The sequence below is a fragment of the Rhipicephalus sanguineus genome, chromosome 9 (genome assembly GCF_013339695.2).
Source record: "Rhipicephalus sanguineus isolate Rsan-2018 chromosome 9, BIME_Rsan_1.4, whole genome shotgun sequence".
Taxonomy (NCBI): domain Eukaryota; kingdom Metazoa; phylum Arthropoda; class Arachnida; order Ixodida; family Ixodidae; genus Rhipicephalus; species Rhipicephalus sanguineus.
In genome coordinates this window covers 134,304,340-134,448,518 of record NC_051184.2, presented here as the reverse complement: position 1 = coordinate 134,448,518, position 144,179 = coordinate 134,304,340, and the positions used below count along the sequence as shown (strand labels likewise).

The window sequence follows — 144,179 nt, the reverse complement described above, 5'->3', positions numbered from 1 at the left end:
GTTACCAATGTCTGTTCTCGCCGCTCCTGGGTAGATATAAACTGTCAATCACCTGTGGCGCATACCCGTACACCGCGGCCCGTGGCAAACGGGTATGTGCCACACGTGTCTAGTGGAAAGGGTTTGACGACGTGCGCGACAGGATTTCCACGTTATTCATTTCATAACCCGACAATCATATTCGTCAAATCCTCTTACCCTCTCTTGACAAGTTTGGTCTACTCAAGGTTGACGACGAATAGAAACAGCGCTAGACACGGGACGAGAAGAGGACACATACACGGCGCTGATGTATGTGTCGACACATCAGCGCCGTGTATGTGTCCTCTTCTCGTCCCGTGTCTAGCGCTGTTTCTATTCGTCGTCTACCATGCAGAACCAACCAGCCCAATCAAGCACTTTGCTACACAAGGTTAAAGAGGCGACCATGAGAGCACCCAGACGTAGGCGGCTAGATAGATAGATACGTAGATAGAAACGCTCAAAGTGCCAGAGGTTCGCTAAGAAATGCTTCGCATTTAATATTGCATACAGAAGGAAAATGCTGCTTTCGATATATTGTCCTACAAACGTAAGCTCACAGCAATGCAACTCGATAGGCGGGAACCCGAGCGTTGCTCGGCTGTTGTGATACGGGCTACAACACAGTTTCCACCTTATGCAGAGTTTTCGTTGAAAGAAAGAAAAAGAAGAATCCAGCAGTTGCCCAAACCCAGAAAACAGTCCGTGCATGTGCCCCAGAAACATTGGTCATACTGTAAAGAAAGTTCCCTCGTGTATGTGCTTCGTATCTGGTGTTATCGTCTTTTTATGGCGGTCGCTCTGCGCCTTCAGATCTAACCAGGACGCAAGTAAAGGTTAGGTGGAGATGAGATCGTTCCCCGAACAAAAAACTGAAGCAAAGCTTCGCGTACTTCATGTGGCCCGAGTACCGGAACATCTGCCGCCGCGAAAAGGCGCTAAAAAAGTATATGCAGGTAACAAAAGGAACTCGTACAGAAAAAAACATTTCTCGGCAATTGCATCCAGTCGACCTAAAACAAAAATTATGGCTCCCCCTTGTTCAAGTCGCTCTGGTAAATGTTCTTCTCTTCTCTTTGTACACGCGTCGAAAACATTGAAAGTTATAACTTTGCTATCGTTCAGGATGGTCGCAAAAAATGCGGTGAGCTGCATGAAGAAACAATTCGCAGTGTAAAAGAAAAGGTCGAGCTAACGAACAAAATATTTTTCTGCTCTGCAAGATTTCAGCAGATCAAAGAAGAAAACAAGTAAGCGCTTGTGGATTCGAGGAAAGCCTTGCGGCTGCTAGGCATGTTCTTCAAAAAAGGTAACAAACTCGGACAAGAGCACCAAAGTTTTATTGTCCGCGGACGTAGGTAATGACGTTGATGGCTAAATGATGAGATCAAAACTCACTAGGCAGAAAAACAGCCGAAACAAAATTCAGCTGGAAGCGTTTTCAGGTCGTTAAGTTTGGGGAGTATAAAAAAAAAATCTCAAGAAGTTGTGGTAACGAAAGAGGCTCCCGTGACTTCGACTTCTTTGCTGGACATCGTAAATTTGACCTTCGATTGTCGAAAGTTTCAGAACGGTCGTTTGTTGCGTATGTGTCCTTGTGCTTTATTTCCGTCGGAATGAAGTCATGCGGCTTTTGGTTTCACTACTGAAAGATGCCCTGAACATAAAGAAACGTCGCTCTGAGCAGCAAAAACTAAATTCATGGCATTACGTCGCGAACCGCTGTTTCAATTCCTGCTGTGTCTGCTGTTTCAGTGAAATCATGCATTTCATTTTCATTAATTATTCTGGCAGTTAATTCGCCCTGATATTAAGTAAACGTATGCTCCAACACAGGAGCGGCGCCAGCATTTTTAAATTGGGGAGGGGGACGCCACGTCAAGTGAGTCCTTTCGAGGGCGGCAGGGAGACGGGGAACTTATCCGTTGTGTTATGAATATGTTTGAACTCGGGGACGCAAGGGGGAGGGAGGCAGGCGAGAATTGTGCGGGGGAGGGCGAGGGGCAAATTCCCACTCCCGTACCCCCGCTGTCGTCGTCCGTGCTCCGACATCTAATGTATCCAACATAACTCTTAACATCAACAAGAACCATCTATTTCGTAGAAGTTCTATTTTTCAAGGCATTTTCTGAATATTCAGATAACTGGAAGGAAGTTCTCGACCGGAAGTTCTTGTAAGAGATACAAGCGCGTCACTCGTCACTCGTGCCTCTAAAAAACCAAGCGTACAGAAAGGGACACGATTCCAAACGTTAAAGAAAGTTAATCACAAGAGCCTCTGTACACGCTGCTCCTCAGACTGAGTGGAAACGATAAATGAAGGAAAGCGAAAGTCGAAGAAAAGTTTTGCGATTGTACCTAATGAATGAGAAAATAATAACTTCCCGTATCTAATATTTCGGCGGAACCGCCGCAAAGGGCCTGTGATGAGTGGCCGTTCACGCGCAACACCTTTCGCATCGGTAGCGAGATGGAGGACCCATGCGACCGAGACGAAAAGACCCGTGTGCAGTCACCAAACCGCTCGCACAGTTAGTTTCTATAGCAACGCGATGGCATCTAGCAGTGAATGTCTGGGCTTTTCTCGCGAGGCATTCCCCATCGCTTTTTGTTCGTCCTTTTCTTCTGGGTGTTACGAATAGCGGGGTTGCCAGTGGAAATGCATTCTTTTTTTTATTCGCATTCTCTCTATGTCTCTCACACCTTTGCGTGTTTTTCAATGCTACGTAGACTTCAGTTCGCATTCTTGACATTCACAAAAGATTGCCAGAGATCGTGTCGCGGTGGAGGGGGAAAATGGCGGTGCTTTTGAACGGCGAAGCCACTTTATTACCGCCGGGCGTCTGTGTGACAGGCTGTGGCGCGCTGCCGCTTGCAGCAATGGCGTCGATCGGAAACGTAAGATCGAGGCGAGTGCAATATGTAAGTCTTAGTGCACAGGAACGCTTTTCGTTTCCTCGCCATTGAGGGAGCCCTCTCTAAGTTGCGCGAAAAAGCGTATAGTGACGTTGTTTTTTGAGAGCGGTTTTATTACGCGATTGGATCGTTTACTGGGTACAGAGGGCCTAGCGTCTTGGAAGCATACGAATCCTGCTCGTGTTCCATTGGTCCTTTGCATAAAGAAACTGTAAAAAAAGAAAAGTGAAGTTGTAGTGAGAAGGGTGATTTGTGGCAAGCAACACTTGCCCGTTTGTATTCTCCCATGTTTGCTAGATGGCGGTGACTTTATTCCTTTCTCTATTTGTCTCTCTCAAAACTTATTATTCCAAAAATATGGCCGTGCCTTTAATGACACCGTGTATGTACACGTACGTATTGCTTCAGGCTAAATACCTGTGTGAAATTGGGTTTACTTGTGTTTAGCAGTGGTTTGTTCAGTATGAGATGCGTTCAGTACTGGTTCAGTACACGGGCAATCATAGCGCACATTCACGGATGCGAAATTGAGCATATGTGGTTGAGCGGACTGGTTGTATGGAGCTGCAAAAGACCAGCAAGACCATTTGGTTGACACAGCGGTCACTAGACAAGGGGCAAGAAGACGGGTGCACGGGAGATGCGCTTGTCTTGTGCGCCCGTCTCCTTGTCCCTTGTCTAGTAACACGCTGTTTTATCGTAGTGAACTTCAAACAGCTCATTAATGCTAAAATTTACAGCGCTGAAATGGACGGGACGAACGGAAGAAACACAACACAGACCAACTCGCCAGACTTACCATCTCGAACGAACGGGACCGTGCCTGGGGAGCTTTTAATGCCCGAGAATTGCTACGCAGTGACCTTCCGATCAACTTGCGTTTCAGGTTTCCGCAACGACATTGATCGTGGCAATTGTTTCTCTTCTACGCACTTCACGTATTCAAAGAAAAATATATGGCATGGACCCTTATAATAAGCTCGTATCTCCAAAATAATAATCATAATATTTTGGCGGGTTTACCCCACGAAACCACCATAAGATTATAAGGGACGCCGCAGTAGCGGGCTCCAGAAATTCTGACCATCTGGTGTTCTTTAACTTGCACCTTAATCTTAGTAAACGGGCATCCAGCATTTCGCCTCCATGAAATGCGGCCGCCGCGGCCGGGATTCGATCCTGCGACTTTCGGGTGAGCACTCGAGCACCTTAACCCCTAGACAACCACTAGACAACCACGGCGGGTATGCATATACCTAAAAACATGCGCTATCTGCTACTTGCGGCGAGAGTCTCAGATTTCAAGCAGTGCTAGTGGAGAATGACGAGAACTGCAGTCTCTAGATTGCGAGGACGACAGAGAATGTGTCAGATCTCGGAGTCCCGTACGGAGAGAAAGGTTGCGGCGAACGGAAACATGAAAGAGGAAATGAAAAGGGCGACGTGAAAGTGGTTCCTCGGTAAAGAAAGGAAAAGTCTGCGGTGCGCACTCCCTTGGGGACCGACGTGGGCGGCCGAAGAATGCGGCAATCCCATCGCTGCTCGCTTGGCTGCTTTTCCGAGTCGGGATTTGATACGTGTCTCCTCTGTGCACGCCGCGCGCCCCGTACACGATTATACACGAAGCAAGGGATAGTTGTTGCTGCTGCGTAAGCCTTGCGATAGGGCTTGAACTGGAAATATGAAAACCAGAGAGGATGAGTGGAGTCGCGAATGCCCGGAGGGAAGTCCTTTCGAAGCTGCAGCCACTGTCGATGTGAAAGTGCTGAGCATTTTTTGCCGAAAGACCTAGTACAGCCCTTATCGAGGATAATAATTCTTCGATTGTAGTCCCGCAGTAGAGGTCTTGCCCCTGAACATAGCCCACATGTTCCTCTGTCATTGAGCGCTCATATTCAGGATGTGTCATTTGTTGATGCCAGTGTTTTCCTTTTCCCGTTCCCCTTAGTGTAGGGTAGCAAATCAGACGCAAATGCGGGTGACATCCCTGCCTTTCTATCACTCTCTTTCTTTTCTTTTCAACAAAGTGGAAGATTGGGCCAGTTGCTGATTCATGATCGAAGTATACAGCGCGGTAGACAACACGGATAGCAAGAAGACGGGGACTGCGCTTGTCCCTGTCGTCTTGTTGTCCGTGTTGTCTACCGCACAGTATACTTCGATTAATTTTGAAGTTGTGCAACACAGGAGGTTTAGAAAGAAAAAAGAAACGCTAGTTTTATCGCAGACCTTTTACCTTTTGTATCATTCAATCTTTTAGTCTTTACAGTTTTTAATCTGTTCCCGCGTGCAGAGGCCCTAGGATTTCTTGTGTATGACTTGTTTATGATTATTGATTGCGGTTAAAAAGACGGTTTACTTATGAGTTCATAGTGCCTATAAATACATTTTGCCCGTTTACGTTGATATGCGCTTAGTATCAAAGTCAGTAAGGTACTAAAGATCGACGAAGAAAGGTCAACAAGTGGACGTCACCATCTTGAGCGGCCTCTTATAGAGGGCCATGCGTTCTTTAAGGCGCCGCTCAAGATAGCGGCTATCGCTAGAAAGAAGGCGCAATCCTGAGGCACTTTTGAAAACAGCATTAAAGAAGAGGTCGCAGTTTACAGTAAAATTCTCCGCTTGCGCCTGGCTTCCACAACTCCCAAAGGACTTCTTGCACCGGTTAGCATTGTTGGTCACCCATGTCGACCGAGTGAAATTGTCTCTGGTTTTTTAAATGCGAAGCCTTGCTTAGCGAGTCTCAGGCACTCTCGCTGTTTCTATCTATCTATCTATCTATCTATCTATCTATCTATCTATCTATCTATCTATCTATCTATCTATCTATCTATCTATCTATCTATCTATCTATCTATCTATCTATCTATCTATCTATCTATCTATCTATCTATCTATCTATCTGTCTGTCTGTCTGTCTGTCTGTCTGTCTGTCTGTCTGTCTGTCTGTCTGTCTGTCTGTCTGTCTGTCTGTCTGTCTGTCTGTCTGTCTGTCTGTCTGTCTGTCTGTCTATCTATCTATCTATCTATCTATCTATCTATCTATCTATCTATCTATCTATCTATCTATCTATCTATCTATCTATCTATCTATCTATCTATCTATCTATCTACGCCTCTGTCGCCGACGTCTCGCCCCGCTCCATCTACCCGCCGTTCACCGTCACCACGACGCCGCTCGCTGTCACCGATGCGGCCACGTCTGGTCCCACGAGACCAGGAAAACTAGTCGTCGCAGTCCACGAGGCAAGGGCTGCGATGCTGTCGAACTGCGAAAGCCCTCAGCGAAGCCCATCGAACGTGATAGACGTGTTTGTGGACGGTGTTCGTGCATCTGCCCTTATCAACACTGCAGCCGCCGTATCCGTTATGGACGCAAAGCTTAGCCGAATACTGCGAAAAGTGACGACGCCACTTTCCGGGCTCTCCCTCCGTACAGCCAGCGCCCAAAGCATTCACCCTACAGCGGTATGCACAGCCCGCGTCATGATTAAGGATGCTATGTACGCCGTCGAATTGATCGTAATTCCTGCATGCTCTCACGACGTCATCCTCGGATGGGATTTTCTCTCCCGCCACGACGCCGTAATTCATTGCGCACCCGCCGAAATAGAGCTCTCACCATTCTCTAATTTGACGCCGGCAGACGGTCCATCGGCTGCGAGCAAGGTACTCGTCAAAGACGACATAAAAGTGCCTGCAAACTCGTCAACGGCGGTGTCAGTCTACTGCGCCAGCCTATCCGACACCGTTGCACTCCTCTCGCCATATGACCGTGTTTGCACGAGGAAAGGCTTGCTGGTGCCTTTCGCGACCGTTCAAGTCACCCAGGGCAGCACCTCTATTTTTGTAATCAACCCCTCCCCGTACAGTGTTACGTTGGTGCGAGGGGAATATCTGGGCAGCGTAGAACCCCTCGAAGACGCACAAGTTATGGACGAGCCCGATGATTCGCACGGCCGAAGTTCGAGTACGCTCAGTGCTGTTTCGACATCTGGTTCATCACACGCTGACGTATTTGGTTCCTCCATAGCTGACAACCTTACGCAGGTCCAGCGTTCCCAGCTTCTGGACCTGTTGGAAGAATTTCGCCCTTCTTTCGATGTCGCTCAAACTTCTCTCGGCCGCACGTCGGCCGTTACGCATGGCATCGACACTGGCGACCACCTGCCACTGCGGCAACGTCCATATCGTGTATCTCCCGCCGAACGCCGTGTAATCACCGAGCAAGTCGACGACATGCTTCCACGTGATGTCATTCGACCCTCTAACAGCCCCTGGGCGTCTCCTGTCGTTCTTGTTGCGAAGAAGGACGGTTCTGTGCGGTTCTGTGTGGACTACAGACAACTCAACAAGATCACTCGTAAGGACGTGTATCCACTGCCGCGAATAGACGACGCGATTGACAGCCTGCAAGGCGCCCAATTCTTTTCATCTCTCGATTTGCGCTCAGGGTACTGGCAAGTACCTATGGCTGATGACGCTCGACCGACGACCGCCTTTGTCACGCCCGACGGCCTGTACGAATTTAACGTCATGCCGTTTGGGCTGTGTAATGCGCCCGCCACCTTTGAGCGCATGATGGATACCGTTCTGCGCAACCTGAAATGGCACACGTGCTTGTGCTACCTCGACGACGTCGTCGTGTTTGCTCCGGACTTCTCCACGCATCTTCAACGCCTACGGCATGTTTTGACGCGTTTGAGCGACGCCGGTCTGCAACTGAATCTAAAGAAGTGCCGATTTGCAGCACGGCAGCTGACAATCCTCGGCTACGTCGTGTCCAAGGACGGAATTCTTCCTGATCCCGCCAAGCTTCGGGCCGTGACTGAGTTCCGCAAACCTACGTCCGTCAAACAACTGCGCAGTTTCGTAGGACTGTGTTCCTACTTTCGGCGCTTCATTCGAAATTTCGCCACTATCATATCGCCACTGACGAAGCTTCTCGGAAGTAACGGGCCCCTCCATTCGTGGTCGTCGGAGTGCGACGACGCTTTCGCAAAGCTCCGTCGTTTGTTGACGTCGCCTCCCATACTATGCCACTACGACCCTGCGGCCCCTACAGAGGTACACACAGACGCTAGCGGTGTTGGCCTTGGCGCTGTCCTTGCGCAGCGCAAACCAGGGTTCCCTGAATATGTCGTGGCATATGCAAGTCGTACGCTTACTAAAGCCGAGACCAATTACACCGTCACCGAAAAGGAATGCCTGGCAATCATCTGGGCCCTTACGAAATTCCGACCTTATTTGTATGATCGCCCATTTGATGTCATCAACGACCATCATGCACTATGCTGGTTGTCGTCATTGAAGGATCCCTCAGGCCGCCTCGCCCGCTGGGCACTTCGCCTACAGGACTACGATATCCGCGTGCTGTACCGCAACGGACGCCAGCATGCTGACGCCGACGCACTCTCGCGCTCCCCCTTGCCTGACGACAATACTTCCAGCTCAGTGTCTCACAATGCCGTTTCGTCTATCGACATTCAAACCATCGCCACTGAACAGCGCAAGGATCACTGGATTGCCTCACTGATAGCCTTGCTGAGTGATCCATCGGCGACACCATCCACTCGCGCATTGCGTCGTCAAGCGCACCATTTCGCCGTTCGCGACGACCTCCTCCACCGACGCAATTACGGCGAGGGCCGCCAGTGGCTACTCGTAATACCCCGCAGTCTGCGTTCTGACATGTGCGAGTCGTTCCACTCTGACCCGCAGTGTGCACACTCTGGGGTATCGAAAACCTACCACCGCATTCGCCAACGGTACTTTTGGAGAGGGATGTACCGCTACGTGCAGAAGTTCGTACGCTCCTGCATCGATTGTCAGCGCCGCAAAACTTCAACGCACCTGTCGCCGGCAGGTCTGCAACCTCTACCTTGCCCTGACCGGCCGTTTGGGCGTGTTGGCATTGATTTGTATGGACCACTTCCTCTAACGTCGGCTGGTAACCGCTGGGCCATCGTCGCTGTTGACCACCTTACGCGATACGCCGAAACTGCCGCCCTCCCAGCGGCTACAGCGCGCGATGTTGCCTCCTTCCTGCTGCACCGATTCATGCTGCGCCACGGTCCACCCCAGGAGCTCCTCAGCGATCGAGGTCGTGTCTTCTTGTCCGAAGTCGTCGAAGCCATTCTCAAAGAGTGCAACGTTGTTCACCGGAAAACTACTGCTTACCACCCGCAGACGAATGGCCTCACCGAACGCTTTAACCGCACGCTCGGCGACATGCTCTCGATGTACGTCGCCGCCGATCACACAAATTGGGATGCCATTCTGCCTTTTGTCACCTACGCCTATAATACCGCCCCGCAGAGCACTACTGGTTTCTCGCCCTTTTTCTTATTGTACGGCAGGCACCCGTCGCACAAAATCGACACAATCCTTCCCTACAAGCCGGACCCGTCTGAGTGTGCGCCTATTTCTGCCACAGCAAGACTCGCTGAGGAGTGTCGGGAGCTTGCCAAGACATTTACTACGAATGATCAAGAGCGGCAGAAGAGCATTCGCGGTGACACCACCACTTCTGCGCCCACGTTCCTCCCTGGAGCACTCGTATGGCTCTCGGTCCCTACCACTGCACCTGGCCTCTCTTCAAAACTACTGCCGAAATACGACGGCCCCTACCGTGTCGTCGAACGCACGTCCCCGGTCAACTACGTGATCGAACCCCTTGAACCATCTTCGGACATGCGCCGTCGAGGGCGCGACATTGCCAACGTGGAGCGCCTGAAACCCTACCATGACCCGCTCATAGTGACAAGCAGTTAGGTCGCCAGGCGGCTCCCTTTTCGTACCCGGGGTAATTGTAGCGAAGCGTTGGAAGCCTGTAATGGGTCGGCCTCTCGAGCGCTTACTAGTGGGTCGTCCTCTTCCGCTCTTCGCGGACGGCACGCTCCTCGCGCTTAGAGTCGGCACCCCGCCTTGACTGTCGCAGTCGTTTATCGTCGCCGAGTGCCCGCTAATAAACGTCTTTATAATCTATCTATCTATCTATCTATCTATCTATCTATCTATCTATCTATCTATCTATCTATCTATCTATCTATCTATCTATCTATCTATCTATCTATCTATCTATCTATCTATCTATCTATCTATCTATCTATCTATCTATCTATCTCGCCGCCTAGGTCTGGGCGCTCTCCTAGTCGTCTGTATAACTCGTGACAAAATGCGCAGAACAGGGGATCAGTGTATGACGAACATGATTCACTGCTCATGACATCAATAACTCAAAACACCTGTCACGTATGCCACGAACTCCTTTCCCTCAGTCACGTGTGGCACATACCCGCATACCAGAGTTCATGATATGTTGGCATGCGCCACAGGTGATCCACAGTCTCAATCAACACATTAACGGCGAACATACAATTTGAAACGCAAGGCAAATGTGGGAGCTGAAGACAGAACACCCCTAGAAGCCTGGAAGACGCTCGACTGTGATCCACTCGCCCACGTGGCCCGCCAGAATGATGCAGTGTTCTCTTCATTTCATATGAGGCTGGGCGATGGCCTCATGCTGACCGAGGATGGCATTAGATTGATTGAAAGCCGCTTTCTACCACGCGAAGAGGCCGCCGCTAAATGCCCTGACCTCATACTCCTATATTACAGTAATGCGGACGTCGACCGCTGTAACGCACGTTATCTCTACGCTGCGGACAACGTGTTATGCCATCCCGCATGCGATAATATTACTGGCTATAGGAACGAACAGGTACACAGGGATGCCCCGACCTAGGTGGCCAACATGAACGGCAGCGACATGGCTAGCCTGAAGGCCTCAACTTACCTGAGCATCGGCAAACCGTACATGACCACGGCCAACATCCTCGTTAGCGACGGCCAACGTTAATGAAAAACATGGACACCTTGTGGTACATCGAGCATGACGAACACGGCAACCTCTTGCTACTGCGGCTTGAATTTCCAGCGCCCACTGTAGGCATTCCCGTCTCAGCCAGGATGAAGCACATCACTACCGCACACTTAATAGAACTTAAGTGCCCGTGGGACTGCGAACCACCACATCTACGACATACGCCAGAAAAATACCTCGTGTAAGAGACCACCCCAAGCTCAAGCAAACGCCATTACTATATATAAGTCACAAAGGGCCATATACACCCAGGTAGCCTTCGGATATGATAACCGCCACCTACTGAAATTGGTCTACGTAGCACTTGGGGCTACCAGCTTCGACGGCCTATACCTCACCAACGCAAATGGTGACTTCAGGTTCCGACACGTCGCCGGCTCTAGAGACACAGTCTGTTGACGACCTGACACGGGTAGCAAACAGGCCACCAGGCATTGTATTGGACCGGGCTACCGCCTTCATTCGGTGCCACAACCACAATAATCACCTCACGCTCGCCGCTCTCAACGTACAGCCTGCGCATGAGCACGTGCACAACCTTGGAAACCTCCTCGCAGGAATTGAGGCTTGACCATTTTCTGAAACCTAGAGCTAGAGTCCACTGCAATAACGAGATTCCAATGTGTCGTCCACAACAAGCGGCTTTATTGCAGGTGCGGCGGCGTGGCCACATATGGCGATGCGTGCCTTCAACGTAGGCCGCATCCCACTGCACGGGCCGCCAGATACCGAACACACAGAGACAAGCAGAAAAACGGCGACGTCTGCGTGACGCACATGAGTCACAATAACAAAGACGTTGCGCTCGCCGCCATCTACATGAGAAGTAGCAAGAACCCGTTCCACACATGAACACGGGTTCGTAGGACGTGCGTTCGCTCTCCATCATAACCGACAAGTATAAGCACTACATATCAGCTTAACACGTCTGGGCTGCTGTGCAGGATGGCCCGAGTTCGGCGAAACTCGGAATCTTTCCGAGCTCTGGCGACACCCCCTTTTGAACTATCTAACAGTACAATAGGTCAAATCCACCTCTGAGCGCACGCTGCGTTTTATTGGTTACGATGAAACGCGGCGTCATGTCAAGGGCGGAACGACAAACTTGGGTGATATCTTCAAAGCGGAGGCATCTTCTTTCATTTCATTGTCCTTTCAGTGAGTGCAGAAGAGCGCCCGTGCAAAAAAAGTGTCAGAAACATTTACTAACGGTATTTTTCAGAGGTACGGGCTGTTTAAATTCCTTGTCATTCGTTTAATGCTTGCACTAAGTATCATTAAGGATAATCAGCACAGTTGCCTCTCAGATTAGCTCCGGCCGAGTGCCTCACAACACCGCGGCCGAAGCTAACCGCCGAGACCACGTGTATAATGATTTTGGTCGGCCTGTGCGTTCTAGCGCGTTGCTCGGTACGGCGCGCGCAGTCTTCGAGCTATTGGCCTGGTGTGCGACCGATGGCGGCTCTGCGAACGGCGCCTGTATGACGTCAGAGCGGGGATTCGCGCGCTTTCGTCTGCTACCTAGGCTCCGCACCGTGTTGAAACCACCGTTGTGGGAAATCTCAACAAAAAAGCAGTTCAATGTTATCTTGCGTATGCTGGCTACTGATGCTGTTCGAACAACCGTGGGTCTGCCTTTAACGTTCATTTAGAAGTACAGCTCTTCGTTCCTTAGAACTGCAGCCGCTTGTCTCCGCGGCAAGTGCTGCGCAATGGTGAAGTATTGCTCTGTGCCTCAGTGTACTGTCCGCTCTTGAAAAAGGCGTTAGCTTTCACAACTATCCTAAGGACCCAATGCTGAAGAAGAAGTGGATAGTCAAGCTCAGAATGGGAAAGCGCCCCACGCCTTCATCGACAGTGTGCAGCAAGCACTTCGCGGACACTGCCTTCTGCTACCGACCGTACGCGCCACTCTTAGGTAAGCTTGTGACCGCGTTTAAGCGCCTCGCCAATATTTAAGCCGTTTATTGCACGCAGGCTATAAGCATAGGCGACTTACACCAGCTGCGGTGCCGTCCCACAACCTGCCGCTAAGGCCCCTAGACAAGGAGCCGACGACGCGGCCTCCGAATCGCCTCGCAGGAAAGCGCGCCTCGTGAGTCAGCTGAGCGGCGCAGCATATCTGAGACTACGGCTGCATTTGGATGGTGTACATACGTATTTTACTTATGAAGGCAAGCGCGCGCCTAGCGGACTGCTTATCATAAATTCATAAGCGAAACCTGTTGCCGCTGTTTAGTGCATATTCTCTAAACGTTTTCACCTGAGGCAGTGCAGACACTTTTTTAAAAGCGGAGCTCTTTAAGCTTTTCGTTAGGCTGCGTGGCGTGAAACTCGACCCAGCTTGCCTTTGCCACCTTAATCTCTGTGGTCCTGTACTTGGTATAATCAGCGATTAACTATCTGTTATATTCTAATACCCATGCGACGGCCCTGTGCGGTGTTAATATGAACTACGACGTAATATCGTTCTCACTGAACCAACATCACGAGACAAACTGCGATCATGGGCATCGGCAGGGGGGGGGGCACATGGCGGCACTTGCGCACTTGTTTGCCGGACGACAGCTGCGACAGTGATGCGATCTTCGTGGACGGCCTCGACCGCGCATTCAAAAATTGGGGGACCCTTAAGCTTCGCCTTTAAGAGTTGAACGCGATAGCGAAATCCGGCCCCTAGTGCGCACTTCAACCACTAAGTGCATACTTATTAATGTGTATTGTTACACACACACACGCACGCGCGCGCGCGAATTTTACAGGCTTTCGATCAAGAAGGTTTAAAACAAAATTCTGGAGTGGAAGCTCTCGAAACGCCTTGCCATTGAAAGTGAAGCCAGCTTTTGCCCACCAAAGAGTTCGCAAACATGCTCTTTTCTGGTGGTGCCTACTTAGAGATCAAATGGCTTTGATCTGTTATTGTAAATGCTACGTCAATTATAAAATAAAAGATCCTTGTTGCCGACAAAAGTAACCCGTCGAGTGCAGTATTGACGATTGATGTCCAATAAAATTTGCCATGACTTTGAAGCTTACCTACGAAAACTAGTAACACAAAGACACACTTACAGCAGTATCTGACCCATAAAAGTTACCATAATTAAACTTCTCTGGCGTGCGTGGAAAACGTTCGCTTTCCTTCGCCAAACGCTGATGGTTTATCGTGCCCCTAGAAAGATGGCGGGTGCAGCCGCCATCTTTTGGTGGGCACGGCTTCACTATTGCGCAATAATCGCCACTCCAGCAATTTTTTTAACCTCCTTGCTTTCGATCTAAAGCAAGAGTCGCATGGCCTCCAAGATATACGCCGCGCGCCGGCCCTCTCGGATGCAATGAAAAGTCGAGACATATTTCTCACAATGCCTCACAGATGGCAGCACGTTATCTAGCGTTTGCTGCGTTGGCTTGATATGTTTTCCTCTAGATGGACATAGTTGTCCATTTTTAGAGCTGTTTGAAAGTTCGTGTGTGTATTTAGCGGCGATGGCTGCACTATCCCGGCGTTTTTCGACGTAGTTTGATTGCCTCGCGAATGCGCCTACCGTATGGGCTCGTTTTCGTCGTGACACCTGCCGAACAAAATGCGTCGAGACTCCTTTCACTACATGACATTTATGTAGTGTTTTTGTCCGAAGCAGCTGCAAGCAACATCGTGGCTTTGTGGTAAGACACCTGCTTGCCACGCGAACGGCCCGGGTTCGATCCTCATTGGGGCCGAAGATTTTATCGTTTATTTTATTTGCTACTTTCTCGATTTTTCGCTCACGGATGATTTTCCGCTCACAACCAACGGTGCCGACGCCGACAGCGGAATTTCTGCGACACGAGCTCTCTAACGCTACCGCGTTAAAACGTGGCCTGCGTCGTACACCATATCGCCCTCGATGAGGCACCGCGACCTTTCACAAGCTTTATCTACATACTTGTAGATGCTGGAGAACGGCACGCTTACTGAAATATTGAAAGAAACACCCAAGCTAATTAGTATCGTACGGCGGAAACAAGATAACGAGCAAGAACATCACTCACACATAGTTTCACTTTCTTACCAGCAATGCGGTCGGTGGCATCGATGCACTAGTCGGGCATCCGGGGGATTTCTTGGCCCAGTCGATTGGGCCGCAACTAAAACAAGTTCAAGATTACACTCGAAAGCATTCGTTGCAGGCGTTAGTTGACCGTCGCGAGGCAGTTCGTTCGACTAAGTTCCCGCCTGAAGCAGACGATCCGCATACAGCAGCAGCGGCTGCTGCAGCGCGGTTCAGAGCGGAGTTCCTGCTCTGACGTCACACGGGAGAGGGCGCCACTCCAAAATCTCGAGGCCAATTACTCATCGTCTGATCGCTCGCCGAGCACGTGCGCCCGGCTGATTAGCTAAGTGGCTGGCCGATATACCTAGCTAATTGAGTCAGGACATGCAATAATCAAGTAAATTAACCCAGGTCATGCCAAGGCGGAGCTAATTAAGCGAAATCTTACTAAGACCACGCTAATGAAGCCGTGTAGAGCTCAGACCGAGCTAAGTAGGATCATGTTATTAAAGCGAAGCTAATTAGGGGTGCCCTAACTAAAACCCAGCTAATTAGGACCTTACTCACTAAAACCATGCTAAATTCGATTGCGCTAATTAGCTTCATGCTAATTACGACCTTGTCAATTAAACATGAGTAATTAAATACGCGTTGAATAGAGCATTACCAGTTAAGACAGAACTGTCTCAATTACCATCAAAATTGAGACCAAACTGAAGTGGTCTTCACTCCGAAGCAGACCGAGCAGACTGAGTAAACGAGCCACGTAAAAAGCTGGTAAAAGCTAGGTGATCACAAGTTCCAGCCTTGCACAAGTAGTGCAAGCTAACCAAATTCTTTCATATGCAAAGAAGCTCTGCTTAGCATCCACCGCATGAACCGCTTGACAGGCACACCAGCACGATGACAGTCACGAGATGAACTGGGGCCTTTTCAGAATCAACGAGCTTGTACCCGAGTTCGCGCGTCAATCAGTTTGATTGACAGACGCCCGCGGTGAAGAGTGGCTCCGGCCACCGCATTTGCTCTCGCCACGCCAAAACGCCAGCGACCGGCCCGATTCATCTACCAGCATATTCGCACAGACTATGCACACACGCACGAAGAACTAAATGTTATATCATTACGTGGCTACGATGTCCCGAATTCAATTTCACCGCGTTCACGACGTACCACTCACAGCCATGAAGCAAGCGCCCCTGGGGGCATTTGTGGCGAGAAATGTTACTGGTTACTTGTTTGTAGAGACATTGTTTCTACCGATTCGTTACTGCAAAAAACTATTTACGGCGTGTAATGTAAGTTGCTGTGCAAGTCCATTTATTTATCTGTAATATCCGAGAGTAGCGAAACGAGCTGCACGAGAGTGCTGCGTGTGCGGCCTTGTTAGCTTCGAGAGTAGAAATTTCCATGCTGCAGGTGGTACAAAAGAACTTGCCCGAAAGAGGACACACGCCCAAGAATAGGCCTGTGGGAGGCGCGATGTTCAGTTGGCGAAAATATAGCGCGACAATCACGCTGACGTCGCTGCACTGTTGATGTTGACTGAGTGGCGGTGCTGACGTGTTCGCTCGCGGGTTTCCTTTGAAAACCGCCGCAAATGCTGCACATGCGTTTGTGACGCCATGCTCGTTCTTGTAGCCGTCTTTATCAACGCTGCTATCACGCGCTCCGCACTGTCTTCCTATTGTGACCGCCGTAGGGCGAGCTCGGAGCAAACTCGTGTGCCCGAGTAGCTCGGGCCATCCTGCATAGCACCCCTGGTGTTGTTAATACCCATGTTGCTGCTGGCATCATTACGCAATTGTTAACAACTGGTTATATAACACATGTGCGACTCTTCAACATATGAGTGTGCGTATACCATTCGCGCCTATCTTTAGCGTGATTTCGTAACGTCTCGCTCATTGTAAAAAAAAGTTACACTATCTCCCCCTCAAGGTAACCATGAGGGGATGCGAAGCAGCATTGGGGGCGCACACCAAGTTTCCGTTACGTTGACTCGGCGTTTCCGTTAGTGCGTGAGGTCTGTGTTTAGCGTTTGTGTTATCATTACGTTGTGTTTGTGCGTTGCTTTCCGTTAGCGACGAATGAACGAGTGGCGCGGACGTTGACGTTACAACTCATCTGAATGGGAGCGAAGCGAGAATAACGAAAGCCGACCAAGCGCACGCGCTTATATATACATGAAATGGGAGAGGGAGAGGAGAGAGTGGGTTACAGGCTGTATTTGGCTGCGGTGCGGCTGCATCACGTGAGGGGAGAGGCTGCGCCGCGGCTACAGCGCGGGGTAGGAGAGAAGAGAAGGCGACCGAACACCTGCGTAAAGGAGGAGAGTGGGAGAGAGAGTAGGCGCATGCGCAGTGGAGCGCGGACGCCACCACCACCGCCGAACACAGCCCCGAGCAAAAGCTGCTTCGCATCTAAAATACGCCATAGTCACCTTCCCGCCGCATGCTTCGCATTCCATCGATTCCCATGGTACGTGGGATCTGCCGAATTATTTAAGAGCAAAGCTCTTTAGCAACTCATTCCTTGTCCCACGAACCAAAAAACTATCATCATCATAAACGGGTGTGTCCCACAGAAGTTGGGTAAATTGCACTAATGACCACTGGTCCACTAAAAATGAAGAAGGCAAAAACTATCATCATCATAAACGGTTATGTGCCACAAAAATTGGGTAAATCCTACTACCCACCACTGGTACACTAAAGATGAAGAAGGCAACACTTAGCCCAACAACAAATAACGGCGAGACGACGGTGGCTAGCCGAAGACGCTGAATACGCGCAATGAGAGAATACTAGGTAGCGGGAAAGGCAACAGCGGCTGCGAAAGACCCGAAAGCGATGGAAGGCGTACGCCAACGACGGCGTGCGCGTAGATCTATGACAGATGCGAATGCTTGGCTTCAGTGCAAGTATCTGTCTCTCGAGTTTGGACATCTGTGTCGTGTCTGTGACTGCCTGTGGTTTAACTACAACCTCTCTGCGCTAGGGATCAACGTAGAAACAACATATCATCACCTAGCTAAAGCCTAGCAATGACCTAGAAGCAAACTACAAACAACCTGCGTCACCTAGCTAAGGCCTAAAAACAGCCTAGAAACAACCTAATTAGTTTTCAGAATCGTCCAGCGTCGCTGTTTCGAGCCTTGCTCGGCTTAGTGCAAGCCGCGCAAATTTTTAGGTAGCATGATTTCCATGTCTACGTCACCAATGTCCGTCGTTCTAAGTTCGCTATGCCGCATCACAGCAAATAAGTGATAGAATTCAGCGCGCACCATCGTGAACATGTTCACGCGACCAAGACGAGGATGTAGATCAACTGTTGCTCGACTGTGCCAAGCACATGACATATAAACAGCGGCTTGAACCGAAACTCCACTTTCTGGACTTAGTGTGAGCATTCTCATTCTCATTGGCGAAAATGCTGGGCCGATGATCATCACGGATAAATCGCGAAGCAATAAAAGTGCTTCGCCGTTTTTAAGACATTAATATTTTTGATTAATATTGAGCGAACTGCACTGAATATGCGCACTGCGTTCGTATCCGTGCTCTGGTGAAACGATAACTTTTGAACTTACCAAGTTCATGACTTTATGTATGTATATGTACTCTTTTTGCTTTTTCATTTTTTAGTTATTCATTTTTTATCGCAACAAGTATGTGCGATGGGGAAGCCGTCGCAATGACATGGCGACAACTCCTTCGTTTACTTTTTATTTCAATAAATAGGCGATATTCCTTAACATAGAGAAGCACAATGCACTATATGGTCTCTACAATATATGTTCTCAACATAATATGTAGAAGAGCTTGTAGAACAGAAAGCCTTCGAGGTGCACGTCCCAGACTGGTACTGGGCCGGACTGCAGGTGGGAACGCGTGCTATATCCAGAAAGAAAAGCGGTATACCTGAAAATGCGAATGAACACATGACATCATTTCATGAAGGCCACATTTTATTTACATGTGTGGGATAACATGACAGCATGACACCTTCTACAAACTTGTTTACGCACAGGTGACACTCAGCCAGACACAGTGAAATGACAGCACAGTGAATTCCAACAATGACACTCCGGTACATGCGATGACAGGCAAGCACACATACGGGGAACTGACACGGGTTATTTCAGCGCATTGGGTTATAATAAAATAACTCTACGTAATGGAGATTTAGTTATTTGACGGTAAGAAAAACTATGACTTTTCTCGTAGACACAAAACTATGCACAAAAACCTCATTTGGCTCATATGACCTAATTTCTCGTAGTCTATACAAGCTCAACATCACTTAGGATGATTTCCCGTCGGTAGGCAATTATGTCTATGAACACCTAGCACACGCAACTGTTGGCAAAATGATGCACAAAGTGAGACACCCTTCTAGAAGGAGATGCTACCCTTACTGGGCTCCGGTGAATTAAGGCGATGCAAATAACGGCTCTTGCACGCTCATCCGGCAGCCAGGACGCCGTTATGCAACTATACTGGAAGGAAGGCGACATGTTCAGCGCGTGAAAAATTTTGCACACGATGAACACCTACGGTACACAATTACCACCATCAAGTTTTCGTTATGGTGAAGTAAGCTCCGCAAGAATATGTTAAAGCTGACCTGTAATCTTGTACAGCCTGCTTACTTCATAAAAAGGGCAGTTACGCACAATGTTACGCCAATTAAATAACACGGATTACAACTTTCACGCAACCGCACCAGAAATGTGATGATATTGTCTCAGTACATTGACTAAAAGTGTTGGCATAGCCTAAGGAGAAGGAGGCCTATTTGCTCCTTCGTATCACAAGTATGAACTTGAGCAATCGTTCATTTCTTCGGCTAGCCATGTTCAAGGTACCAGCCTTTCCGGATCATACGTAGTCATTAATTGGCGATCCTTAGAACATGCGGTTTCTGTCACGCGCTGTCGCACAACTATATGCTGCGATTTAAACGCAGGCAGCGTGAACTTTCACACGTTAATGTCACTACTTACTGTGGCCGTTCGATACCGTTGAGTGTTACGAACGGTCTTTAGCGTGTCTAGCGTTACTGTCCTAAGCAGAAAACCGAAGTCAGAAACAGAAGAGCTTGCAACTTCTTCCTGTGCGCTTACTTCTGTGCAATCCAATTTTCACTGATATAGAAATATTTTAGAGGGCGAGAATAATATTCCATCGCGCATTCGTAAAAACAACAAAATCATAAGTAGAATAATAGCCCAAGAAAATCTTTCACGGGACAGTAGCACACCGGTAAAAGAAGATATGCGTGCAGACACGGACACAATAGAAGATATCAAGACAACACAAACACCGCTCTTGTGTTGTCTTTATCATTTCTCGAATGTGCACGCCTGGCTTCCTTTATCATGACTCCGCACCAACTAGATGAACTCCGTGACGCTCTAAGCACGATGCTGCCCTCCCCTCACCCAAGAAACATTCAACTTACACAAGCAGTCTTTCCATTCAGCAGGGCAGGACTTCTTCCTGCCCGGAAAATACACAGAGTTTGCAGACAGGTTGTAGTCCACACAAGCACACTTAATACTGAGGCGAGTGTCATCGCGATGATGACGTCAGACATTTTGCGCCATGAAAATTCCTTGTATCCTTCCGTTGTAGTATTAGGACTTCGTTTAATTTGTAAGCATGCATAAGACGACACACACTACGACCAAGTCACAGCAACCACATCTGAGCAAATCTGTCGCACATTGAAAGAGTTCCGTTGCAATGCCGCTAACATCACTGAGGGCAAGAATTCTAGGCACGTTGTTGCATAGTCTTACGCCACTGCTCGAGGGCACATAAATAGATTGACACACGTGGCACAATCAGTAAGCAAGAGTCTTGTATTTTTTAACGTGACAGCGTTAAAGAGCGCATTTCCCAGAAATTCTAGTGTCGACATCGCTGTCGGCGTTGGTGACGGTGACGGTGCCGTTGCTTGTGAGCGAAACATCATCATCTTGTCTGTGACGGAAAAATTGAGAAAGATGCAAATAAAACAAATACTAAAAACCTTGCGGTTCAAGTGAGAATTGAAATTAAGCCGTCTGCGTGGCTTAAGCCGTCTGCGCGTGCGAAATTGTGCGAGCTGCGCTATTTCTTCATACCGCTTCAGAATAAACACGATATGAATGTCATATGTGGAAGGGGTCTCTTTAAAACATGTAATATTGCGTGGCAGAAGCGTAGAATCACGTCAGGCGTCGAAATGTGAATTGCGCAACGAGTGGGTGTTTTAAGGGCCCACCCATTAAAAAGCGCTCAGACATATTTGATCATCATCATCAGCAAAAGCATCAACAAAGTGAACAGCTGCGTAGGATCGCGAGTTGCCTTACGGACGCGTAGCGGTCCCTTCGCTGACTCGCAAAAATAATAATCATGGCGTAGTGGGCACTTAACAACTGTACTTGCAGTCAGGCATTCTAGGAATATTTAAGACTGCTAATGTTACGCGCACAGTCGTTCGTTTCCTTACGGCACGGTTGAGGCATGCACCGAGAACCGAAGCCAGGCTAGCCATTGAGAAGGCGATCTGCACGGGGCCCGATTAAGCTATCGCGTTCTACCCTTGAAGGTGAAACTCATGCGTCCTCCAAGTTATTTTTTCTTCATTTCTGCTTGAAGTGGTGTAAGGACAGACCTATATGACAAGAGGATCGTAGTCGCCATTCACTTTTATCGCACCACAACAATCTAAAACCTTTCGAGTATAAAGAATCTGTGGGTGGAACCTTTGTGGAGTTATATTTTTTTGCACACTAGAAACAACAGGATTCAGTAGAAAAAAAATATTTTTGGAGTCGTGTTAGCACCGGCAAAACTAATGAGCCAGCGAACATTGCACAGCAACACGGTGTGACGAGATCATGATGTCTTACGATAATGGCGCCATGAAATCCATTGTGTGAAACGATGGACTTTCAAGAAGCGCATCTACTGCACGAGGTCTCGGCAAACGGAAGCCAGCAGAGTTGCACGGTGTCTAAAAAAGAACGTTCAGAGAATTATCAGCCTTCCCATTACGAACAGAAATTTTCATATTCCTTTCCAGGGCGCCTTTATCAGCACTGTGAAAGGGGACGGGATATTCCGAAGCACAATTGATGCAATGCATATACCTATAACACTTGAATAACTAATGAGAAGTCGCGATAATATCGTTCTACACTTCGAGTGAACTAAGCTGTCTGCATGCTCACTCACAGAGTTTGCTGAACGTAGAAAGCGGTACACTGTGTATCCAGTTGAAGAGGTGCCGCCAGAACGTCAGTGTCTATAGGCAGAGATGCGGCACGGTAAATACACTCCAACGACGCGTCAGCACTAAACGCAGTCGTGGAAAGGCAGTGGTCTGGTAATTCGTCGCCTCAACTTGGCCATGTTGTCTATGATGAGCTTGTTCTTTGGGTCCAGAGAGAGGGCCACTTGGTAGTGCCGAAATGCACCTGGGTAGTCGCTCTGCAACACAACGATTAGCACACAATTTTAAATTATGATCACAGCGCAAAGTAAGACACGAGACAGAGAGCAACAAAGACGAGCGCTGACTTCCAACTAAAATTTTATTGTGAAGAACAAGCAGTTTATGAAAAACGACATGCGATAAAAACCGCATAAGATAAATGACACCCCCTCCGAAACACGAAGCCAACGTGATCAAGCACTCTAAAACAACAAAGCGGTAACAGCCCTGTCAAAAAGAACACTAGCGCATGTCTTGGTGCATGAAAGCAAGTTCCTTATCAGTTAAAGCTATTGAAGGCTTACTAACAGAGCCACCTTCAGCGATTGCTGCACCTTCTATGATGAGTCTTGTATACTCGTTGTGATGCTTTGCTAGTATAACCATCTTTTCAAAGAACGGAATACTGACGAGGAACTTCCTTTAACTAGATGGTCCGCCGTGGGCACGGCGGACCATCTAGCGAGGAACTTCCCGGACCATAATGACGAGGAACTTCCTTTAACTATTGCAAGGGTTGACGCTTGGGCAAGTTGGTGTGGATTCATTTCAAAAAAAAGGTTTGCAGCGCAAGAACGATTAGGAAGGGACGAGACAACAGAGGTAAAGAGCGCTGACTTCCAACTAGTCTTTATTTCGATAAGAAGTGCATATATACATGGTAAGGGAGAGGGCGCTAGACAAGAAAAGAAAGATAGGATGTACAGGTGCTGCCATCGTTGCCTCATCATCTCCAATACAGCGCGCATATCACCACGTGTGCCCTAAAACCCAGCCAGGTAATCAATTTCTTGATTTAGAAGCGCAATAGAGGGAGCACTAACGCACTTATCTCCTAGCTTATGTATGAAATCAGCTTCAATAACTTCGCGAGTTAGCTGATCCCTATGCCTCGCCATCACTTTGCTCTGATTGAAGCCGGGTGTACACCCGCAGTCACAGCAATGAATGCCGATGTGACCCTGGACCGTGTTGAAGACGTTATTGTGGTGTTCGCGCAAGCGGTCATTTAGGCATCTGCCCGTTTGACCGATATAGCTTTTCCCACACGTCAGTGGGATTGAATAAACAACCCCCACTGCGCAGGAGACGAAACGTGTCCTGTGGTTCACAGAACACACAGGAACCCGTGAGGGCTGAGCGTTCACCATTTTGCACAACTTCTGAAGCTTCTCGGGAGCCCAGAAAGCCACCTGCAAGTTGGCACGCGCTCCAATCTTCTTCAGCCTATGTGACACATTGTGCACGTACGGCAACACAACGAGGCGCTTTTTGTTGGTGTTTTCACGCTCTTTGCGTTTGTCTCCTTTAACTAGATGGTCCGCCGTGGGCACGGCGCACCATCGACGAACATGTGGCTCAAACCGTTTTGATACCTCGTGCAGGTGCTTGTTCATGGTCTGTCCGGATCAATGTTTCTGCAACTACCGAAGCCTAAAGCAACGGACCGGCCATATCTGCCTGACTTCGACACGTGCACTTGGTCCCGAACTACGTCACCGATGTCGCGTCACTGCTGGCTCGACGCTTCACCCTCGCTGTTTTGGGATGCGCCACTCGTGGTGCCACTTATGTTCCACATGACATCGACGCATCAGTTAAAAATGCAACAGCTCCAGACCTACGCCTTTTGTGGGCACAGCGGACCATCGACGAACATGTGGCTCAAACCGTTTTGCTACCTCGTGCAGGTTAGTAACTGCTATAGCACGATTACGAGTGATTGCCGCGGTCTTTTGGTCTTGCCGTGCCCCCAACGCTGTGTATACTGTGTATGTTTGTTGCTGTCATGCGGTGACGTCGAGTCAAAGCCCGGCCCCACTAACAGTGCTGGCGCTTCTGTCGAGTCGATGTTGAAGGAGCTGCTGTCTGGCCAGAAAAAGTTGACAGCGGATGTAACTGCACTCAGAGAACAACAAAATAACGTAGAAAAAGTTATCGCTGATTGGGGAGCCAGATTCGTCGAATTGGAAAGACGAGCCTCGCGCGTGGATGACCTTCAACGTACTGTAGGATTGCTCGAGGCGAAGTTGACTAATCTGGAGGATAGGTGAAGGCGGTCCAATTTAGTAGTCTTTGGGATTCCTGGGGATGTGGGCGAAACTGAAGCTATTAAAAATAAGGTTCTTGAAGGAGTTTTCTCCAGGAACCTTGATGTTCATTGCAAATCTGTCCGCAGAATACATCGCCTCGGTAACACGGGTAGTAGAAGACCAGTCATCGTTTATTTCCATGATGTCATTGAAAAACAGCTTATCTTAAAAAATTCTCATAAACTAAAGGGCACTCGAATATCTGTTCAGAACGATTATTCGCGCAATACACTAAGAAAACGGAAACTGCTGTGGGATAGCGATAAAACTGATAGAGATCAAGGCAAGAAAGTTAGCCTACGTAACGATAAGCTGCGTAATAGCAATGAACTTTTCACATGGGATGAAAGCAACAACTTGATGGTAAAAATCGACGGTCGTCAAAATAGTTCCAGAAATACTCGACTTCCCTCCGTGGAGGCTTCCCCTGAATCTAAAGAACCTCGAGCTTTAAATATTACTGACCGCAGTGTCGCTAATTAATCGGAAAGCCTCGCGGCTACTATTTTAAGTTACAATCCACATGTAGCTGTCATAACGGAAACTTGGTTGCACGATAATATTGAAGATAAAGTTGTTTCCTCCGTCGTATAGGGCGTATCGCCATGACAGAAGTACTAGGGGAGGCAAGGTGGCTGGTTTTGTTAACAAACACTAAAACCGCTGCTCTATTACCAGAGGCTGATAACTTAGAAACCGTTTCAATAAAGTTTTCCTGCTGGTATAAAGCATTCTTACTTTTTGCCGTTTATTGAGCACCTGACTCTCCCCCTGAATTCTTTCGCAATCTTTTTACACACATGGCGCCTTTCGCAAACGATAAGGTTCTTCCTATAGGTGATTTTAATCTACAGATGACGATAGGAAAAAAAGACTTTTTTGCACCGCGAATACTTCCCATTTACAATATTTGCATGACATCATCCTATCTCACAATCTGGATCAGATAGCTAAACAGCCAACGCGCACCTGTGGTATGTCAGCATCCATACTAGACCTTGTGTTTATTAGTCGTTCGCTACAAAACTTTCCTGTGTCGGTTGATCCCGGAATTTCTGATCACAATCTAGTATACTGTTCTTTTTCTTTGAAGGTACCTAACACCAGCAAATGCAAAACGATCACTATTAAAATTTCTCTCGTGCCAGAGATGAAAGTGTCTTCGATCATCTGGAACTATGCCTTGATCATTTTCATAGCAACAATACTACTGTACTTTGGGATAAGTTGAAAAAAATTATTGCTTACTGTCTTGGCAACTTTATTCCCAACAAAACTAAAAAAGCATCGAAGACTATTCCTTGGATGACGAGAGAAATCTTACACCTCAAAAGAAAAGTAAGGCGTCTAAGGCGACGGCGTGCCTCACGTGTGATTATTCACCAAATGCAAGATAAATTAAACCTGGAAGTACGGCTAGCTGAACGCTGGTATTTCCAGCACACGTTGCCAAACTTCATTCGCACGGCACCCCAAAACTTTTGGTCTTTTTTAAGCACGAAAACAAACAGAATTGACCAAATAGTACGCGAGGGCCTCGTCGTCGTCGATAAGCAGTGCATCGCAGTAATCATTATTTTCAAAGGGTATTTGCTAGTTCTGATTCCATTGTAAACCATCATCGCTTGCCAAGTGACTCGAACACTGATATTGGTTCACATCCAGGAGTGGTATCAATGTTACTGAACCTTAAAACTAAACCATCTCCAGGACCAGACAATATACCGAATGCCTTTCTGCGCAGATATGCTGAAGCATTAGCTCTTTTTTGGTAATCATTTTTCGTTCCTCGTTGTCGTCAGCTATTCTTCCCGCAGACTGGCTAACTGTGCGTGACTTTCCTATTCCGAAAAAGGGCGACGCAGCATAAGTAACCAATTATCGACCTATTTCATTGACGTCCACATGCTCGAAATTAGTTCAACATATTATTGCTAATGAAATAAGTTTCTAAATGATAACAATGTACTTTCTCCTCACCCGCATGGTTTTCGCAAGGGGTTATTGACTGTAACACAATTAACGACGATTATTCACTACTTTGCTAGTACACTTCACAAGTCAAGCCAAAGCGATGTGATATTTGTGGACTTTAAGAAAGCGTTTGAACTTGTTCCTCATAGTAAGCTCATTGAAAAACTGCACTCACTTAACCTTCCCGCATACATAGTTAACTGGGTAGCAGCTAACTACATAGTTAACTGTGTAACCGCAAACAGTTTTTGTCAATTGGTATTCACTTTTCTAATGAACTTTCACTAACGTCTGGAGTACCCCAAGGTAGTGTTTTGGGACCTTTACTATTTTTAATATATATAAATGTCATCGTTACCGAAATTTGTCCCCCTATTCAAATTAGGCTATTCGCAGACGATTGCATAGTGTTTAATGAACTTTGTTCTCTTAATGATCAATTAATGCTTAATTCCAACCTCCAAAACATCTTGTTGTGGTACGGGCGATGGTGTATGGAATTGAACAAGGAAAAAACAGTCTGCATGTCTATAACAAAAAAAATAATATGTCGTTTGCTTAAACCTAGGATCTGCACCGCTCACCAAAGGAAACCGATACAAATATCTTGGAATCACGATAACTAGTGACCTAAGTTGGAATAACCACATTTCCAACGTGTGTAACTCCTCCTTCAAAAAACTTTGTATCCTCAGGCACAAACTAATGGACACTCCTCATGATACTAGAATGCTAGCCTACACTTCACTCATCCGACCGGAACTAGAATATGCATACATCGTAAGGGACGCCTACACAAAAACTAACAATAATGCTCTAGAGATAATTCAACGCAGAGCAGTTAGGTTCATTTTTTCTAAATATAGAATAACTGACTCTCCCAGTAGCCTAATGAAAGAACATAATATTCAGACACTTCAGCTTCGAAGGAAAATACAAAGGTTAAAGTTTCTTGTCCAACTTAAAAACAACTCTTTCTCTGTCAACCCACAGGCTTATGTGACACCACTTGCCGCACGTCGAACACGGCATCGTCACGAATTCTCTTTAACACCATATAAGACCAGAACTAACCTTTTCAAATGTTTTCTTTCCGCGCACTATAGCCGATTGGAATAACCTGCATTTATCATAACTAATAAGCGCAGATTCCTTTCAACGTATATCTACTTGATGTTTCGCCAGTGGCGTGTTGACTAATCCTTCATTTCTTATTTTTAGTGTTCCTATTTTTTTTGTATTTCAAGTGTCTTGTGGGGGTATAGACAAATGTTTATGTGCATGCACTGTGTTCTTACGACTGTTATATTCTTCTGACGTTGTTTTTATTGGTAATATTTTTGTAATTCTTCAGTTACATCTTATTTAGTTGTGACTTTCTTCTTTCGTTTTTTTTTCTCTTCTGATTGCTATTGATGTATATATACATATATATACTCATGTATTTGCCCTCCTGCTTGGACGCAATTAGGGTCTGCAGTATTGTATAAATAAATATAAATAGAATAAAAAAAACTGATAAGGAACTTGCTTCCTTGCAACCGCACGTGCGCTAGTGTTCTTTCTGACAGGGCTGTTCCCGCTTTGTTGTTTTAGAGTTCTTGGTCATGTTGGCTTCGTGTTTCAGAGGGGGTGTCCTTTATCATATGCAGTTTTTGTCGCATGTCGTTTTTCATAAATTGCTTGTTCTTCACAATAAAATTTTAGTTGGAAGGTAGCGCTCGACGTCGTTGCTCTCTGTCTCGTGTCTTACTTTGCGTTTTGATAAAAATTTAAAATGGAACACCAACTAGCCCGTACCCAGACCTTGCTTCAGCATAAAATGATAGCTAGAAGAACACACACAAAGGGTCTTACATAGGATAACTAGTCTTTTAAGCACAGGTGCGGTATTAGTAAGTTGAAAAATAAGGATTAAGGAATGAAACGTCGTGTGTTTCAGTGAAGAACATAATTACTGACGGTTGGTTAAACCGGGAATTGAAATGCTTTGCTAAACCTCGCAACATCTATGCTCACCTCCAAGTGCCTGATCACAGCAAGGTTCAGATGAGCGTGAGCGAGGTCAGGATCCAAACGAATGGCGACTTCGTAACTCTGAAGCAGAAAAGAAAATGGATCTTTCGATGGTTTACCTCTCTTTCATGCATGTTATTGCAGTATAAAAACAACAGATATGTGGAACGACAACGAAATGATTTCAAGCTCGCGCTTTGATATGCATATCTGGCCACCGGCCGATGGTCGAAAATTGATAAGCAATTTCCATCTCTTCAACGTTTATTTCGAATTTCCCTTGGTACATATGGAGAGAAAATTTTCGGTAGTATTTACACATTGACCACAATACGCATTTATACATAGACTGTAGTAAACGTGGAAAGATACTGCTGGTGCTGTGCAAGATGCGACGGTATGGAAGGTTTGCATTTTGATAAGAACTATCTTATATTTATAGCAATTACGAATTATATGACTAGAACTACAGTCATTTACAACGATATTGCATGCTAGAATATATTCGTGATTTTTTTTATTTTTTACTTCAAATTCATACACCATTATGTGAGAAAATTGATTAGCTCGGTGTAATAATGGAGTAAGATTTAAAACAAAAACATTGATGTTATCAATACCTGCTTCTGAAACTAGAGCGTGTTTTTACGCGTACATTATCTTACATCATTATGTTCCTAGGTACGCACGCCTATCTACCTACGCGAAATTATGTCAAAATAAACGCATCGTTATGAGTTTTGCTAGAATATACAGAAACAGAATGAAGACTTGTCAAAATGTACCTTGTGTTACGTGTCCTTCTCCTCGTCTGGTCTGTTGTTTTCGCCGGCGCTGTTCTACTACGAAGAATGAAGACCTTATACAAGAGCATGAGCTTTCCTCCGGCTTTCTAAACGTCCATTATCCGTGAAATCTTTCTCGCGCATTAAAACACCGGTTCATTACTTTAATAAAGATTGTGACAACCTATGTACAAACCTGCGCTGACGAGCTGAGGTCGCCCAAGTCCTTCAGTATGTCACCGTGATCGCTGTGTATTCTTGCACAAAGCATGTCGTCAACATCACACAGTTTCAGAGCCTTCAGTATGTAGTCCAGTGCCTGCAATAAAACGACGCTTCAAAAACCCCGTGACAACTGATCTGCTTATCATTGGAGATAAATACGGGAATGCTCAGCAATTTATTCATTCATTACTTTTATTAAGGATAGCTTAGGGAACTCTCCCGGGAGACGCGGCAACATGCTGTATAATTCTCTGAATTGGTCATGTCACCATGACAGCGACGGCAGCATATGTGCACGTGCATGTCATGAAATACAAACATAGATGATGTTGAGAGAAACGAAGGGAGACTTTTAAGCATAACGAAATTTCTACACTAGGAACATAGCGAAAAAAAAGATATATGCACTAACAGTCACAGTAATCACTGGAAGGGGAAAACGCGCCAAAGCAACATGTATAATAATTATGCAGCATAATTCCAATGGCGTATACAAACAGCATATTGTGTATTTATATATTAGAGATATAAAACATCTTCTTAAAAAGTGGCAGAGCGATTCATGTAAAACTTTATGGCTAATTAATCCGCAATTCAAGCAGTGTTTACGGTCTTTCCAATAGTACTGTGTTGGTAAGAGCAGACACCATAGAATATAATTAAACAAATTGGTATTCGCCAATCTCAAATGCTTAATAAGAAGCGTATCTCATAAAACCAGTGAATCATATCTCGATTCAGACTCTGCAACCGAAACGCAGCCGTTCCATGCCGTAGTCCACGATTTGGATACTTGTTATAGGTAATGAATAACCTGGCAATTTAATGCCACATATACTACTAGCTTTTTCATCTAAATATTACGGTAAAGACAAAATTCCATGCGCGTGCAAGATGCCCTTTACAAACACTTATGGACGAAATATGAAATGTTAATATTCCTGTGAAAATAACGCTATCTGAATGGTACAACAGGCAACGTTGGTACAGAAACTGTAGCATTACCCATACTTCATGACTGTTTCTTGTGCAACGTATACACGGACAAGATATAAATAGACACCACGGGCGCAAACTCACAACTGTTTTATTTGAATCAGCGATATGCACTTTTATCTTCAAGAAACAAAGATGCCCCGCCCCCCCCCCCCCCCGGCCGATTAACCGGAAAACCTATGAGATAAAACAAATAAACGTAATCAGCAACCCTACGTCATGAAACCAACCTAAAAAAAGACAAACAAAACTTGAGGCTGAACTCACACATCTGTAGAACGATTACCACACGTGATTTTCAAGAAGTCGAACTCCTTATCGTACATCGTGATGGAAGCTTGGCTTACGCACTTCTCTCCCATAATTCTAATATGGAATGCTTCAATTACCTCGCGGCTTATTTTTTGCCTGTCTGTCGACAGAATCTTTTGTGTCCGTAAAAAATGGTGCGCAACCGCATGAACGGCAATGATCCACGAGATGTGTTCGTGCTAAGCTACAAAGAGGACAAAAAAGATTCTGTCAACAGAGAAGTAAAAAATAAACCGACAGTTAACTAGAGCTTAGCAAAACCTTTTGTTGGGCTTGTTGGTTCATGACTTCTGAAGGGAAAAATTGTAGCGCAAAGCAACACACGGACAGACAGAGAGGACGGCACTGGCGCTACTGACACCCCCTTGCACGTTTAAGTCTTGTTAGCGTTATTTGTTGTTGAACATTTGCTTTTTGTTTTTTGACGCGCCCCATTGGACCTTTTAGTTTTGTTTTCGTTTTCATTACATATCTGCCTGCGGAAGCGCACGCGCTTGCTTATGAGAAAAAAAGAAAAAAATGTTTTCTTGTTCGTTTCTTTTTGTTCTCTGGTTTTTTCGATAGGTTACGCTCGAAATTCTTCGTCTGTGATGTGTACTGAAGCACCGCTTTTACGTATGACGCATTGCTTCCTAGTTTCTGTTCATCTAGAACCGCTGTTATCGCCATGTAAGAAACAATCTCGAGCACAATCTGCATGTTTTTTGTTGCTTATTCTTTGGTCCTTTTTCCTTCATCTAGCAGATTCAAAATAGCAATCTGTAGAACACGCGTGCAACCGCCAAATTCTTGGAGTTTTCTTGTTATGCAATGTTTGCAAAAAAATTATTATTTCCTGCTGACAATGCTTATATAGATATGATTTGCCGCTTAGATTTCTGCCTGATTATCGCGAGTGTCATGCCGTTGCTGTTCTTGTGTTCCTTATATATGTACGCACGTTTCTTCAATAAACACATAGCGCCTGTCCCGTCCTCTCTGTCTGTCCGTGTGTTGCTTTGCGCTACAATTTCGTCCTTCAGAAGTTAATTGAAGCATTCCATATTAAAAATATGGGAGAAAAGTGTGTAAGCCAAGCTTCCATCAAGATGTCGGAAAAAGAGTTCCACTTCTTGAAAAGCACGTGCAGTAATCCTGCTACAGATGTGTGAGTTCAGCCTCAAGTTTGTTTGTCTTTTTTGATGTTGGTTCCATTACGTAGGGTTGCTGATTGCGTTTATGTTTTATCTCGTAGGTTTTCAGGTCCACCGGTGGGGGTCGTCTGTGTTTCTTCAAGATAAAAGTCCATTTCGTTGATTCAAGTTATACAGTTGTGATTTTGCGCCCGTGGTGCTTATTTCTATCTTGTCCGTTGTACGTTGCACAAAAAACAGTCATGAATCAGTACCAACTCGCCCAATTGTCAGTACTATTGCTACAAAATTACCCATACTATTAGTTTATTGAAATTTTGAAGACATGGAAGGGCCAGTTATAAGTTTCTTTGAGCACTAGTATGAAAGAAAGCATTAACGACTTTAAATACGTGGACTCAACGAAGACATCGGCAGGCAACTGATTTTCTGTGCAGAGTCACACCCTTGGTTCGCACACAAGAAAGAAACAATTATAAAGCAATTTGACCTAAGGTAACGAGTACCTCGACTGTGCGGTTGATGTGGTTGTATAAAAGGGCAGCCGTGTGCAAGGCTCCTCTGTCAGTGCTGTTGCGCTCGACCACATCCAGCAGGAGCTCCTCGGCTGCTCGAAAACTTCGGAGCCGAATCAAAAGTTGAGCCTAGAGATGAAGATCAAATAAAGCACTGTAGACTGCATTTCCATGATTTTATATGGAGAGCAAGAATCATTTATCGCCTTCGAATATGAATGCTATCGCACTTAAGCAGTTGTTGCAGCCCCACAATGTCTGGAGTAGCGCACATTTCACGTCTCTCAAGGTATCTTTCAAAACTATGTTAGCGTAAACTTCAAATATGTGAAACATGATATTTTCTTTTAAAAAAAGAATGTGCTCATATATGAATACTTCTTTCATACTATAGCACATGTGTTAATGTCTTCTCTCAACGTGTATGTTGCGAGGTTGTAAGCTAGTTTACCCGCATCTAGAAATATTTTGTATAATTGTACACTTAGCTGGTCGTATGTAATGAGCTTCTAAAACCAGAACATTCTATGACAGTTGCGCTAATTTTAATGCGATAACGTTAAATAGCTGAAATTCGCGGAAATTCCTTTCTCGGCATAAGCGTCGTTAGTTGTGAGCGACCAAACAGCGTCGTCCGTGAGCGAAAATCCGAGACAGATGAAAATAAATAATACAAAATCGGGGGACCCTTAAGCTTCGCATTTAATAGTTGAACGCGATAGCGAAATCCGGCCCTCAGTGTGTTGTGTGCATGTGTGTTGTTACACGCACATGCACACAGACACACAGGCGCGCACGCTATGTATCTATAGCAATGGTACAGGCACTGGTACTGGTTTTCGATCTAAAGCACTTCACTGTGCTAGAGTCGAGACATATTTCTCACAATGCCTCACAGATGGCAGCACCTTATCTAATGTTTGCTGTTGGCTTGATCAACGCCTCCTCTAGAGAGGAGCAAGACCATAAAAGGAGACGTTGACTTGATATGTTTTCCGCTAGATGGGCATAGTTGTCCATTTTTGGAGCTCTTTGAAAGTTCGTGTGTGTTTTTAGCGGCGATGGCTGCACTGTCCCGGCTTTTTTCGAAGCATAGCGTCGCGCAAAGAAACGTAGTTTGATGGCCTCGCCAATACGCCTACAAATCGCCGAACGGGCTCATTTTCGTCGTGACACCTGCCGAACGAAATGTATTAAGGAGACTCCTTCCATCACATAGCATTCATGTACTGTTTTTTCCCGAAGCAGTTGCAAGTAACATTGTACTTTCGAGAGTGTATGTCGAAATTTGTTGAATTGCAGAAAACGCTGGAGTTTGTACCTGAGTGGTTATCGAGGGTGGAACCTTTGACAGTGCTCAAGGAATTTTAAAATTGATGATCTGTCCAGTAGGACGGACACCATTTGTTGTTATTTATTCTATGTGCTTGTGATGTAATTTATGTCTGGAAACAGGCAATAAAGCAAAAAAAAAAAAACGCCAGGCCTGCGCCGAAACCGCAGCACAGTCACAGCGAAAGCTGGAAGAGCGGCGTTTCTAGAGCCCGTTAAGCTCTCTTGGGGATACAATACAAGTACACTAGGAAGGTACCCACTACGCCATAAATCACAATTTTTGTGAAGTTGGGAAGCACCTACTAAGCCATTATTCGTCATTCTGCGGAGAAGCGAGGCACCAGCTACACGTCTGTAAGGCATCATGTGTACTTTGTTGACACGACGACTGATGACGATGAAGAATTATGGCTCAGTCCTTTGTCATGGGTTAGAATCTCTAAACGGCCCACCAGTTATGTAATTTGCATTGGGTGACGCCCGGTCGTTATTTCCCTCTCCCGTCATTTATTTTAATTTAACAATACTGTAGGCCTTTGTACAGCCCCATACAGGAAGTGGTTAGAATATGTACACTTGAGCATGGGAATAGTAAAACTGTATGAACGAGAAAGTTGGATAACAAAGCAAAAATAAAACGAAGCTTAGCAAGTAACCATTCTAGCAATCAACATAAGAAACGTTGCTGCATTTGTCATACAATGTAAATAGGGTTCTAACATAATATAGTCAATAAATATCACTCTACAGAATATTGCGAAAAAATCATCACGTCTCGAGAAGCACCATACAATTACACAAGTTCCTGCAAACATTTATATTTCAAAGTAAATGCCTATGTACAATCAAAAAAGGGTTCCAGTTTCGCGATAAATTCTTCCACAGATCGACACTGTATAACATACATGCTGTATAACATACGTTGACGTGGGAGAGAGACGGGGGGGTGGGCGAATAACTTTACTGAGACTCCGAGGAAATGGATCTTGCGCTTATGGGCTTCCTTGGCAACCAATACAAGTGCACTTGCGAGGAACCCACTGCGCTATAAATCATTGTACAATGATTTATAGCGTAGTGGGTTCCTCGCAAGGGCACTTGTATTGGTTGCCAAGCAAGCCCATAAGCGCATGATCCACTTCCGCGGGGTCTCAGTAAAATTACATAATTTTAATGAGACCCCGCGGAAGTGGATCATGCGCTTATGGGCTTGCTTGGCAACCAATACAAGTGCACTTGCGAGGAACCCACTACGCTATAAATCATTGCACAGTGGGTTCCTCGCAAGTGCACTTGTATTGGTTGCCAAGGAAGCCCATAAGCGCATGATCCACTTCCGCGGGGTCTCAGTAAAATTATGTAATTTTACTGAGACCCCGCGGAAGTGGATCATGCGCTTATGGGCTTCCTTGGCAACCAATACAAGTGCACTTGCGAGGAACCCACTACGCTATAAATCATTGTAATTTTACTGAGACCCCGCGGAAGTGGATCATGCGCTTATGGGCTTCTTTGGCAACCAATACAAGTGCACTTGCGAGGAACCCACTACGCTATAAATCATTGTAGTTTTTGAGAAGTAGGGCAGCAGGCACTGTGCCATTTTTCATCATTCTACGGAGAGCGCTGGTACCTGCTAAACGCATGTAAGGCATTCTGCGCACTTTGTTGATGCTGTGCCTGATGACGATGAAGAATTATGGCGGAGCCCTTTGTAATGGGTTGGAAGCATTCAACAACCTACTCGTTGCGCAGTTCGCATTGTGTGACGCCTGGTTACAGAATTCGCGTTGTGCGACGCTTGGTGCTTATTTTACTCTTCTACCACGATATATTACATATGCTAATGTGGTTCCTTCCCGACATGAAGCCTGTATAGGACCTTTTTGCAAAGCAGTTTCAAGCACCGGCATGGCTCAGAGGTTGAATACTGGGCTCCCACGCAGAGGGCCCAGGCTCGAACCTCGTTCCATCCCGGAATATTTTTTCTTATTTCGTTTTTTTTCGTATTTCGAGCGATACTGGTTACGGACACCGGCGGCGGCGGCGGCGGCGGTGGACAAGTACGGCGCCAAAAACGGCCGGTGAAATGATCTCATAACAGCTTTCGCTGTAAAAGAAACAACATTGTGGCCTTGTGGTAGGACACCTGCTTGCCACGTAAACGGCCCGTGTTCGATCCTCAATGAGACCGAAGATTTTCATTTTTTTATTTTATTTGTATCTTTCTCGATTTTTCGCTCACCGACAATTTTTCGCTCACAAGCGAAGTAGCGACGCCGTCACCGCCGGCGGCATTTCTGCGAAAGGAGCTCTCTAACGCTATCGCGTTAAAAAACTTTGGTACGCGTTGCAATCCAACCCGGGCCTTCTGCGTGGCAAGCAGATGTTCTACCACAGACCCACGACATTGCTTGGAACTACTTGAAAAACAAAAAAAAAAACAAGAAAGTAAAAACGGAGACGAATGTCATGAATGCGAGGAGTGTCCTTAACACATGTAATGTTGCGTGGCAGGTACGTGGAATTGCACCAGGTGTCAAAACATATGAATTGAGCAACGAGTGAGGGGTTTAAAGGTACACCGACTACAAAGCTGTGAGGAATATTTAGACATAATATTCAGGAAAAGCATCACTAAAGTGAGCAGCTGCATAGGTTGGAGTGTTGCCTTACGGATGTGTGGTGGGTATAATTCGTTGATTCGAAAAAGAATTATGGCGCAGTGGGTACTTCGCAACTGTACTTGCAGAAGGCAATGTAGGATAGTTTTAAACGGCCGCTGTTTCTTGCATAGAGTAGCACTGACAATTGGGCGAGTTGGTACAGATGCATGGCTTCAGAACGGCGCAACAAGGAAGACGAAAATACGAAGGATCACACGAACACAAGCGCCGACTCACAACTAAAGTTTATTCCATATCACAGAGCAGATATATACACACACGTGGCCTCACACAACGTCAAAAACCAAAAAAAAAAAAAAAAAAAAAAAAACAAACAACCAAAACCCAAAGCACGTTAACCATTCAGGTACAAGATTTCTTTATCCTGTAGCGCAATCGAGGGACAGCTGACACAAGACTGTTTTTTATTTTGAATGTTCCATGCCTCGATTACTTCCCGAGTCGTCTTATCATGATGCCTTGAAATGATGCTAGTGAGGCTAAACTGAGGCGCGCAGCCGCACTTGCATTGTCAGAAGTGCGGCTGCGCGCCTCAGTTTAGCCTCACTAGCATCATTTCAAGGCATCATGATAAGACGACTCGGGAAGTAATCGAGGCATGGAACATTCAAAATAAAAAACAGTCTTGTGTCAGCTGTCCCTCGATTGCGCTACAGGATAAAGAAATCTTGTACCTGAATGGTTAACGTGCTTTGGGTTTTGATTGTTTTTTTTTTTTTTTTTTTTTTTTTTTTTTTTTTTTTGGTTTTTGACGTTGTGTGAGGCCACGTGTGTGTATATATCTGCTCTGTGATATGGAATAAACTTTAGTTGTGAGTCGGCGCTTGTGTTCGTGTGATCCTTCGTATTTTCGTCTTCCTTGTTGCGCCGTTCTGAAGCCATGCATCTTGCATAGACGTTCGTTCTCTTGCGACGTGGTTGGCGTGTCTACCGAGATGCGAAGCGAGGCTAGTGATTGAGAAGGCGATGCGAACGGGACCCAATTACGCTATCGTGTCCTACTTTTGAGGCGAAGCTGAGGCGTCCTCGAACTTTTTTTTTGCTTTCAAGCATCCTGCCTAACGGTAAATAGTAATAAGCGAGACAAACGTTGGGCCTAAGCAAGCTAGCATTCAAAATAGAGCATAAATGGTCCCATATAACTAGTCTAACATTTTTCCCATGCGGAAACGAGTAGCTGGCAGTGCCTAACGGAGCCACCATGCAAGGTAATAAAACTTTTCACTTGCTTAACTCAAAGTTCACCATGTGAGTTAACTCACATGGTGAATCTTGCTTTCACGGTGTTCCGGGAAGAGCCGATCAATTTCTTCAAACAGCTGCCTTGCTTCATTCAGGCGACCAGCATTGACGTAAAACACAGCGAGGTTGTCCATAACCTGTGGATCCGGCTCAATAGCAAGGGCCCTGTCCGTTAAGGAAGAAAAAAAACATTATCAAATACACGAAAACTGTGAAAGGTCAGCCACTATACCTAATTCACGTATTTCTTATATAGTGTTGATTAAGCGGCACCATATATATATATATATATATATATATATATATATATATATATATATATATATATATATATATATATATATATATATATATATACATATATCATGAGGCTGCTTGCGATGGATTAACCCGTTTCTTTAGTAGCGGCAGCCTCAGATTTGCTATACATTACACAGCGTAAAAAAAACGCTGACAAGATGTGTTACAATAAGATTTTCGTAGGAAGCCAACAGTAACAACACAAGTATGTTAACATGGTTGCGAGCTTCGCTCCCAGATACCTGTGGCGTCATGCTACGGTGGACGTCCCTCAGCTGCACCTTCATTCAAATGGGCAGCGTGACTATTGAAGGAACATCAGTGTTGCTTCCATAGTCACGCTGCCCATTTCAATAAAGGTGCAGCTGAGGGACGTCCACAGTGTTGCTCGACTAAGTACAACTGAAGCACTTTTTAGAAAGCTGGTGCAAGAGCACTGCCGTACTGCCGCATCCACTGCTATCCCAAGGGTTAAATGCCATTGGGAAAATCAGAGCGCAGTTTTGACAGAGACGCATCCAGGGAAGATTAAAATTAACTACGAGGGAGCGTTACCTGTGGAAGCCAGCACTGGAACACGAACATTCCGTCAAGCTATCCTAGTCAAGTTATCGCACTCACAAGATGGACCCACCTAGTGGCCTTCGACAACCACGGTCTATACCGAGCATGTTTGGTTTGCGATAGTTTCGTTTCTATGCTCACTTGTTAAGCCCCCTCGCGGATTGGCCCGCCGTATCGGACACGTGAGAAACAGTTATCGGAGGCATTAGTGAAATATGTATGCTCTAAAGGAACGTGCCGAAAAATTAACTGAACATATATTTTTTTCAAGTGACTACAGATGTCACGCTGGTAGGAAATTGTCATGACCCGAGCGACGTTCAATGTTAGCGTCGTTCTGTGCGGCAAGGTCGGCGGTAAGTATAACCTCGCAGCTTACCTCTTGTAGAGGATCTCGGCTTGCATATTGAGGTTCATGCTCCGCAGGCTTTTAGCTGCATTCAAGAGTGCCACGGTGTGGTTTTGCTGAATGTCGAGAGCTTGTTGGTACTGTGTCATGGCCTCTTCAGCACGGCCTGTACAGAAAAGGGAATATTGATACCTCAATAAGTGCTAGAAAAATTAGAATATGGCAGGAAGTAATCAAGGTAAATTAGAGATGAAAAATGCTCGAAGAAGGGGTGTCGTTGGAGGACACCGCTTGTAGCACCAGCAACATCCCTTGTTCTAGGATTTTCGGCTGCATCTTCTCCTGGACGTCTGCCCTTTTTGGATGTCGAACTTAGGTTATATTAGCACCGATCCACTTGCCATGTGAGAGCACCTCACACCGCTTTAATATTACAGCTTTCTGAAACCATATCACGTATATATTGTTGATAATGCCGAAATACATGCAAGCCAGCACTGTATTCTCACAATATTATATCATAAAACGCGTCCGGCCTTCATATTACGTAAGATGTGATCCCTCTAAGTTAACATCGGAGCTCGGGAAACCTATTATAGGTTACAGTAGCGGTTTTTATAGGGTAGAGCAGATTTGACTAAGGCATAGTTTATCAGAAGAGTTACTAGTTACATAGTTACTGAAAAGGCTAGCAACAAACAGCTTAAAGGCATAGGAAGGCTTTGGATCTAACCAAGGAGGTTTAAAAAAAAAACTCCTTGGATCTAATATATAGGAGTAGAAGTCACTGTAAAGCCGGCCTCACCGTGCGACTGAAGGAACGTTCCGTAGTTGTTGCGGGCGTCTGCATTTCGGTCGTCGCTGCTTAACGCCATCTTGTGCAGCCTCTCGGCTTCGGCAAGGTCACCGCTTTCAGCCACGAGGGCCGCAAGCGACGAGTATGCCTCGCAGAAATCGGGATCGAACTCTACCGCACGCTCCAGCAGGGTTCTTGCAACCTCTTTCTGGCCTTGCTTGCTGCGCAAGGAAAATGAACAAATATTTAATTTTTATTTTGCACGAAGCAATAGCTTACTGTAGGATAGATTAATTTTTGGGCAAATAAAGAGCCATAGGTAGACGTGCAAGCACGAACACAAGATTAGAGCTCAAGCATATTTTGAAGCGTAAGGCGCGAAGACGACAACGGACAAAAGATAGAGTGAAGCAAAGTCGGGTTGGTAAAGCTTTGAATGTGACCTAATGTTATTATCCGATTTTCCTTTTCATGGACGCGGTTCTCTGCGACCACTTGGCTATGATAACTCCACTGCTTCGCAAGTAGGAAAGGTTACACGTACCTGTAGATATTGGCCAAGTTAAAATGAGCGCCTGGGTGATTTGGATTCACGTGCAAGGCGTACCGGAAGTGATACTCAGATTCTTCTGTCGACGTCAGCACAGTGCCCAAGTTATTGTGAGCGCTGGCGTGATCTGGCCACAACCTGCGTGAACCAGAAGGAACACTTCCAAGTTCACACTGTTGCATTACGCCCAATTACGTATTTTTTCTTTGTCTGTAACAATAAACAGTTAACGTCATCGTCAACGCCAGGGAAAGCCTCAGTATTTTTGTAAATTGTTTGAGCCCTAACTAGCGTATGTAATGTGGTCTTGTACAAAGGCTTAGCGGCCAGAAACCACAATTTTCAACTTTTGGCTGTTTGGTTGGATGATCGCGTTTGAATGCCCGGATGATCTCGTTTAAATGGCCGGATGTCTCGTTTGAGGGCCGGATAGCCTCAGTCGAGGGCCTTGATAAAGATGCTGGCTTTTGGCTCAAGGTTAGTTGAAGCCTGTCGACAAGGGGAGCTAAAAGCATTTCATGCCTGACAAACAAATAAAGGAATAATAAATAAACAAAGCGTCACGACAAGACTACTGCGTTTAAGGAGCGGTGAGCAAAAATGACAGCAGCAAGGGACTCACTCGATTGCCAGCCTGTAGTGTTTGATGGCCAAGTCCGAGTTGCCTACGTCCTTCTGCAGATTGGCGTAATTGTAATGCATCTTTGCGTTTCCCGGAAGGTCCCTAATGCCTGATCTGGAATGAACAGGCAGCATTGGCTACCTGTTATAGTTATATCCAACCCAACAGACGACAAAGTAAAATGAACTCTTTTTCGGCATTTGAACCACACAAAATGCAAAACGAACTTGAACTAGTATAGGCCAAAACAAAACACCACTTTAACTCACTCGAACAGGGCCTGTCTGGATTCCCAGGCCCCGTTCCGGTTCCACGTACGTGCAGCAAAGAGCAGCACTAAGATGAAGCAGAGGCTCGTAGTGCACCACCGGAGCGGTCGCGAGCAGCGCGTGTGGAGGCGGAACAATCCTTCCGCCACTAGCAGAGTCACGCCGATGCTGTAATGAGGAACATTCGAGTGCAACGAAATAAGCAGCATCTAAATGCTAAACGGTACACTCCTAGGTTTAAATGCACATATATACCCCAAAAATTGGACGGAAGGATGACCGCCGCCGTTGCTCAGTGGTAGAGCATCAGACGCCTTATTCGAAGGTCGCAGGTTCAGTCCCTGCCGGCGACAAGTTATCTTTTCGTCCACTTTACTTTCTTCACATTTATATTCTAAACACTACATATAACACCCCCTATACTTTCCTTGGCGTTATTGTCTGTTAGTTCTCATTAATATTGTGTCTAACAAAGAAAAACGAGCCCTTAAGAGTCATCTTCTTTCCTTCATTCATAGCGAGGGTCTCGTTCTGGCAGACTTGATGCCTTCAGGTAGTATGCGAGGGATTATTGGTCAGCTGCCAGCTCGTAAAAAGATCGCGTGCTACGTGATGCCAACAGGCCGAAAAAGAGTGTTCCACACTCGCCGCCATAGCTGCAACTGGCGCTCACTAACACTCCTAGGTTTAAATGCACATATGTACCCCATAAAGTGGAGGAGAGGATGACCGCCGCCGTTGCTCAGTGGTAGAGCATCGGACGCGTTATTCGAAGGTCGCAGGTTCGGTCCCTGCCGGCGGTAAGTTATCTTTTCGTCCACTTTACTTTCTTCACATATATATTCTAAACACTACAGATAACACCCCCTATACTTTCCTTGGCGTTACTGTCTGTTATTCCAGGGTGTCGGAACGAAATGTTTTTCGTTTCGGTTTCAGTTTCCTTCCACCGCAAAAAGTTCCGTTCCGTTTCTGTTCCGGAACGAAAAAAAAACGTTCCTAACGGTTCGTAACGGTTTTTTTTCTTTTGTATGAAAACAATTGAAGGCAAGGCAATCATTAAAGAAACGTTGGATTTGTGATGTAGTTACTTGCCCTCCTTTTAAGAAAGTGGGACAAGGGTAAAACACGTTCTTCAGAGGAGCGGAAGTAACTGTACCACGAATTCCTACCAACTAGCACCAACTAGTATTCATTTCAAAGTCATGGTATTTATTTTCTCACAAGACAAATACGAAGTTTTTTTAGTCGGCTAAATGCTTTGTGTCAAGGGAGTGAGCACGATCTCAGAAGCAGCACGTCATTGAGTGTGCTCTCTGATGTGAGACCGCTGTTCTGATAAAAGGATCGCAGGCCTGCGTGGAACACGCAGCACAGTCACAGCAAAAGCTGGAAGAGCGGACTTTGTAGAGCATCTTGGGGCAACTAATACATGTATACATGCAAGGTACCCACTACGTCATAAATGATCGCAACTTTTCTGAAGTAGCGAAGTTCCCACTATAGTGAACTAGAACATGTTTTCTAGTTCATTATAGTTCCCACTATGCCATTTTTCGTCATTCTTCGGAGAATCGCGGTACCTGCTACACATCGGTAAGGCATTATGTGCACTTTGTGCTGTGGCTGATGATGATGAAGAATTATGGCTGAACACTTTGCAGCGCGTGGGAAGGAGCGTTGCGCAATGGGCGCTTTCATTCAATTCCAATTCCATTCCGGGGAATTAGAACTTGCCGCAGTTCCATTCATTTCAGTTCCTCGGAATGAAAAAACTTAGCCCATTCGCACTCTGCGAGTGGCCTGGCAGTTCGATTCCGTTCTTGTAATTCCTCAACGTAGGAAAGGCATCTTGATAGTTCTATCGAGTTAAGAATGAACGCCCCATAAAGCTGATATCATCACATCCATTAGGAACTGCAAAAGCACGCAAAACACGTTGCCAAGGTCGAGGAATAGTAGCATGGTGACATATCTCGTGCAGTACAACCACCCTACTAATTCCCAAAGGGGCAGTACCCCGCTACCTATAGTATTTGCATGGTCAACATGTTTGAGCGAATGGTGGTGTTTCAATATTGTTTAAGCTTAAATCTGTCAATGCTAAAATGGCGACATAGCGTATTTTTATGCTGACAAAAGTGCCTTTGCACCGAATACGGAACACTGGGCCGCACTGCTCGTCAGCACTCACGCTTGTCAAGCTCGCCTCGCAAGCATGGATGGGGTGAGGAGAACTTTCTGTGTTCGCCTGTGCGCAGGTATGCAGTGTCTTCCTTGACGCAAAGGTTATTTACGTGGGTCAGGTACTAAACTGCTCGTGAGATAAAGATCAGGCTGTGCAAAGAGTACTCGCCACTTTCGCATGGATACCCCCACGAAAGTGGGGGTATCAATGCAAACCAACGCGCAGGGGTAGTTTTTTCTCCCTTCGGTATCTGCCGGGATAATGCATTTGTTTGTACACTAACTTATGCCTCAGTTTGTAGTAGGTGCGTTGCTTATAAATGTACCGTATAAATGTAATCATCCAAGCCATTTGAAAAATACTGCTTGTTTGGTAATTTGCGAGGCTCTGACTTACTAACGTTTGAAGTTTGAAAAACAGCACGTAGACGAAAACGTGCTCTATTTTCGGAAAAAGACGTAATTCTATTCCCATTACATTCGGTGCAAAAGGCGCTTAATTCCATTACCATTCCATTCCTCCGAGCGTTGTCCCCATTCCATTCCGGGGTCGCGAAAATGAGGAATGATTCCGGAGTCATTCCAATTCAGGAGTGGCAACTCCGCAACACTGATGGGAAGCATTAAACCACACACTCTTTGCGCTATTAGCATTGTGTGATGACTGGTTGTTATTTTACTCTTATGCCACGCTATATTACATATGTTAACGCAATTCCTTGCCCGACATGACGCCCGTAGGGAGTGTTTTTGCGATGGAATTACAAGCACGAGCGTGGTACTGTGCTGGACGACCCGACTGCCACGCAGAGGGTGCGGATTAAGATCCCATCCGATCCTAGAAATTTGTTTCCCATTTATTTTTTCTCATATCACGCGATAGCAGTCACGTACATCGGCGGCGGCGGACAACTTGGCGCCACAATTGACTGTTGTGATCTCATAACAGCTCTCGCTGTAACAAATTTCAGCGCTGACAATGCCCTCTCCACTTTGGCCTGCTTGACAGGCGCGCAAAAGTCCCCTTGCGTTAATATAAACATCTCTGGTTGCCACTGTTTTCGTTCTTCGCACAATTTCAACATATCTTTGCTATGGAATTCCTGTCTGAGGAACGCGCAAATACTATGCCCTGAGATATGCTCACATTGCATGGGCTCAGTTGTTCCGGATTGCGAAATTTTCTCGTGAACCGAAAACGATTGAAAAAATTTCGGTTTCACTCCGGAACGAAATAATATATAAAGTTTCGGTTACGTTTTCGTTCCGGTCAAAAATATCGTTTTTTTTTTCGTTTTTCGTTTTCGGTTTTCGTTCCGTTCCGACACTCTGGTTAGTTCTCATTATATTGCGTCTAACAAAGAAAAACGAGCCCTTAAGAGTCATCTTCTTTCCTTCAAACGGTGCACTAGAGAGACAAGCTCTAAATTAATGCAGCGAAGGAAAAAAAAGCAATATTTCTGTAGTGTTTATGCGAACGCTGGCTATAAGAAACGCGTATTTATGTCCAGTGAAAGTACCTGATTGCTTCACAAAACGAGCGCAACGCCAAAAAGTTAGAGCACACACAGCGTTGTGTAAAAAGAGCAAAGAAAAACAGAAAGCAGAAAAATGATGACAAAGGAAAACGCATTACTCCAAAAGGCACGTTGTTGCTGAAGTAAAAAAGAAAGAAACAAGTCGCTAATTAGAAGCTACGGAATCAAGCTGAAACAATTTCTGAAGACGCTTACGCGGGCACACACGCACACAATTTGCGCTCCTAAAATGACCGCGAATCCAAGACAATCCGTCAGCACACCTGATGCAGTGCTCAACGCACACGCATAATATACAAACGACGGCGGCCGTTTTACAACAGGGAGCAATCTTTGAGCTCACAAACAGGACCTCAAGGTAGTTTTTAAGAGGACAGCGATATGTTCCCTATTTTAAGGCGTAAACATTAAAGGTATCGTTATGTGCAAAAAGTGCATGAAAGTCCTGCGTGAGCTGTCCCTTAGCAATACCTGTGCCTACTAACGTAAAAATCTAATAAAACGAAAAAGAAAACAAGCAAAAAGAAAATGTAAGAAGAAATTAAGAATTATTCAATGAAAATCTCACAGTTTCACCCGAAACGCAAAACATAGGTGCATAGCACCTGTGCTTGATGCAGAGCACCTGTTTTGATGCATAGCAATGCATCAAAGAAGCGATGAAAATTCAGGACAGTTAATTTATCGACCTCTTGTGTTGATGTAAACATTCCCGCATTACATGATTTGTGTGAATGAACAACTAATGCGATGCCGTTGACCACCTCTTGCGCACGAGAGTGATGTGGCGACAGTTCGGTGTTTACACTTTTCCACAGGTGTTCCACTCAAATTGCTAAAATTGCGGAGTTGCCTGTAAATGATGCTTCGTTCAGCCATGATTGGTAATGTCGCAAAGCTATCCACGCGGTGAAAGCCGTTTTTGCAATGCAAGCATAGGAAACAAACAAAATGCATACCGGTTGTGAAAATACGCACTGCGAATGGAATCAAGCAAATGACCAGATTTATAGGTTTTCGTAGCCTATTTTGTTTGTCATTATTGTTGATATATTTCATAATTGACCAGATTTATAGATTTTCGTAGCCTAATTTTGTTTGTCATTATTGTTGATATATTTCATAATTATAACAGACTTCTCAACTGAGGCGGGATTGAATTGTTAACAGCATAAGTACTCAACCAAGTTAAAAATCGAAGCTTCCTGAACGGAAAGAATATCTTGTTTTTTAACACGAAAGTGTTTTATGCCGGGGTCCACCAAGACTTCAGTGACGTATTTCCGTCACGGAAATGACGTCGAAAAATATACACGATCAGATGGCAAAGAAAGAAAGTTCCGTCAACGGGCATTGAACCCACGACCGCTCGGTCCGCAGCAACACATGCCGGTCACGCTACCACTGCGCCACGGTCACTCACTCTGAAGGCTTTACAAACGCGCCTTTTATAACTACCACTATCCCGGTCGGCGGGGTGGTGGTGCCTTGTGGGAACCGTAAAGTAAAGTAATTCTTCATAACGGTGGCCTCCGCGATTAGCACTTGCAACGCGTTACACGCCCGTCACATTCGGTGCGTTTTCAATAGTTCAATTTTGTCAATGCCTTAACACACCGTGAGGTGGCGATCTTTGCCCAAGCGTCGTAAAAGCGTCGGCCATGCCCATCGCATCACGCTAAATCAAAAATAGCTCTGCGACGCGCGCCTGCATCACCTGGCTGTAACACCGCGTTCCCCGCTCACGCGCTCGCCCCGAGAAAAATTGCGGCCGGGCTACCAGGGCAGCACGAAAACGCTCGCTTTCCTTCGTCAAACGCCGATGGTTTATCGTGCTCCTAGTAAGATGGCGGGAGCAGCCGCCATCTTTTGGTGGGCACGGCTTCACTATTGCGCAATAATCGCAACTCCAGCAATTTTATTGCGATAGCAATTATATGGACAGTCTCGGCTGGATTTTGCCGTCGCCGTCGCCGTCGTCATGCACCGTATATGTATAAGTATGTATATATCAATAAAGTCCCCACAGAAAAATAACTCAGAAAAATGCTTCCGAAGCGCGGAATCGAACCAAGGACCTCCTGCTCCGCAGCGAGCGGCGCTATCCACTACGCCACGAAACGCAGATCCTCCACGTAGCTAACGGCGAGCGTTATATACACACCATTTAGCGCTGCACGGACTCAGAGACAGCAGGCGATAATAAGCGTTTCTTCAATACCAGCGAGGTGGCGCTAGGAGCCCGACGGGCGCATTTAAAAGTCGTCGGCGAGCTCGCTCGCTTCTTCTTATATTTGCGCATGGGAGAAGCTTGCCCTTCCGCTGTCTGCTCGCGCGGTTTTCTCGTGGCGAGGGGTAGAGGAATGTTTCACGCTTTCACCGTGATGTCCGCGCTCATGTTACGGCGCGTACGAATGTCACTCGAGCTCAGGGACGCCGTTAAACGAACAAACAGAAGATGAGCGCGAACTATCAAGTGTCACAGCTCGACACTTGAAGCACGCTAGTTTCCTTCGCTGCTTCGGCCGCCTTTGCAACAGAAGCGCTGTTCAAACTGAGAGTATCCATTGGCGAGCCTCACTTCGTATAGCATTAGTTCATTGCTATCGCATTTATTGCTCCGGCCTTGCGGCGAAACTGTGACTTTTTTTTAACCTCCTTGGTCGGGATGGAGATGTACCACCAATCATCAAAGTGGGTGCATCCACGTTAAACGGTGCTATAGCTGGCAGACATCAATATACATTGTACAAACTGTCTTATATCAATGTAGAGTATACATTCAGTTACTTCTGTAAGGGCACGCTTTACTTTCGTGTTATTCCGATTCTCATGACGGAGGGATCAACCATCTTTTTTCTAAGAAGCGGTTATTTCCAGTATTGATTCTCTACAAAAAGGTATTTTAACAAGGTGTGGGTTCGAGCTAGTTGGTACTCCATGATCACTACTTCTTGCGCAAAATTTTTTCTAAGACGACGGACGAAACAAAACACGGACGGGCGCAAACTTCCAACTGAATTTATTATTAACATGTGCCCTAAATATATACAAATATGACTGTGACAAAACAAAACAAAAAACACCAATGCCACAGGTGTGCAGTGTGTCAGCGCGCATTAGCTACTCACTCCCCCAAAATGTAGTGATCCTTCCAAGAAAGCCATTTCCTTCTGTGTCAATGACACTGACGTCATGCTCACGCAGTTGCTGCCCTCCCTTTGCATTTTGGCTGCCTCCACAATCTCTCGTGTGCGCTGATCCGCGTCATGAAAAACAGCAGTACACTGTTTATACAACGGTTTGCATCCACACTCGTGGCAATCAATGGCCAAATTTCCATCCCTGCCCCCTTCCACCCTGTTCGCGTGCTCACGCAGGCGGTGGTTTAGACACCGACCTGCTTGCCCAATGTAAGGTCGTCCACACGAGAGTGGCAACTTGTACAAGACTTCCTTCGTGCAGTCAACATATTTGTTTCGGTGTTTTACGCCGCATTTTTCCTTTTTGGCTATAAATGGGCTTGTGGCAATGCAGAGTTTAGACAGTTTTTTAGGCGCAGACATGACCACCTGTACGCCGGCTTTTGCACCAATCTTTTTAAGATTGTGCGAGATGCCGTGCAAGTAAGGAATCACCGCCATCTTTTTAGGCCGCATGGTTTCCTGATTGTCACCCTGATTGTCTTCATCCGAAGCAGCCGCAGCTTTCTTCTGCGTCCTCCTGATAGCGTCAGCCACGGATCAGCCACGGATTTTCATGACGCGGATCAGCGCACACGAGAGATTGTGGAGGCAGCCAAAATGCAAAGGGAGGGCAGCAACTGCGTGAGCATGACGTCAGTGTCATTGACACAGAAGGAAATGGCTTTCTTGGAAGGGTCACTACATTTTGGGGGAGTGAGTAGCCAATGCGCGCTGACACACTGCACACCTGTGGCATTGGTGTTTTTTGTTTTGTTTTGTCACAGTCATATTTGTATATATTTAGGGCACATGTTAATAATAAATTCAGTTGGAAGTTTGCGCCCGTCCGTGTTCTGTTTCGTCCGTCGTCTTAGAAGAAATTTTGCGCAAGAAGTAGTGATACAAAAAGGTGTTTTTCGCGAATCCGGTCTGATTATTTCATTGCGCTTTTTTCAACACCCTTTGTTATCCGCGGTCAATGGCATACATGCAACCGTTGCCAATCATGCTGTTGTAAAACATGCCTGCTTATATAAAAGTATTATGTACCTCGGGATGTAGAGAACTCGCTCGGCTACGACGAAGCCCACGGTCACGAACAGGTTGGACGCCGGAAGGAAAGGCAGCACTGTCAGGAGCAGTGGCACAAGTTGTCGCACTGGACTCTCCTGCAGTCGCTCGACATTGTCGTGACAGCACTGCTCCCTTGATCCATTGACAGCCTTCTTGCAACACATAAAATGGTACCCGGTCGCTTAAAGAGGCCCTGCAGCACTTTTTCAGCATGGTCAGAAAACGCGGCCGATCGGTAGTCGAGGAGGCTCCTGAGAACACGCGAGCCAAACATTATAGCGAAGCTTGCGGCCTGGAATTTACCAATAATGCTCAAAGTCAGCTAAAAATCATTCCCTCTTCTCTCTGCAAATGATGCCATATACCCAAATTCACGGCCATTGACTGAGTATCGCTAGCTGCGTAGTTACCGAGGCCGTCGAGGGAGGTCGCCACGTGTCCGCGCGCGTGCTCGCGATCACACGGAAAGTAAGCCCCACGTTCAAAGCCAAATAAAAAATTTTTCAAGGTCATGGCGCGCGCATAACGCAGCTGCTTTCTCTCGTACCATCCTTCCCCGCTTAGCTTCAAGCGCGCTCGTCGGGACGAGAGAAGAGAGAAGTCAATTACAGCATGCGACAGATCTCTGTAACTACGCCCGTACTTAACATATTCAAAAAAATTTCGCGGCGGTCCATTCGTGAGCCAAAAACTCCGCTAATGAAGCCATTTGATGATTACTTGGCAAGATGTAACAATTCTCGCCTCAAAATAGTATACTGCTGTCGATAGGAATTTCACATATTGTATTTGACTCCAGCGAGTCGCCTCTAAACACACGCACACTTTTGTGCGTACAAGTGCGAATGTTAAAGACGTTAATTCAAGTGACAGAAATTTGAGCAACTTGGAAAAGATTCGTCATAGAGGAAGGAGAGGACTCATCATGAAAGGTCTGCAAACTACAAAACAAAGGGGAGAGCTAGAGGACATTTGTGTTGTCCTGTTCTCTCTCCTTGTGTCCACGTTTGCACAACTTAGCTTCGTTCATGGTGAATACTTCGAGCTTTTAAGTTCATTTTCGAGTCTGCTATCAAGGATATTGTCCTTACGTCTTATTTAGGATGATCAAATGTTTTAGTAGGTCTTATTAGACAACCTTCATTCACGAATTCTTTAATAATGAATTAAATGAAAGCTGCGTTTCAAAATGTTTAACAGCGCATAGAACGATTAGTAAGGGACGAAACAACAGAGGTAAAGACCGCTGACTTCCAACTAGTTTTAATTTCGATGATAAGTGCATATATACATGGCAAGGGGGAGGGCGCTAGACAACAAAAGAAAAGCAAGGATGTACAGGTGCTGCCATCGTTGCCTCATCATCTCCAATAAAGCACGCATATCACCACGTGTGCCCTAAAACCCAGCCAAGTAATCAATTTCTTGATTTAGAAGCGCAATGGAAGGAGCACTAACGCACTCATCTCCAACCTTATGTACCAGATCAGTTTCAATACCTTCGCGAGTTAGCTGTGCCCTATGCCTCGCCATCACTTTGCTCTGATTGAAGCAGGGTGTACACCCGCAGTCACGGCAATGAGTGCCGATGTGACACTGCACAAGTTTTATGAAATGGGCGCCTCCATTTCATTCCAATTCCATTGACCGCCGCCGCAGTTGCGCACGACGGATACCAATGGCACAGAACCGCGGTTACGCGAACTTCGGAGCAAAATAGTATATTTAAGGACAAAATTGTGGGAGGCGCGTTGCTTATAAATGCATGGTGCTTCTAATCAGCCAAGCCATTTTGAAAATACAGCTTTATTGTTCAATTCGAGGCTCCGACTTACTAATGTTTGAAGTTTGAAAAACACCGCATAGAAGGAAACGCGCTCTTTTTTCGGAAAAAGACCTAATTCCATTCCCATTTCCTTCCGTGCAAAAGGAGCTTAATTCCATTCCAATTCCATTCCTCCAAGTGCTGTCCCCATTCCATTCTGGGGCCGCGAAAATGCGGAATGATTCCGGAGTCAATCCGATTCCGGAGTGGCAACTCCGCAACACTGCCCTGCACCGTATTGAAGACGTTATTGTGGCGTTCGCGCAAGCGGTCATTTAGGCATCTGCCCGTTTGACCAATATAGCTCCTCCCACACGTCAGTGGGATTGAATAAACAACCCCCACTGCGCAGGAGACGAAACGTGTCCTGTGGTTCACAGAACACACAGGAACTCGTGAGGGCTCAGCGTTCATCATTTTGCACAACTTCTGAAGCTTCTCGGGAGCCGAGAAAGCCACCAGCAAGTTGGCGCGCGCTCCAATCTTCTTCAGCCTATGTGACACATTGTGCGCGTACGGCAACACAACGAGGCGCTTTTTTTTTTTAAGACGATAGTCTTTCTTGGGATACTTAAACGCAGAAATTTTGGTCTGTCTTTCTGTCTGTCTTTCTGTTTGTCGGCACGTCACTCGATTCAGCCACTCGGCCAAAGTTGAACCCCTTGCCCAAGGGCCAGCCATCTTGAACTGGTACGGCTGTTCATACTTGTGAACGTTGTAGATAAAAAGTAAATATCACGCATATCTGAGGCGCAACATCACTAGTTAAGTATTAGGTGGTGTGTCCCTTTAATAGAAACTGCATACATACGTAATTCCAAAGACCCTACTTTCTTAAGCTGCGCTGAAAATGCGACTGCGCTGAAACTTGCCTTCCTCTGTGCCCTCTGCACGAGCTCATTGTTTTGTTTCGGTTTCGGTTCTGTATTGCACTGTACAAATGCTATGGGGCGCCGCCCTGGAATTCCTGTTTTACACAGGCGACGTGTAAATAAAAGAGTCTGTGGAGCGTACTCGTTGAGTGCGGACGTTTCTTCTGCTTCAGCACATCGCGCCAAACCGCGTGTTCGGGCTGGTTGGCGTCCCCACCGGTCGCGTTGGTCACCGCCGGTCTTCGCCTGCTGCTGCGCCGGGACTACCAGCCCGCAACACAGCACTCATGTTTCCCGACGTATTGCCAGATGGCGTCCATATCTTACGCAGCGCCTCTACTATCGTCTTTAGACGACATTTGCAGCGAAGCACGCAGATACGCGGCCAATTTTTTTTTTTTGTGTTTACACGCTCTCAGCATTCGTCTCCTTGCCGAACCTGCTTCAGTAGCTTTTCAGCGACAGCAGTCAGCAATCCCTTAGGGTACCCGGCGTCTTCAAGCCGGCCTACTTGCGCTTCGTGTGGGAGAAGCTACCGGGTGTTCAAAGTTAAGCTTTATGGTTTTCTTAAAATTCAGCACTGGGAAGAACGTGAAAACCGTCTTTGCCAATAAGGTATGTATCCAGGAGGACACAAAGTGATGCAATAACTATCGCTTCAGCCGCCAAATAACTAAGCTTGAATAATGAACTTTTTAATGAGTGTAGCAAGCGGGCATGTTTGTACTGAAAAGTTGGAGGCAGTCGCGTTTCTTGACTGTTCCACTTGGAAGAATTTTTCTAGCGTATATGTGCCCTGAGATATCCCGCTGGAAAGTTTAATTGCGGTTTGTATGATTACGCATGCAAGACGGTGAGCATCGGCACAATGTTCCTCTCTGATGTGACTTGCAGTCAATGCTTGCTATCGCCAGCTAGTAGCAAAAGGATAGCCGTTATTATCTTTGCCTGTGCCTTCGACCCGTTGTCAGAATCAACGTAGCACCTAACTGCCGGGGCGCATCGAGGAGGAGCTTTGTGCCAGTGCTCACAGTCTTGCATGCGTAATTATGCAAACCGGAATTCAATTTTGCAGCGGATACCTCGGGGCACAGACATGCTAGAAGAATTCTTCCAAGTGGAACTCTGTAGAAACGCGACTGCCTCCAACTTTTCAATACAAACATGGCCGCTTGCTTCACTCATTAAAAGTTCATTATTCAATCTTCGTTAATTAGGCGGCTGACAGCGATAAATATTGTCTCACTTTGTGACCCCCTGGATACATAACTTATCTGCAAAGGTGGTTTTCACGTTCTTCCCAGTGCTGAATTTTCAGAAAACCATAAAGCCTAATTTTGAACACCCTTATATCGGTCAACCGAGCAGATGCCTAAATGATCGCTTGCGCGAACACCACAATAACTTCTACAATACGGTGCAGGGTCACATCGGCACTCATTGGCGTGACTGCGGGTGTACACCCTGCTTCAATAAAGCAAAGTGATGGCGAGGCATAGGGTACAGCTAACTCGCGAAGTTAGCTGTACCCTAACTGTACCCTAAAGAAGTGCGTTAGTGCTCCTTCCATCGCGCTTCTAAATCAAGAAATTGATTACTTGGCTGGGTTCTAGGGCACATGTGGTCATATGCACGCTGTATTGGAGATGATGAGGCAACGATGGCAGCACCTGTACTTCTTTTCTTTTCTTGCCTAGCGCCCTCCGCCTTGCCATGTATATATGCACTTATCATCGAAATTAAAACTAGTTGGAAGTCAGCGCTCTTTACCTCTGTTGTCTCGTCCCTTACTAATCGTTCTATACGCTGTTAAACACTTTGAAATGAATCCACACCAACTTGCCCAAGCGTCAACCCTTGGAAAGCTGCGAACTGGGCTAGCTTGATATGGTTCATTGGAGAGGGTGCACAACAGCACAAACACGAGGATTTTCATCTTTGCAAATGAGTTTTGACAGCCACACACCTTTATTTTCTTGCCTTCATGGCAGGATGCTGGTCCTCTCTCCCTGTATTTGCGCTGTTTAACACCCAGTACATAGAAATGCTAGCGAGTCAGAAGAAATAAAAGCATAGCGAGTCAGAAGAAATAAGAGCAGGCTCTTCGCCCCCTTACTGTAATCAATTATACGTTTCCGATAAATCTAAACTACATGGCGCTTTCAATATTCGAAACGCATGCGACGTGCTTGCGAAACAAACACGACAATATTCAAACATTTAGGGAGCAATGTTTCGGCCCATATGTGATCCTACAATCACGGCGACAAGCACACAAATCAGCGTTCTCGCAGCTCAGAAGACGTTGAATTAACCGTGCGACGATCAATAATTTGGTAATGCGTGCAGAACGGCAACTATGAGACGTAATTGCAACTCACGCTGTCTTTCCTGTTCGATGTGATCAAGGCCCGCCAGCCGAGGGCCAATAGCGAGGCGAGTATCGCCAGTGTAGACAGATTTCTAGAGTCAAATGGTGAGGTCACGAGAGGTATGCTGCCCATCTGCCAATCGTATGACAAGGTACGTGGACACAACAGGAGCCAGGCGTTGAAGGCGCACAGGTAGCTGTAGGTTAGCAGCCTGTCGCGAAGGAAAGAAAATAATCAGGATGGGCGGCTGTAGCCACGTATTTCCAAGGCTTTTGTTATGTTAATTGGCGCCATTGAAATTTGTTATTGCAGTGCTGAGAACCTTCTCTGTTGTTTCTTTGAAGTGAATTTAGAACGTGTTTGATCTGATTTAAGCGCTAATAAATGGGCACTAACTTTCATTGCAATATTAATTTTGCAGTTAATCGTAATGAAAAAATGGTAGTAGCTTCATTATCAGAACACTATAAGTATGCTGAGAGAAACAATAGCAGCTACAGCACAGTAAAAATAATTAGTGAAGAATTATACTGTCTGGGAAATTCCGCAGTTCGTATTTCCAGAAGCCTAAAGATTCTGTGCGACATTTCCTTCATCATGCCCAGCTACTCTATAAAATCATTCATCTCCTTTTCCTGCGCAATATTTCACCCCTTCTTTATCTTCTTTTCAAATCCATGTTCGCTCTACGGCAGCTGAGAATGAACAGAAGAAAAATGTTTCATTGGGTTTATTTCAAAAGGTTGATAAAGCTGTAAGCCTGTCCCTTTCTAGATTCCCGAAGTAACCACTAGCTTCCATATATTAAAAATTCTCTTCAGAAGAGTAAGTTGTTTGTTTAAATTGTTCATCGTCATGACCAAATATTTTATTTTAAATTACTTCAAACATTACATCCTGAAAAGTCATACATTAATAACAGCAACAATAAATCAACGTACTACTTTAGAGATCAAAAGCGTCACATGCCAATAACATATATGAAAAGCAATATCTGAAATATCAAACCATGCCGCTTCTTAATAAATTAAAAGGAGATTTCGACTTCGATGTTAGTCCGAACCTTTTTAAGAAACAACTAAAAAGGGTGTTGATAAAAAACCATTCACTTTCAGGTTATCACATTAAAGTACATGTTACTTCCTTTAATGTGTATGTATGCATTTTTCCTTGTGGATAATGACCTGCCGTGCATTTGTTTAGAAACACGTGTGGTCTTACGTTTTTGCTCTATTTATTAGTTATTTATTTTATTTACTTATTTTCTGACACAAGTGTTGTAGTAAACAAAGTTTACTTAGCATGTATTATCTCGTTTTTCATACTGTTTGTTACCTGTGTGCAAAGGAACCTTTTCTAGTTCTATCCCTTGGTATTCTTTCAAATTCTTAGTGAGCTATGAACTTATCGACGTTTTGTGTATCTTTACATCCTAGATTTAAACAGTTTTTTGTGTGTTGCGGACAATTTGCTTGGTATTGTTTGTTTAATATTTTTGTAAAACCGGTACAGAGGCTTTATGTCAGGTATTGCTATACCTCTAGCTTCTGTACCTTTCTTGGTGTAATTCAAGCAAAATAAAATACCTGAATCTTAATCTAAAGCAAGGGAAACGGTATTTATAGCCTGCCTTTCATAAGGGACTACGATGAGCGTTTTAATAGCAAACCGCTGAAAAACTCGCAAAAATTTTTTGCTAATACAAGAGCTGTCTAGCCGGTAATATAGAGTGATTCTTTTAAAAGCGACCTGTTTCATCGCGCCGTAGTTTTACTGTTAGAAATGCGATATTAATGCGGTTTGCAGCAAAACATTCATAAAGAATGAAAATTTAATGGCCCGTCTCGTTTTGTTTTAGTGCATCAGCGAAAAAGCATTATAAAAATAACAAATGAGAAATAACGAACAACTGCGAAATGCTACACAACGAGGGGTGGCTAATCCGGCGCAGAGTTTGCGTCAGCCAGTGACGGCGGAAGTTGCCAACGCCAGCTTCATCACCTAAGCTTCACGCGATAACCGAGCACTATATGCTCACACGCGCGCGCCGCGCCGCGTCGCCTTGACGCATACGCCTTTGAACGCGCCCGCCGTCACACCTGTGAGAAATTGTAATTTCCTATTTATTCTTTTTCTTCCGCACTGCACAAATAGAAAACAAGACGGCGTGTTAGGTTTTCATCTTTCCTTAATCTTTTTCCTCAAGCTGCATTAAAATAGGATTATATGTAAGAAAGCTACAGCCTAATTAAATAGGTCAGTTCTAAAAGAACCACCCTGCAATTAACCGTTCAAAGCCATCAATACATTTCCAGTAAAACGACATGATTTAGGACATTCGATAACTCATTTAGTCCTATATCGTCGATGTGCTCACCTAGTTGTGCGCATCGACGAGAAGGACGCAGGGTTGTCCATCTCGGAAAATTCGGGAAAACTTCCTTGTAGAATCCATAGCCTGAAGCACAGGAGCGACGTCGTCTGCAGAGGTAAATAATAGGCAAGACGTTAACGCTATAAAAGCTATTAGCAAGTGTTTTTTACTTTGGCTTTTGCCGGTGATTGCGTTGAAACTTCCATCACTTTGATCATTACGTGCAAGAAAACGATTCCCATCCACCCAACACTAGGACGAAGTTATGAATTAAACAATTATGTGTTTCGCAATATTAAAAGGTTGGCAGTTGTTGGAATAATTCTTTGCTTTTCAACAGGTTATGCTAAAAGGCAAAGGCATGCACTGGCAATTACGCCCATACAATTTCGACAATAACTGCTTTAAGTACTCAATTTTTAAATGCGAAGCATTTCTTACCGAACCTTTGGAACTTTGAGCGTTTCTATCTATCTATCTATCTATCTATCTATCTATCTATCTATCTATCTATCTATCTATCTATCTATCTATCTATCTATCTATCTATCTATCTATCTATCTATCTATCTATCTATCTATCTATCTATCTATCTATCTATCTATCTATCTATCTATCTATCTATCTATCTATCTATCTATCCATCCATCCATCCATCCATCCATCCATCCATCCATCCATCCGTCTACGTCTAGGTGCTCTCGTGATCGCCTCCTTAACTTGCTGTAGACCAAAATTAGCATGGGAGCGTAAGAGGACTTGCCGAATATGACTGGTCATGACATTGATAACGTAAAAATGCTGTCGCGTACGTCGTCAAACCCTTTCATCCAGACAGGCATGACACATACCCGTTTACCACGGGCTGTGGTATACTGTTATGCGCCGCAGATGATTGATCGTTTACATCTACCAAAGAACGGCGAAAAAAGACATTGGTAAAAAGCGAGACTTGCCACGTTGACCCGACGAATGCAAAGAATAAAACTCGACAGATCCCACACCTTCTGGGGATCAGTTTCATGCGAAGCCGTCAGCGAGTAGCTCTATGCTGCACCTTTTTTTTTTTGCTTTGAGCCAAGCGTTACGAGGTGGATCAATGTATTTTAGTAAGTGTAGTAATTGTGCGCACATCGTCGGCTTACCAGGCACGTCAACAACACTGGCGTTTGAATAGCAACTTATGGCCTGACGTAACGTCAGCACTCACGTTAGAGCACACACGTAAGTATTATCGAAACGAAGTGCACTTTATGGCGCGATGATGTGAATATCGTACGTAACTTTCGTTAGTGTATTCATCAGGGGTAGAGCGACAATTGCATATAGCCTGCTGAATCATAGGAATGCAAATGTAATGTTTATTAGACTGCTATAAAAGCGGAGCCAACACTGGAACCACGGACGTTAACCTGACATGACGACTGCATCGTTGGAGTACATATGTAGCGCGTATTGCTTTGTTATAAAATTAGGTAGCCAATATCACAACCACAAGTGACGTTGCACCGACATTACGCTTGCATAAGGTGTTTTTCCAAAGCAGTTTCCAGACGTGATATGGCTCTGTGGTAGGATGTCTGACTGCCACGCAGAATGCTTGGGTTCGCTTCCTGATGAGATCCTGACTTTTATTCTTTGCATTCGTCGGGGAACGCTGCAGGTGTCGGTTTTTACCAATATCTGTTGTCACCGTTCTTTGGTAGATATAAACTTTCATTCACCAGTGGCGCATACCCGTATACCACGGCCCGTGGTAAACGGGTATGTGCCACACGTGTCTGGAGGAAAGGGTTTCAGGACATGGGCGACAGGATTTTCACGTTATTCATGTGACCACCAGACAGTCATATTCGTCAAGTCCTCTTACCCTCCGACGCTAATCTTTTACTACACCAAGTTAAGGAGGCGATCACGAGAGCACCCAGACGTAGGCGTCTAGGTAGATAGATAGATAGATAGATATATACGTAGATAGAAACGCTCAAAGTGCCAAAGGTTCGCTAAGAAATGCTTCGCATTTAAAAAGGATCCCAGCATGAATCGAACCCAAGCATTCTGCGTGGCAGTCAGGTATTCTACCACAGATCTACGCCAGGTTTGGAAACTGCTTTGGAAAAACACCCTGTAAAAGCGTAATGTCGGTGCAACGTCAATTGTGGTAGTGGTGATAGCTGTCTAATTTTCTAGCAATGCAATAAGCGCTACATATGTAATCATACGATGCAGGCGTCGTCTCAGATTAACGTCTGTGGTTCCAGTGTTGGCAAGAGTATGAAGTTGGGCATGTTGGTAATGCATAACTGATCACGTAGCGCAAAATTTGACACTGGACAAGAGAGGGACGTCCCTCTCTTGTCCAGTGTCAAATTTTGCGCTACGTTATCAGTTATCCAGTGTTGGCTCCGCTTTTGTATTCCTATGATTTAGCAAGCTGTATTCAACATCGCTCGACCCCGGTTGAATACGCTAACGAACGTTACGTACGATATTCACATCACCGCATCATAAAGGGCACTTCGCTTTGATAATACTGACGTATGTGCTCTAACGTGAGTGCTGACGGTACGTCAGATCATAACTTACCCTTTAAACGCCATTGCTGTCGGCATGCCCGGTAAGCCCATGATGTGCACCCAACTACTATACTTACAAAAACACGTCGATCCACCTCGTGACGCTTGACTCAAAGCCAAAAAATGCAGCATAGAACTGCTCGCTGACTGCTTCGCATGAAACCGATTCCCACACGTTGTGGGATCTGCCGATTTTTTTGCTAGGCCGTACCTAGATAGAACCAACATTCAAATGATGTGGTGTTACAGCTTGACCTGAATTCGGTTACGTCTCATACTGTGTAATTATTCACTTTTCTTTTGTTTTTGTTACTGCTGTACATGCACTTGACGCGCAGTTTTATTTTTTGACATCTATATTGTCTTTGTGCCAATATGTCACAAACGAGCGCCCATAAAGCGCGCGCGCGGCCGCTTTCAAACGGCTACGAGACAGAACGGTGCGAACCCCTTGCTCAAGAAACACGAACGACAAAAAAAAAAAAAACAAGCATCAAAAGACGCCCGCGCCGCGTCCTCCTCACCCACTTGAGCCAGACGCAGACAACGAGATCAAACGCCCGGTAAATCCTGGATGTTTCTAGAAGGAAGGGGGGACGCATCACCGATGACGCCGCCGCGAGTAGAACCGGCGAGAGAAATCTCGAACTATCCTTAGCCTTGGCTGTACTGCACGCCGAAGAACCCTCCCGACGCTTCTAGAAACCGGGGGAGAAGGGATAAAAGCGTGCAAACGACGACGATTCGGTCAATCGAGACAGGAGTGAGTCCGTCGGCCCGGATTGGTGAAGTAAGCTGAGTGTGGCTCCGTTAGCCAAAGAAGACGTGTTTATGATAGTGTGCGGCCAGTCGATCGTCGATCTGGGAGAATCGGATGACGACGCTTTGTGAGCCGTGACAAGTTACGACGACGGTTGAGCTACGACGATCAACGCTGGAGCTGACGTGAGTGTTTCCTAGAAGAGAAGCATTCGATTACCGTCCAAGAATTGTGGACTGGATACGCCGCTGTACGTTCGGGACTTTAACTGTCCTTGAATAGTTGTAATGCATGCGATTGCATTTGTAGCGTGTGAGCTGTTTGTTTAGCTCCCGTTGTGTAAACACCATCTTAATTATATTGTGAAGCTGTAACTGGTACCAGCCGAGTGTGCATTTGTTTGTGATATTTGTATTGCCTTAACTGAGAATATATTTCGTTTTCGTTTGTGTTATCGACTCTCGGCTCTGACTCGGTCTTTGGACCACAACCGGCGTTCGCTGGCGCACCAAAGGACCAACTCTAAATTGTTCGCGCTTTCGTAGTGCGTTTTCGGAGGGCCGTGACGCCAGCCCTTAGAATCCGCCCGGCGATCGCCAACCCGATTAACGGGATCAGTGACACAATATCTATAGGTTATATTACATTTTTCTGTTTGCCAAAGAAGTCATGCCCGTCCTGCGAAAATACCATAAAGAGACTTGAGTGTCTGTAATGAAATAATTAATTAATTTGTTCTGCTTAGGGATTGAATGAACGGGCAGCATCTTGGTGGGTCAGTAGCTGTTAAGTCTGAGTGTGGGATACATGAGGGAAAAATTGTGGACGTGCCAGCAGCAACTACTTTGCACTCCAGGGCATTGTATGACCTCACTTGAAAAAACAAGAAGAAAACAACCATTTCTACTGTTTGCAGAGACTTCACTGATACTTCTTTTCCTGAAAGTATTGCATTTTATTACGCAGCACGCGCATAAAGATCGCTGCGATTTGGCATGCCTCACTAAATGCGAAAATTGGCCGCCCGCGTCATCACGAGTCATGCAAAAAATCATCATGCGATGACGTCACCCTACTACGCTATCACAACATCACTATGACGTGGCATAACGTCATAGCGTTATGCATGACGCCATCATATGACGCCATCGCTTGGTTAAAAGTAGGCCGATCCCAGAGGGAATCAAAACCACGTGTGCTGCTGAAGGCTCGGAATGCCTCCGATCCTGGAGTTAGGTGCAGAAAGGTTTCCTGGGGCGGGGGGGGGGTATCAGTACGATCGACTGAAAAGAAAGAGAATACGAGGGCAGCTTTCTCGTTCGAGTGAATTCGAGGCATATACATAAGGGACCGCATCACATTTTTTTTTCTCTTCAGCGAAAAGAAAATGGGCTGATCGCGGCCACTGGCACTTGTGGAGAAGAAAAAAGGAAAAAGAACGCCCATGCCGGACTCTATACGACGGGTAGCCAAACCTTGTTCGTAAACTGTAGGCGCTAGCAAGAGCACTCGAACAAACGCGGGAAAAGTTTGCGAGTGATTGTCGTGGACAGGAAGATCATCACGCAATCTTACAACTTCCGAAAGTAATTATGCATCGCGCCTTGTACGGGACGTGCGAGAAAACAAAAGCTAGCAGATATAAGCGAGCGCGGAAGCTCATCAAGGGAAGCACGACGAACACAATAGTCGCTGCTTTGCTTTGTTCTACTACTCCTCCACATCGCGGCAACCCGATCGATGTGAAACGAGGCACACTAATTTACATCTGGTACCAAACTCCGTCGCCTATCGATCGGCATTCGTTGCTTAAAAAGGCGTGTAGGCCAGTCGGCCACCAACGCGAAAGAAACTGGGACGCGTGCGGTCGCAGGCGTTATTCTTCTGTACTTCGCTACCGCGAGTGGCATTTCTCAGCTAGTATAGACGACAACGTGCACAGAGTCCGTCAGGGTGGTACTGTGGTTACGGTGCTCCGCTGCTGACGCGAAAGTCGTGGGTTGGATCCCGAGCGCGGCTGTCGCATTTGAATGGTGGCGAAATGCGAGATGCCCGTTTGCTGTGCGATGTCAGTGCATCTTAACGAACACCAGATGGCTGAAATTTCTAAAGTCCTCCACTACGGCACGCCTCATAATCATATCGCTGTTCTCACACGTAAAAGCCGAGATATTATGAAATTCTTACCGTGCAAAGACGTACGAGAATGAGAAGTCTATACGTGTCAAGAAATTATCGGTTTAGTTGTTTTGTATATCAGTCTTGCTTAATTTAAAAGTTCAGGACGCCTTGAAAACGTGCCCTGGCAACGGCTAGACGTAGGCGCGATGGTGGTTTCACCCAATCAAAGACTTCTGACATCTGAAATACCAGCCTGCATCACGGGGGATAGCGCGTGTAGTGAAAACGTTTTCAACGTATGCGGGTGGACACTATCCGTAATATCTACAGTAAAACAATCTGAGATAGTCAGAAAGGGTCGCATTTCTATCTAACTAAGTAGTCGCAATCGACTAACTCTTCGCGAACTGCATGTTATTCAAGTAGAACTTTTTGCTGGGCTAGTTGGTGCATGTTTAACGAAAGGAATCAGGCGCAAAAGAGACGAACACAAGAAGTGACATGGACGAACGCCATGTCACTTCTTGTGTTCGTCTCTTTTTCGCCTGATTCCTTTCGTTATGCATGTTATTCAGCACCCGAGCTGCAGATAAGAGCATGCCAGGTCGATATGACCGTAAGGCGCATCTATAAATGATAGTCTCGTGCCGCGCACTGTGAACTAGTCGAGCAATATTACTTCTTCGTTTGCGTTGTTTTTTTATTGCGATAGCAATTATATGGACACTGTCGGCTGAATTTGCCGTCAGCGTCACCGTCATGCCCCGTATATATATATATATATATATATATATATATATATATATATCTATATATATATATATAGGCCACAAAGAAAAAAGAATTCATAAATACTTTCCGACGCGCGGAATCGAACGGGCGACCTCCCGCTCCGCAGCGTGCGGCGTTAGACGGCTACGCCACGAAGAGTACCGTCTTTCAGCATGCTAACGGCGAGCTATTTATATACACCATTTACTTCAGCATGCTTTCTGGCTCACCAGCGAGATGGCGCGAAGTGCGCGAGGGGCGCGCTTTAAAGGTCATCGCACCGTTCGCAGCGTCGCGCGTGCTCCTCCGTGCACTTGTTCTACAGGGCGTGGACGCCTGCGTGCGCGCCTAACTCGTGGAGGGAATAGGGGAGGTTGTATGTCTTCTCCTTTCACTGCGATGTCCACGCTGAAGTTAAAGAGCGTACGAAGGTCACTTTGCTCTCTGCAACGGCCGCGTTTGCGAAACGAGCACGCTCTTCAAACAGAAATAAGTGACTGTGACTCTTAAGAGTTCGCGCTCGTCCTGTGTGTGTTCTTTTCGTGCGTCCTTTGCGCTCGAGCGACGCGCTGGAAATCTCGAGCTGCTTTTCGTTCTTCGCATTACAATTTGTTGCTATCGCAATCATTACTTCGCTGTTGCGGCGAAACTGTTACTTTTTTTAAGATGGGAAGCAGCTTTTGCTTGGGATTGTGTCCAGTGGTGGTGGTGGCATCCGCGCTCCACTGCGCATGCGCCAACTCTCTCTCCCACTCTCCTCCTATACGCAGGTGTTCGGTCGCATTCTCTTCTCTCCTCCCCCGCGCTGCAGCCGGGCCGCAGCCAAATACAACCTGTAATCCACTCTCTCCTCTCCCTGCCCCACTTTATGTGTATATAAGCGCGTGCGCTCGGTCGGCTTCCGTCATTATCGCTTCGCTCCCGTTGAGATGACTTGTAACGTCAACGTCGACGCCACTCGTTCACTCGGCGCTCACGGAAAGCAACGCACAAACAGAACGTAATGATAACACAATAACTAAATACAAACCTCACACACTAACGTAAACTTGGTGTGCGCCCCCAATGCTGCTTCACATCCCCTCATGGTTCCATTGAGTGGGAGATTGTGTAATTTTTGTCATGAAATATAAGCTCGTATGGTGAGATGGAAAATCGGGTTTTTAAGTTGAATGTTAGTGCCATCATTGTCTGACTTTTGAAATAGGGTTCATACCACAGTGTACGTATATTTTACTTTGAGTGGTCAGCTCGAGGCTTAGAAAACAGCCGCACCTTTTCAGTACGTTTGGCCTCTCCCATGCACCGCGAATCAACCCTATCCTGTGCCTGCCGCTGCCACGTTATGCCCGCAAACTTCTTAATCGCACCTGCCCACCTAACTTTCTGTCTCCCCCTCGCGCTTTTGCTTTCTCTTGGAATCCAGTCAGTTACTCTTAACCCATGTATGCCCAGTGTGCTACATATAGGACGCTTCTTTGATGCACTCTAACACCGCTGTTTATTTAGCAGATGACTAGCGCCTTCTACAGCACATCAAACAGGCCTTATTCTCAAGGTGTGCAAGCCTGGACATTGCTAGCTTTTGATGCTGCCACGTGCCGACCGCTTTCACCGGGCAAACGCGTGCTTTATGTGAAAGATGTCATGGACAGGAAGAGGTGCACGTGAAATGCCGGCCGCTTTCCATCCCAACGCATGCCCGTGGTGCGGAGATATTCCAACACTGACACACATAAGCTACCGCTGTCCCGAGCGGCCGACTACAGTCGACACAGGACATACGCACCCAAGCGGCGCGACTCGCTGAACGGACTCTGGGAAGCCAACTGGCAACCCTAAGCCAGGCCCGCCGAGATGCTATAGCCAGTGGAGCCTCGGAAGAAGGGCCCCACCCGCAATGAGCCACACTTTTTTTTCAATAAATGTTGTTTCTCTCTCTCTCTCTCTCCGGGCAAGGGCGTGCTTTGCATGAAATACGTCATGAAGAGGAAGAAGTGCAATGTCGGTGTGAACGTGAAATGTTTCAAGGCTTACCACACCCGCACACACCATAATGCCCAGTGACCTACATGTATAGCACGGCTTGAAAAAGAGTACTCGCCATGTTCAGCGCAAAAAAGGAACACGAAAACACAAGGAAGTGCACGACACAAGCGCTGTTAACAACTGAAATTTTAATGGAAGAAACGTGTCATATATAAGCACAAAAAAAAACAAAGAAAAAAAAACAGAAAACAAGAAAACCACAAAAACCAAACAGAAAATCTTATCCCCCACCAGGCATGTACTCACGTATGCTGTAGATAGGTAATCTCAGCTTCCGTGAGAGCGATTGAAGGCTGGCTCACGCATCTGTCTCTTGCTTTTATAATTTCAAACGCTTCAGCTATTTCACGCGTGCGCTGGTCCCTGTGCCTCATCATCACAGTGGTTTTGTTTAGCTCGGCTGCGCATCCGCACTGCCGGCAATGGAGGGAAAGATGCGTAGATGGTGTGCCTTTCAGAGAGCTAGCGTGCTCCCTTAGACGAACGTTGAGACAACGACCCGTCTGGCCAATGTACGCACCACCACATGACAAAGGAATGGCGTACACCACTCCGCTCGCGCATTCAGTGAAACGCTTAGAGTGCTTCATAGTGCAACCTTCAGTGCTGTCAGCGGCCTGCCTCTTCTGCGCTCTTTTTTCAACTCTCGCACAAACGCTCCCTAGCTTCTTGCCGGCGCGAAAAACAACATTAATGTCATAATGACCACCAATCTTCTTCAAACGGTGGGATACCGAGTGCAGATAAGGGATAACAACGAATTTTTTTCTCCCCTATCCGAGGGCAGAGCCACTGGATCTAGACCCTCTTCTTTTTCTTTTTTCAAGCGATGAAGCAATCGCTGTGATGTGGAAGCTAGGACCAGGCGCGGGAAACCAGCCGCTTCCAATCTGTCAACCTGCCGTAAAAAACTCTCACGTACAGTGTGAGGACAGGACTTTTTTAAAGCCGAATTGAGACAAGACGTGGCCAATCCATTCTTTACAATTTTTGAATGAGCAGAGCGATAGCGTAACAATGGTTTTGCGGAACGGGGGGAATAAGACCAGCATACATGATCCCTCTGGAACTGTAATGAAAGATCTAAGAATTGCAAGACATTGTCTCTTGGGATTTCAGAGGTAACGCACAGACCTTTGCCCCTTTGCTTAAACATACTTAGGACCTGGATCATGGACGCCATAAAATTGACGCGATCGACAAACACCAAGTAGTCATCGACATATCTAAAAACATGTCGTGCAACACCTTCGAAATCTTGTTCAAGGGCACGGTCCACTTTTCCAAGACATATATTACTTAATACTGGGGCTACCCTTGACCCGATACAGATGCCCGATTAAATTTAGAGCGCCTGTATTCCGGTGTTAAATCTGCTAAAGGTCTTGAGCTGCAGATTTTTTTCACTGCAAAGACCCATAAGGCTGAAGTCCTATTCCGGGCTATTGTTACCGAGCGGAACTTATGGCAACACGTTGTGTCGGGTTTTTTACAGAAGCATTTAGAAGCGTTGCATGTGGTTGATCCTTTCCTTGTTCGCAACTCAGAAGAGGTGGTGACACTGTTGGCTGAGCGCAACCCTTCAAGTTGTAAGGCGTTTAGCGTAGACGTGCAAGACTTGTTTTATTCTTTGCCACATGGTTACCTCATGAGCTGTGTGAAAGAAACTATCGGCGACGATAATGATGAAATTATGTTTAGGAATAATGTTGGTATTCCAGTGGAAAGCTTCTTAGAGCTACTTTGGTTTTACCTATGCTCTACAGTTGTTTCATTCGGGCAGAGTCTGTTTGTACAGAAATCGGGCATCTGTATCGGGTCAAGGGTAGCCCCAGTATTAAGTAATATATGTCTTGGAAAAGTGGACCGTGCCCTTGAACAAGATTTGGAGGGTGTTGCACGACATGTTTTTAGATATGTCGATGACTACTTGGTGTTTGTCGATCGCGTCAATGTTATGGCGTCCATGATCCAGGTCTTAAGTATGTTTAAGCAAAGGGGCAAAGGTCTGTGCTTTACCTCTGAAATCCCAAGAGACAATGTCTTGCAATTCTTAGATCTTTCATTACAGTTCCAGAGGGATCATGTATGCTGGTCTTATTCCCCCCGTTCCGCAAAACCATTGTTAAACTATCGCTCTGCTCATTCAAAAATTGTAAAGAATGGATTGACCACGTCTTGTCTCAATTCGGCTTTAAAAAAGTCCTGTCCTCACATTGTACGTGAGAGTTTTTTACGGCAGGTTGACAGATTGGAAGCGGCTGGTTTCCCACGCCTGGTCCTAGCTTCCACATCACAGCGATTGCTTCATCGCTTGAAAAAAGAAAAAGAAGAGGGTCTAGATCCAGTGGCTCTGCCCTCGGATAGGGGAGAAAAAAATTCGTTGTTATCCCTTATCTGCACTCGGTATCCCACCGTTTGAAGAAGATTGGTGGTCATTATGACATTAATGTTGTTTTTCGCGCCGGCAAGAAGCTAGGGAGCGTTTGTGCGAGAGTTGAAAAAAGAGCGCAGAAGAGGCAGGCCGCTGACAGCACTGAAGGTTGCACTATGAAGCACTCTAAGCGTTTCACTGAATGCGCGAGCGGAGTGGTGTACGCCATTCCTTTGTCATGTGGTGGTGCGTACATTGGGCAGACGGGTCGTTGTCTCAACGTTCGTCTAAGGGAGCACGCTAGCTCTCTGAAAGGCACACCATCTACGCATCTTTCCCTCCATTGCCGGCAGTGCGGATGCGCAGCCGAGCTAAACAAAACCACCGTGATGATGAGGCACAGGGACCAGCGCACGCGTGAAATAGCTGAAGCGTTTGAAATTATAAAAGCAAGAGACAGATGCGTGAGCCAGCCTTCAATCGCTCTCACGGAAGCTGAGATTACCTATCTACAGCATACGTGAGTACATGCCTGGTGGGGGATAAGATTTTCTGTTTGGTTTTTGTGGTTTTTTTGTTTTCTGTTTTTTTGTTTTCTGTTTTTTTTTTGTTTTTTTTTTTGCTTATATATGACACGTGTCTTCCATTAAAATTTCAGTTGTTAGACAGCGCTTGTGTCGTGCACTTCCTTGTCTTTTCGTGTTCCTTTTTTGCGCTGAACATGGCGAGTACGTTCCAACTAGCCCAATTTGCCACCTTACTTGAAAAAGAGTGTTGCGTTTACCTGGCAGTAAATAAAGAACTTGTGCTTTCTTTTGAGAGTTGAAGTATACTTTTTCTGAAAAAAAAAATATTTGTTTTGTCACTTTTTCTGAGTTTGGACATACATGGGTTAATGACCAGCGGTTATCTTGCCTACGCGCTGCATGCACTGGCCATGTCCATTTCTTCTTCTTTGTTTCGACTAAGATATCCTCCCAACTTTTTGTGTACCCTACTTTCCAGCTCGAGCAAGTTTCATGGTCTCTGCGATGCTTTTATTAAATGCATTGACATGGCAAGCATTTTAACCAGCCCCACAACCCACCCTTATGCATAATAGTATGTGGTGAGAACAAAAATAGTCAATTGGCAGGCACGACAATACTGCCCCGACTAGAGATGCAAACTATCTCTAAGCAGGGCATCGCATAAAATGCATAAAGCTGGGCATACATGTAGAGTGGAATCAAAACAGAAGCATCTCTATAAGAAGTAGAAGTAGCCAGTAAGTTTAACATATATTTTATTGGTTACATTCGTTTTTAGAATATTAGCCATCAATGTGCAGGCGCACATTGCAAGGTTCAGCTCGACAAGACTCTTCTTCCCAGCGTCGTCCACGAATCCGGGTCGCACTTACCAGAGCTATTGGAATTGGTTCACGTAGGAGCAAAAGAAGACAAGAGCTATTGAAGCGATATCCTTATGTCAGAGAGTCCACATCTGCCGTTGCATAGTGCAGTAAGTTCGGGTTCCCATTTCATTTTTTCAACACTGAAGTGTGTGTGTGTGTGTGTGTGTGTGTGTGTGTGTGTGTGTGTGTGTGTGTGTGTGTGTGTGTGTGTGTGTGTGTGTGTGTGTGTGTGTGTGTGTGTGTGTGTGTGTGTCCAAATACAGTGATGGGCACTTTCTCATGGCGCATAACACGGATGTAAGCACATAAGTCTATACGCACAATGCAGGTACAGGCAAACGTGGGCGGTCGCTTTTTAAAGAAGCATCGTTTTGCTTATCAGTAGCAGCATTTTGTTGGATGTGTCACTTTTAAAACTGGTAACACCTTTCCAGTTTCCAAGTGTCAAGAAAGAAAGCCTAACGGTTTTCAGCATTAGCTATGCAAACATGCATACCAAATAGACTTCGAATGAGCGTTGAGAAGTTGAAGCATCACTACAATCTGCAGGCGTCCGGCCTTCTACAGCTGGAAGTTCCATATAATCGTTTTTTATCTCAGTGTGCGCTTTTTAATGTTTCATTTAACGCCGGTAAATGAAAAGCGATGGTGCACTTACCAGTGCCGCGAGGGCGACAAGTTCGCGGTCCGTCATGCAACGGTAGACAACGTCTCGTATGCAGTGGCTGCAGATTGGCCTGAAAGTTACATACACTTATCGTTTCGGGTGGTATTCGAAGCTTTGTTTATAAATGACATATGTATATGTTTTGCACTTTTCTAATGAAATAGTCAATGATGCTCGAATACTGCGATTCAACTACAACATTTCATATCGCCAATTACGATATTCTTCCGAGAAAGTAGTATGGGTTGCACTGTTTTGCCCGGGAATATAGCTACCACGATAGCAAAACGGCACTGAAAACATTATTTTAGTGTTTCATAAGGGGAAATCAAACAGCCGTCAGTCACGACAAGGTAAAAACGCCGTTCTCACCCTTTCTCACCTTGTTCTCGCCTTGAGAACGTCGTTCAAAGCGCTTCTTGATTCAGTTTAATATCCAGCGCAGTCCAGCACACTACAGCATTCTGATGGACTGTTCTGTTATGTTGTATTTTAACTGGCTTGCCGTGGAGAGGTTGATGTTGAGGTTGAGGCTTTCTGAACTTTACTAGCCGAGAGCTTGGAAAGATTAACTGAAGGCAAGAGTTCGTTATGGAGCTCCAAAGAAATTCTGCAGAATAGCGTGAAACCTCGAAAACTGTAATTAAGCGTGCATGTTTGGCGCGTTGGATTTCCGTCAACAGGTTGTCACCACGTGGTATCTTCTCCATGCTGACAGAATGCAATCAGGGGAACTTTTGTTTTAATAACGAGAAGCAGAGCAAGAACGTACCATCTTTGGCGGTGAGCTTTATGACATTTTGCCTGTAGCTGTGGGCGCGTAGAGTCAAATAATAGTGTGCGTATCCTGAGGGTGGCGCACAGCGGCAGCACTGTGATGCCTTGCTCCTTGGAGAGGAGTGCACATACGGACAGTAGAGCGCAGGCTGCGAGCCACTTTGACCTTCCGTGACCTCTTTGGTAATCGCTGGAAAGTTGGCAGCTGTTCCGGTGGAAAAAAAAAAGAATTAGAGCCCACATCGCTGAACTGCCTTGAAATCTGCTCTGTCACATCTGTTGGCAACAAAAACACAAGTATTTCATAACGTTGCTTCAAAAGCACCCAGTCTACGCACAGATTGTGACGAGAAGTTCATGGGACAACGAAACTATCTTGCACGTGGTTTCTTTCACCACATCGGTACATTTGCAACAAACCAGAAATATGCCATTTATGACCAGGATAGCAGGGTAAAAGCTTTAATATCTGCAGCTTGACTAGTCCCGCCAACCATATGGCATAAAAGCAGCAACGTGTGATTCAAAAAGTTTTAGTAATGCAAAACATGAAATGACAATGCAAGATCCAGAAGCATGAAAATCACTAAAAATATCATATTTAAACAAGAAAATAAAGCACTCAATTACAATATTTAATAGTTAAATATTGAGACATAACACGTAAACTGTCATCTGTTGGCTCGAACTTGTTTAGTATAGTGGGTAGGCAATACTGTAGTAGCTGCGACACATAGTTCGAGCGGACGTGGAGTGTACAAGTGAACATTGTGTCTTGCTGAAGGTGCAGAGGGATTCAGAGTTTAGTTTCGTAAAGCACGTTATATCAGAGGTTTATTCTACATGCTCAAACGGCTAATGATAACCTTATTTCTATATAGAAGCTAACATACAACGCTGCATCAACATCGGTACTAATGTACTGATATTGCTCACAGCCACGTTTTTTTCACGAAGAAAATGGGACGCTCCGCTGTATTTGCAGTTTGGCTTATTGTGAGCGCCAAGGTTCATTCGGTGCCAAGCATAAGGCAAACACACTTAAGCGACGCACGAGAAACGCAAAACGTAGCCTACGCAACTCCGTCTCTCCATCTCTCTATGTTCACAAAAAGCAGAAAGAGGAAACAGCGTACTGACATTGTCATTTCAATACACTCATAAGTCAAACTCAAAGGAAGGGCGGAGTCTGCTCTTTTGAATGCGAAAGCTTCTTTCCTGAATGGAGGCATCCATTAGGGCCCTCTACTCGCACAAGGTACGGCTCCTAACAAGCTCTGCGTTTTCCCTGCGGAGTTTCCTCCAATCAGGGTCATTTCACGTAAAAAAAACCACGTGCTAATGCGCGAAACTGCAACATCTGCCCCTGCAGCTAATTAAGAAATTGCTGAGACAGCACGCGCTGGGCTGTTTTGATATTTGCGGGGGTGGCCTTTTCTCAAAGAAATGTGTGCGTGCATCGGCAACATTGTTGCCGGGTAATTGTGCTTAGAACATTCAGCGCCACTGTAATATCATGCCTAGTGGAAGGCAGTGCTAAAGGTATGGAGCACGCTGTGATCGAAAACGCATCAGTCAGGCAGCAGCTGAAGACGGACCTTTGAAAGGGTTTTGATGTAAAGTTGATGTAAACGCTATCGGTTTTCATCTCTTTCTTTTCCCTTTCTTGTCGATAAAAAGCTGAAAATAAACACACTAATGAGGCTGGTACCGTTTATTGATTCTATTCCATAGTCCATACATCCCGAGCTGAAGGCTATCAGCCATGCGTACACTCATCTCTCAATCAGTAGGCAATTGCAAATGCTCGGCTGACTGTCCGAAATGATGCAGCTTAATCACTAGACTGCTTGCTGATGCAAGATCAGCAATTAATCTCTTCATTCTCATACGTGCTTTACGCATGGCGTTGCTGAAGCTGAATAAGACTTCGTATGAACATTTCACTAGGGACCTAGGCCTAAGTTTGCATTTCATGGAATGAACATAATAATGAAAAATCTGGTAATAGATACTATGTGCGAAATACGAATAAATCCCACCATATCCACGATGTGAATGATGTTAGAGGAGCTTGCTCGGAGATGATCGGGTAAACAGTGAATGCTCCGTACAATTCCGCTACTGTCATATAAAGACGTGACACGTTGTTATAGTAGTGATTGTGGTCAGGTTGTTCTCGAAGCACAAGCGGTCGCAGACCTTGCAGCTGTGGCCGAACGTGTGGCCGAGGAAATCGCGCACGTCAGCGCCACCAACTTCAGGTAGCGACCGCTTTCAGCGCTTGGCCGCTGCATCCCGCGCCCGTACCTTTTCGAGGTTCTCTTGCCGCCGCTTCCGCGCTGCTTCGGCTTCGCGGGCTTGTATCTCGGTGTACGCACGACGCTGAGGTCTCTTTTCGGCCTCGCGAGCGCCCACTGCAGGGTGTTGGCGGCGAGCCATCCGCTCCGCCGCCTTGTCTTCTTCGTTCATGTTACTAGTATCGAAGCGCACTGACTGACGACTTTCAAAGGAGAGAGGAAGCGCGCGGTTGTGGCCCTAGAGCGGTCTCCTATCAAACTAGAGCACGCGCCGGTGAGGACCGAGAGCCACATGCTACAATTGGCTATGCTATATGTGGTTTTGCTTGCGTTAATATTACCATCAATTCGCTCGAAGAACGAGAGGAAGAAGACTTCTCTTTCGCGCGACTGTGCACTGAGATGTTTATATTTTACCTGTGTTCAGCAATGAGAACTAGCGGCTACGGCGATGGACAAGCCCTGAGCATAAGGAGCAAGCTCCTAAAAAGTATCAGGGAAAGGAATGAAACGAAGAAAGGCGAAGTCCCATGCAAGCACACACCGCTTGGTGACGGGTATGATTCCGCAACAAAAAAAGACACGGACGGCACGGAAGAAGACAGACACAGTGGGTTGCGCTCGGTGTGTTTTCTTATTTGTCATTCGTGTTTTTTTCCCAATCATACTCAAGTAAGGGATTATCATCAACTTGGCCAGAATGTTTCTTTCATACGGAGCGAGTTACCCGTCAACATTAGTTTTATAGATTTGCTCCAGTAGCAACACACTGCCATTTACGCAAATGTTCGAAATTCCGGGGACGCTCGCTGACGCAAGTTGTCAAATTCAACCACGCTGAGTATGCTTAGTCTGGTTGAATTTGAGATCTCAAAATTATTCCTGACAATTACATGTGAAGTAACAACACGTTGTTTCAGTACGGTCATGTCTTGTAAGCGGCTGTTTTGGTATGCAGTATTTAAAGACAAAAAATTGCATAAACGACTTCAACAACTTGATACTGCGTCTTCGCTTTCTATTTAAAATGCCAGGCAAGCCTGCTGGACCCCGACGCCATAGTTCATCAGGACTCCTCTAAACAAGTGGGGTGTCGTGACTCAATTAGGGAAATATATAAAGCGATCAACAAAAAGGCATGTTAAGCGGGATATGCGAGGGAGAAACATTTCGGACCTATACGCGTACTGATGAAGTAGTTACGTCGTTTAAAGAGTCAGTATATTTAGTATAGTTCCTAAGCAACGTTCTAGATGATTTGTTCCGGGCTCCCCACAACCCAGCTTTGTTCCTCGAATTTTAAATCATATTGGTAATTTTTTATGGTGTAGAAGAGAAACTTGAGCAATACATCCTAGGCAACCACATATGAGGTCAAGCCACTTGCACTGTAGGCCTTAACGTGCCGTTGCTCGCTCGCTAATTTCTTCGTCTAAACAGGCACCTCGCGCCACAAGACGCTTCGAACGGGCCATGAAAAATGTTCCGTTCGCACAAAGATCTGTGCAATCATAAAATAGTGAGTTTTTTTACGGAACTATATTTTCTCCTGTAGAAAGTAATTTTCAGTCAGTTAAGATTAGAAGAAGCAACGGTGTACATTGAAGATATTTATCACGGAATCCTATTGTAAATCAATGAAGGAGAATACTGCGTTACCCCAAACAGTACCAAAAAGTGGCATAACTGTCAGTGATGTACGGTCAGATAGGAGAATCGTGCGCAGCTTGCCTTACAAAGAATCGTAAAAAAATTGGGCAGTCTTTTTTTTACCAGTTGCAAAGACAGTTGATAGCGCCCAGGTAAAAAACACATTGCCTTTTCTTTATTCCTACAACAGCTGCGAGGAAGAGACCCGGAAATTTGGTCGAAGGTAAGTCAGTCTTTGATTGTCAATTGAAGTTCAGCCTTGGAAATTGCGTTTTTATAGCGACAATACACGCGACGGCCATTGCGCAACTCAAGTCTCGCCTGAGAGGCAATTTAATAGAGTTTTCGAAATTTTATACCGGAAACTTAGAAGATGAAAAGTCCAGGCTATTCAGTGTAGCAAATTAAAACCTTAGAAACTCGTCATAGAAAAACATGGTGTGACGGCTTCTGCAGAAAGACGTCTCAACTGCGCATTTCATTTACTACCATCACCAAATAAGTCGTCTGGTGGTAACGACTGTTCTAAGGAAAATGCGTTCGAGATCTCCGCAAGTAAGAATATAAAAAAATTTTTACGAGAGCCTAAAATGCTCTAAAACTAGCGAGATTATTTAGATAACTTTGTCAGAAGAAATTTTGAATGGATAACTGTGCTGCCTATTTTATAATGAATTCGGGAGAAACACAGTCTTGTCTTAAGCTGATCAACGGACCAGCTTTGATCACCGTCTACATTTTTTCAAGACCTTTTTGGTACGTTATTCTCCCTCATGTTTGCTGCAAAACGTTTTGAGAATGTTCCTACTCACGTTTAGGTTAACTACTGTGGATTTTTTATTACAGCTTACGTTGTGTGACAACGTGCAGGATCATTGTTTGACTTCGTGCAAGTTGCTGCGCAAATTAGGTGTGAGAGCAACGGAAATGCGTTTGTTGCGAAAACAATATTTCATGTAACTCAATAAAATCAAGCCTGCTCGAACGAAACCATTGCAATATAGATGAAGCTATCGAAAATGGACATTTTGCGTTTTCTTTGTATGAGCGGTGCTAACGCTCACCACACATCGGAGCAAGGAAACTTCTAAACAATAGTTTAGATTGATAATAAAGTTTTCGTCGCCCAACATCTTCAAGCCAGGCTCACCGCTATGGACAGTGTCATAAGGAGGCAACGAAATCGCTGTCAGAATCGCTGGACAATTCACTCATCGTTCTTTACGCGTACCCGCTGGAACAGACAACAGAGCTGCTGCTATTACGTCAGGAGTTTCTCTCCCCACGTGACTTAGACGTACGTCAGATTGTGCTGGCACGTCACTGTGAAACCCTCTGGATATGGAGACCTAAAGCGTTTTTTAATGTAGTGGTATTAAAAATATATTCAATGCGTTCCGAGGCACCACGGTATCTTGATTGAGAACGACATTACAAAAATTTCTGAAATTCCTGTCAGTACTCCTTTAACTTCCCTATCATTCTCGATTCCTGGAAAACAGAGACTTTCTAAAAGTCTGTGTCATTTAATGCAACACACACACATGATATGATGACACAGTCTAACATCGCAGTATTGAGTGCGTCACGGGCAGTACTATCATTTCTACGAGTGCACGACCACTCGTCGCTAATATGTTGCCTTACCGGTGGTAGCAGAGGAAAGACAGCAGAAAGAAGAGGCAGCACAGCACTTCGGCACGACCCACTATACTCGACACCTGCGGCACAGAGACAGATGTAAAGAAGAAGGATGTGTATATCATATCCCATTGTCAAAATATTCATTGTATGCACATTACATCATACAGGACAAAATTACACCACACGAATATGGAAATCGAAAGTGCAGAGTTACATAACTCGAGGGGCCGCAACGTTCATATGTGGACAGAATATCAGCGAAACTTTATCCGCGTTTCTGGTGTAGACGATAACAAAACAGGCAGAAGACAATAAGACAAAGAAAGCGGTTATTCTATAACATAGCACAACTGGCGTGAGAACTAACGTAAAAACTTGAAATATGCGATATTGGGAACGAAACAAGACAGGCGTAAAATTATCCGGCTCTTGACAAAACGAACACTCACGGCTTCGGTGTGCGCTGGATGAGCAGCGAACAGCATTGCGGCCAGGCACGCATGGAGTGCAGTTATCCTCATCACACGGCGTGCGACGACAGCCACCAAAACTGAGCAAGCGCAGTGTAGGGCAACGTTGACCAGGTGGTAGCCACGCACCTGCAGCCCATTGGCATAGTAGTTGGCCCTGTGAGAGAAGAGGCGAAGAGGCACATAAGAAAATTGTTCGAACGTAGCGTGTCACAGTTACATGTTTAACCAGTTGTCTGGAATAGATCAACACATCCAATTTAGAGATGCTGCCACTGCTGACATAAGGAGAACTTGGTGGTAATCTGAGGCAGTGACTACTCCTCTTCTCCTGCGTAATAGTGGCCGTCGCAAAGTAGTGGCACAAGCACAAAACTACACAAATATGCATACGGATTAACGCTCACACACTTAATTAGACCAAGTTCTTAACACAAACAAGTGTGCACGCCACAGAAAAATTCATAAAACACTAGTATTGACACAAACGAAATGTCCACACCTTACATAATTGTTCCCCAAGGCGTTGTCACAGCAGATTCTTCGGTGCTTACAAATTCTCGTAAGTGCCACACTCTAACCGCAACAGTTGCGCTTTACTTCTGCCAATGCGGCTTTACAACGCAAGGCGTGGGCCATCTCAGAGATAGCTATACTTTAGATGTGTTTGTGACGTTGATGAAGATACGTTTCTCGACAGAACGCTACCCAATGAACATTAATCTCACTTCACAGATGTTATTGCGAAACCGTGAAGGAACCACACCCTTTCATTCCTAATTTTCTTTAAAAAATCATTTTGTGAAGACCGCTAAGAAACATCAGGACTTATAGGGTCATTATTGAACCACGAGAGTATGGTTAATGTTGCGCACGCACGTTGTATAACACCGGTTTGATGGCAATATGGTACTCTCCCTGCTGTTCAACGATCTTCGCTAAATGCATAACGCCTCACGCTGTGAACTTAGTGACTTCCTCTGTCCTCAATTGTTTCTCTTTGTCCTTTTTCCGTCACTCATTTGTTGCCGACCTGTCGAACTTTTGCGTGCCGACGGCTTCTCGACGTATCGGAAGCTCAAAACACCACTTGCAATGTGCAGTTGGTGCCGTTATTGCTTGCAATGGTGCCACTTGTTATTAGCAACTTCTTTCTCCGCACTCTGCCGCTTTTGTTGCAGACAGCACCACTTCTCTAGCAGGCTTTCTTCAACCTTACGTCGCCGACATCACTGCTTGCCTCTTCGACTGCTTGTCTGTTCGGGCATTTACTATTTACCAGGCCATTCATCATTCGACGGAAAACGTACTTGACTGAAAGCTTTGAAGAGTCTGTAATTACGCAAATTACTTCTAGATATGAATCTTTCTTCCTACTCACTTAATAAATGCTAGTCGTACACCTTTTCAAAGGCAGTCGCTACCTTTGCCTTCTCTCTGCAATGTTTCCATCTCCCACAGAACCACTATCCCAAAAACAGCTCAATATATGGTTTAACCCTCTGCAGGCATACTCGATGCTACTTGTACACAGGAAGACGTACACAGATGCTAGTAGCGCTAAGAGGCAACGCGTAATAACATCTTGTTATGAAAACTATTACAGAGGGCGTTTATTGACGTTGTCGCTGACCACTGCACCGCTAGCGAAGCAGGAGATTGCTGTCCAGCGAACGGCCGCAGCGAATAGGTGAAAAGCCATCGTCGGAAGCCATGCTATGCACGATACTTTCAGCACGTGCGGGGAATGGCCGTGAGGTTGTAATCACACGTGCGGCGTCATCATAACAAATTACGCGCCTCGTGTACGCACCTTCATCGACCGTTGGAGGAACACAGTAGCGCAGTGGCGCACGCCGTGTTACCTGCCGGATTACGAGCACACAGCGCCTATATATAGAGGGTGCCCCAGCTGTCGTTGGCCGCGGTGTAGGTGGTTCTATTCTCTGTAGTATATTTTTCCCAATCAACCAAGTCGCTTATGCACAAACAATGTTGGAGAGAGTGGAAAGATGATAGAACATCGTGATGGGCTTAATGAGCGTACACTGTAGAAGCTTTCCTCGCACATAGCAAGGAAAAGCTGCTACAACCTAGTTGAAACAAGCTCTGCAGGTTAGACCTTATAGATTAGTAAGAAAGAAAAACAGCAGGTCAGGCACGAACGCGCGAAGCTTCCCGTGTTCCCATATTCCCAATAGGAGAAAGGCTCTTAACTTTTGTATGCAGTATACTCTGTGCAGAGTTAGTCCGTCACATAGAAAGCGCTGTCTGATTAGTTTATGTAGGTATTCATTAGGAGAAGTGTAACACATCCAATTTGAACAAAACGTGAAATTCAGCGAGATGACGCATAGCTTTTGGAGACATTAAAGAACATTAGATCTTGTGAATGTCTGGTTTTGCGCTATAATGTTCCCAAAATACATTCAGCGCTCTCTGCCTCGGTGGTACAGTGGTTACGGTGCTCAGCTGCCGACCCGAAGGTCACAAGTTCGGTTCCGCCAGCTGCAGTCGGTCTTCGATGGAGGCGGAATGCTAGAGGGCGTTTGTGGTGTCCTGACTTCTTTCTTGTGTCCGTGTTTGCACGCCCTGTCTTTTTAGAGTGAATACTTACCAACTAGCTCAGCTCTCTGTTATTCTAATCTAGAGGGCCGTTTACTGTGCGGTATTATGGCACTAAAAATACCAGATGGTCAAAATTTGCTGAGCCTTCCACAACGGCTTGCCTCATAAATTGTGTCGTGGTTTTATCACGCAAAAATCCAGACATTAATATTATTGAAACGTGTACTGCTGTAGCTGTAGGCGCTGGATAAATAGCACAAATACCACCGCCTGGCAACAAAAAATTGAGACTCAGTGCGGCAGTGATGTGGAGTACCAGCTGCTAAAAAATACCACCCCATAACTCTTACTTCCGACTTCTGCGTTCCTTTTTTTTCATACGTATGCATATTTTTTCCCGGTAACATTTCACGTCGTATAATGCACGTACGTAAAAGCAATCTTCATGAACAGAAGCCACCTTCGCATTTTCTGAGAATTGCGATGCGTGCGGATGATTCCTGCCGTAGGAAAAACTGCAGCAGCAGAGAATCCGCATGTGTGAGACCTTCTTTGCTCAAAAGAACGGATGTCGCGAATGCGAGCGGTGACTCACCAACAGCGTCACTAAACAGAAAAGACAGAAAGGGTCCCTGTGGATAAAGTGGTTGCTTGGGCGAGTTGGTACGACATACTTCACATAAAAAACAGCGCTAAAAACGGCGGACAAGAGAGCGCCGCCGTCTGTGTCCTTCTTTCTCTTGTCCGCCGTTTTTAGCGCTGTTTTTTATGTGAAGTCCCTGTGGATGATACGGGCCAGTTTCGGTGGTTCTTTTATTTTAGTTTTTATTTTCTGTGTCTTCATTTGACCAGCACAAACTGTTACTAGGGTAGATGCAGTGTAGATGAGTATAGAGTGGCATAGTCTACTATTCAAAACAATAAAAAGGGACTTCCAATCTATTTGAATAGAAAGAGGCCATTTGTGCCTTTAACATCTAAAATGTTTCGTGTAGTCGCTGAACGTATGAGTGTATTCTTGGTGCTTGGGCCAAACCAACTGGGCATACTTGATTTCAAATACGGGGCAACTTTGTCTTGCTGGTAAACAAGGTTCAGAGCAGCTCCTGCATTTTCAGAGCGCAGACGGGGTGAATCCACATGTATGCGGTGGAACAACATAGTTTTCTCTTCTCTGAGAAGTTCTGGCCATTGGCCGGAGCCACACGTATAAATACCATTGCGTCTTTCCTGTACATTACCCTGCGCACGAAATTTTACTCATTTTTTTTTCTTCTAAACCAACTATGGCAAAACTGGCAGAATTGGCTGCGAATTCTAGTGTGCACGCAGATACGCAGTTTTCTCTCCTTGTTTATGTAATTTTTAGTCGAAACCATGGCCTACAAGACTAGAACAGCACTGCAGAAATATCATCTGCCATACGCACTCGAATAGTTTTCCGCCACACGCCGTGGAAGATTCAAATTAAGGGGCACCACTACAGTCTCTACAACAAGTACGGATTTCGAAAAAAAATTATCTTCATCTTTTCTGTTAGCTTTCACTATTGCCCAACAATACGAAAAAAAAAAGTTCCGTACGAATACTCCTACCTGCAAGATAATAGGGCTGCTTTATTATAAACGTCAATGTGACCATTCGCTTCCTCCTTCCGTAAAATTTTACTCCCGCTCAGTGAATAGAGACAGCTGGTTTCTCAAACCAAATTTATGCGCGAAAGTTCAGGAATTTCCATCTGTCTTATACCCTAAGGACTTGTTCAAAACACGAACTTCAGCCTACTACGTTCTATATTTTCTTTCGCCTCATTTCTTTTCTTGCTTCTAGATCATTTTTCCCGATTTGTTTTTTGACATCCTTCATGCTTTCAAACATCTAGTCTAAAGCAGACTTCTGATGTCGTGCTAACACCATTAACCTGTCCCACGGTGTCCCAGATCCCTGGCGCATAAGCGCCTATATCGCGCTCCTCCGAGCAGTACGCAAAGAGGAAAGGGAGAGGAGGCAGGCCTCCTGGGATGGCGTAGATGTGAGCACCCCCGAGGGAATCGATTAATCCCAGGGCACTTGTTATAAACGACGACGGGGTTCATATCGAAGTCTTGACCTCCGAGCATTTAAGAGAGCCCCCGTCCCCGCATTCCCACCTATCTGCTTCCTCCTGAACCTGGAGGTTAAATCTGTTTCACCTCATCACTTCGTTCCTTTCCTTTTCTTTTCTTTCTTTCTTCCTTTCTCTCTTTCCTTCTCTCTTGCTTTCTTTCTTTCCTTCTTCCTTTCCTTCTTCCTTTCTTTCTTTGTCTCTTCTTTTCTTTTTCTTTTCTCATAGCAGGACACCAGCGGCCTGTTCGCTGGAAATATTGTTCATTACTTCCGATCTAATAGAGCAACAAGGAAAAAAAGAAACACCGGGCGTAGCCTGCACTAGTGGCGCAAGGCTTAAGCCACAGCGGAGCTGATCGGCCCCTAGCTGGTCCTGGTGTCTCGAGGTTATGCCGAAGTTTAGAATCGTCCATCTGCATGCGGCTGTTCCAAGTTTCGGTAAAGCATGTCAACGTGGCGCTCCGCAACACCTCGTCCTGGTTAAAGTCCGTGGCGTCACTCTGCAGCGACCTCACGTTGAGGTAAAACTTGAAAAACAGCGCAAAGACAGGACGAAGGAAATGACACACGGACGGGCGCTAACTGCCAACTGTAATTTTTATTGACGAAACGAAGAAAATGTCGACAGACGAAAGGGTGAAAAAAACGATAAGGTGACCAGATTTTTGTCACATGCGTGACGTCAAATAACTGATTTGTTTTTTCTAACAATTCGAGTGACGGAACGCTAATACATCGATCACGCGATCAAGCTGCGTGGAGTTCTCACGTTGAGCAAGGCGAATGCAAACTCGTTTTTGCAGACCCGGTCAAAGGGCGGCCCGGCAAGCTCCGCTAATCATCTCATCACGACTGGCAGAGCAGAGCGGTTGCATACAGTGTCGAGGTGGGTAGGCGGCGCCAAGCGCAGGTGCGCCGCGGTGACGTCACCGCGCATGCACAATCGCACCCAGCTAGCAGGACGTCCGTGGAGCCGTGTCTGGGCTCGCGAAGCAGGGGCAAAGCTATGCAAAGCTGCGCCACCGGTTGCTAGGCAACTCGTGGTGACGTCAACGCTAGGAGGAGTTCTTTTGTTCGCGGCAGACGGACCTACACTCGGCTTAAGCGGCTCCGCTGTGAAAAGAAAGTAGAGAAAGAATAATTCTGTAGACACGGAGCTCACTGCGGCCCACACAGCAAACCGGTGTACGGTAGAGCGAATGGTAGACATCGATTCACGTCATGACTTTGCACTGTCCAGTCTACGGAGAGCGTGGCCTTTGCTGTGTGACCAAAATGTCGTTTTTCAGTGAAGTCGACTGCAATTCTGGTGTACTATTTGTCATATTAAAGACTATATGTTCCGTTATTCATTGTCTTGCTGTAGACTGCTAGGCAGGGAATAAGTAGTATACACAGCTGCAAAGAAGAAAAAATATTAATATGGTTTTGAAAGAGAAGACACTTGTGGCAAAAAGAACTTCGAGAGCATTGTATGAATTAGATATACTTAACAAATAAAATAAGTATGGTTCTACTTCAGCCAGTCCACGCAAACTGATATGTCTTTTAAGTACTCGCAACGTACTCCATTGGCCATAGTGAGTGCCCTGCGTCGAACCACCAGTCCATAAAAAAGAAATGAAAAAGGTCACAGGGCGCTTGGGTGCACCCTGTGGAAGGAAAAGTTCTGCAGGGAGTTAGGCCATACTTTTAAACAAAAATATACGGAGACAAAATGATGAATGCAGAAAGAATTACGATAAACGTTGCTATAGCAAAACCACGCAAAGAGGACAAGCACAGCAAAGCAAGCGTGAGCTCAGTCATCCAGACAAAACGTCGAAGTCAGCGCCTTCTTCTTAGGGACATTTAAGTGTGTCCCAGAAATCACGTGGTTTCTCGCGCCCTCTCTGCTTGTCAACGAACCCGTCTGCTGCAGCAGACAGGCCGTTTTTTTTTTTCCTTTAACGCACGGAGCGCCACAACACGTTTGTTCTCCTCGATGGAATATACACTAAATCCGTGCACTCAGAACTACAGGCAATGTTTTTAGGCGTTCTTCATACACAAGTGATTCAGTGGTTTCGACCGAGTATGTGCGCGACATATATAAATGCCAGCACGCTGACTACATATATATATATATATATATATATATATATATATATATATATATATATATATATATATATATATATATATATATATATATATATATATATATATATATATATATATATATTGTTACGGGTACGGTAGAATTATGTTTATTTACAGGGCGAGGTTGATGGTCAGGGAATGATGGCGTCGGTAGGCTCGACCAGTTCACGTCCTCTTCTTCTCCTTCCCGCTCGGCTCATACCCGTTTCATTCCCCGGTTCCCAGACGAAGCCCGCTGGGCGAGTCCGAATCACTTAGCATGTGTAGAGTGAAACCGCTTAAGACGGGCAACATGTACCAGCTGGGTCCGGCTTGACCGACGGCCAGCTGACGTCAAGCGCGCCACCACGTACGTCAAATCGCTCAAGCGATCAACGATGACGAACGGGCCCGTGTACTGGGGTAAAAACTTTTCGCATAAGCCACGTTTACGTTGCGGGGTCCACAACCACACGAAGTCCCCTTTACAGTACGAGACAGCCTGATGGTGGCTGTCATAGCGTTCTTTCGATCGCTGCTGCGATGCGACAGTACGAAGGCGAGCAATCCGCCGGGCTTCTTCGGCAAGACACAGCGTTCTGGCGACAGAGTAGTCGCTATGAAAGTCAAACGGTAGTATCGTGTCAATGCAGCTTAGCGGTGGACGTGCGTAAAGGAGGTAAAATGGACTGTAATCGGTCGTCTCATGCTTTGCAGTATTGTAAGCATAGGTGATGAAGGGGAGAACATCATCCCAGTCTTTGTGGTCGGAAGATACGTACATGGCCAACATGTTAGTCAGAGTTCTGTTCGTACGCTCTACAAGCCCATTCGTCTGAGGGTGATAAGGCGATGAATGGCGGAACTGCGAATTGCACAGACGAACCAGTTCTTCTACGGCGTCCGCGACGAACTGACGACCACGATCACTAATGATCACACGGGGAGGACCATGTCGAAGAATAATAAATCGAAGCAAAAACATTGCAACGCACGCAGCTGTCGAAGATGGTATGGCCGCCGTTTCTGCGTAGCGGGTCAGATGGTCGACACATACTATCACCCATCGATTCTCGTTAGATGATCGTGGAAATGGGCCTAAAAGATCAATACCCACTTGTTCAAATGGTAGACGAGGCGGTGACAGTGGTTGGAGAAGACCTGGTGGAGAAGTCGAAGGGCGCCTGTAGCGTTGACACTGTTCGCAACTTGCGACATAGTGCTTGACGGTGTCTCGCATTCTGGGCCAGTAAAAGCGCTCCTGTATCCGGTTCAAAGTTCTGATGAACCCGAAGTGACCAGCGGTCGCATCGTCGTGCATGGCTCTCAGTATTTCTAATCGCAGACTCTGTGGCACGACCAGAAGAAAGCGTGCGCCTTTAGCCGAATAATTCGTCTTGTAAAGCAAGCCGTCACGGACACAAAAGCGACCGGTGGCTCCAGGACGCGTTGCAGCGACGAATAGTGGTTCCAAAGCAATATCATTTTTTTGTTCTGTCTTGAAAGTCGTCGAGTCTGGGAATGTGGCAGAAATGGGGGCAAAGCAGTCATCAAAACTGTCTTCGTCACACTCGGTCGTCGTCAGAGGAAGGCGGGAGAGACAGTCTGCATCGGCGTGGTGACGTCCAGACTTGTACGAGATGACGAAGTCGTACTCCTGTAGTCGAAGAGCCCAACGTGCAAGTCGTCCACTTGGGTCACGGAGATTCACCAGCCAGCATAAAGCGTGGTGGTCGGTGACGATTGTGAACGGGCGTCCGTAGATATAGGGTCGAAATTTGTGTACCGCGAAAACAGCTGCCAAGCATTCTTGTTCTGTCACGGTATAGTTGCGCTCAGCCCTACTGAAAGAGCGGCTAGCATAAGCCACGACGTGTTCAGCCCCTTGATGACGCTGCACTAGTACGGCACCGATGCCGATGCCACTAGCATCGGCGTGCACTTCTGTCGGCGAAGACGCATCGAAGTGACGCAATATAGGCCCCGACGTTAGGAGAAACTTTAGCTGGCGGAACGCCTCGTCGCAAGCCGAAGTCCACTTGAAAGGCACGTCTTTTTGGAGAAGACATGTTAGGGGATGCACCACGTCTGCGAACCTTGGAACGAATCGACGAAAATACGAGCATAAGCCCAAGAAGCTCCTCAGCTCCCGCACGGACTTAGGTGGTTCGAAAGAGCTGACGGCCTCGATCTTTCGTGGGTCTGGCCTCACACCGTTTTTGTCCACGAGATGCCCAAGTACTAACGTCTCCGTTTCACCGAAACGACATTTCTTTGAGTTTAGGATCAAGCCGGCCTTTTCTACGCAATCCAAAACGAGACTGAGGCGTCTGTTATGCTCGTTCAGTGTGCTGCCAAAAATCATCACATCATCGAGGTAGCACAAACAAATTTCCCATTTAAGTCCACGAAGTATAGTGTCCATAAATCGTTCGAACGTTGCTGGCGCATTACAAAGGCCGAACGGCATAACATTAAATTCATAAAGGCCGTCGGGCGTCACGAAGGCCGTTTTCTCCTTGTCGTTTGGGTGCATGGGTATCTGCCAATACCCTGATCGCAAATCCAGCGACGAAAAGTAGGCAGCGGAATGTAGGCAGTCGATGACATCATCAATTCTAGGAAGCGGATACACATCCTTTTTGGTGACCGAGTTTAGTTTTCTGTAATCAACACAGAACCGCCACGATCCATCCTTCTTCTTTACCAAGATCACTGGTGCTGCCCACGGACTAGATGACTCTTTCACAACGCCCTTTCGTAACATATCAGTCACCTGTTCTGCTATAACTGTCCTTTCTGTCGAAGACACGCGGTATGGCTTTTGACGAATCGGGTGTGCAGATCCGGTGTCAATTCTGTGGTGAGCACGAGAACGTGGTAGTGAAGCCTCCGTGTCCCCTTGTGTGAAATCGAAGACAGAAAGTTGTGTCAGAAGGACTCGTGCAAGAGCGTGGCGTTCATGTGAGGGCAGCGACTTGCTGATCATCCGTAAGACCTGTTCTTCAGAACTGCTTCGGTGGGGCTCCGGCGCGGACAACCGGCGGCTGGATGCGTCAGATGGAGCCACGCCCTTTCTCTGGAAAACCCGGCGAGGATGTGGATGAATGGCTTACCCACTATAAGCGTGTAAGCAAGTGCAACGGCTGGAACCCCACGGCTCAGCTGGAGCATGTTGTTCTCTTCCTGACAGACACTGCACTGGTGTGGTTTGAAAACCACGAAGAATCATTAACAACCTGGGAGCGCTTCGCTACTGAAATCGCAGAGTGCTTCGGAGATTCTACCACGAAGAGGAAGCGGGCGGAGCAGACATTGCTTCAGCGTGCTCAAGTGCCAGGTGAGACCTGTACCACGTACATAGAGGCGATCCTGAAGTTGTGTAAGACGGTGAATCCTCGAATGTCCGAAGAGAACAAAGTTGGGAACCTTCTCAAAGGTATTGCCGAGGATGTATACAACTACTTGATTGCCAAGGAGAGTCTCGCCTCGGTCGCTGATGTCATGAAGCATTGCCGCACATTTGAAACCCTAAAGCTACGCCGCATCACGCCCAAGTTCGGCAGGTTAGCAAATGTGGCGACTGTAGCAAGCATTGAGGACAGCTACAGTTTTCAATTTGACATTGCAGCAATTGTGAGGCAAATTGTCCGCGAAGAACTGGAACGACACAGGAAATCGGCGGATGTCGAACAGCCTGGTTGCGATTCTAACCAACACCACGAACCTGCATCGGCTGTATCCGCAGTGTCGGCCATGTCAGGCGGCGCAGACTTTCGAGTCGACCAGGTGCGACAGCACCGAAGTTCCTTGCCCAATGACATGACGCACGACCAACGCACTGGTAGGGATACTACCACGAATCGGCACTCAGAAGACCGTGTTTTCTACACGCAGCGTCCCAGAGCTTATCCTGAAGCCTACAACGTCGGTCGCCCATCGCCTGTATGCTACAGCTGTGGTGCCGTAGGTCACATCTCTCGTTTTTGTCGCCGACGACGCCAGGCAAGATACGGCCCACCACCGACTTGGCCTAACCTTGAACAAGGAATTTATGACAATCATTGGCCGACAGAACTTAGGGAAGTAAACACCACAGGCTCGCCACCCAGGAATACCTTCCGTCATTACAACAGAAGGAGTGACTCGCCAGCTTCCGACCGTAGCCTGACGCCACCGACCAGACGCCAACGCCGTTCACCGTCACCACGGCGACGTTCTACGTCACCATCATCGTCGGGAAACTAGCCGGCGCGGCCGATGGAGGTAAGGTCGCCGGCCAGTCTCCGTCTCTGCGAACTACTCCTCTTCCTATTGTGATGGTCAAGAACAAAGTGTGTGTGTTAATTGATAGTGTACCTGTCACTGCGTTAGTCGATACTGGTGCTACGGTTTCCGTCATGAGTGTGACTTTCAAAGAAAGGCTTGGTCGGAAAGTTATGTTCCCGTGGAATGGTGGTGTGACATTTCGTGGTGTCAGCGGAGAGTGTCTTGTTCCCCTTGGTATTTGTGTTGCAAGTGTTTTATTCGGCGAAGAAGATCTCATCACGGAATTTCTTGTTCTACCACGGTGCACTCATGATGTGATGAGATCTTCTTCGCCGAATAAAACACTTGCAACACAAATACCAAGGGGAACAAGACACTCTCCGCTGACACCACGAAATGTCACGAAATGTAAGGATTGTGTCAAGCATCGAAGAGGGCTCACGTCCGTATAGGAGAAAGAAAGGTGAAAACCCAGTAGTGGCTTGTGTGGCCGTGTTATATGCATACGTCACGAACGGAAGCACTAAGTCCCAGTTGGAATGGTCGGATGATATGTACATGGAGAGCATATCACCGAGAGTGCGGTTAAAGCGCTCCGTCAAACCGTTCGTCTGCGGGTGATAGGTCGTAGTGGAGCGATGAATAATATTGCACTCAGTGAGAAGCTCCTGTACGACTTGCGAAAGAAAGACACGCCCTCGATCGCTAAGCAGCTCACGTGGCGCGCCATGGCGAAGGACGAAGCTGCGCAAGATGAACAAGGCAACATCACGAGCTGCAGCGGCTGGCAGAGCGGCGGTTTCGGCATAACGGGTAAGATGGTCAACGGCTACAATAATCCATCGGTTTCCAGCAGGTGTGCAAGGAAGAGGGCCGTAGAGGTCTATGCCAATCCTATCAAACGGGCGAGCTGGACACGGCAAAGGTTGCAATTCGCCAGACGCATGACAAGTTGTTTTCCGCCGCTGACACTCAGTGCAAGAACGTATGTACTTGCGAACGTATGTGCACGTACTTCCACGCAGACCCACAAAGCGCCCACGCTGGCGTTTTGAAAACGTGGTACAGGTCTCACCTGGCACTTGAGCACGCTGAAGCAATGTCTGCTCCGCCCGCTTCCTCTTCGTGGTAGAATCTCCGAAGCACTCTGCGATTTCAGTAGCGAAGCGCTCCCAGGTTGTTAATGATTCTTCGTGGTTTTCAAACCACACCAGTGCAGGGTCTGTCAGGAAGAGAACAACATGCTCCAGCTGAGCCGTGGGGTTCCAGCCGTTGCACTTGCTTACACGCTTATAGTGGGTAAGCCATTCCTCCACATCCTCGCCGGGTTTTCCAGAGAAAGGGCGTGGCTCCATCTGACGCATCCAGCCGCCGGTTGTCCGCGCCGGAGGAGTCGGAGACGACTGTTGGTCACCGTTGTTGGACATCGGTAGCGTCCCCGGTAGTGTCGGAGGTAGTCGAGCGAGGCGTCGGCTTCGGCGTAGACCTAGCGGCAGCGGCTCCGTCGTCTCGATCGAAGTACCCCGCACCTCCACCACAAAACTGTTACGGGTACGGTAGAATTATGTTTATTTACAGGGCGAGGTTGATGGTCAGGGAATGATGGCGTCGGTAGGCTCGACCAGTTCACGTCCTCTTCTTCTCCTTCCCGCTCGGCTCATACCCGTTTCATTATATATATATATATATATATATATATATATATATATATATATATATATATATATATATATATATATATATATATATATATGTATATATCCTTTGCAGACTACAGGAAAGCTTCCTTGTTAAATGTTTCTCCTAAGGGCAGACACTACTCTTGTTTTATTGTTAAGAAAAATAGCGCCCTGACTCACGGCGCACGTTTGTGCCAGATACGGAAGCCCAAGAGTTGTAGCTTTCCTGCTTCCATTTATGCGACGGCACCACAACTGACATTAGGCAGGTGGCGCCGCTTTCTCCTTTGCGCAGTAATTCATGCGCCTTCAGTGGCATGTCATTCTTCTAGGGCTTTGGCACCGCAGACCGTAGGTGGTACGAACACAACAAGCATATAAACATAAGATGTGCCGTTTCCACGCGCAGGCGCACAGGATAGAAGGTGTACCCGTTTGCGTCGCTTTAGCGAGACGTTGCCATCTGCACAATCACATGCTCCAAAAAAAACAGCGCCCCCCTCCGTTAGAAAATCAGGCAACGCGATGAATGGAAACAATTAGAGGCGACACTAATCTTTCACTGAGGTTTGTGGTAGTGACACACGCAGTCGGCTTTAGTGTGCCTTAGTGTATTCCCCGGGTTAACTTTGTGTTTCGCCGCGCTGCCGAAGCAGATCGCAGAGGCTACGTAAAAAGAAGCTCAGAGCAGAGATCTTCTCCGCCAGGTGCCGCAAGGAGCAACAGGGTAGCTGCTTGGGCTGGTTGGTACTGCATTCTTTAAAGGAACCCTTTTTTGTGCGCAAAACGTTTGAGGAAAAAACTGGAGATAGGACAGTGCGCTCTGTCCTATCTCCAGTTTTTTCCTCAAACGTTTTGCGCACAAAAAAGGGTTCCTTTAAAGCCGCAAGGAGCCCAGCTGCTCACAAGAAAACCGCCTGCTCTTTCAATGCATTAATTACCCTCACCGTTAAGTGATTCTTACCTTTAGTAAACTTACGCTAGGATATCATGTGTATGCATTATTACTCTTAACATGAACCGGGACCGCGGATTTCGTAGCCGTCTTATTTTTCAGTATACTTCATCAGAATACTCGATAAAACCGAAGGTAATTGCTCGACCGGACCAGCTTGGAAAAAGAGAATGTCATTCGATGCTCGCGCCACTAAAAGCAGATGGTGCTGAGACGCGTTAACTGCTTCTCTAGAGAGAGCTTTTATTCCATCATCGCGAAATATTTAAGCGAGGTCTTCGTAGAAAGTGTGTTGTTTTAACATTTTTTTCGTGCTGCGGGCGCAGCGCATCCGCATGGTTCAGATATACTCACATTCTGAAAGCGTGGGTGTTTAGCTCATTCTATGTTCAAACCATCTATGGTCGGGTACATCTTTAGAAGGTGGCGGTATATCCTTGTCGAGGGTGGATGCGCACATGCCTTCACCAATGAGCGCGTGGTCTAGAGTGACGTCATAAGTCGAACGATCGGTGACCTCACCATCGGAGAAAATAGCCGAGTACCACTTCTTCGCCGAGGCAATCGGCTGCCGCGCTTCAGCCTTCTGGTTGGGGCCTCTCCTGCTTCTTAAGTTGCGTTTGACTATAAAACTAAAACTGAAGGACCTAAAAATATGGGCGAGATTCTACGACTTCATGGTGGTACTGAAGCGGAAAATAAAACGACGACACTAGGTTCAAAAAGCCAATAGAACGAGCGCTCGTCCGGTTGGGCTCCCTTTAATAGGGTCACCTTATTTTGCGCTGGAGTACCACCATTAGGTCACAGGTTAGGAGCACGATACCTAATTAAGTAGGTGTGGCGACACACCTTTTCCATATATGAATATCATTGCGCTGCCTCAGAAAATGCACTTTCTGTGATTAGCTTGGTCACGCAGTAAATCCTTTGAAGGATTACGGAATGTCATTTCACGAACAGTATTGTATGCTACAGGTATAGGATAACATCGAAAATAATGTTCAGAACTATGCGTAATGAATACATAATTTCATATTCAGAGTACACAGAATAAACAATGGTATTGTTCAATGTATTGGCTCGAGTCGGAAATCAAACAAAATACACGGAACAAGTCACAGCACAGGCAAGATTTGGGGGTAAGAGATATGAGTAAACGGAGATCAAATCTGGCTAAAAATTAGAACATAAGAACGAGTCAGAAACAGATCAAGTAACTTATAATATACGCATGATCATGACTTATGCTTGTGACGGAAGTTGTTTTTTACTAAAAAACGTTTTCGGTCTCTTTCTTTATGCTATAACAAACGTCTATTCCTTCCCATTCATTGCACTCGAGAAACGTTGAGACCCATGAAGCTCTCACTTGACCGCAGGTGTTGAAGTTTAGGCGAGTTGGTTCGTGGTACTTGAACTGGCATAGCATATTACGGGAAAGAAGAAACGGCCGAGCACACCGACACAAGAGGACAGAGCGCTAACTCGCTAACTTCCAACTGAGCTTTATTGTAAAATGCACCAAATATGTAGACTTGCGCAAGCATACAAAAAAGAGCCTAACGCAACGCCAAGATTAGACACACCTAAGATTCATAGACGGTTCGAGTGATTAAGGAAGGCCACTTCATGTTCAGATAAAGCCAACGAAGGGGCGCTGGTACATCTGGTGCCAGCTCCTGCTATACAATGCGCTTCTATTATTTCTCGAGTGATTTGTGACGGGTGCTTTTTTACCACTTCACATTGATCAAACATAGGGGAACATCCACAATCGCGGCAGTGAATTCTAATGTGGCCCTGGATTGCTTTGTGCTCCTTTAGGTGCTATTTTAGCCTTTCATTACGGCCGCGCCCCGTTTGGCCGATATACCTCTTACCACATGAGAGTGGTATCGAGTAAACAAAACCTACTTCACATGGCACAAACCGAGTTGGGCTTGGTTGAGCAAACAGTGGCGCGTGATTTGAGGTGTCTGGCTGCTTTGCAAAGCCGCTGTAACTTATCCGGCGCTGAAAACACCACTTTCACGCTCACTTTTTCATCTTTTTCATCTTTTTCAGTCGGTGGGAAATGTAATGCACGTAGGGTAAAACTACGGGTCTTTTTCGGTCGTTAGGTTCGGGCTGAGCCTCGGAGTTGCAGTCTTTCTTTATATTTTTATTAGCTTTTCAGCTATGGATGCCAGTAGGATAGCTTGGTGCCCAGCACGCAAAAGCCTTTCAGCTTGAGCTGCAAAGCTGCGCTGTATGACATGATGACATGATTTCCTAAGGGGGTTGATGAGACAAAGATTTGTGATGCTTCGCTTAACTAACTTGGAATGGGAAGAGTCATAGGGTGAAAGAGGTTTTCCAGTTTTAGGTTCATATAGCCAGCGAAGTGAAAGGAGGTCAAGTGAAAGAATCAAATTCCAATCTAGAAACCGTAAGCTGTTGTCAATTGGCATCTCATGAGTCAAAAAAGCGGTTTAAAACATTCTTTAAAAGCCATTACAATACCGTCGGTTAGTTGCAGGTAGGCAGCGTCGCTGCAGTCGATGAAAATCAAAAAGTCGCCTACGTAACGACATACTTTGGGGACCATATTTTGGCCCAGCATGCTCATCAGCAATCGTTCACGATATGCAAGGTATATGTCCCTAAGGATTGGAGCGAGGCATGACCCGATGCAGACACCACTATTCTGTATGTATGTACGATCATTAAAAGATGGAAAAGTCGACTTGATGTAAAAAGTGCCTGTCGCATGTCACAGTACCTGTGACAGTACCTGTCACACCAAGGCAGGATATTCGCCAGTCAATATCGTTACCATTGTGCTTATTGCACCAGTTTTATTAGTCGGTGATATAGCACTCGAATCAGTCGGTGGCGGAGAAGCACCGTTGGTACATGTGGAAGCTACACTAGTCCGACAACGATCCACGACACGCTAACACGTAAGGAAAGGCAAAGAACGCAAATTCGTCTAGGGCGACTCCCCGATGCTAACGCTGCCAGTGTTTCTCGCTGGTATCGAGACGCTTTAGCCATGACTCCGAGATTGCGCACAATCTCGGAGGCGATGGTTTAAATGCGTCGTCGCCGTATTGTTCCCTATGGGCAGTAGTAAATGTCATGACACATTACTTCATGTCGCGGCTCAAAGACGGCGGCCGCGCCCCGCCTCGCCTAGCCCCGGACACAGAGAGCGCCGTGCGAGAGATATACGGCACGTTTGTGGAGTGTTGTGCATGTACTTCGGTGGTTTAGTCGTGTGTGCGCCGGGTGCTTGTCGTCGAGAACCGAGACGTCGTTGGTTCGATTCCCGGAGGCGGTACTTTTTCTTATAGTTTCTGTCTTTCTGATCCATTAGGGTCCATTATAGCAACGTCATATCTGTGACGGATATACGTCACTGAAGTCTTGGTGGAATCTGGCACTAAACACTTTCGTGTTAAAAGCGCGAACCTCCACCGCAAAACTCTGGCCTCGAAACCTCCACTATGCCACACGCTGCACGCCACTACTATAAGGTCGCAGGCAGCACGCGCATTCCAGAGTTTTGAGAGAGGCCTTTCACGCGTTCAGCGCTAAATGGCTTGTTCATGCCGGCGCATGCGTGTACTGGGCGGTCAGCAGTATGCGACAAGCAAGATAAGGAAAAGTTCGAAGTCCGTCCCCGCCCCCTGGTGCGAGGACAGCGAGGGGACGAAGCTCAACTGTTTGCTGCTTCGTTGTCTCCCGGCTCGTAGCAAAGGCAGCAAGAGTCGCGTCCCGAAAATGGCGCATGCCCTTTTTAATCCTGTCTTTTTTTTTTCATCCAATGCAAGAGGCGCTATTATTGCAGTCAAGCGTATACGGCATAGAAATGATGCTTTAAAATAATTTTAGTCGCAATCCGAGGACGCAAAATTAATACCGAAGGTTGATGAAAAGCAACCCATATCTATTTTCGCTTCGTTGTGGAGCTGAACAATTATATCGTAATATATGCCGACATAATGGAAGCATTACCGCGGCGCCAGGTAATTCTTTTCGGTACAGTTTAATTTCCGTTTATTGCCTATTGACCGCGAGCAGAGCACCGCGTGACCGGCCAAGTTGGCATTCGCAGAAAGGAATAGCAACGCACAATAAAATAATCGTGTTATTCTTGTCCTAAGTTCTTATTACATACACCTCGTACCTTATGAAGGCCACATCTCGTTCTGGCGTGAGCATTTACGCTCGCATACGTAAACGTCTTCTTGAAAATTAGGCGAAACTTGGCAGTCCCTCATTCACAAACACATTCACACGCGCACGTATAACGACTCCACCCCACAAGCGTCGTGTGTATACTGTGAGCCTGAATGTGAGTGAATGAGCTTGTGCCAAGTTGCGTTTATTTTAAAGATCACATATTACCAACTAGCCGAATAGCAAGTTCTCGTAAACTTCATGTCATCTGGTAACAACTTCAGTAAACAGTGCTTCCTGAGTGTCCACTCAGCTAACAAATGAGCACTGCTAAAGCTGGCACAGAGTTCTGGCTGTTTTTATTTATTTATTTATTTATTTATTTATTTATTTATTTATTATTTATAATATACTGCAGACACTTAGGTCTATGAAGATGATGGGTAGTTTCAATGTCACATGTTTAATGCAGAAAGGGACATAAAATTGTTTTAGATTGGAATCCGTTATAATTCCTTCTTGGAATTATTGGAAGCAACCTTTACAAGCTATCATTGATTCAAGCATAGTTTGCAGCTTCGCTGGTGAATGATGTTTAATTGCCGACGTGAGCGTGAAAGAACTATCCTCGCGGGATCTTCCAGAACAAAGGAAGCAACGGCTACACAATAACTGTATGTTACGTTTCACATTGAGCAACGTTTTATTGCTGGACGAGGGAAAAAGATTCTTAAGTTTTTATTGCAATGTTATCGCAAGCTTTTTATAAAGAAATTGCAATGTACTGAACTGCTCGAGCTTAATCACGTGCTACGATAAATAACATGAATACAAGCTGCAAACAAAGAACAGGCCTAACTAGCCTCAAGACTGTATAGGCGATGCGCAAAGCGCCGACGACGCCATCTGCCGCCACGGCTCGGAAGCGCTGACGGGTCCCGGCGAGCAGTGTTCCCGCTATCGTCTGCGCGAGTGCACGGATGGATGTGTTTTCGTCGTGATTTAACGACTCTGTCGGGCCTCAGCGATGTCGAAAAATAACTGCTGCGTTGTCGGCTGCTCAAACACAGACAAAAAATCGCAGGAACGCGCTTCCACAGGTTTCCGGTGCTATTTCATGAGCGAGAGCGACGGCGGCGGTGGATTGCGGCTGTACGACGTAAAAAGTAAGCAATCGCGCTTTCTTTACGGCAGTGTTAGAACGATTACCGTGTTTTTATTTCTCCATTTATGTCGCTACGTATTCAGTGAACGCTACTACGCTTACACTTGGTCGCCTCGCCTGCATTGTAGACGCTACAATGCACGTGAGGTTGTTATTAGTGATAAGACGCGATGCCTAGGCTCTCTTGAAAAACGAATGGCGCGAAGCGCAATGCCAGAGAATGTGGGGAAGGTGACGGCTCCTTCACAAAAGCGCCGTGGAATCACACGTGTGCTGGACGAAATCGGCTGCATTCTACCTATTGATGGCACTGGAATGCGAAAATCGGTGCAGAATGTTCGCTGTGCGCTTCTGCACCGATGATGACAAGTGTATCGTTTATTTTTTCACAAGTTTATCGTGCTGGTTTCAAAGTTTTACCAACGCTGACCCTTCGCGTGGCCGCACCTGTGAAATCTATACGCCGGTGCGACAGCGCTCCCTCAAAATCTACTATATAAACACATGGCACGTAAACGAAGCTACTGTGTCAAGAAAAAACGTTGGTTCACGCGTCAACGCATGCAGGCATTTTTGATCGCGACGTTACACTCTAAGAAAAAAGAGAGTCAAAAGAGGGTCATGGAACCGTGACTCTCTTCGGGTGTCCATCTGACCCCTTTTGGAAGGTACAGGCAGAGGAAAAGAGTTCTCATTTGGGAAGGAGTCACTGGACCCTCCTGAAGCGCGTTTCGATTGGCTTGCGGAAGAGCCGCCGTATACGACATACACACCATACATATCGCACGCTTGCCCTTTGGCGCCGTCGTGGCGCCTTGCTCGGCGACGCAGACGGGGTTGGCGCCGGGGTGGCGCGCCGCTCTCCTCTCTCAGTCGTCTCAGTCATTCTCAGTCTCCTGGTCTATTGGAATGCGTTGCGTGGTTGCGTTGGTTGCGCGTCTTCGGTGGTGTTGACGCCGGCTCCGTGCACGAAGTGACGCTTGGATGGCGGAATATTCATGGAGCTGTGGACACCGACAACGGGCGCCAGTTAACGGTGAGTATACTGCTTTCGTAGGTACTAATTATACAGCCTTAGCTGGGCGTCTGCAGCAGCTCTGCGGAATCTGCCAGCCATTTCCAACAGTAGCCTGTGTCCGCGGGGCTGTTGCGGATGCCCAACTAAAGCTGTCAATTAACGAGTTGCCACCGTTATGCGCGTTGCTGTACAAGCTCCCATAAAGTGAGCGATGCAAACAATAATCGAAGGTCATTTCTTGCTGATCGCACGTCGTGTCTGCATTACTGAAGGTGCAAGATGTCGTTTTGAGGTGCACTTTAGTCTACTCCATAATAACATTTCCATCGACCTTGATTGTGCAGCGTGCTTCCACGCGTGGGAACGTGAAAAAAAAAAAGCCTGTGTACATAACGCTCAGACGCACTATATGTAATGGTTTTTGTTGGCTTAAAGACGGTAGTTTGAGGTGCAGATATAGTACGGTGGCTTCCAGAACGTACGCGGTAGTCATTCAAGTTGGACACGCCTCGCCGGTAAAGTGAAAAAGCTCTAGACTTTCGACGGCGCGCGTTGTTGCGGCCGCCGGCGTGCACTCTTTTCCCTCGTTTCTGTTTGCTGTTTTCGTGGTTTGCATACACTGCGATGACGTTGGGCGCTATAACAGAATCGAGTGAGTGTATATTGTGGGAGTTATGTGCGCTAATTCTAGCATATGACATGTCTGATCTCGACGTAGACGGCGTACGCACGCGCTTGGTGTCGTTCAGGCCCTAGTACTCGCATCTGTTTATCTGAGTATTTAAGGATGGGTTACGTTTGTAAAACATGCGGTCAATAACCGCTCACGGCATGCCCCTGGCTGCCGGAGGATGTGCTTTGTTGTTTTGTTGTTAGCCTTTATTATGTCTGTGTGAACCACTTGTTGTGTAGGTTTTGCAAACCTTTACTGCGATTTCATTTTCTCATCATATCACGTTCTGCTTTTCAGATACCGTTTTTCATGGTGCTCACGCTGGACAGGAGCGACAACCTAGCAAGCCACAAGTCTGATGCCTCAAGCCGTCACCACTTTTTGATTTATTCTTAATCACAAGGAATAAATACGGAAACATGATGGCGATTTCTGCTGTTCATTTAGCACCATATGACACTGTGCACATCACAGTCACACATTTTAGTTGGCTATACTCATAGAAGCATGTAAATGAGGAATACCCAAACTTCTTAATTGGAAATTACAGACCATCTTTTCGCGCTTTCTATATAACTTTGCTGGAAAATATGTGTTGTTTTGACGAGTTTTATTAAAATAATGCTAAAACTGAACAATTCTTTTTTTTGCAGTCGCTGGGCAGAACGGCAAGTATTATTGGACTTGCTTAAAATGAATACTCCACTATTTTCAACAGTAGTCGCGCAAAAGTAGAGCAAGGATCAAATGAGTAGCTTAAAATACTTGTGGAGTCGCTTGATGCTTCGGTGTGGGTCCCTTGACTCCCCTAGGAGCGTTACCGGCAAGAGTCGTCTGACTCCCTATAAGTGGTAACGTGATCCTCCGGATGAGAGTCTTTCCACTCATCCTAGAGGGTCAGGGGACTCTCCTAGAGCGAGCCGACCCTGACCCACCAAGAGAATCACCGTGACTATTTCAAGAGAGTCCTATACGTGGCAAGTCAGAACTCTCCGAAAAGAGTCACGCATACTCTTTTTTTTCTTAGAGTGTATAACGAAGGCGGTGTACTTACGATGAGCTCCACTTCGTAGGGAAGCTTGTTGACGCTTGTCTGTGGCAAACACTTGGCGCGTATGGTGACGTACATTGTCGTCCCACACAGCTTTGACATCGGAAACGTGTCCACTATTATAAAGTGCGGCTCCTTTGCGCACACTATCGCCGCAAAAGTAATTATCTGGGACGCGCACAAGCGGCAAATCGCACGCGCGCAAATGAAGCGTCTGCTACGTGACCCACCAGCGGTTCCAACGGCCGCCGCTACGCGGCTTTCAGTGGCGTCCCTATAGGCGCTACGCATCGTGGATATAGATTGACACTCATCATTTGGCAAATTTAGCCCCATTATTAAGTGATAATTTGACGGGCGTCGAGAAGCAACACATGCGAAGACTTTTTATCTAAAAAGAGACAGGGCGTGCAAACACGGACACACGTACATTGTTTGCACGCCCTGTCTCTTTTTAGAATGAATACGTACCAACTAGCTCAGCTCTCTGTTATTCTAAACTTTTTATCGTTTCAGCGGCCGAACATTCGTGGGAAAATTGATGAAGCGGAAATTAACGGCACAATGCTGCCTCCATTTTTATAGCTTGACCACTGAGTGACTAATGACTAGAGGCCGGATTTTTAGGCATGAAAAAAACTCGTTTTAGGCGCCGAAAATTGGCAGGCGAAACAACGCTTCAGGCTTCCAATATCGTAAATATAGGCACAATAAGCTTTGAAATAAATGCAAATAATTTCAAACGAAGACGTGCGTGACCTCTCTCTATGGCAGGAAAACAAAGATGTTATTGCTTATTGCACAAAGGCGCCAACAGTTGAACGTAGCCGTGCAATTCTGCTTTGTTGCGAACGCTTCGCAGAGCACGGTCTCTCCCATGTTCTACAGGGCGAGTCATGCGTCCACTATGGAATCAACACACTGCTCGATGTCGCTTCGGCATGGTTGAGAAGGACAGAACAGGAGCAGACAGCCAGATCGCTAAAAGACCAGATGGGAGGCATTCTTCCTATGGACCTGGTCGAATCGCGTACAGCCAAAATCTCCCCTGGCAGGGAACCACTGGCGTAGCCAGGGTGGGGGAGGGGTGTTCAGGGTTCAACCCCTCCCCCTCCCCGAAACATTTCAGTTTTGCGTGTGTGTATATACACGCACACACACAAAGGCATGCGCGAACATACATAATGTATGGTTGAACCCCCCCCCCCCCCCCGCCCGAAAAAATTTCTCGCTGCGCTACTGCAGTGAACACCTTAAAAAGAAAATTACAAACAAAACAAAGGCTGCATGCACATGACATTTTTCTTTCTTTCTTGCTCGTCACTCTCCTTTCCGCTGACGGCTCTCCGCGGTTTCGCATTCGCCAACCGCTCGGGCCATGCCAGCCCGGTGGCTCACTCTCGCAGGCGTGTCCCATTTCACTGCTGGGTCATTCCACGCCAAACGTCCCAGACATTGCGCTCGACCCTCTCCAATTGTATTGTAAAAAATTGTGGACGTTCGTATCAGTGCACTATTTGCCCTCCGAAAGTATTTTTTGGGAAAAAAATTTTTCTTGTCTGTTACAGTGATTTGAATTTTGCCGTAGTGGGTAAAACATAGGTTGTGAAAAAATACTCTAAAAAATACAATACTTTACGGAACGCCTTAAATATTTGCTGTTTACTTGAAAAGGAATGGCACTATCTTATTATGACCCATTGACGACCACTAATTTGTCTCACGATGTGCTTTGTGGTGAAGCAATGCTTCAAATCTGCGCCCACTTTGATAATTTTTAAAAATTCTACGAATAATACAGACGAAATAGGACTATATCACACGGCTGGATAGTTGGCAGTAAGCGTGTCAAAAAAGTATTGAAGTCGATGACCGAGTAGTTTCGAAGTGGAAGGGGCGCAAACATTGAAAAATGTGTGAAATGCTCCACGTTCAGGCACATGTAGAGTGGTGATGCAGTCCAAGTAAAAATGTACGCTTGGTCTCGTTGGGAAGAGTAAACAAAGGAAATTTATTTGTGAAAGTTTGATCGGAGTGTTTTTTTGTTTTTGGCCAGAAACAAAAATTTATGTTGAGCGTTCGCGGCGTGCCTGGACGCGGGCCCCCTAAGTCCGCTTCACTGCGCCGCCACCGTTCCTTGGGGCAAGGGAAGTATGGAGCGCCCACGCGGGTGGCACGATCGTGTGCTGCTGTGAGTTTTCACGTTGCTGAAAACTTGCAAACAGTGTATATGGCTGGCAGAATGTTTCGGAAGGGCACTAAAGGCTGCCGGTTAGTAGTCGGAGCAGAGCACGATTTCATTGCCACGTCACTGCATGCACACGTACGACAGGCGCAGAGCTTGGGTTGTGTTTTCGATCTCTGCGGAGGTCGCAGTTCTTACTTCCGTTGCCGACGTATGGTCTTCGCCACTTGAAATGCCTGTGTTGCTGAGTAGGTGGTGAGCCCGGCATTAAGAGTGGTCAGTGATGATGGCACGAAAAGGTGAAACGTGCGCGTACCTTTGAGGGAGATTGTAGACTCAAACCTTGCTGAGAGCTCAACTTTCTGCCACGCTGCATGCGATGCTTTCATCTTAGTAATCGCCTTGCGATTACTAAGCGAAGGCGATAGACATTTAAAAGGACGAAGCCGCCTTCGTCCTTTTGTATATTTATCGCTTTCGGTTTCCGTTGTACAGGCTCTCCGTCTAAAATATGACACGATAGCAGTATACTCACCATTCGCAATGTTTATCTTACGCGCTGCCAAGGGATGCGGCCGAAAGACGAACCTTCGAGTGCCTTTGCTTCGGTGATCCTTTGCCGAACCTTTGCTCCGGTGATCCTTAGAACCTTTGCTCCGGTGATCGCGTCGCTCGGAGTTCACCTCTGCCGAAGATCCGAGCGTAAGAATACGTAGCACCATTCGGCTCCGAGGCACGAATGGCGCGAGTCACGTTCAAGCGAGCTGAGCTGCCCATAAAAAAGAATTATAAGTGTATTCCCGGTGCCTGTTAGCCACTTTTGTTATATAATAATGTATTTTAAACGAACCATCACTCGTTTTCCCTGACACTTCGTCGGCGGCACTGCGGAAAGCCGAAGAATGCGTGTCGAAACGTGAAAACTCACAGCAGCACACGATTGTGCCACCCGCGTGGGCGCTCCATACTTCCCTTGCCCCAAGGAACGGTGGCGGCGCAGAGAAGCGGACTTACGGGCCCGCGCCCAGGCACGCCGCGAGCGCTCAACATAAATTGTTGTTTCTCGCCAAAAACAAAAAACACTCCGATGAAACTTTCACAAATAAATCTCCTTTGTTTACTCTACCCAACGAGACCAAGCGTGCATTTTTACTTGGACTGCATCACCACTCTACATGTGCCTGAACGTGGAGCATTTCACACATTTTTCAATGTTTGCGCCCCTTCCACTTCGAAACTACTCGGTCATCGACTTCAATACTCTTTTGACACGCTTACTGCCAACTATCCAGCCATGTGATATAGTCCTATTTTGTCTGTATTATTCGTAGAATTTTTAAAAAATAATCAAAATGGGCGCAGAATTGCAGCATTGCTTCACCACAAAACACATCGTGAGACAAAGTAGTGGTCGTCAGTGGGTGATAATAAGATAGTGCCATTCCTTTTCAAGTAAACAGCAGATATTTAAGGCGTTCCGTAAAGTATTGTATTTTTTAGAGTATTTTTTCACAACCTATGTTTCACCCACTACGGCAAAATTCAAATCACTGTAACAGACAAGAGAATTCTTTTTTTCCAAAAAATCCTTTCCGATGGCAAATAGTGCACTGATACGAACGTCCACAATTTTTTACAATACAATTGGAGAGGGTCGAGCGCAATGTCTGGGACGTTTGGCGTGGAATGACCCTGCTGCTAGCGGTTATGCCCGGAAGTTGGTTGAACTAGAGGACTAGGTTGAACCTTATAGTTGCCAACAATTCATGTTGCGCGATAACATGAATAACGGTCTGAAACAGCACCCGGGAGCGAAACTTGAGGCTAAATAGCGTTCTTATAAGCGCCGATTTTGAAAATAGCCATTTATAGGCATTTGTAAGCATTTCGGCGTGAACGCCAAAAATACAGATTTATAGGCACTATAAAACACCATGAAAGCCCTTCTGAACATCTAATTCATGCTCATATATAAACTGGCGCGATAGGAGAGAGAGAGAGACATAACTTTATTTGTGTCCTTGCTGGGGTCAAGGGAGGCGGGGGCCGCGAGACTAGCCCCACCGGAGCCCCCCTTCCTCAGGCGGCGGCCAGACCTTGGGTCTTGGCGGCGTCTGCGCAAGGAACAAATAGACATTTGCCTAAAAACTGGTCTCTGCTAATGACTTGTCGCGCCGTTTACCAATTAACCTGTTCAAAGTCATGACCTATTGCAGTACAAAACAGCCCGACACAAAAGTGAAAATGGTTAGCACGCACGCCATGAATTTTTAGAGTGCTACTTAGTGCTTTGGAGGCTCTGGACTAAGAGAATATATATATATATATATATATATATATATATATATATATATATATATATATATATATATATATATATATATATATATATATATATATATTGCCGCGTGCGTTTCTTATTATCACTTTTTGCTGTATTCGGTTTTCGCCCACAAAGGCTGTCAGCAAACCGCGCCTCATTGTTCGAGAAGCTTCGGCATTATTGTAGATAATTTTGTTAAGATTGCGCGCAAGACGCGAACACTCGAGCTTATTCTAGAGATTGCGCGGCAACCAGCGATAACGCTGGAATATTCTACGGCACATGCACAAATGCCGACGCGCTTCACCGCTTTTCAGTTGATCGACGGTCGATGCGCTGTTCGTCACTATCAGTGCATACCGTGTGTATTGCTGTAAATTAACTTCCCGCTTCCCGGCCACAAGTTCGGCCAAATAAAGAGTTTCATCTTGGACGCGTCGCCTGCGGTCTGCGTCTACGTCACGACCACGTGACATCTGGTGTAGGTGCTGTTCGTTCATGTACCGGACGCCCCCGTCAAGCCGTGAACCCAGCCCACAGCGCGGAGAAGACATCGACGCCAACCACAAGTGAGCTAGCCGAAGGCAACAAGGTCTAGCACCGGAGTACGGGCCTCTACCCGACAAGACTCGGAAGACCAAGGCCAGGACCACGACTGCGGCAACGATGACAGCCAGCCCGTGATCGTGATGCAGCAGCCAGGGGAGCCGCCGATCTTTCGGGGATCATCATGTGAGGATCCAGAAACGTGGCTCGAGTCGTACGAGAAGACTGCGGCCTTGAACAACTGGGACCTCAGCGACAAGTTACGCTATGTGTACTTCGCTTTGGAAAACAGCGCCAGGACGTGGTTCGAGAACAGGGTGTCTACCCTGACAACGTGGGACATCTTCCGGACCAGCTTCCTCGCAGCGTTCACAAGCGTCGTGCGAAAAGAAAGGGCCGCCGCAGACACGGGTCCAGCTCCCGAACGAAAAAGGGACAATCTTCGCGGAAGAAATGACCAGACTCTTCCGCCACACCACCCTAACATGACCGAGGAGAAGAAGGTCCGTTTCCTCATACGAGGAGTAAGGAAAGAGCTCTTCGCTGGGCTCATGCGGAACCCACCCGAGAAAGTCCAGGAATTTGTCTCCGAGGCCACAATCGAGAGCACGTTCCAAATGTGCACCGGCAATACAACCGCTGCTTGATCCAAGACAGTTGAGCGGGTCAAGCTATCGGCTCCGACGATCTGCGGGAGACCATAAGGGCCGTAGTGCGCGAAAAACTTCGTCGAATGTTCCCGTCGTGCCAGGCTCAAGTTGCCTCGATCGCAGAGGAAATCCAGCAGTCGTTGGGCGTCCCTGAGGCAGCGCAGCCGCAGCTGCAAGCAATGAGCTACGCTGCTGCAGCCCGACGCAACGCCCCCCCCTCCTCGCCCACGTCAAGACTACGCGCCGCCCCAGCAGTTCCACAGCGAGGCACCACCGCCGCCAACACCGACGTCATACCGCTCGCCAGCCGGTCAGCCATACACGCAGAGGAAGACCGACGTTTGGCGTGGCTCTAACAACCGCCCGCTCTGCTACCACTGCGGGGAGGCCGGCCACACGTACCGCCGCTGCCAGAACCGACAGATGGGCCTACGCGGATTCGCCATCAACGCGCCGCGCCCGCAGCCAGGCGAACGGCCCCGCGACATCGACTACTATCTCACCGGAACACAGTGACAAGAACGACGACCTTCCCGCTCGCCGTCGCCACGCCGCTACATGTCACCGCACCGCCGGCAGTACACTGGACCAAACCGGGGCCGGTCGCCTAGCCCGTATCCGGAAAAATAAGGGCAGCAACCGATGGAGTTGCGGTTGCTGTACGACGAACAACCGAAGTTCCTCCGCTGCCGAGGACGAAGCCGCTACGAAACCTTCAGAACACGACACGAACCAGAGAGCCTCCTGACGACGAAATCCCGCGGACCGATAAGACCCGACGACGCAACGTGGAAGCAGCGGAACAAACCGACACAACCGTGACCCGACACCGCGACCCAACCGCAACGCAAGACGACAAACTGGCGACCTCAACGTTCTCATCGACGGCCACAACGTCAGCGCTCTCGTCGATACTGGAGCCGACTATTGCGTCATCAGTGGGCCTTTCGCCATAAAGTTGAAGAAAATGAAGACTGCTTGGGAAGGCCCCGAAATCAGTACCGCTGAAGGCCATCTAATAACGCCGTCTGGAGTCTGCACAGCAAAAGTCACAATCAATAATCGCACGTATCCTGCGAGTTTCGTAATCTTGCAACACTGCTCCATGGACGTCATACTTGGCGTGGACTTCTTAAACCATCACGGCGCCGTCATCGACTTAAGAACCGAGTCGATAACCCTAGCTGAAGACATCTAAGGTGTCATCGAGAGCGATCAGCGTTTGCTGCTAGACCGTGACATTTGCGTCGCAAAGGACATTGTTCGGTTGCATGAAGGAAAACGAAGCGTGATGCTAACGAAATTCAGCCAAGAATACAGACACCTAAGCAGGGGCATGACGATTGCGTACAGCGAAAAAATCTTGGTTGTCAGCGATGCGTTTGCCTTTCGCGATTCTGACGAAGCTACGACGACTACCCCAGCACCTGAGCCACTCTTCTACGTAAACCCAAGTCTTCCCGCTCGCCAACAGCAACAGCTTCGGTGCCTTCTGCAGAAATACAAGCACTGTTTCTCGTCGTCATCGCGGGTCCAACAAACGCCCCTTGCTAACCACCGCATTATAACAGAAGAAAATGCTCGACCACTCCGTCAGAGTCCCTACCGGGTTTCGACGCGGGAACGGGAGGCCGTTAAGAAACAAGTCGACGAAATGCTACGCGGCATCATCCAGCCGTCCAACAGCCCATGGGCGTCTCCCGTGGTGTTAGTGAAGAAGGATGGGACCCTACGTTTCTGCGTCGATTATCGTCGCCTGAACAAAGCCACGAAGAAGGACGTGTACCCTCTCACACGGATAGAAGACGCCCTCGATCGACTCCACAACGCGAAGTACTTTTCGTCGATGGACCTCAGGACCGGCTACTGGCAAATCGAAGTCGACGAGAGAGAGCAAGAAAACACTGCCTTTATAACACCGGACGGCCTGTTCGAGTTCAAGATCATGCCTTTTGGTCTTTGCTCGGCACCTGCGACTTTCCAACGCGTTATGGATACAGTGCTGGCTGGCTTGAAGTGACAGACGTGTCTTGTGTACTTGGACGACGTCATTGTGTTTGCCTCAAACCTCGACGAACACCTGCGGTGCCTTGACGCTGTACTTCAAGCAATCAAGACCTCCGGGCTCAGCCTGAAGCCAGAAAAGTGCCGTTTCGCGTACGAGGAGCTCCTGTTCTTGGGCCACGTCATTAGCAAATCTGGAGTTCGCCCTGACCCCCAGAAAACAGCTGCCATCGCTGCCTTCCCGCCGACAAGAAGGCCGTACGCCCATTTCTCGGCTTGTGCGCCTATTACAGACGCTTCGTCAAGGAATTTTCACGGATCGCCGAGCCACTAACTCACCTCACGAAGAACGACGTGGAGCTCAAGTGGGCAACGGCGCAAGTCGAGGCATTTCAAGAAATGAAACGCAGCCTGCAGACGCCTCCGAATCTTGCGCATTTCGACGAATACGCCGATACAGAAATCCACACGGACGCAAGCAGCGTTGGACACGGCGCGGCCCTTGTGCAGAAGGCCGATGGACTGGAAAGGGTCATCAGTTATGCTAGCCGGTCCCTATCCAAAGCAGAAGGTAACTATTCCACAACGGAAAAGGAGTGTCTTGCCATCATCTGGGCTACGTCTAAGTTCCGCCCCTACCTGTACGGCAGGCCCTTTAAAGTTGTGAGCGACCACCACGCCTTGTGTTGGCTAGCCAACTTGAAGGACCCTTCAGATCGCGTCGCACGGTGGAGCCTAAGAGTTCAAGAATTGCACATTACCGTCGTTTACAAGTCGGGAAGGAAACACTCCGACGTCGACTGCCAGTCTCGTGCCCCCGTCGACGCACCGCCGCAGGACAACCACGATAATGACTACATCTTGGGAACCATAAGTGCCGACGACTTCGCTAAACGACAGCAAACCGACCCGGAACTCAGGGGCCTTGTGGAATACCTCAAGGGCAGGACCGCCGTTGTTCCGAAAGTACTCAGGCTGGGATTGGCGTCATTTTTCTTGAAGAACGACGTCCTCGTAAAGAAGAACTTCTCTCCGGCCCAGGCCAACAATCTTATTGTTGTACCTTAGGCACTGCGACCAGAAGTTCTGCAGGCCCTGCACGACGACCCGACGGCTGGCCACATCGGCTTTTCCCGCACGCTCGCGAGGATACAGAAAAAATACTACTGGCCACGCCTTCCTGCCGACGTCGCCCACTACGTTAAGACTTGCCGAGATTGCCAGCGACGGAAGACACCGCCGACTAGGCCAGCGGGACTTCTGCAGCCAGTCGAGCCACCTCACCGGCCGTTCCAGGAAATCGGGATGGACCTTCTGGGGCCGTTGCCGACGTCGACTCCGGTAACAAGTGGATCGTAGTAGCAACTGACTACCTCACCCGCTACGCCGAGACAAAGTCCTTGCCCAAAGGCAGTGGCGCCGAGGTAGCCAAGTTCTTTGTAGAGAACATCGTATTGCGTCATGGCTCCCCAGAGGTCCTCATCACAGGCAGAGGTACCGCCTTTACTGCGGACCTAACTCAGGCGATCTTCAAATACAGCGAGACGAGCCGCCGCCGCACCACCGCCTACCACCCGCAGACCAATAGTCTCACCGAGCGTCTAAATAAGACCATCGCCGACATGCTGGCCATGTACGTCGACGTTGAGCACAAGACGCGGGACGCCATCCTTCGGTACGTGACCTTCGCTTACAACACGGCCGTCCAAGAAACGACACAGATGACGCCGTAGAAGTTGGTCTACGGAAGGAGCCCGGCGACGACGCTCGACGCCTTGCTACCCAACGTCACCGACGAAGAAAATCTCGACGCCGCCGCTTACTTACAACGTGCCGGAGAAGCTCGACAGCTCGCCCGCCTGCGCATCAAGACCCGGCAGCACACCGACAGCCCTCGCTACAATCTCCGACGACGCTTCGTGGAGTACCAGCCCGGCGACCGAGTCTGGGTCTGGACGCCAAAACGCCGACGCGGACTGAGCGAGAAGCTTCTTCGACGATACTTCGGACCATACAGGGTACTTCGACTTCTCGGCGCACTCGAGTACGAGGATGTCACCGACGGTTCCCCGAACTCTCAGAGGCGCCGAGCTCGACCCGAGGTCGTTCATGTGGTGCGCCTTAAACCGTACTATGCTCGTTAACGCACCTGAGAACTGTAATGTTTGCTTGCTTTATTATTTTTATTAGTATTGCATGTATTCATGTTCTGTTTTTAAGCATCGGGACGATGCTTTTTCAGAGGGGGGCATTGCCACGTGCGTTTCTTATTATCACTTTTGCTGTATTCGGTTTTCGCCCCCAAAGACTGTCATCAACGCTCAGCGCAAACCGCGCCTCATTGTTCGAGAAGCTTCGCGATTATTGTAGATCATTTTGTTAAGATTGTTATATATATATATATATATATATATATATATATATATATATATATATATATATATATATATACTACATATATATATATATATGTGTACTACATATATGTACATATATATATATATATATATATATATATATATATATATATATATATATATATATATATATATATATATATAGAGTCCCGGTTGTGGGGAATTGTCCTCCAATACATTGGACAACTCGTTGTCGTCTCCTCCAGCCCCAGCACCAACGATTTTCCGCTGAAAACTAATTTTTTTTAGTTCTTTCAACATCTACTTGCGCCCTCTCTCAAGTGTGGCCAAAATCAATGCAGCGGTGCGCCTGGAATACTAGTACTAAATGGCAGCGGCCAGCAGTGGTGTGTTCTACGGCCGCACTTGTCAAACTACGTAATTTGGCTTGCATTTCTGAAGTTTGTTTGCTTGTTTATCATTCCTAAGTACCTTATAATTTTTAAGGTACCTTTTAGGTACGTTATTTTCGCCGTGTTATTTGATCCTTATGTCCAATATATTAGACATCAGGACCAAGTCAAGGCCTGGTGTCTAATATATTGGACATTGCACCACCTACAAACCCCAACTTTGACTAAGCTAGCTTTAACAGTTTTTGTCTACGTGATTTATTGGAGCTATACTGAACTTTCTGAAAAAATTTATGCACCTATCATCAACCCGGGACTCAGCAGGATATAGGTCGGACGTTGTGCCGTCACCAAGTAGGGTGGGCCCCCGGCGCTGTGCTCCTTTAGACAAACTGTTCACTGTGTGGCGTCGTCTGCCGCCAACAGCAGTCACGCGCTCACCCAAGTCACGAAGCAAAAAAAATCGACGCCGTTTTTTTTTTGCGCTCTGCAGTTTCTTGGCAAGTGGTTCAGAAATTTGGTGGAAGGCGAAGCATACGGCGTCAAAGAAGCAATAACCCATTCGGTGTCGCATGCGCAGGCAGGCGGTCGCGCTGCTTGGAATAGAGAGAGAAACGCGCGATGAATGTTAACATACAGCACTTGTCGAAAAATTCTATATAACGTGTGCGAGACTTTCATTTCACTATAATGCATCAGCTATGGTAACATGATCAGTTATGTGAAAGTACAAAGGCTTAAATGACGTATTGCTATCAAGTGGTGATTCTACACTGTGATGATATCGTACAACGCCGAACATGTACGGTACTCGTGCTTGGCTGATGCGAAGGCAGAGAATCAGCAATTACAGTAAACGGTTTTGAGTTTGAGTTTATTCAATAGAATACAAGACAGTACAAAATCGATCTAATAAAAACGGGGGTCCCAAAGTAAAAACTGTCAGGGAGGCCACCTGTGAATACATGTATATAAAAATGTAGAAGAAAGGCTGGCAACTAAGCATAACAGAGCAAGCGAATAAAACAAGAAGAACGTAATGGAAATTATTATTCAGACTTATGATAGTTCAAAATATACATGCAACTAAAAGTACATAAGTAGAAAACAGGAGATAACTAATTCAATGAGGATGACTATAACATAACGCATACATATCACCAACACAGTTTGTCACGTCATGACTTATACATGCCAATATGTATACGGTATTCGAAATGGTCAATATTTAATTCAGCGAGGAACATAAATGTCATGCATTTATAACCCAGAGGTAGAGAATGCAGGAAATAGAGGGGCGCTTACTATGTGCAGTTTGCTACCTTACAACCTAGGAAGAAACCTGAGTGGGTAAACAGGTGAATAGGCATTAAATGTGGCGCTTGCGGAGGGGAATTCTGAATACTTTGCAGGGCTTGCACTATAAACACCAAAAAATCGAGTTTGTAACTGTATAACAGAATGCTGCTAGTATTTCACAATTACTCATGCTTAAAATGCGTAGTACATCGGAGAAGCGAGATGAATTTAGCTCCTTCCTTTACAAACTGGCATGTGGCAGTTTAACATACGATTCCACTTCTCTCCCGTTTCCTATTTGCTGACGCACGCGTTTCCCTAAAGATAATGGGAGCGCGGACCTAAAGCACACATGTGCCTGCTTTATTCATCTTCGTATACCCTCAGATCTATTACGACATAATAGAGGGGAGAGGGTGGTTACAAGAAAAAAATTCACCGACGATTACCACACTACCTAATGCGAATTCTGAGCGCAGATTCGTGCCGGGGCAAGGCCATCTGTGCTTGAAGTTTTGGCTTTTCGCAAGGTATTCACTACGCCTTAAATCATAATTTTTGTGAAGGAGGACAGCACTCACTACGCCATTATTCGTCTTTCTGGGGATAAGCGAGGTACCCGCTACACATTTGTGAGGTATTATGTGCGCTTTGTTTATGCTGCATGTGACTGATGACGATGAAGACTTATGGCTGAGCACTTTGCAGTAGGTTGGAAGCATTAAACCACACACGCCTTGCGCAATTAGCATTGTGTGATGACTGGTTGTTATTTTACTCTTCTGCCACGCTCTATTACATAGGTTAACGCGATTCCTTGCCCGACATGACGCTTGTATAGGGTCTTTTCGCAGATGAGTTTCAAGCATCAGCGTGGTTCAGTGGCAGAACGCTCGACTTCCACGTAGAGGGCCCGGGTTCAAGGCCCATTTGATACTGTGTATTTTTTCTCATTTATTTTTTCATGGCTATCAGTTGCTTTTTCATATCTATGGGTTACGCCACCGACGGCGACGGCGACGGCAATGCCGCTCAACGCAGGAACGGGCGCCTACCAGCTGCGCTCTAAAACGGGTATAGACTATTGAACCGGAGTTAATAAGGCGTAACAAAGTGTGTACAAAAAATTGGCCGCGTATCTGCGTGCTTCGCTGCAAATGTCGTGTAAAGACGATAGAAGAGGCGCTGTGTGAGATATGGACGCCATCTGGCAATACGTCGGGAAACATGAGTGCTGTGTTGCGTGCTGGTAGTCCCGGCGCAGCAGCAGGCGAAGACCGGCGGTGACCAACGCGACCGGCGGGGACGCCAGCCAGCCCGAAAACGCGGTTTGGAGAGACGCGCTGAAGCAGAGAAACGTCCGCACTCAACGAGTACTCTCCACACACTCTTTTATTTACACGTCGCCTGGGTAAAACAGGAACGCCAGAGCGGCGCCCACAACCGGCAGCCTGAAGGCCGCCCACAACGCTGCTTTTTCATTTTTTAAATATTTTTTTTCACCTTCTTGGCCTTCTCAAAACTAAAGTTTTTCAACACCAACCCATGGCATTCGTACAGTGCAATACAGAACCGAAACCGAAACACAACAATGAGCTCGTGCGAAGGGCACGGAGGAAGGCAAATTTCAGCGCAGTCGCATTTTCAGCTTTGTTGAAACAGCGCTCACTAGACGACGACGAAGTAAAAGAAGGCACACGACAGGCAGCGCCTGTCCTGTGCCTTCTTTTACTTCGTCGTCGTCTAGTGAGCGCTGTTTCAACAAAGATGAACGCATACCAACTCGCTCAAGCTTCCATTCTTATGCATTTTCAGCGCAGCTTAAGAAACTAGGGTCCTTAAAATTACGTATATATGCATTTTCTATTAAAGGAACGCGCCACCTAATACTTACCTAGTGATGTTGCACCTCAGATATGCATGATATTTACTTTTTGATCGACAACGTTCACAAGTATGTACAGCCATACCAGTTCAAGACGGCTGGCCATTGGGCAAGTGGTTCAACTTTGGCCGAGTGGCTGAATCGAGGGACGTGCCGACAAACAGAAAGACAGACAGACAGAAAGACAGACCAAAATTTCTGCCTTTAAGTTCCCCAAGAAAGACTATCGTCTTTAAAAATTCAGCAGATCCCACGCCTTGTGGGAATCGGCTTCATGCGAAGCAGTCAGCGAGTAGTTCTATGCTGCATTTCTTGGCTTTGAGCCAAGCGTTAGGAAGTGCATCGACGTGTTTTCGACGTGTTTTTTGTAAGTGTAGTAGTGTGCACATCGTGGGGTTACTAATCACGTCACCAACACTGCCGTTTAAAAGGTAACTTATGGTCACGTTAGAGCACAGACGTCAGTATCATCGAAACCAAATGCACTTTTCGGTGCGATGATGTGAATAGCATACGTAACTTTCGTTAGAGTATTCCTCATGGGTTAGAGTATTCCTCAGGCTTGAATTTATAGCTTGCTGAATCACAGGAATACAAATGTAATGTTTATTAGACTGCTATAAAAGCGGAGCCAGTACTGGAAACACAGATGTAAGCCTGACATGAAGTCTGTGTCGTAGCAGTATATATGTAGTGTCACTGATTTGGCATAAAATTAGATAGCCAGCACCATAACTACGATTGACGTTGTACCAACATTACTATTGCATAGGGTGATTTTCCAAAACAGTTGCTATACCTGGCGTGACCCTGGGGCAGAATACCTGACAACCACGCGGAATGCTAGGGTTCCATCTCTGCTGGGAACCTAACTTTTACCCTTTGGATCCGTGGGGCAACGCTGCCGATGTCCGTTTTTCTTAATGCTCTCACATTTAGATTGCCAATGTCTGCTCTCCACGTTCCTGGGTAGATATAAACTGTCAATCAACTGTGGCGCGTACCCGTACATTGCGGCCCATGGTGATCGGTTATGTGCCAGACATGTCTAGAGAAAATCGTTTGACGACGTACACGACAGGATTGTCGCATTATTGATGTCATGACCAGACAGTAATATTAGTCAAATTCTCTTACCCACCCATGCCAATTTTGGTCTACGCTAATTGAAGCAGGTTATCACGAGAGCACCCAGACGTAGGCGGCTAGATAAGATAGATAGATAGATAGATAGATAGATAGATAGATAGATAGATAGATAGATAGATAGATAGATAGATAGATAGATAGATAGATAGATAGATAGATAGATAGATAGATAGATAGATAGATAGATAGATAGATAGAAACGCTCAAAGTGCTTCGGGTTTGCTAAGAAATTCTTTGAATTTAAACCAAATGGTACCTAGATATGCAATGTTGACATTGCGTTCGTGGATACAGCTTGGAGAATGTGAAGAAAAAAATGTCTTTACATTTATACAGTGTTAGCTATGACGTTTTTGAATAGTTGGTGATCAGCAATGGTTACTGTTGGGGTGGGAATGTGTCCCTATGCAGTACCCTTGTGATATCAGCATAATGACGTCGATATAATGGACGGATATAAATAACTGGTCCTCCCAGTTATTTGTAGTGATGAGTAAGTCCTCGTAATAATGGGAGACGTGGACGATGTCGCTGAGGAGTCTCCGAATGAGCTTTGCGAACACAGCCGGAGCCATCTTTATGCCGAACGGCATGTGCTTGAGCTGGTAAAGCCCGCTCGACATTGAGAACGTCTTCTTTCCCTTGGATTGCTCGTCTAGGGGCACTTGCCAATACCCCTTTGAGAGGTCCACCTTCGAAAATATCATCCGGTCTCCCACTTGAGCGATCAGGCAGTCCGCTCGCGGAGTCGGTTCCGCGTCAACGATCAGCGGCTCGTTGAGCCGCCGGAAGTCCACGCAAAACGGGTTCGAGCAGTCGGGCTTCTTGACCATCACGGTCGGGGCGTTGTACGGACAGTAAGAGCTCCCAATCGCGCCCATCTGAAGCACCGTAGAGACCTCTGTTCCCACTTCCTGTCTTACCGCGAGGGAAGCGCATACTGTCGCAAATGAACTAGCGCTTTCATTCTCGTGGCTAACTTACAAACAGCCCAGTGTGTGACACCTGGTCGCTCTGAAAATACATATTTGTGTCGGGCAAATAATGCTTCTCACTACGTCGCCTGCACCGCATTCAGCTTGTCGGAATGGGCGACGTCGCGGTAGTCTCCCCGCTCCTCCCAAGGCCACAATGGCCCACCTTGCCACCGGCTGTTGTCGCCACCATCAATCAGCGTCCATGGTTGCGGTTTCTTTGTGTTGTATGGGTTCCCTGGCACATTCGCATGAAATGTCATCGCACTCGTAGTCGACCTCGCCTTTTCTTTCTGTGATTCTGTACGGTATCTTCCATTCCATACTAGCTTGTTGTGCTCGGAAGGCAGCAGTAGGAGCCCTTGGTCACCAGGGCGCAAAACCTTGACCTTCGCTCCGCGATTATAGTCTCCTACTTGGTCAAGGGCCTCATGGGCCATCTGACACGTCGTTTTGAGCCTCTTCTGAGATACTTGAAATACTCTCTATCTCCAACGACACTCTCTCTGAGGTCGACAACATACTGGTAGGCCATCTCCACGTCCTCCTCCCATCGTGACCCTCTCTATAGCTCCCCGAGCATGTGGAGCGGGCCCCACAAATTCCGCCCTTGCAGCAACTCGAACGTGGAGAACCTGGTGCTGGCCTGTGGGACCTCTTTGTAGGCGTATAGCAGGGGCTCGATGAAGCGGTCCCAATCCTTGGGCTGTTCCGTACACATGCGCCGCAGCATCTTCTACAACGTCCCATTAAACTTCTCTACCAGACGACGGAGTCGTCGTCTGAAGCCGCAACGAAAGTAGGCGTCCCACCTTCGACATGAGTTCCGAGGTGAAGTTTGATCCCCGGTCGCTCAACATCTCTTATGGTACACCTACCGGGAGAAGATATTCAGAAGGGCCTTGGCCACTCACTCAGTTTCCAAACTGTGCAGGGCAATCGCTTCCGGAAAGCGGGTGGCATAGTCGACCAGTGTCAAGATGTAGTACCTGTTACCCTTTCGGGTTGTTGGTTTCAAAGGGCGAAGGATATCAATAGCGACCTTGAGAAATGGCGTGTCACCAAGTGGCATCTTTTCAAGGGGTACCTCCCTCGCTCATTTGTGGCTGGTCGTCTTCTGGCAAATGTCGCAGGAGGCGACAATGTTTTCAACATCTCTATGCATACCCGGCCAGTATGAAGTCCGCACTCTTTCTCTTCCCGACGTGGCCTGCCATGATCCCGCAGTAAGCAAGGTGGAAGTTCTGGTGACGATGCTGTCTCGAAACAGTCAGTTGCACTGCATTTCACCCCGACTAGGTCACGTATTCCCTATACAGGAGCCCATCCCTCAGCCGGATAGCTAGCGATCCGTCCTGGCATTTCCCGCTCCTTCCCTCTATCTGCATCCGAAAAAGCTGTTGCAAGGTGTCATCTCCCTGCTGGTCTTCCTTCAGCTTATCGGGGGTGATTTAGACCAGGGTGGACGGCATTCGCAAACTCTGCACTGCCTGGAAGGTCTGCCATTGGGTCTGGCGGCGTGTTGTCACTACCGGCTGGGTTTGTACCCCTGGTGGCTCCACCTGGTTGTGCGGCCTCGGTGTCGCGTTGGTGTCTTCTCACGCGTAAGCCTCACTCCAAGCACCGTCCAGCTCGGCCGGGGCGCGGGCGCCCTCGATAATCCCCAGTATGAGGTTGAAGAAAGGGTTTTCCTTGCATGCAGCCAAGGCCTCCACTCTGTAGTAGAGCGTATCAATATGGATTCGGGCCTCCGGTAACGTCCTCATCGAACGGTCTACGAGGTAGACCACCCAGCACCGGCCTGTCCTCGTCAACCGAGATGCCTCGGTTGACGAGGACGATGTTAGAGCAGGTGTCCCTCACGACCTTCACGTTCTTCCCTTTGACGCGGTCCTTGACGACAGGTAGACCACCCGTGACGTGCGCAATGTGCAAAGTTCACGACGGGCACGCGCTGCCCATCCTCCAATTCGAGGTATCCGTCTTCGAGGCCGAGACGTTCCTCGCGTTGAGCGGCTGGTTGCTTATGTTTCTGTGACCATTCGTGCATTGATATGCCAGGTGTCCCGTTAGTGCGCATAGATAACAGCGGAGCGCCCTTCCGCTGCTGTGTTGTCGCCTGCCTCGACCCCTTTCGGGATTGTCCGCGGCTTGGTTTCCTTGTTTCCCTTCCAGTCTGCCAAAATTGATCATCTCTCGGGCGCTCACACATTCGTCGGCCCTCTGGAGGAGATCCCCAACGTCCGTGCTATATTTGTTTCCTTGAGGAACAACGGCAACGCCGGTTTGCAAATTTCCAGGACTGTTCCGCCAAGATATGATTCTTGACTCCTTCGTATGACCGACGTGCCTCTGAGAGCTGCACCCATCTCTCCCAGTAGTTTTCTAGCCGCGCGAAAAACTGGGCTGGCGACTCCTCGTCCTGGGGTGCCTACGTCATCAATTTGTCTCGGAAGCCTTCCTCCGTATGGCGAAAACAAAGTAGGAGGGCCCGTTTAACCTATTCTACACCAACGCCTCCAATGCTGGATAAGGACCAAGCGTTGTTGGGTCTTGATAAATCAATGTTGAAGTCACCGGTAGTGATGAGAGGCCTGGTACTCTCAGCATATTTATTGTAGGAAGTATTGACGCGGTTTTTGCGTAATACACGTGGTGCACGCTGCGGGCCACGTGGACGAGTGGGTGGAAGTTCAGCGTCTTCCAGAGGTGTTCAGTCTTCATTTTCCTCACTTTTCTTGCGTGCGCCGCGGTGGTGTAGCGGTTAAGGCGCTCGGCTGCTGACCCGAAGGTCTCGGGTTCGATCCCGGCCGCGGAGGTCGCAATTCGATGGAGGCAGAATGCTGAATGCCCGTGTTGTGTGCGACCTCGGTGCACCTTCAAGAACACCCGATGGTCAAAATTTGCGGAGCCCATCGCTACGGCGTCTCTCATATCAAATCGTCGTTTTCGGACATAAAGCCCCAACAATTAATATTATTATCACTTTCCTTGCGTGTCAATGTGCGTGTTCGCCGTTACTGTGTTGGTTGAGACTCTGTATCACCGGTGGCACATACCCGCATAATATTAACTCTGGTTTACGGGTATGTGCCACACGTGAGCGAGAGAAAGGGTTTCATGGCGTACGCGACAGGTATTTTGCGTTATTCATGTCACGACCAGTGAATCGTGTTCGTCATACACTGATCCCCTGCTATGCCAATTTTGCTATATTGCAAGTTATGGAGACGACCAGGAGAGTGCCCAGACGTAAGCGGCTATATAGAAAGATAGATTGATAGATACGTAGATAGAAACGGCCAAAGTGCCTGAGGTTCGCTAAGGAATGCTTCGCATTTAAAAAAAACGCCAGGCCTGCGCGGAAAGCGCAGCACAGTCACAGCGAAAGCTGGAAGAGTGTCAGTTCTAGAGCCCGTTATAAGCTCTCTTGTGGCTACTAATAAAAGTACAATAGCAACGTACCCATTACGGTACAAATCACAATTTTTGTGAAGTTGGGAAGCACCCACAACGACATTATACGTCATTCTGCTGAGAAGCGAGGTCATTCTGCTGATGCGACGGCTGATGACGAGGAAGAATTATGACTGAGCCCTTTGTAACGGATTGGCAGCTTTAAACGACCCACTAGTTCCGTAATTCGCATTGCGTGACGCCCGGTCGTTATTTAACTCTCTCACCACGCTTTATAACATATGTTAACGTGAGAAAGAAAGACAGAGGGAAATAAGTTTATTGGGACCTTGAGGAAATGGACCATGGGAGGCTTATGGGCTTCCTTGGTAACCAATAGAAGTGCCCTTGCGAGGAACCCACTGCGCTATAAATCATAATTTTTGTGAAGTGAGGAAGCAGCCACTATTCAATTTTTCGTTGTTGTGCGGAGAACCGTGTAACCCCCTAAACACTTCTAAGGCATTATGCGCACTTTGTTGTGCTGTGGCTGATGACGATGAAGAATTATGGCAGAGTCCTTTTAATGGGTTGGAAGCATTCAACAAGCTACTCGTTGCGCAATTCGCATTGTGTGACGCCTGGTTACAGAATTTGCGTTGTGTCACGCCCGATTGTTATTTACTCTTCTAGCACGTTATATTACATATGTTAATGTGGTTACTTCCCGAGATGAAGCCTGTATACGGTCTTTTTGCTTAGCAGTTTCAAGCACCGGCATGGCTCTGAGGTAGAGCACTCGGCACCCACTCAGAGGGCCGAGGTTCGAACCTCGTTCCATCCTGGAAACTTTTCTGGTTTTCCTATATCGTTTTTCGCGCGATAGTGGTTGCGGACACCGGCGGCGGCGGCGGCGGCGAACAGCTAGGGCGCCAAAAACGGCCCTTGTTGTGATCTCATAACAGCTTCCGCTGTGAAAAAAGAAGCATTAGTTTGGCGCACTATAGGGCTGCGGTTATGTGGATAAGTGAAAACATGCTTGCATGTTACACCTGTGAAACCACATACGCCTGGCTTGTTGCGCAGTCTCTTCGAAGTCTGTGTACATTCCTGCAAAAACAAGTACACAAAATAAACTTTTGAGGAGACTTGCGCTTCGCCGTCAAGATTAGAACGCGATAGCGTTCTACTCTTGACGGCGCTTTTGCTTTAATACGCAGCTGCAGTCGTTGCCGCAATAGTTGCCGCCCCCGCGGGGGGGGGGGGGGGCGCACAACAGAGACGGAATAAGGAAGAAGAAAACGACTACACAAGCGCACACTCGATACTGGAAGTTTACTGAAATAACAACAAATATATCCTTTATACATTGGGTACTTGGTAAGGTTTGCTCGCCTATGAAACATAATACAGAATGATTCTCCACGCAAGAGAAATTCCTGTGAACGCACATGCGCTTCTGTTGTTCCCGCCCCCCCCCCCCCTCCCTTCTCGTTTTCGCTTTGACGCATATGCCTGCACAGCAAGCAACGGAAGACTTGACGCTCTTTTCGGAACGCCTACTTTCAAATCAGATATCCGTCACAGGCGCCGATCCCAAAAAGACATCCCCTCGACTTCTTGTCAACAGGACGCCCGTGCCAGTGAGTTCCCTCAACGCGTCGACAAGAGACCTAAAAAAAAAGAAAAAACCAATACAGAATCCCAGCACTTTTTGAACATATTCGCCTCGCACTGCCATTACGTTTTTTTTTCATGATTTAGCAGCTTGCGCGGCGCACGGGCTTAACAGAAAATCGATGAATGTAAAAAATCAGAGCACGGCGATCAGCAAATACTTTTCAAACTTTTCTGTTGATTTTTTTTTTTTTTTGACGCGTGCTTCTTGTTCTCCTTTGCTTTATTTTTCCCGTCTGCTTACAGGTTCTCTGATCTCTCGCAGATTCGATGCTGTCATAGTATTGATGGCGGCAGTTCCCAAAGGGAAACATCGGTGCCCTCGAAGCTATCGCCAAAATTTGTTGATTTATTTGTTTATTTATCTATATTTAACGAAACAACGTCTTGGGCGTTTGACTGATGGTGATCGCTGACGAGTTCGAAACGTCCTTAATGCTCTAGATTGCGGGGCGTTCGGCATTACTCCCCTTATCGTACACAAACCGTGAGTGTACGGGCGTTCCGAAATCAACGGTACAGGAAGACGCGCTTTTTTTTAGGGGCGAAGCTCCTTAAGGCGGCACCCGTTCGTCCCTCGTAGTCGTCGTGGTCGTAGTAGTGAGTAACAAGTCTTACGCTTTGACCTCCAAGGTGGTGCCGGTGGGAGATTTCTCCTGTGCGTTGTTGAACAATAAAAAATTCGCAGCGTGCGCGTTAACTAAAAGCCGAATTCTTCTGTCTCTCATTCCCGATTAGCAGCCATTGGCATGTTCCAGTAGGAAACGTTAGTAGAAGTAGAAGTGTAAGTGTTGGCTAAAAGCCGACTTCTTCTGTCTCTCATTGCCATTAGCAGCCATTGTTTACCTCCAAGGTAGTGCCTGGTGAGATTTCTCCTGTGCGTGATTAAACAATAAAAATTTTGTTCAAAACGCCGTTGATTGATGAAATAAACCAACGAAAGACGCCAGATGTTTTGTAAAAGCAGAACGAAAGAACGCCAGATGTTTTTCTTAAAGTGTAGTAGTAGCAGTTGCATGTAGCCACCTCGCCCGATCGTCAACGGGCGAGATGGACCGGCAACGGCGCGAGGACCCTGCCGTACGAGAGTTAAATCACACTAAAAGACATACTTTGCGGGCGATACACTCTAGTGAGCTTTCAACTTTTCGTCTTAGTGTACATGATAAAGAAATTATTTCTACGAAAAACGCAAGGCACACCTTGAGCAATATGTTTGGTTTGGGACGCTAAATGGAACCATGAGGCGATGCGAAGCCGGAGCACTTGCACGATCGCGTTCCGTTGGCTTTCGTTGGGCATGCTACCGACCTCGCGTCGTGGAACGCGCGTCCTGTCTTCCCTCTAGCCTTGCCTTTAATTCGCACAGGGCGAGCGGGGAATGCGGTCGCTCTTGGCGCTCTTTCGCTCGGGAGCGGACTTCTTCCTTGCATTTCACCGATCACAAGTGATAATGAAGGGACCACGTAAACCAACAGTACAATGAAAGTTTGATGTTTAATATATACACGATGTTTCACACTCTTTATATTATGTACTGGGCGCATTTCACGGAAGAGTTTCACGGTTTACAGATGATTCCCTCCGTAGCTTCGCCCCACTCATCATCATTCACCCCGTGGATATGCTGTGATTTTTTTTTTATCGCGATGAGACCGTAAGCGCCCTTACTCCGTCAAGTGAGAGTGACGGGCGTTCCCGGAGGCGTTATTTCCTTCTCCATGCTCTAAGATAAGACTAAAGCTATTCACTTGCGGCGAAGATCGTCACCGCCAATCCCCGAACACTCAAGCGCCCTCGGCGAGGCGATCACGAAGACGTTTCGCACTTCACTGCTGCGAAATGTAGCAAAGAGCACTAAGACGCGGTAATTTTACGAACCGGCGAAAACGCCATGGCCGACAGACTTCGTCCAGCAGGCGTTGCCGAACATCCGCTATGATATTCGCCACAGTAGTATTGCGACGTTCATGGGTAAAATACAGCACAAACCAGACGATTAACACAAGGAAGACACGGGACAGAGTGCTGTTGATCAAGAAAACATTAAAGCCCTTACCACAAACACGTGCGCCACTGCGTAAACTTTTGCAGAACATAAAATTCATCCCCTACGTGATGACAAAAATTCAAGTTCTTTTTTTGTTAATAAGATCGAAGGAGCGCTTACGCACAACGAACCTGCCTTGTCAATTTCCCGAGCCTCAATTATTTTAATGTTATTGAAGTATTGCGACGCCATTAGTACCGTATCATAAAAGAGGCCTTCAATGAATTACACGCCCCAGACTTAGGAAGGAGATCTGTATTCTGAGACACAATTATTTCAAGCCGTTTGGTACAGAGGGTTCTCTGATAAGCGTGCACGAAGTTTCGCCGCAGAACTCCACTGAGTAACCTAAGTTTATTGCGGGATGTAATGCTGCGGCGCTGTACGTCTGCGCGCCTTGTCGTGGCAAAAAAAAATATATATACGAACCACACCAATTGCTTCTGACAAAGAAACAGCTACACTAATGAGGGAAAAAATATAAGCACGCGCTTGACACGTGCTATTCACATAACGAAACCAGTGCTTTACGCATACCAGGTTTGTCTACGTGCAGCGCATCGCCCTACTAATAATATGCCGGACATCATGCATACTCATATCCAAAACATGCGCTCAACCTAGAACCGTCTACAAGGTCAGCGTTAACCCTCGCCGCGCAAGTGCTCCTTGTCAGCAGTGAGGCGCCGTGCCACTTTTTCATTAACTGATGCTAGAGCGTACTCGAACAGGGGAGTGCTCGGAACGGCCGCAGCACCACTGTACAGAAAGTGAAGCCCAAACAGGGTCAACCCGCTTGTGGCGCGGCGATTGGTAGTCTGCAATGTCTCCGTCAAAGCGGTGCGGGTAGAAAACCTGCTTCCCACTCAAGAGGCCCGAGTTCGAATCGCAGCTGCAGAAGGCTGGTTTTTCTTCTCAATGTCACCTTTTATAACTGCGTTGGTTTTCCTTGGTCTCTTAAAACTTGATTCTGCTAAAACGTATTGCTGCAAAAAGTAACGTAAAATGTGAAATTTCGTTTCGAGTCTCGTAGTCGCAAAAATCTTGGAGGCCATACTTTATGTTTTTGTTGAATCCCGGGTGGTGGCGCTGCCGATAATTACGCTCACTGTCGAATTTATTCTAACGTAAAAGGTTTAAACTGCGCCAAGAAGACGGGACGGAAAAAGGAACACATACACACACACAGACACACAAGCGCAGCACTGATTTTATTTTGAGGAAAGCAGGTGAATATATACTTCCTCAGAAATAACGAGAACAAGGTACAAACGCGATGATACAGGTGAAATCTGCAACAAAGAAGCGTGCGCATCACGTACAGGGCAGTGATTTGCTGTGTCCGTCTAAGAAATTAATTTCTTCCCTTGAGAGCGATAGCGAGGGAGAGCTTACGCAGCTCTCTGCCCGTTTTGTGATAAAATACGCTTCAACGACTTCTCTTTCTCTCCGGGAATGAGCCTTCGATAAGAATTTCGTCTTATTCAGATGAGGCAAACAGCTCTTGCTATCACACATTTTACAAAGTAATGCGAGATTGCTGCCCGTGCCAGTGCGCAAAGATCTGTTGTGTTCCTCGTTGAAACGTCGGCCGGTTTGGCCTATGTATAAGCGCCCGCAAGAAAGGGGTATCTCATAAATAGTGTTAGAAACACAACTGGTGAACTTGACCTGATGGTTTTTCTTCCATGCCGTCCCGTGTTCTTCGCGCAGTTTCAACCTTTTACGTTACCATGAACCGACTAGCCCAACAACATGTATTGCTTCAGTAAATTTCTTCTATTTCACTTCACATTTCACGTTACATTTCGTAGCAATACGCAGCAACTGACTCTAGTTTTAAGAAACAAAGGAAAACCAATACCGCTGTAACAAGTGGCACTAAATATAAAAGCCCGCCATCTAGAGCTGCGATTCGAATTCGGGTCTTTTGAGTGTGAAGCGGGCATTCTACCAGTGCACCACTTTGGTGAAGCTGCCCACAACTCTTAAACGACGACATATTGCAGACTACCTATCGCAGCGCCGCAAGCGGCTTGACACTGTTTGGGCTTCACTTTTAGAAACTCCTTCCGATCACTCCTCTGTTCTAGTACACTCTGCTGATACTAAAGATGTTTAGCTCTTTGTGTGGGATAACTTAGAACACATACTGTGCCGTCCCATTTGTGTTACTGTGCCTTATGTCCAACTTGCGCCAACGCCAACGCAAGCACGAGTGGGAACCACCAACATTTTCTGAAGAGCACCAGCACGGGTTCTTGTTCACCGTATATCAATTTTACTTTTAGCAGAAAACGAATAGCATTGCCGGCCCTGACGCAATTTTGCTTTACGCCATAGGAACATGCACAATTAGAATTTGCCTGAAGTGGCAGACGTAAACGCTAGAAGCTTTTTTCCTGTATAGGAGGGACGGGTTTTGGTTTCGCATAGCCATACACCGCTTCGCTGTCAACCACAGCACGATAGCGTACATTCCGTCCTCACCAGAAAACTAACTGTTCACGGAACAACTCTGCACATTTGAGAATTTCCCTACAGAGGGTTTTGTTCCAATTAACCCGTGCATAAAGCCTTACACACGAGCTTAAAAGCCACATAAACGTTGCCTGTCACATATGTGTTTGCCAGTGTTCCGGGCAGTTTCCAATCTCGGAAGCCCATTCGCACGTTCTTCCTTGTTGGATTGACTCGTAGCAGATCGATAAGCGTCCGCATGAACTTGCATGGGAAGGGCATCGAGCATTGTACCCCTCCTCCCTCCGCCCGAGAGACTGAAGCAGTCTGCGGAGCACACCACGACACACGTTCCAACCGGACGGTTGCAGGGCTGCCAGCTCGTACCAGACGCAGCTGAGCGACACGTATCAGGGCGTTTCTAGAATTTTTTTTTGTCTTCCTCGTTTTTTTTTCCCCACGACTTGGGCAACCACGCCCGTCGAAACAGACTCTACTTCTCGCGAGGTCGTTGGCGTTTGCAGAGACAAAGAGCGTCGGACTCACGGCAATGGGACCGTAACCGATGATCGATGAGCGTGGAGCTCCGCACGCTATATTTAAAACTGTGCAGCGTGCTGTAAGCCTGCAGCACAATGCCTATGCAGTATGCACGTGGTATTTGTAAATATTTGGAGAGTGTTTTTAGTGGCTAGATCACGGAGTGACACTCTTGTTTGTGACGCTCTTCCTAGTACTCGAGAGGAAGTGCTTGCAAGCGTTTCCTGTCGAGCACTTACTTTCGCTTTTCCGAATATTAAAAAAAAGTATTGTAAAGCATGAGAATGGTACGAAATCAATGGTTCTTGGCCTGGCGAGCTTTGGCCATCAAATGGCCCTTGCGCCATAAAACACCATACATAATCATCATGAAATCAATTTTTCTGGTTCAAGTAAAGCGTTGCAAATCAGTTTGCGGAATCCCGCAAGGTGGCGGAAGGGTTAAGAAAAGGAAAATAGGCAACCACCCGTTTGTAGCACGAAGCCACAAGGAAATCCAAGCGGATTTCTCAGAAATAAAGCTTTATTTCTGAGAAATCCGTATGGATTTCCTTGTGGCTTCTTGCTACAAACGGGTGGTTTATCTATTTTCCCTTTCTTAAGTTAAGTGTTGTATTGTATATATGATATCGTAGCAAGCGTTTACTTCAGGTAAGCGTCCATTAACTATCAGGATAATTAATGGAAATTATTTTAATGTGTTCACTGAAACAGCAGATAGTTTTCTTGTGAGCAGATTAGAGCAGATTGGATCACTGCGGCACCTGGGCAAGCAGATCTCAGGCACGGACGTCTTTCTACGTGGCCTCTGAGATCCGCTTCAGCAGCGCGACGAAACACAATGTTAACCCAATGTATACACGAATGCACACGAACGCCGACGTGCAAGTGCCACTACACACTACAAAGCAGTGTGCGTTAATAACGTGTGTATACCTGTCTGGGTGTTAATTGCGATTTTTAATTACATCGTGCTGCAAAATCCGAAGCGTAGCGGTTTCATTCGGATGATGGGAAAATACAAAGAGAGAGAGAGAGAGAGACAGGCAGAAAAACGTTCATTGAGGAATGGCTAGTGAGTGAAGAGAAAAAAAATTTAATGCGCCGCCCTTCATGAATTCGGTGCTCTTCAAATGGAAATTGATTAAGAAAGCCTAAGACGATCGAACTAGATATGCACCCTCTCATAAAAGAGCACTTAAAAACAAAATCGTTGATACTTTTTTGCGTAAATCAATGTTGTTTGCTTCCTCCTTTTTTTTTTTTACGGAGCATTTTGGCTGCGTAGTAGCAGACGTTAGCCAGCTAACGTTTCGTGTATTTTATGGCCCAGTAAAATCAGACTTAAGCGGCAACTCATATTCAAATACGCGAGACTGGTTGATAATACGCCTCACCTCGTCACATTCGCCTAAATGTCACTGGACTAGCCGTGCATGAGGCTATGTCGACAAGTGATTGGACCTGAACGCCTCTATCATTTACGGCGAGCCTGCCTCGGCTACTGTGACACGACCGACTATGATCTCAGGGTAGATCATAACAGATGCAAGAAAACGCTGTTTCAAATCATACACAACACAGGCTTTATAAACCATATAAATACACACATAGACAACACACATAGACATCAAGTATTGGGGAATAAGGGCAAGAGTGGGCTGCATTAGAAGAAAGGATCCGGAATAAACGTGCCATTAGATAGAAAACGTTCCTTGGAGAAAGTAATTCTACTGCGCGCTTCTGGCGATATGAAAGTTTAAGAACGTACGTTGTTGTTCTTTCTTTTTGTTCGTTTTGTATTTGATAAAATTCAGCTTCCCCCAAACAGCACGTCACAAGGAAACGCAGCAAAATGCCGCCCCTGCGGTGACTGTTTTCAATGAAGCATATACAAGGTAACAAAAAACCTTTCGCAAGTATTCGAGCCTATAGCGGAAGATCTTATAAAAGTGTCGAAAACTGAACTGTTAAGCTAAGGAGAAAGAACAAAACATTCACACCAATTGAAACCAAACGAGGTGAAGTAAAGCCCCAGGCACTCATGAAATTGTAATTGGCTTTTTTGTTCGTTTTTTCATAATATCAAGCAATGTTCGTTTGTTCTTCATTTGCGAAGTGGCAGCGTCCCTTCCTGCTGGAAGAGAACGACTCCAGAATCTCCTGTAATCCTTGGCAGATTTTTTATGGATCGAGAAATATAGATTTTTTTTTTCGCCCGCTGAGCTATCGTTGCTGCTGTAGCTCTTCGAGGCTTGCGCAGCGAGAGAACTTTACCAAAAGACCGGGAAACACTTTCGAGTAGCTTATCTTTACATGCAGCGGACGATAAGCCACCATTGGCGCAGTTCATGGTGGTGGTCCCTCTTCCTGGATTTGCGCAAGCCTTCCAGCTGCACTAGACTACACAGCTGCTTTTTCTTCTTTTTTAGATAAAACTTTGTTCAGTTGAGTGCGGCGTCTTTGTTTTTTGGGAGAACTAACTTGATGAAACCAAATGACCTTTATTAGCCGTTATATTTTGCGAACATTCTGCATTCTCACTTAAGTGTGTTTAGTTACGTGGCTTTTGTGTACTGCTTAAGATTTGTACTCGCTGTTGCACCGGAAATATCGAAATGAGAACAACCGATGTACAGAGGGAGAGATGTGTGCTAAAACCCTCTCACGTTATTCCTTGGCGATAATAAATGCAAGCAGTAGATTCCTTTTGGTCGTTGGAAAGGGCTCTTAGCGCCTGTTGTAAAAGCCAATCTCTTCTTGGTGAAGCCTTTCATGTCCGGGATCCACGGTAACGCTTGTAGGCATCATAAACAGGTATGCGCCAGAGATATTGTGTAAATCCCACTACTCACCACTGGTCCACTAAAAATGAAAGCAACAGTCAGCCCAACCAACGGGTATGTGGCACACAAATCTGTGCGGCCTATCAGGAAACTATCATCGTCATATGCGCGCATGTGCCACAGAAATTCGGTAAAGGAGCTGATGCGAGAAAATTCAGACGTGCGTTTTATACTTTCTCGGGCTTTTCCCGCCGCGTTTACCCGCAAGACAGAACCGTTCCGCTACGCCGCCCAGCTGGTGAGACTGGCCGTCTGGCGCGGGTCATTACGCGACCAAAGGGCGTTTCAGCGCTCCTCTTCCTCGGCGTCTTTTCTTTTAGCATCTGCTTTCGGTCTCTTCTCAATGACGCAAACTTGCACACAGAGCAAAGGCGAAAAGTAAAAGGCCCCATCGAACGCCAACCAACAGTGGCGGATGACAGTGGCGTAGCCAGGGGGGGGGGGCACACCAAGCCCGTGCCCCCCCCCCCCCCCGACATTTTTTGCCACGGCATAAAGAGCTCAAAATGACACTCGATCACATTTGCCTGCCCGACCCCTACTTCAGGACAAGGAGGTCTCCCCCCCTAAAAATTTCTGGCTACGCCACTGGCCGATGACGACGAAGAATTACGGCTGAGCCCTTTGTAATGGGTTGGAAACTTTAAACGATTCACTAGTTACAGAAATCGCATTGTTTGACACGCGGTCGTTATTTCACTATCCTACAACGCTTTATTACATTCATTAAGCTAAGACATCTGCACTTTGTGGATGCTGTGGCGGATCACGATGAAGAATTCCAGCTGAGCCTTTTGTAATAGGTTGGAAGCATTCAACAACCCACTCATTACGCAATTCGCATTGTGTGACGCCTGGTTGTGATTTTATCTACTCTTAAACCACGCTATATTACATACGTTAACGTCGTTCCTTCCTGAGATGAAGCCTGTGTAGGGTCTTTTTGCGAAGGACATTCGAGCACCGGCATGGCCCTGCAGTGGAATGCTGGATTTCCACGGAAAAGGCGCACATTCGAAGCCCGTTCCATCCTGGATATGTTTTGCTCATTTCGTTTCTTTTTTTTATTTCGTGCGATAGTGGTTGCGGAAACCGGCTGCGGCGGCGGCGGACAACTACTGCGCCAAAAACGCCCGTTGTGTTGATCCCATAACAGCTCTCGCTGTAAAAAACTCCCAGGGTCCCTTATGCATTCAGTTAAGACGACTCGAAGGCGAAAGCCACATTATTTTTTCTCTCAGCCGATGTACTTATGCTGCCCCGCCAACTTGCGAAAGCTTTCTGCGCCGAAGGTAGTTTTGCACTGCCTCCAAGATCGTAGGCGCCTCACCTTGTTTTGCATTGCCTCCGTGATCGCACCACCTTTGGCTGAGCTGTCATGACGTCATCATGTGAAATTACGTCATTGTGACGTCACGATGACCTAAAAAATCATGGCGATCTGTGCCGTCATCGTGAAGTCATATGGTGACGTCATCTCGTGATGATGATTTTTTTGCATCACTCGTCCCTGACGTCGCAGGACGCGAGACGCCGTCGCCGACGGTCAAATTTCGCGTTTGATGAGGCATCTAAGGCTTTCGCGATAACATTTAGCTGAAGATCGTGGTATGGTTGTTAAACTTTCCGGCTAAACGTCGGCTGCTTGATTGGATTTCTTTTTTCTTTTTCTTTTTTCGAGCATAATACGCAAGTTATCTCACTAGCGCGGGTTGTGTTGTGCTCGTTATTGCTGTAGGCTCTTAGCAGAAAGAAAAGTAAACCAGTCATGAAGTAATATGACTACCAACGCGCTCCTACAGACTATATTTTGACTAATTCGAAAATTTTATTTGGCGGTTATGACATGCAGCAGTTTTTGTAGCAGCTCCAAAGCATAAGTTACGATGCATGCAGTACTTGTTTTAGTTTTATCGGATGCCGTGTATCGTAACCATCAAAAAACAACGAGAAAATTGTTATCGGGAAGTTCCCTTAGTTAATTTTTTTTCTTTTTCGTTCATGAAACTAGTTGTGTAAGCACGGAAGACTATCGATCTACGTCCTAGATTCCTTAATTTCATTACTCACGTCTTTCTGATGCGTTGGGAGTTAACTAGCTTATGGATCCTTATTCTTTTCTGTTATCTCAACGATTGCTTTCAGGACTACTTTGCATATACGCACTACCACCTGCAGAAAATGTCGGTATAAATTTTTCTCGCAGTTTAGCTGTGGTTCACTGCTGTGAACGAACTGTCTCTTTCTAGCCGCATTCTCTGTCGTCAAGCTTGCCTACTCGAATTTCTTAGGCGGTTAAAATAACAATGTCTGGGGTTTTACGTGTCAAAACCACGATACAATTACGAGGCGCACCGTAGTGCTTTCCGGTAATTTCGACCCTCTGTTGTTCTCTAACGTGCACTGATGTCGCACATTAAGTACACGTGCCTTTAGCATTTCGCCTACATGGAAATGCGACCGCCGTGGACGGGATCGAACCGCTACCTTTGGGTCAGCAGCCGAGCACCGTAACCACTGTCCACCGCGACGGACTATTTGCTGGGTTGGTTTGGAATGATTTTGGGGAGCGTGTGAGAATTCTCCTTGGGGGTGTTGGAGGGGAGTAGAAATGCCTGTGCACACTTTTTAGAAACAGCGCGCCAAGCTAAAACTACGAAGAAAACAAAAACTTCCTTTCAGCTATTTGTTAGCGCGGGTATTCTTACCTGAAACTGAGCACTGTGAGGGGCCGGTACGACTTATGGCTTCGGGGATCCGCCATCGGACGTCCCCAAAAATCGTTTATCCAAAGCGACGACGACGAAGACGACGCGTGCCGTCTACTCTCGCCTGTGACGTCGGAGTTACCCACCACGGCCACCATATCGTCGTGCACGAAATCGCCATCCAGCGAGTTCACGTAACACAGCACAGCCAGTACACCGGCACAAAAGGCGGGCACCCACGCAGTCAAACACCACCTCCGTCTCACACCGCAGTCGACGCACGTCGGTACTTTGGCGGCGTAGACTCCAGCGTCGTACCGCTTTTGTGCGCGTTGCTGCTGCGGTTGTTGGCGTCGTTGGCTGTGAGATGACGATCGCCGCTGCCGCAGCTCTTGGTCCTCGACTGGCACTGTACTTGAACTGGCTACTCGTAGTTTCGTAGGATGTTCAATGTAAGAGCGCGTCCTCGCGACCATAGAAGCGCACGCGGCGCTTAGCGATCCCGCCAACACGCGCACCATGTTAGCAGAGCACTTTGCTTTACCACGACGTGCTTTGTGCACTGTGTCCTAATGGCTGCAGGCTTTCCGGATGTCGTTCGGATGATTCGAAAGCCCCGTAGTGGTGGACACACCTGCAGGTGACTCCAGGTGGGTGTGAAGCAGAGACGAGTGCGCACCTCCGCTCAGCCAGCCTCCAACAGCCATCGTAGAAATCCACGCAATGAACGAAGTTCGGTACACTCAAAACAAGTACGCTGACATTGCAGTACCGGTCCATGCGATACTCTTGAACCGGGCTAACGCAGTCGGGGAAGTACACACACACGCACAAGAAAAACCGAAACTGTAGTGGGACGACTCGGCACTTTCCAGAGCACGTGTAGTGTAGGACGGCTTACTCCCGGCCGCCGGAGTGCATTGAAGAGTATGTCCACTCACGACCGCCGTCTTGTTCAACGCTCTCGGTGATACAGCGCGGTAATGCTCGGTGAATCCGTTCCGGAAACGCGATTGTCGGGCAGTAAAGCAAACGAGTAGTGGGAGACGTCGCCGATGGTCTGTTTACGCTTGCGGATGCGAGCGCCGGCCTCATGCTCAGTAAACCGACTGCGCGAACTGCGGCTTGAGTAGTAGTTTATAAGAAACGAAGGGAAAAAAGAAACGTACAGTTATTTGAATAGTACTAGTACATCCTTGGGAGTACTGAGTCCCTCTGGTCGTCTAGACATCACATTATGCGCCCAGAAAGTGCCGCGATCACTTAGTGACGCTCGCACCAGGGTGCGAGTTCATGAGAAGCTACATATTCATGATTCGTGATCCATCTTAACTCCGAACTCCGATATGTTACCAGCCTTCCGGACTGTGATACCCCGAAATTTTAATAAGACGAGTTCGGCTCAGCGTTCGCTTAAAGATTCATAGAGAGCAGGGAGTACACAGCGTGACAGAGCGAAAATTAGATTCACGCGCGCACGTCACCATGCGCGAAGAGCACGTGCGCCGCCCAAGCGACCCGACCAGCACTGGCGCAAGGACGCAGAGGAAGTGGCTCGCCCTGCGAAACGAGGGAGACCCCATGGTGCTGCTCCGCGCATGCCCAGTGGAGTGACTGGCGCTGGCGAATCGCTCGCGTTTGAATGGCCCCGCGGGCGAGCGATGCCATCTCCCGGCTGGCGCAGAAGTCGGGGGTTGGAGGTGCCGTAAAAACTCGCCTTTAGGATGCACAAATTTGAGGCGCTGGTACGTAGATCTCGTACGAAGTAAGGGGTGTGCGAATAGTCTAAACTTCAAATATTCAATAGTTCGATTCAATTCGATTCAGAATGTCCTTTTACTGTTCGAAATACTCGATCACCACAAAACTTGGTCAGAAGTACTAAAATCAGCACAAAGAATTACATACCTGTGGTAAATGTCGCCAAATTTCCCTCTGTTGCGCTTTTGCAAATATTGCAGGATTCGATTGGAATGGCAAGAGGGTGATACTGTGTGTGAGGTCGAGCACGTGCTTCCAATAGAGCGCCTAAATTACACTAAATGAAAAAAGGAAAGAAGTGTTAATTTCAAGGGCTCGTTTTCTTTGTTATACACGATATTAATGAGAACTAACAGACAATAATGCCAAGGAAAGTATAGGGGATGTTTTTAGTAGTAAATGTAAGGTAAATGTGAAGAAAGAAAAGTGGACGAAAAGATAGCTTGCCGCGGGCAGGGACCGAACCTGCGACCTTCGAATAACGCGTCCGATGCTCTACCAACTGAGCTACCGCGGCGGCCATCCCCCCGTCCACTTTATAGGGTATATATGTACATTTAAACGTGGGAGCGTCAGTCAGCGCCGCCAGTAGCCATGACGGCGAGTGTGGAACACTCTTTTTCTGCCTGTTGGCGTCACGTAGCACGTGAACTTATTACGAGCTGGCAGCTGACCAATAATCCCTCGCATACCACCTGAAAGCACCAAGTCTGCCAGAACGAGGCCCTCGCTATGAATGAAGGAAAGAAGTGTTAATTTCAAGGGCTCGTTTTCTTTGTTATACACGATATTAATGAGAACTAACAGACAATAATGCCAAGGAAAGTATAGGGGATGTTTTTAGTAGTAAATGTAAGGTAAATGTGAAGAAAGAAAAGTGGACGAAAAGATAGCTTGCCGCGGGCAGGGACCGAACCTGCGACCTTCGAATAACGCGTCCGATGCTCTACCAACTGAGCTACCGCGGCGGCCATCCCCCCGTCCACTTTATAGGGTATATATGTACATTTAAACGTGGGAGCGTCAGTCAGCGCCGCCAGTAGCCATGACGGCGAGTGTGGAACACTCTTTTTCTGCCTGTTGGCGTCACGTAGCACGTGAACTTATTACGAGCTGGCAGCTGACCAATAATATATGTACATATGTACATTTATATATATGTACATTTAAACGCTCCCACGTTTAAATGTACATATATACCCTATAAAGTGGACGGGGGGATGGCCGCCGCGGTAGCTCAGTTGGTAGAGCATCGGACGCGTTATTCGAAGGTCGCAGGTTCGGTCCCTGCCCGCGGCAAGCTATCTTTTCGTCCACTTTTCTTTCTTCACATTTACCTTACATTTACTACTAAAAACATCCCCTATACTTTCCTTGGCATTATTGTCTGTTAGTTCTCATTACTAAATGAAAAAGAAACACTAAAGCAAGTGGGGAGCAATTGCACAATTTAGCAGAAATCTGCAAGAATAAGGAAAGCCAGCCTATTCTACGACGGCGTGCCTGCAATGAACGTCGTGCCGATCAGTTGTATTTTCTCGTCCCATTTGCGAAAAAATACTTATAGGATTAAACTATGGCGACAGGATTAGCACATCGGCACTAGCGTTTTATAACGAGCTGTTGTTTTCGTTGTCTGGTTAAACGGTGACATGCGCAACTGCGTCGCTGCTTCCCTATCAAATCTACCAGCTATCCATTTTTATGACAACAATAAATAACAGCATTTGTGGTACTCTCAAGCACTAGTGTTGTATAATTGATAAATTTCCTGCATATTATTTGTCGTACAACAAACTTCCTTTTCATGGATCCTAGGGATCGGCTCACACGGGAGATAATAGAAGCCGAAGCTACAAAAGAATTAGGACACTTGTGTGTAAGCTCGTCATCGATTTCCTTCTCGGAAAAGGAGATGAAGTTCCTTGGTTTAAGAACACGTGCAAGATGAGTTGTGCTTTCTCGCGTATGTATAAAATGGGTGCGATTGGCATGAAATAAACAGTTTAGCGCCTACCTATCTCTACGTCTGTGTCCTGTCCCTTTCTTTTATGTGCCGCGCTAATACACGCTACGTTCCTTTTCATGCTTGGTTGATAAAAAAAAATTACCGTAGCTTGCACTAAGACGCGCGAGGCTAGGTCACAGCAGAGCCGGTGGGCTCTAAACTGGTCCTGGCTTGGCTAGGCTTTTACCCTGTCACCTATCTCTATCCTACCCTTGCTTATACTATACTATACACGGCCATGCTTGGTCTCGCCAAGAATTTCTATCTTTCTCTATCTTTATTTCTCTTCTTTCTCCATCTCTGTAGTCGCTCTATCGCCCATCAAAATTATTGCATCCCACGCCGGAGAAAATGGGCGCACGTGTTCTAGGGGCGAAGCAGAGACTTGTTCATTCTTCGATAAGAATGAACCAATACCAACTAGCTCGCCTTTCCGTTTTGCCTCAAGCAGAAGAGGACAATGAAAAAGAGAGCGCGTGCTGGTCCATGATGACGATAATTTCCCATCTACGACACACGGTCAACTCCGAGCATGACAGCTCTGCTGTAAAAAAACTGTTTTTTTTTTTTAGCGCAAGTAAGTATTTAGTCAGTACTCTTGTTCGAAGATATTCGAAAAATATTCGATTACATTCGCACTTGGTTCGCTTCGAAGTTGAAAAAACAGATATTCGCACAGCCCGTAGTTCGAAGGCTTCCTCATGGTCTCCTCATGGTGGCGCCACCTTCCAGAAGGCGGAGAACTTGGGGAGCCAAGTGTGCCACAAAAACTCGATCGCTGGATGCACAAATTTTGGGAGTGCTCGCTACACATGCGCTGATGCTGCGTTTGCGTTAGGGGAATACCTGGGAGGGCGCCAGCATGTGAAACTCTCTCGCGGCTGGCGCAGCAGTCCGTGTCAATGGTACCGTTGTATTTCGCTCGCTGGATGCGCGGTCTTCGAAGCGCCGGCTGCTCGGCTCTAATGTAACTAGGCTGCCGGGGCGAAAACGAGGAAGGTGTGTGCCGAGGAGAGTATCGGAAAAATGAAAGAAATTGGATGAACAGCGAATAAAAGAATGAAGAAGAACGCTGTTCATAAATTCAGTAATATAACGAACGTATTGCTATGAGAACTAATTATGGGCGAAGCACGGCTTATTTTTCTGCTTTGTATGTTTGGAGCTCATTACCATCCTATATCCAACACTGTTCTTACAGAGGTGTGATTAAACAGCTACTGACTTATTACCTACTAAATTCCTAGGTTTATATCCATTTCTTAAAGAATATTTTTTCGCCTGTGGTTTTTGTTTCTCTTTATTGATTTTCTCTTGTATTACAACGCAAGTTTTCCCGTAATATTGTTGTTATTGCTATCAACTTAATTTTTTTCTTGGGGACGTTTGAACGGAGGGCCCCTAGAGCATATTTCTGTCAAACCTTGTTCGGTGTATTTTATTTCTGTATAGTGGTTTGTACTAAGATACTAAATAAAAGTGATTTGATTTTAATAGTACAATCTTTGTTCCCAACTTCAACAGGACGAAGCGAGGTTATAAATAAAAATGCGAATAACGTTCTTCATAGTCGGGATGCTCAAAAAATAGTTGGGGGGAAAAAAGATTCATTTTAATAACATGCACGTACAAGTATTTCTTCCCGTTCGACCTGCAAAACTTGCCGATATAAATTGGGGGAGGGGCATATACTTCGAGAAGCTGGCTTTTCAGCTCTATCCTCTGTGACCTGCTTGACAAAAAAACGGGGGGAAGCTAGAGATGAAGGAGATCAGCGCGCAGTAAAAAACGCAAATTGAATTGGGGAGAACAAAAAAGCAATAATAAATAAAAGAAGGAGAATATAAACTAAGAAGGAGGACGGACTGTTCAAGCACAAAGAGTAAAAACGGAAGAAAAAAAAACGGTCATAAACTTGAACGTGGACAATTACGTGCAAAGCCAGCAGAACAGGTAAAAGAAACGGTGCAATAAGAGCATTCACCAAGCACGAGGTGTACGTGTGAGCTGCTGTAATTTCTTTTTAACACGAAAGTGTTTTATGCCGGGGCCCACCAAGACTTCAGTGACGTATTTCCGTCACGGAAATGACGTCGAAAAAATATACACAATCAAATGGCAAAGAAAAAAAGGTACCGTCAACGGGCATCGAACCCATGACCGCTCGGTCCGCAACAACAGATGCCGGGCACGCTATCCACTGCGCCACGGTCACAGACTCTGGAGGCTTTACGAACGCGCCTTTTATATCTACCACTCTCCCGATCGGCTGGGTGGTGTTGACATCTGGGAGTGGTAAGGTAAAGTAATTCGTCATTGATGTGGCCTCCGCGACTAGCACCTGCAACGCGTTTACGCGTCCGTCCCATTCGGCGCGTTTTCAATAAAAGTTGAATTTTGTCAATGCCTTAACACGCCGCGAGGTGGCGACCTTTGGCCAAGCGTCGTAAAAGCGTCGGCCTCGCTCAGCATCACGCTAATAGAAACCAAAAATAGCTCTGCGACGCACGCCTGCCTCAACTGGCGGTAACAGCGCGTTCCATGCTCACGCGCTCGCCCCGAGAAAAATCGCGGCCGGGCTACCGGGGCGACACGACGCGCTTTGCGTTTGCCTCTAGTCCGGCCGTGGTGTTCAATCACATTTTAACATGCCGCGGGATGGCGACCAAGTTCTGCGACCAATATGCGACGCTCTTCTGGCTATCACACCTCGTTCTCTGATTACGCTTTCACCGTTAACTACTACAGCTACCACAAGGGTTTCTTTAATCATTTAACATGGACGTTAGTCGTCGGGATGGAGACGTACCACCAATCATCAAAGTGGGTGCATACACGTTAAACGACGCCATTAGCTGCCAGACATCAATATACATTGTGCAAGCTCTCTTATATCAATGTACAGTAAGCATTCAGCTACTTCTGTAAGGGCACGCTTTACTTTCGTGTTATTCCGATTCCTATGACGGAGGGATCAACCGTGTTTTTTTACCTGACTGTGTTTAGCCTTTCCCGTGAAAGAGAGATAAATGGGGCGAGCGAAATGCCTCGGCTAACCCCGGCAACTCGTTCATTACGGAGCAGGCACAAAGAACGCTGATGTCCAGGAAGAAATAAGGTTGTCAGCAAGGAAGAAGAGTGGGTTAATTAAAGCTTCAGATACACGTATATTCGTACGTTGATGGCATTTCTCCGCCTCCGCTGAACAGCGGTTCGGTGCTCGACTGCTGACCCGAAGGTTCGGTAGTAGCCTCGGAGGTCGCGTTTCGATGGAGGCGAAACGCGAGAGGCCGTGCACTGTGCTATGCCACTGCACGTTAAAGAACACCGGATAGTCGAACGTTCGGCTAGGCTGTCACTATACGTGCCTCATAATAGTGTCGTTTTTTGGCACGTAAAACTCCGTACATTATTATTATTACTAGTTACGCTTCCTTTACCCTGACTGCACCATATTCGGCGTCATCTTAATAAAAGAACGTACGACACAACTAAACTCAAGTTTGCCGTATTGTTTGCTTTTATATAATCACACTGCATACAACGAAGCTACCCACATTTCTTTCACCAAGAGGCATTCGAACCTGTGTGCTCTCTAACGAAACGTTTTTTTTACGACTACGCGAGAAAAAAAACAGACAAAAACCACAGCGTATTACTGCGCCTCTGCTTGTAATATATCGTGCAGATGAATCGGTTCTCGAATTTTTCTCCTTCCAAGGTATATATATATTTATATATATATATATATATATATAATATGAAAGACCAGTGTCGTACACGCAAATTCCGACTCGGTTGAAATCGAGAAACGAGAACAAATTACCGGAACGCGAGAAATAACCGAAAGAAAAATGGTAACCAGGCTCATATCTAAATTCTTGCTCCGTGAGGAGATGACCGAATCGGAAGCAATTTGCCTCCGGCTTGAGGTGAGCCAGCTGTATGAGTTATCTTCTTGCCTTTCAAAAACAAAAAGAATGTTTTCCATATCCGGGTGTTAGTGCATAGTTGTTTTGTTTCATTATCTTTCTTTCTTTTTTTAGGAGTCACCAGTTCGCGCGAACAAATAAAGAAACCGGTAATAGTTGTACTATGATGCCAAACGTCCCAGCCATTCTGGCGACCCTCTCAAATGTACTCCAAAAAATTTGTGCTGATGTCTTGCATTAAAACAGTGAATTGCTAGAATACTTAGGGGATGATGATGATGAAATAAAGTTTTATTTGCGAAAACCGTGTCCCCGAGCTCTTAAGCGTGGGGTCACTCTAGGTGGGAGGGTCCCTTAGTCCAGGAATCCTCTGGCCGCGATCGCCTCCCGGGCCCTGGCGACGAGTCCACGTTGGTCGTCTAGGTCCCGTGCGGAGATCTTGGCCTCCCACGTCTCGGCGAGGAGGTTGTTGCGTGCGGTCGTCGCGGGCTTCTTATCGGCATCTTGGGGGCGCCACGGGCACTCGAGTGTGAGGTGTGCCAGTGTGTCGGGAACGTCGCAGGTCGGGCAGTGGTATGCATGAAGCGTCGGGTAGATGCGGAAAAAAATTTTTTGCCTTTTGAATTTCGCATTATGGTCGTCTGAATGGTGTTTGTCAAAACATTCATTCTGAAAGTACTGTTTCTTGTATCAACGCCAAATTTGGTTCACATGTTAAGCAAGAAAGATAGCTTAAGGCGTTTCAGGCTAATAAAAATTTCTGTAATTTTCTCCCATACACACCTCCACAAATTTCGCAAAAATCCGCTATGTTTGCATTTTTGTCTGCGTAACTTCGCACTATGGATCATTTCAGTATACTATGCTTACTCTACGGAACATATAATTTTTGTTAAAAATATTTTCCGACGAATCAAGATTGTAAATCGTACGAAAATAAATCGCGAATTTCTGAAAATGTGCATTTTACACCGCATTCAGGCGCATTTTACATCATGTGGTGATCCAATTAAAAATCTGCTCTGTAATATAAAGAAAGCACTTAGATTCGTCTTTTCGTTTGGCGAGTTTCATCATTACAATTTTTGTTTTAAGAAACAACATGTTTGAAGTTCTCCTGTGACGGCGATTTTCCCATTTGCCTTTGTGGCGGCTTCCGCGCAAGTCATGCATACACTCGCTCTTCACGCTATTTCTGCACAATATACGCTATCCGCCTCGTGCGCTGCTGCTTTCAGTTGTACTGGTGGCGCCACCAACGGCGAACGGTGGCGAAAGGTGGGTATGCGCGGCTCATAGAAGCTGTGGGCAAAGCGCCCGTTACTCGCCGTTTTTTTATTCATTTTTCATTCTGGTTTGATATTTGTACTGCCGACGCTGCTCCACTAGACAAACATGCCGTTTGATACGTCGATTGTTTTATATCATTTGTTTTAAAATGACAGGCCCGTTTTTTATGCGCGCGCGCGATGCACTGCGTACGTTTCTTACGTGCATGTGTCCAAGTTGTTTGCGTGATCTGTTAACACAGGTGAAATAAAAACTGTTGCAGTACAAAACAGCATTCTTGTTTTATTGAACACCGCAAACAGTACAACAACAATGAATATTACGGCTGTATGCCTGCTTAAGAAACGCGCAAAAGACACGCGTTTTCATCTTCGCCCGACACTCGTAGCACTCAACTAGGCCAAGAAAACCGAAATCTAACTTGCTGAACGTTTTAACAGCCGTCACACAGCTGAATAACAATGCGTGAAAGTACTTTAGCAAATGACCAACAAACATTCACACAGCGTTTTTTGTTTGTTCACAGACCGTGTTAACATATGAGAAAGCTCTAACTGCATTGTAATCACATATTTCGGAATATCTAATCACTTTCACCATTGAAGCCACAATCCTATAACACATGCGCTTTAAACTGAGCATGGTACAACTCAGACTTATATAGGGAGTGCGCACGCGTGGCATTACTCAGATTTATATAGGAAATGCGCACGCGTGTAATGTATCTCGTATGCTAGATTCTCTTTGGTACGTGCAACTCAACATAAAATGCGATTCTAGAAGTAATGTTCGTGGAGTAGCGAGCATATAGAAGGGCAACTACTTACAGCTTCACTTACCTTTGCAAAAACGGTATTCCGATTGCAATTCAATATAAACCGACGCAACAACGATAACAACACACGTGTTGCACACAGGCGTACCAGGTTGACGCGCGAAGCCAAGCGCGGTATTTTAAGTGTAGCACAATCGTGCGCGTACAGTACGCTAGAATATTCTGGCACAATGTCGAAAAGCTTGCAGTCACTTAAGCGGTTCCCACGATGTAGCACCAGTTGACGTCCTCACGTCATCGAACTGCTGCGACGCCGAGAACTACACACACAGCTGACTTGGTAAAACGCGGTCTTGCAGGAGGCCGTCTTGTCTAGCAACCAACAGACAAATGTCCACAACTGAGGCGTCTGAAACATTGGCGTTGATGAGATGGCAGCTGAACGAAATCAGGGCTCATCGTCCGACGTGCGGCCACCGCCTTAACACAATATTAACGTTGCAACGTTCAAGGAAGACGCGACGAAAGCGACGAGCCCAACCGGTACCGGTCTCGACGGGTGCGCTACTGCACAGTGCAGAGCGCGCGCTCTCACGGCCACCGAAAGAAATAAAAGAAAGTGGAGAGAGGATCACCTTGGAGCATGCCATATCCGTGGAAGCAAGAGGAAGTGTTGCGTCGTCGGTGTGGCGTATTGTCGAGAGATGGCGCTAGTTTGTTTTTGCGCAACGGAATCGCAAACTTCATTCAAAATGCATGGGATCCTATGGGGGGTTGGGAGAGGGTACAACCGCCTGAGCCGAGCGGTGGCGCCACCATACCGATGCACGAGGCGGGTGGAAGCAGACAGCCTGTTTCCGGATGTTTGTGTCGTCTGGCCGGTGTGCATATTACACGTTCGTGTTTTCAGCGAGTAGTTTTTGCCTTGCATGAGAAGTATGTAGGAGGATGTGCCGCTCTGCTGCTATGGTCAAACGCTGTGACTTTTAGCCGTGAGCGTTAGCGTGCAAAATAAAGGCCACCCTGTCCAAGCATGGCAATTCCCACAGACGTGTCTAGCCAGCACTCGAGGGGATCACATCATGCCGCTTCTCGCTTCAGAAATGTAGATAAGTGCCATGCACAACGTTGCTGAGACTCGGCGAACAGGCTGAATGATTGCGTATTGAGATTCATTTTATCTAATATAAACTGACTGAATCACAAAACAGGCGAGAAGAATGCATAGTTTGCATGCAAATAGGCGAGAGATTATGCATAGTCAGAGTCTGATGAATAGTTTAAAGACTACTCCCTCTTTATTTCAGTATCCGCACTTGGCCCCTGCAGTTTGGGCCCAAGAGATTGCCACAAATTGACCCTAAGGAAGCAGCAGTGCTTACTGAAAGTTGACGAGCAGCCACACATTGAAAGGCGACTTTTTGCCCTGCGTACAAAACATATCGAATGCCTCTCCAGGATCTGCGGTCATCATTACCAGCTGTATCTGAAAAAAATATGGATCCCTAATGGCTTCTAAATGCTGTTTGAACCTGTTCTCTGAGAATGACAAGAATCGCCGTGGAGCAATATTGATCACAGTTTCCTTCGCCGAATTATATCCATCGCTGGTCCTCGTACCAGACGAGAAGTTTTGCCAGTGCCGTAGTCGTTGGTGTTATGCAATAAAGAAAAATGAACCCGAGTTTCGAGACTACGATGGAGACACTCATAAAGGTGACACGGACTTTTTTGTTGGACAGTAAGGTACAGTATCTTTCAGCAATAAGCCGTGCTCTGCCAGAGCTCCAAGGAAGAGGCAGCCAAAAAGCATTAACAAGCGAAATGTGCCGGACGTTGGAAACCAAATTAAACGGTCTAGCGTAGAGCGACACGAAGACCAGGCCATGTGTACCAACGATGGCTCGTCACACCAGGCCTTTGTGGATGTGGAAGAAAGCCTGCATGTAAGTGATTAAGTTCTTTTGGTGGTGAAAAAGGTCCGTGAAGAAACGACAAGGAAAAGAAGCTGCACATTTTGATGTTGGCACCACAGTCCTGGTCGCGTAAAAAAATAATGAGCTTCTTTAAACACCTCAAACGCAAGTACGCCAAGCGCAGAAACGCAAATCAGATTTCGGAGCACTGGGCACTACACGTAAGAAGAAAGGGCGGCGCATCAGTGAAGAAGTGAGGAAATCCGTGGAAGAATTTTATCAAAATGATGCTGTGTGGTACTGTCTTCCAGGAAAGAAGGATATGTTCCGGAGACATCAGAAACGTCTGCTACTTCTAAACCTCGAATAAATGCATTCTGAGTGGAAAAAACATTGAGGCATGAAATGTGGATTTTCCACGTTTGCGAGCCTGCGCCCTGCGCAGTGTGTACATACTAGCCGGGGGAAACGAAACCCACAGTGTCTGTGTATGCATGTTTCATCAAAACACTAAGTTCATTCTGCACGCCAGTGGCCTGAAGCGAAACTACTATGAACTGTTACAAACAACAGTTTGTAACAACATCAGCTTTGAAGACTGCATGTTTCACAAGTGCTGCAAATGTCCGGGTACAGGTGAAACATTGCTACGTACCGCTCCTGCCCTTGCTTCTTATCTCGTAGAAAACATCCAAGTTTGACAGTGGATTTCTGGTACACCTGAAGCAATTATCTTGACGCCAGACGAATTCTGCGAAAAATTTCTGGACATGTTGACTTAACTTCAGGTACATCATTACGTTATCTGGAAGCAAGCACAGTATTTACGTGACCTGAAAGCTATTGTAGCAAAAAAATGCAGTTATTATTCTCATGGAATTTGCTGAAAACTATTCATTCCCAGTGCAAGACGCATCTCAGTCCTACCATTGGAACAGAGCACAGGCCACAATACAACCCACCGCAGCGTACTAACGGTCGCAAGACGACAGCCGTAATAACATTGCTGTAATACGTTACGCTCTGATATTTCACTGCCTCGAACGCGAAAGCGTTGCTGTGCACACTTTCCAAGTGGAGTTGCTGAACGAAATAAAAAAAAGGAACTGCCACAAACCATAAAAGTTCACTAATTTTCAGATGGCGCCTTGGCTCAATATAATAACAGGAATAATGTTCCAAACCTGCGTCACCATGAAAAGACTGATATTTCAGCGACATAGAACTTCATTACCTCATCTCATGGCAGGAGTGTGTGCGACGGCATCGGTGGTACAGTCAACCGATTGGCATCGGAGGCCAGCCTTCAAAGGCCGTACATAAATCAGACCACGACACCGGAGAGGCTTTATTTATGGGCGCAACATAACATCAAGGGAATAAAAGTAGTCTGAGTACCAAAATGTGAGGTTAAGGAATGACGAAATCAGCTCACTAGGAAATTAAGCGCTTCGCATCGAGGGCATGTAAAGATTGTATTATTTTCAGCCGTCTTCAACCTCCAGTGTTCGCCGCGTTCACATCTGTGTCAACAAAACAAGCAGCGAAAGTGTTCCACAGGCAATCTGACTGACATCACTGAAGGAGCAGCAACTTGCAATGGCGCCTAGAGAGGAATGCCTATACCATGACTGCCATTTTTAACGTGGTTGCGGTAGAAAGCTCTTTTCGCAGAAACTCCGCCGTCGGCGTCGGTGACGGCGTCGTTTGTGAGCGAAAAATCGTCCATGACCGAAAAATTCAGAAATATGCATATAAACTATAAACCACTTCGGCCCCATTGAGGATCGAACCCGGGTCGCTTGCGGGGCAAGCAGGTGTCCTACCACAAAGCCACCATGTTACTTGCAACTGCTTCGAAAAAAAAAAAAACACTACATAAATGCCATGTAGTGGAAGGAGTCCCCTTAACGCATTTTGTTCGGCAGGTGTTACGACGAAAATGAGTCCATTCGGCGATTTGTAGGCGCATTGGCGAGGCCACGGTGTTAGAAGTATAGGTGGACCGACGGCGCCTCCGGAAGCGGCGAACTTTTGTCCGCAGGGCCCTAGATGGCGCTACACTACTGGTGGCTCAAGAGCGGTATCAGGCGTGGTCGCTTCGGAGCCGCGACCGCCCCTCGAAATGAATAAAAAAACTGTGCGTTCGCGCTATAACGAGCGCAAAAATAAATAAATAAATAATAGCTTCGAATAAATCGAAATTTGGACGATACAGCCGCTACCTGTTGAATATGTTGAATTTGCCACCGCGAAGGTTGGCGGTGGCAAATTCAACATATGCTTTCCTCATTCGGACAATTAAAGATATGACAGTGACGTCACGCTGAAATATGACAAAAATTAGTTCTATTTGTAGAAGTATAGTTTAGATAGTTAGAAAAAATACCGCATTAGCCGTAGTATTACAACAGAAAATGCACAGTGTCTTTGCTGTCGCGAACATTCGAAGTAATTTGCGGTCGTTGATCGCGGATAAAAAAATGTGTCACGAATACGACTGTTTAGCTGGTCGTGCATAAAATACTGAATTTTAGCGAATGCCAGCAGCTAAGTTTGAGGCACCGACGAAGGATATGAAAAAGCACCCTGGTTTGGCACTGCGAGAAGGGGAGACATTATGAATGGTGGATATATGTTTCCGATTCTTCTCTGTTGCCAACTGAGGAATATATTTCATTGTTTATGTCTCGCATAGTCACCCGAAGACAGCGTTACTACTTCGTCTTTCAAGGAACACGTCGATCGCGGTGTGCGGAGTCTTTACGAGCGTAGCCTGTCAACCGCGATGGTACACCGATTACGGTACTCGGCTGCTGACCGAAGTTCCCTAGTTCGATCCCAGCCGCGGCGGTCGCATTTTGATGGAGGCGGCGTGCTAGAGACCCGTGTACTCTACGATGTCAGTGCATGTTAAATAACACCACATTGCCGAAATTTGTGGAGCTCTGCTACGGCGTCCCTCATAATCATAACGTGGTTTCAGCACGTAAAACCCCATATATTCTCATTGTTAACAAGCGTAGCTTTCGCACAGAGAGAGAAAGACTGCAAACGCACGTAGGTGTTAAAAAAAAAACGGGCCAACTCACGGCGTGAATGAACTCAAGACGATGAACTCAAAACGAACTCAATACTTCGTCGGCACGGCGTCATTAGCCAGAGCCGCC

General features: G+C 46.6%; 2 protein-coding genes across 2 annotated transcripts; both read right to left on the bottom strand.

Moving 5' to 3' along the window:
- Nucleotides 1–22,108: 22,108 nt before the first annotated feature.
- Nucleotides 22,109–41,321, bottom strand: LOC119405866 (protein O-mannosyl-transferase TMTC1-like). Its single transcript, XM_037672694.2, has 10 exons — nt 41,111–41,321; nt 40,842–40,955; nt 40,214–40,357; nt 39,679–39,890; nt 38,904–39,039; nt 37,681–37,825; nt 32,388–32,525; nt 29,412–29,534; nt 28,434–28,511; nt 22,109–22,343 (listed from the first exon to the last, which is right to left on the bottom strand). The coding sequence occupies exons 1-10, from the start codon at nt 41,317–41,319 to the stop codon at nt 22,209–22,211; spliced, it is 1,434 nt and encodes a 477-aa protein (XP_037528622.2). The 5' UTR covers nt 41,320–41,321; the 3' UTR covers nt 22,109–22,208.
- A 25,509-nt stretch (nt 41,322–66,830) lies between these two features.
- On the bottom strand, nt 66,831–129,848 carry LOC125759984 (protein O-mannosyl-transferase TMTC4-like). Its single transcript, XM_049419525.1, has 5 exons — nt 129,328–129,848; nt 76,073–76,250; nt 75,627–75,700; nt 70,057–70,234; nt 66,831–66,836 (listed from the first exon to the last, which is right to left on the bottom strand). The coding sequence occupies exons 1-5, from the start codon at nt 129,846–129,848 to the stop codon at nt 66,831–66,833; spliced, it is 957 nt and encodes a 318-aa protein (XP_049275482.1).
- Between the last annotated feature and the right edge of the window lie 14,331 nt (nt 129,849–144,179).

What these genes read in the sequence shown, in the direction of transcription:
- LOC119405866 (XM_037672694.2), bottom strand. Translation starts at nt 41,319, where the DNA reads ATGCTGCTTATTTCGTTGCACTCGAATGTTCCTCATTACAGCATCGGC. An exon ending in AACGTTCCTTCAGTCGCACG is followed by an intron (nt 39,040 to 39,678) that starts GTGAGGCCGGCT and finishes TTTTCTGTACAG; the next exon opens with GCCGTGCTGAAGAGGCCATG. An exon ending in ACATCAACCGCACAGTCGAG is followed by an intron (nt 29,535 to 32,387) that starts GTACTCGTTACC and finishes GTTTTATTGCAG; the next exon opens with GCACTGGACTACATACTGAA.
- LOC125759984 (XM_049419525.1), bottom strand. Translation starts at nt 129,848, where the DNA reads ATGGTGCGCGTGTTGGCGGGATCGCTAAGCGCCGCGTGCGCTTCTATG. An exon ending in CTCACAGTGCTCAGTTTCAG is followed by an intron (nt 76,251 to 129,327) that starts GTAAGAATACCC and finishes CTTCTCTCACAG; the next exon opens with GGCCAACTACTATGCCAATG. An exon ending in TCTTTCCTCTGCTACCACCG is followed by an intron (nt 70,235 to 75,626) that starts GTAAGGCAACAT and finishes CCACCGGAACAG; the next exon opens with CTGCCAACTTTCCAGCGATT.